A 144,179-nucleotide genomic window follows, 5' to 3' on the forward strand; every position below is an offset into this window, starting at 1 on the left:
ATGTACCTTACATGGCACATTACTTTTACTTCACAGTGGCACATATGAATTACAGTCAATGCCTAAAACATTCTTCCATCATAAGGCACAGCAGTAAAAGATTTCATGACGTATGTAACTCATCCAAGGGCATTGAAGGGGTTAAACCCAAAACTAGAGGTCTGCGCGGGTCGGATTTTTCAGTCCCGCTCCCGCCTGCGCCCGCATTGTGCAGTCCCACTCCTGCCCGCACCCGCAAAGAATTATGATTTTCAGTCCCGCTCCCGCCCACGCCTACAAAGAATTATGATTTTCAGTCCCGCTCCCGCCTGTGCCTGCCATATTTTGTCCCGCTCCCGCCCGCAAATCCCGGATGATGCAGACGTTCGCGTTATTTCTCAGGGAAGTTCTTGTCTTGACACAGCGTGATGGTGCCCCACCCCCTACTTTGAGTGGATTTGAGCATAAATATCTACAGCTCACGTTCACGTTTGTTATTATTTACATTGTTTCTGAATTCAGCATGTAGTGTCTCTAATAATAATAATAATAAGTGCTGTCAAGCGATTAAAATATTTAATCGCGAATCGCACATTTTTGTCACATGAGAAACCATTGTAATTCTCTGATCAGCATAAAAAAGTGAAGGGCTTGCTTTGTACCAATTTGTTTTTTGTTTTTTTTATTGGAAAGCAGAGCTAGCAAAAGAATCATGAGTGAAGTGATTTACTGCTTGAGTTAGTCTACAACTCTAATCAGAGAGACAGGTTACACAGTGACGGTAGGCTTGACTCAATGCTATCCCAGAAATCCTTCCTGTAATATGCAAATTTGGCTGCCTCTGATTGGACAGCCAAATTTGCATATTACAGGAAGGATTTCTGGGATAGCATTGAGTCAAGCCTACCGTCACTGTGTAACCCAGGGGTGTCAAACCTGATCCATAAAGGGCCGTGTGGCTGCAGGTTTTCATTCCAGCCATGCAGCAGCACCCTGATTTGGCTTATTCAATCAACTGACACACCCACCCTTTAATCAAGGGTGGGTGTGGCTGCAAGTATTTGACTGTGTGAAGACAGTTCAGTTGATTGAATGAGCCAAGTCAGGTGTGCTGCTGCATGGCTGGAATGAAAACCTGCAGCCACAAGGCCCTTTATGGATCAGGTTTGACACCCCTGGTGTAACCTGTTTAAAACACGTTTTTAGTTAGCGGGACTGCAGCTTATCACCGCTCCCGCCCGCCTATGTGTACTCCCGCTCCCGACCGCGCCCGCGCCTGCAATGAGCTTTCAAAATTTGTCCCGCACCGCACTGCTTTGCGGCGGGTCCCACGAGTCCCGCGGGACTCCCGCGAGAGTGCAGGGCTCTACCCAAAACTTTCCATCCATCCATCCATCAGGATTGCAGGGGAAGCTGGAGTCAATCCCAGCTGACTTTGGGCGAGAGGTGGGGTCGACCTTGGACACATCACCATCAGGGCTAACACAGAGGCAAACAACCATTCAAACACACATATTCATACGTATGGGCAATTTAGAGTAGCCAGTTGACCTAATTCACATGTCTTTGGACTGCAGAAGGAAACCGGAGGGTGTCAGGTGAGTAGGAGGCAGATGCAAATGCAGAATTTCCTTATTCAACGAAAACCATGAGCAAAAAATCAACATGAGAATGAAAAGCATGAACTACATGGCATAATCTCAACAGAAGCTTGACAAAGTAACACACAAAAAAACAGAACTTAAATAGTGTGACAGTAATTGGGTGCAAAGTGGAACGGGTGCATGATTAGCAGTACTGTGACTCTGATCATGCTGGGGGCTGTAGTCCATGACGGCCATGTTGTATGCCACAGTGTGTTCTGGGAAGTGTAGTCTGGAAGTGTAGCCCAGAATTACAGCTCAGCACTGCTTTTAGTGCTGACATGACAGAGCCTCTGCTTTAACGCCTGACTCCCAACACATGAAACAGTCAAATGGGGCACCTGGACCACTTGGCAAGGCGACCTTCAGCTGATGTAGGCCTGTGGGTCAACAGGATTCCTGGGAGTGATACCCCCAGTGTAGCTGTTAGGAGACACGACACCCTCCATAGTGCAGTGGGGCAGAGCTATCTTCTCTGCATAGCCGGAGGGGTGATGTGACCTTGTGCATCATCACAAAAATAGAGACACAGCCACAGCAAAGATTGAGGGGGGAACGAAGCCCAAGGCAGAGAGTGATGCCATCCATGAAGCCAGAAGGGGGAAGTGAAGCTCTCTGTGAAGCATGAAGATGAAGTGACATTGACCACATAGCGGGGGGATGATGTACCCAGCAAAACAAGGGGTAGCGTGACATCCTCAGTGAAGCACAGAGAAAGAGTGATGTCTGAAGTGGAGTAAGGAGGCGGAGTGACGTCCTCCGCCAAGCAAGGACATTATGTGACGTCTGAGACAGAGTAGGGAGGCAGTGCAACATCTGAAGTGGAGCCGAGTGGCATAAAGATGTCTAGGGTAGAGTAGGGAGATGGACTGACACCCATGGCGAGGCTGTGTGCTGTAATGGCGTCCTTTGTGGGGCAGGTAGGGTGTGAGATGGCCCTCGCTGGATCCGGGGTCCTCTCCACAAGATTTATCAAGGAGAGTCAGATGAGGAACTGTCTCTTTCTCGCCTCTATCCAGTCCCTCTCCCGCTACCTGGCTTCCTCAGCCAGGATCCACAGAAATTCTGCTGCATCCATCGGGTTTTGGTTAAGCATTTTTTCAGGTGAGTAGAGTAAAGGTGGATTCAAATGCAGAATTTCTTTATTCAACGAAAACTATGGGCAATTTAGAGTAGCCCGTTGGCCTAATCCGCATATCTTTGGATTGCGAGAGGAAACCGGAGGGTGTCAGGTGAGTAGAGTGGAGGCAGATGCAAATGCAGAATTTCTTTACCAAACGAAAACCATGAGCCAAACAATCAATGTGAGAATGAAAAGCATGAGCATGAACAAAACACTATGTGTTTTGGCATAGTCTCAACAGAACCTTGATAACGTAACAAACAAAATACGGAGCATCAATAGTGTGACAGTCCCTGTGTCCGAAATCGCTCACTCGTTCACTACTCCCTACTCCCTATATAGGGAATTACTATACAGAGGACTATATAGTGAGCTCATTGGTAAAATGAAAAACGCTTTCGGACACTAGTCCGTCGCGCTGGTATTTACGTCATTACTGTCGCACAATTAAAACGTGCCAGATCAGTCGGCTGGTGGGTTTTCAAAAATAATAAATACATGCATGTATTTTTGTGATAAATCCATATTATACTGAGCGCATTTCCTACATTAATCAATACAAAGTACCTGCATCTTTCAGTTTTTTTTTAAATCAAGGCTGAATACTTTCTTCTTTGCCGCTGCCTTTTCTCATCTCATCTCATTATCTCTAGCCGCTTTATCCTGTTCTACAGGGTTGCAGGCAAGCTGAAGCCTATCCCAGCTGACTACGGGCGAAAGGCGGGGTACACCCTGGACAAGTTGCCAGGTCATCACAGGGCACCGCTGCCTTTTATTAAATCAAATTTGAGGCTTTTAATTTGATTTCTTTCAGTGCAACTGCAGTGCATGATGGGATAAATTGCTTTGGTTAGTGACCATCGTTGTACACTACTTTTTGTGGTGCACTGTGGGATACTTTGAGTGCACTATATCGGGTGTAAATAATCCTTATTAAGACAGCACTACAAAATGGCGTCCTCACTATATAGTGCCCTATATAGTGAGTATGGAGCGATTTCGGACACAGGGACAGATTGGGTACAAAATGGAACAGGTGTGCATGATTAGCAGTGCCATGAATAGGAATGTGACTGTGGTGCTGGGTGCTGTAGTCCATAGTAGCCATGTTGTATGCTGCAGTGCATTCTGGGAAATGGAGTCCAGAAGCGCAGCTCATGCTTCTTTTGGTGTTGACATGGCAATAACTGAATAAATATCCATGCATATAAAGGGTTTTCTCCCATAGTCTTTCTTTCTTTCTTTCTTTCTTTCTTTCTTTCTTTCTTTCTTTCTTTCTTTCTTTCTTTCTTTCTGACCTCTTTTTCATTATCTTTCCAGGTCAGCTTTGCTCTGCAGGCCATTAAAATATTGATTCTCTATGGGGCCCAGTACCTTTTTTAACAAGAGAGACAGTAAACTCACATTATGTAACAATTTCAATATTACGTTAAGCAAACAAAATAGCCCTTCTGTAATTACACTGCAAAATCCTTCAGGCTTTGTGGCAAAGCTGATTCATTTACTGTTGATTCACACAGAAGCTGTACATCATATTGAAAAGCTTTTGTCTACATATTAAGTGAAACCACAACTGAGCCAGTTTAGCCTTACTTTCACCATTACAAAGCATCGTCTTATTCCTGTTGTAGATCTGGGGATACAACCATAAACTAACAAGAATGCTACTCACATAAAAAATTACAAGATGTAAGCACAACAAAGCAAAGCATTTTATTATTGCTTTTCGGGCATTTAGTGTCGGTAACTAAGAACACACATACTAAAGAGTAAATGCAAAGTGATAAATAAAAGATTGTTAAGTCCTGTCCCAGCCAAGTCAGCCAGGGTTATGACAAACACATTTTTCTTCTGGAGTTGTTAATGAAATGATTTTAGGCACCATGTTTGGCACGGTGGTGTAGTGGTTAGCACTGTCACTTCACAGCAAGAAGGTCCGGGTTCGAGCCCCGTGGCCGGCAAGGGCCTTTCTGTATAGAGTTTGCATGTTCTCCCCGTGTCCGCGTGGGTTTCCTCCGGGTGCTCCGGTTTCCCCCACAGTCCAAAGACATGCAGGTTAGGTTAACTGGTGACTCTAAATTGACCGTAGGTGTGAATGTGAGTGTGAATGGTTGTCTGTGTCTATGTGTCAGCCCTGTGATGACCTGGCGACTTGTCCAGGGTGTACCCCGCCTTTCGCCCGTAGTCAGCTGGGATAGGCTCCAGCTTGCCTGCAACCCTGTAGAACAGGATAAGCGGCTACAGATAATGGATGGATAGGCACCATGTTATACTGAGCTATATATGTTCAGTGTCTCTGATTTGAACCTCTGCTGCACAGCTTGAACAAATAAAACTACTGGATTAAATTTTAGATTTCCTAAATTTGCTATAAATGTAGACAGTAATGCATGGTATCCTATTATTTGTATGTTAGCATCATATTATAAGTCCAATGGCTTGTTGAGCCACAGAAAAAAAAAGATAAAGAACCTTGTTTATGTTACAATCATAAAACAAATAATGCAATCAAAAAATAGAAACGGGATAAAAATAGGCAGATTATTTTTTTAAGTCAAATGCTATTTGCACCCATGTGAAAATAAAAATGTGTTAGTCACTGACAAGACATTATGCTGCCTAATGATAACTAATGAATTTGACTACATGATTTAATGACATAATAGCTAGGCTTACTACATGGCTATAGAATAAGGCTACTGGTTTTAATTACACCATAAATAGCATGGTGGTGTAGTGGTTAGCACTGTCACCTCATAACAAGAAGGTTCTGGGTTCGAGCTCAGAGGCCAACGGGGGCCTTTCTGTGTGGAGTTTGCTTGTTCTCCTTTCCTCTTGGTGCTGTGGTTTCCCCCACAGTTGAAAGACATGCGGTTAGGTTAACATGGTGCGGCCTTGGGCTGAAGTGCCCTTGAGCAAGGCACCAAACCCCCAACTGCTCCCTGGGCACTGTAGCATACCTGCCCACTGCTCTGGATATGTGTGTGTGCATGCACGTGTTCACTGCTTCAGATGGGTTAAATGCAGAGGACGAATTTCACTGTGCTTGAGTGTGCATGTGACAAATAAAGACTTCTTCTTCTTCTTAGAGCTATGTTTCATCAGTAAGAGCTGACTGGATTGCAACCATTAGCATTCTGAAGCATGTCGCCAGAAAAGTGTACAAAAGACATCAGATGTTCCATATCCTGTGGGTGGCGCATCCAAGGCAGAAACTGATCATAAAGTCCCTAATACACACACACACACATATATATATATATATGCACTGCCTAAAAGCAGAGCTCCCAATGAGTGTAAAATGTGTTAGTAAATAATCCCACATTATTTTTTAAAAATCAAATTAAAAATAAGCACAGGATAAAAACCCATCAGTCTTGTGTAAATAAAGATACAAATTTTTATGTTCCTGAGATATGATCAATTACCCTGTGGTAATTACATTGTTTGTACATGCATACGTACATATAGACATCGTACGGTAGCAAAAGCCATCAAAAATTAGGTCGATGTATTACCATATTCTCTTAAGTATGGAGCTTTGATCTCCAATATGAAATGGCTTCTTAGCTGTGATTTGATTGTGTATGTTGACAAATAGCATTTCCTTGTGAAACAGGACGTCAGACTGATTTACATAACAACCGATAGTGTTCGAGACACACCACAACCAAACCTGACAGTAGCTTGAGCAGTGATCAGTGAGTAGTGAGCAGGCTAAATATGGAGAACAGCGACGTGATTAAGGAGAATGTTTCACTTACTCTGACTGATGGAGAATCGCTGACAGGGTATTAGGACAGTATTCTGTTCTTGCTCAATCTGAGGAAGCAACATATTCCAGCATTGAACAGCCCCGATAGAAAGAGGCCTGCTCCCAGCTTTGAATTACAGTAGATGATTACAAAGCTTTGCACAAATTTGAATAAAAAATTTTGTTTTCCCAGAGGTAATGAAATATAAAATTAAAATGAGAATATCTCCGGCGGCACGGTGGTGAAGTGGTTAGCGCTGTCGCCCCCTTCAGCAAGAAGGTCCGGGTTCGAGCCCCGTGGCCGGCGAGGGCCTTTCTGTGCGGAGTTTGCATGTTCTCCCTGTGTCCGCGTGGGTTTCCTCCGGGTGCTCTGGTTTCCCCCACAGTCCAAAGACATGCAGGTTAGGTTAACTGGTGACTCTAAATTGACCGTAGGTGTGAATGTGAGTGTGAATGGTTGTCTGTGTCTATGTGTCAGCCCTGTGATGACCTGGCGACTTGTCCAGGGTGTACCCCGCCTTTCGCCCGTAGTCAGCTGGGATAGGCTCCAGCTCGCCTGCGACCCTGTAGAAGGATAAAGCGGCTAGAGATAATGAGATGAGATGAGAATATCTCCAAAACTGTTTATTCTTTTTTTTCTCAGATACATTATCATAGCTTTGAAACACTAATTTTGATTTTAGGGGCACTTTAACCTAACATTATTTATCTATAATCCAGAGGTGGACAGTAACAAAGTACATTTACTTGAGTACGGTACTTAAGTACACTTTTTGAGTATCTGTACTTTACTTGAGTATTTTTTTGGGGGGGGGAAACTTATGACTTAAACTTCACTACATTTGAAAGGCAAATATCGTACTTTTTACTCCACTACATTTCCGTCAAGGTCTTCGTTACTCGTTACTATGAAGAGGCTTTGAAAGTGGATGTTTTTTTGTTTTCTTTTCTAAAACGTGATTGGTTTTTCCCAGGTGACACTGAGACAGCCGATCCGTAATCACTAGGGTCACATCATGTCCATAGACTGGATAAAATCAAGTTCAATGCTTTCTCCACAGCATTATTTAACACGATCAGTTGATGGCAGAATGGAAGGAGGCGGTTCTTCTGGGGAATGCACGCACTCATGGCTTTACCTGGAACCCATGTTTCAGTTTTCTGAAAGGATTAAAGATTCGTTTCATTTTAAATGTTTGCTGAAAATGAACCACATCACAGCCTGCAAAAACTCACCGTCCAACCTGCGGAAGCATATCGAGGGATATAAACATTTTATTCCAAGAGAAAGCTTGCAATGAAGTTGTCTGTGCTTTTAGAGCTAGCGATAACGTTGCAATAGCTATGCAGTCTGGTTAGTCAAATGACTTTCTATGGATTTACCCACCAAGTTGCCATCGCCTTGTCCACGGCTAATGTTTACACATAGCTAGTTAACTTGGACACTGTTAGTTAGCATGTAAACACGGAGTTACGCTAACATGAATAATGCTAGCTTATCTGAAGTCCTTTCAGAAATATGTTTTAGCATAATCTTGTCAAATAAACAGAATGTAGAAATCTTTCTTTTTTAGTAATGTTAGCCACCCAACATGATTTTGAGTTTGAAAAGCGTTTGCTAGCATGTCAGGTGGAGCGTCACTGACTAGTTAGCTTAACGTTAAACCACCATGACAGCACAGCATGCGTTCATTTTGTGAATTCACGTTTCTGTCTTTGGTAACGGCGTTAGGTTTTGTAAGCTTTGTGGCAATAATACAACAATGTGTTGACAGAAAATGTACTTTTAATACTTAAGTATTTTTAAAAGCAAGTACTTCAGTACTTTAACTTCAGTAAAAATTTGACTGGAGAACTTTCACTTGTATCGGAGTAACATTTGACCAGTGGGATCTGTACTTAGACTTAAGTATAATCTAATATTAGCTAGCAAACTTGGCTACTGCCTTTAATTAACATAAAACTTAGCTCAGTGTTAGCTATATTGTAGCTACATAGCAAGCTAGTTAACAGGCTAGGTAAGCATATTAAGTAACAGGCTAGCTAAGCTATTGTTGCCAAACTATACTGTGATTTGACTGTGTGCGTGTGCGTGTGTGTGTGTGTGTGTTTAAGCAAATAACTTAAACACTATTTGCAAATAGCTGTATTGAGTGGTCATGCTATTTTGACCTGGGTGCAATAAAAATGTACTTTGTTGTTGTTGTTGTTGTTTCTTTTTTTTTTAATACATTTTTTGAAAAGCTGTGAAATACTGAAGCTCATTACTAAAGAGATTCATTAGGCCCGGGTGTGGCTGTAGTTACTATGCTCTTAAGGTGGGGTTTACATTAGACCGTATCAACGGATCATCAGATTAACGTTTTTAAAAACGATTAGCGTGCACACAGCAACGCCAATACACGATTCGCATGCACACAGCAACGCCAATACACGGATATGCTAATCACATGACTAATTCGGCACGTAAGTTGAAATGTGTCAGTGCGGCTCAGCGCTTCCTCCTCAGCGGCTGCGCTCCAAATCACTCCGCCCTGAACAGCGAGTGCCCTCTGGAGGGTGCGCACTCCGGCCCTGCGCAGCTCACAGAGCGCGCGAGTGAAGCGCACGAGCAGTGATTCGGGACTGAGCCGCTGTGCGCAAGTCACTTACCACTTGCAAGTGGAAGGATGGCAAGCCTAAAGACAATCATAACTACACAATGGGCAGTATTTGCATCAGTATTTGCAGTATTTTCATACTTTTATACTCTTTAATGAAAGGTGATACAAGGCGGAAGTCCGCTCCGTTTTTCAACAGTCGCGTCACATGATCAACGCCAGCGAATCAGGAAGGTGGATGTCACAGTGACGTTGTCCAATGACGACGCCAGCTAGAGCTCAGCACTGCGTATCCGCGTATTCTCAATGTTTACACAGCACCGGACCAGACACGATCTGGATTGAATACGTGGACCCTGGCGGATTCCCGTTTCCCGGCATTTCCAGGCGTTTTAATGTAAACGGACAGTGCATCCGCGAAGAAAACGAGACAGATACGGTCTAATGTAAACTTGGCCTAAAGCATGTCCTCCTTCCTGAGAGTGCTGATCAAAGGCTATGCATCAGATGACACAAAATGCACTTGCTGCCTTTTGCACTGCTCTAATTAAAGCCTCAGGCCCGATTCTAGCACCGCTATTAAACAGCCTGGGGGTAATTAAGCCCACGGTTTCTCTCTCTCAGACACAGGATTTCTATGTGATTAACGCCGATGTGGCATTTGACAGACATGCCTCTGTCTCTTTTGTCTCAGAATGTTTAACAGACTCAGGTTTCAAAATTATTAATGCTGGCATCATGCATGCTAGCCTACTTACCTCAGCAAATACATATTTTTAACTAAGCAAAAATCCCAGAGAGGGTTAATATAGTATAGTTTGTGTAAAGGGAGAACAAAGTTTTAAAGGGTAAAAACATCTATAATGAGGGTTCAAGATGCAGTAAAGGAAGTGATACAATTTTACACATACATTTTGAAAACCACAAACAAAGGATGTGTGTTGCTGTGAAGAGGAAACTGGAGTAGATGAGTAAACGTGGACCGACATGAACCTAGTTATCAGACACATGAAGTAGTAGGCCACTGTTGGTCATAGTCAAACGTGGGGTACACTCGTCAGAGGGCTTTAGACTTTTTTAAAACAGCATCTGCTGTGGCTGATGAGTCCGATGTTTGAGAGAAAAACTCTGCCACAAGTTTTGCAAACATAGGTTGGTCCTTGATGTATGACTTATAACCTGTAAACTGCTGCTTCCTGTGTTGTATCGATGCTGATGCGAAGCTGGAGTGCCTCTCCAGAGTGTAAGCCTGGGCAGAAGAGAAAAGTGTGGAGGACAAGATGTTGCCCATGCAGCAGGTCCCCCCTCTCCACGTTACTGATGGATCCAAAGGAATGACAAAGTTGATATAGTTTGGCACCAGTAGCATCACAGGAGTTGCCAGAATGTTGCTAAGTATAGCAGCAGACCGCCTTAGGGACTCCGACTCCAGATTATACCCTCAAGGTTTACTCCAAAGCCTTTCCCATGAAAAGGTGTAGCCACAAGGCAGCAGAGGTTTGAGATCAGAGTTTCCCTTCTCCTAGATGGGTTACCAATCAAGGTTATGAGCCCCATCTGCCCAAGAGCGACTGGTTTTAAGGCGCCAGAGACCCGCCTTTGCCCCTTCTCCTGTCAGTAGAAACAGCTCTGCCAGATTTAGAGACTAAGCCATACGAGAAGGCCAGGAGTTGGACTTGGTTGCTAGAGGCTATATAAGATGCTGGCTTATGAGAGCACTTTATAGGTAGTGGGAGCTCATCTCCACTACCACCCTCAGGCATTTAGCAACCTTAGGAGCTTCAGACACATATACAGTACACACAATTCAACAAATGTAGACTCTGGGAAACTCAGAGCTGACTGCAAAAAAAAAAAAATATATATATATATATATATATATATATTCTCTAGATGGTTCATAAAAATAATATTTGGAGGCTGACAGTGTAACTTTCTGTTATTATTAGCATTGTTTAGTTGAACAATGTTCAACTTGATAGATGATACTAATCTTTGGTGTAGCTTATAGGAACCAAGGGAAACTGTGTCACCAAACCCACAACCTTGAGTTACTTTCCGGGATATGTTATGCAAAAGTGAATAGGCCTACAGATAATTGACCAGGGTATGACTAGTTCAGGATTCTGTCCAGTGGAAAAGTGGATACACACACACACTCATACACAACCAACAATGCTTTTCATCTACAATACATCCTGACTATGGGACCCACAGAGCATTATAACGCTTGATCTGAAAGTCCAAATCAACACTATTGATCGCTATTTCCTGCCAGTGATGCATTAACTGAGCGGAACTCTGTCCATCCTACAACTGCTCCATTGTTCAGCTCGGTCAGGACTAATGGGAAAGTGACGGCATGCAGAGTACATCCCATGAACCATCAGCAGTTTTCTCTCTTCTCTAACGCAATTACAGACCTACCAACGCCCCAAGACAGGGACCATGTAGACTCAAGAGCATGATGAGGCCTGGAGAGACAACAGAATAAACACAGCAAACCACAATGAAGCCTCAGCAGTCAAGATGTTCTTCCAAACTCCATATCCATATCCATTTACTTTGCTTGTTGTTTGAGGCATCTTGAGGATTTTTAGAAACCTGACAACCCATTAATCATAGCACAGGGAAACTGAACATTGTGTATTGTACATTCTTAAAAAGAAAGTTGCCAGAAACAGGTCTTTAGTGCAACACCATAGGATAACAACTTTTATGGTCTGGAAAGAGCTTTTTACGACATGTGGTAGATGCCACAATGAACTGAGCAAATATTTCCCACCATAAAACCCTTCCACATAGTGCAAACACTTATGCTATGAAATTATGCTTCTGTTCAGTGTGAGACCAACAAAAATGGATATCCATCAGTAGTTTCTTTGAGGAAGCCGAAATGATTATTCGACTGAATCGCTTAAACCTTTTCTGGCACTTTTATGTTTAAAGGAGAACTGAAGTCATTTTTAAACTTGCTTTATTTCTTAATTAACGTGTTATTCAATTACATTTTCGGTTTTAGTAACCTTATATTGTGACTCATATTTGCAACTAATTGCAATTAAATATTATACTTAGCAGCCTATTCGGTTTTTAGCCATGTTGAATTTAGTTCGTTTGGTCCACGGCAGGCGTCGCTTATCCGCGCGATCTTCACGAGACTTGTGCGAGATTCGAAACATGAAGTGTCAGCCAGACCACAACTAGGTGCAAAACACGTACTCGACATCTTATGTCACATTTATTTCACCAAATGAATCGTTTTCCAAATGAAATATTGCACAAAAACGAGTTTAAATGACGATTACTGCCTACTTTTTTTCAAACTTTCCTGATTGCTATCAAAACAAACAAAACTTCCGGCTTGATTACGTCAGCATTCGAAAGAGGGCGTGCGCGTCTTTTGACAACGTTGTCAGATGTTGCTCACTTTGATTGCCGCTGTATGTTTTACTTCCGTTCTACGATGTCTCGTACAGTTCTCAGCGAATCTCGTTTGCAGCCATTGCTTTGACATATGGACTGATATATTACATAGCGTATTTCAAACACTCATAACTTGCTATAGCAGAGACAAAATAGCGATCAAAAATACATTCCTGTATTTAATAAAATGAGAAATAGAATTTTGATAATAAAAAATTTGCCTTCAATTCTCCTTTAAGGCTTAATATTTTTTTTCAACATCACCCAAAATTTCAATAAAATATACTTTCAAGTAAATCTGTCTTGCCAAATTTTTTATTAAAATTGATTAATTTTATGCTGTAATGATGTTAATTTCTTGCTCATATGTGTAATCTTTTATTGGTTTTATTTTTACCATTTTCTTTCAATGTTTAGTTTTACTTTATTATCTTACATGAAGTTGCCTGCTGAGCTGTAAAAGGTCATCTCGCTTTGATGTGAGCAACATTTATGACGAGGAGGAACAAAATAAGGTTGCTGTGGTTGTGATCGTTGCAAATAGCTCAGGCGGTTTCTGTTGTATAACAAGCGCAAGATGAAAAGTAAGACCAGAACAGCCGCTGGAATATAAATCAAGAAGGTAATGGAAGGAAGCCATGAAAACCTTCAGAACCTTGTCTGATTTGGGTTGGTTAAGATACCATGAAGCTGTCAGGATCACTACATTCATCTGTTTTTATCTGAATAAAAGCAGTATGTTGATGAGAGCGCACATGATACTCCAATAACAAAACAAATGCTTCCTAATCCAATGAGGAACTGTAGCCATGTGAATTATACTTTGAGAAACTGAAAATATCACCTTTGTAATCAGAAGCTATGATCACGCTGGTATACAGTTCTCCATCAGTAGAGCTTCCTGTTCTTGCTAGAGCTGTTGCATGTGCAGGCACAGGAGTGGCTGCTCTGATCCACGCTTTAAGTGACTTCGACAACGATGCTTTCTGCCCTGAGTTGCCATGGAAACAAGAGCTCAGCTCTCTGTTTACTTTGGCTAATTCAGCATGCCATCATGATCAACAGATGGAATGATGTTGAGCAGAGAATGATGGGATTAATATTTTAGTCATGACTAAAACTAAGCAGCAATGGGAATGGCAATGAGAGAGGGCCCATATCTGAATTGATTTTTCCCTAATATTTGGTGAATTTGTTATTTTTATTCATAATCATATCATCTCCTAGTGGAAACTAGTGTAGGTCTATACGTAATATTAATGACTTAATTGGGCAATGCCTTAACCTCCTAGGGCTTAGCGGTCACATGCGTGGACAGCACTTTTTAGAAATTCGGAACAAGAATCCACATATGTGGACATACTTTTTCTCTAAAAGTACATCTTATCAAAAGATGATGCTTAGTTTTTATTCTAATCAGGTTCTAATAAGCCCAAATAGCAAAGAGAAATTAAAAAATGCATGTAAAAAAACAGCTTGGGCCTTAGGAGGTTAAGTGGAATAATTCCAATGAGTAGTTTGCAGTATATACAATCACACTGAAATAACAGTGACTGTCATCACTGCACCATGGCATCTAAACTGGAAAGCATATCAAAGACATGGATATTCTTGGCTGTTTGCACAAAAACATTAGTCATGAAGTGGCACTGAGCCACAATCCTGTGTGCATCAGCTTGTGAAAAGCCAAATGGCCCCTGACTGGATTTGGTTTAGGTGGGGCAGAAAGATCAGTGGAATATTAAATAAGATAATGGCATAACTAGTTTATAACTGGTATCCCCATCTCAGTCGTCATGAACAGATTGGTAATCTGTAGAGGTTTTTAGATCAAATAAAACTCTCAGTGTTTGAGATTGAGCTGGAGGTCAGCTAGCAGCTATGGAGTCTTATAGACTGTACACTCATCCATCCATTATCTGTAGCTGCTTATCCTGTTCTACAGGGTCGCAGGCAAGCTGGAGCCTATCCCAGCTGACTATGGGCGAAAGGCAGGGTACACCCTGGACAAGTCGCCAGGTCATCACAGGGCTGACACATAGACACAGACAACCATTCACACTCACATTCACACCTACGGTCAATTTAGAGTCACCAGTTAACCTAACCTGCATGTCTTTGGACTGTGGGGGAAACCGGAGCACCCGGAGGAAACCCACGCGGACACGAGGAGAACATGCAAACTCCACACAGAAAGGCCCTCACCGGCTGCTGAGCTCGAACCCGGACCTCCTTGCTGTGAGGCGACAGTGCTAACCACTACACCACCCTGCCGCCCACTGTACACTCAATGAACATAAAAAAATCATGGAAAGTATTTCCACACAATTAGATGGCTTTCTTTAAACATTAAGCAGTTCTGTTGGTCCAACTTAATGTACTTGGGTTGAATCAATTTAATTTATTTCAGCTGAATTAACTTATTTACTATGTTCCCACTTGATGTACTTGGGTTCAGTCAATAAAATTTATTAGGGTTGATTCAACTTAACTATAAGGATTCAGTCAAACTAATTTTTACAATTGTAAAATTACACTACTAAATTAGATTGATCTACCCCGAGTAAAATAAGTTGGGCCAACAGAATTACTTAATGCTGAAAGAATGTCATTTCATCACATGGAAATACTTTCCATGATTCAATTATATTACTTCAAAGACTAACTTTTAAATATCCATCCATCCATCCATCCATCCATTATCCTTAACCACTTATCCTGTGCAGGGTCGCAGGCAAGCTGGAGCCTATCCCAGTTGACTACGGGCGAAAGGCGGGGTACACCCTGGACAAGTCGCCAGGTCATCACAGGGCTGACACATAGAGACAAACAACCATTCACACTCACATTCACACCTACGGTCAATTTAGAGTCACCAGTTAACCTAACCTGCATGTCTTTGGACTGTGGGGGAAACCGGAGCACCTGGAGGAAACCCACGCGGACACGGGGAGAACATGCAAACTCCGCACAGAAAGGACCTCGTCGGCTGCTAAGCTCGAACCCAGAACCTTCTTGCTGTGAAGCGACAGCGCTAATCACTACACCACCGTGCAGCCCTAACTTTTGAATATAAACAATAAAATCTATACCCTGCTTCGTGTCAAGGGTGGAAACAAAACACAACATTTACAGTGAACAATGACTGCAATTTAAGTGTTAAATTTACAGCTTATTTGGTGTCAATAGTGGAAACCTAACACAAGACAAACAAAAGATGTTGCCATAAAATTGTTTCCCAAAATAGGCAATGATAGTGCAAAAATAATTAACACTGGCAGTTCCTTGCAAACAACACAAAAACTGATAATTAATAGAGCACACTGCTTCCCTTATTTTATTATCCTTCTCCTCTCGTGATGTCTTCCATGATAATGGCCTTGATTTTCCTGGTTACGCGCTGAAACTAGATAGCCTCGGTTTAACACGAATTAATCTAATTCATGTGAAGTTGTTGAATTTGATGCAAATGCTACACGATTTAATCATGTTCATCTTGGAAACATGAATTTATTTCATCGAAAATGCATGCTACACTTACGTAAATGTAACAGCAAGCCAGTTTCCTTTTTTTGAGTGACATGCATTATAAACGTAAGACATACACAATACACAGTTTTATGTCCATTTTGTATCCATTGCTCAATATCAATCAGTCGTGACTATAATTTTAATGTATAATGTGTTATAATGCTCTTTAGTGAGCCATTATAATACCATTCATGCAACAGTATAGTTGAGCTTTCAAATCCGAAGGTGTGGATTTATTTTCAGTTCTGACAATAGTTCCAGCTATAACAGAAATGATAGTTTAATTCTAATGCTCTCATTCTGAGATGTTAATCATTTCTACTCATTTGCACGGACTTGTATGGTGCATATCAAGTCAAGTCAAATCAAGTTAACTTTATTGTCAATTCTGCCATAAGTACAGGACGTAGACGAGATTGACATATCGTTTCTCCCAGACCCTTGGTGTAAAAATAAATACACAAACAAAATGAGTATTAAAAATGCAAAAAAAACATTATATATAAGTTATAAAATATAGTTAAAGAATGCACACATACTAAAACTACACAAGCAGAAATCGTGCAAAAGGAGTAAATAGTGCAAACAGCTTCACGGGTATGGGAGTATCTACAATGTGTAAATAATGTTGAGTATGCCGCATAAGCTAAGGTTAATAATACATTTAAAAAACAAAAACAAAACAAATGTGTATTTACCATGTTAATATCTAATCGTAATCATTGATGTGGTGAAGATTTCTGTAAAGAGACTTTTACTGAACATTAATGAAGGAGTCTCCAGTGTCAGCTCTTTGTAACATTATATTTTCCGCCACAGGAAACTCTTCAGGATAGAGGACTTTGCTTTTTTTTTTCTTCTCTGTAACATGACAAGCTGCATTTAAAAAAAAAAAAATTAACTTCATGAAAAAGAAAATAAAAAGAGTCTGATGAGGGAGTGACTGTAGGGGCTATAATATAAATAAGAACTGGAATGAACTTGTCTCATGGATGGTCTGTAACATTAAATGTAATTATAAATGGTTAAAAAAGTACGTTGGTCATTAATAAATCACTATGATCAGTATCATATCATATGATCAATCACCAAGAGGAATAAAGCATTTCGGGATGTGCTGTTATAGGAAAACAATTTATTTCGCATCAGGCCGTATCACAAAATCCCAGCGTGGGTTATTTTCATATAACAGCAAACCTTGTTGTGTATTTTATTAATTACTTATTTGACTGTTATAACACTATTTCACCACGCTGTCTTGAGTGCAATGTCGTAAGAATTTGCATAATCCAAATATGAAAAGTTACACCCAGCTAACTTTAGTGTGAGGGGCGGGGTTAATAACTGTAGCATTTTTTATCGATTAAAACAAAATCACTTTTGTTTCTTGGGACTCCACCAGGCACGAGGTCAGGTTGTAAATTTCTGATATATAGTTAATTTCCAATAGTTAATGAAGTTATGTGTAAGCTCAGGGGGTTACTATTCTTTCCTCGGTATCTTCTCGACAGCATTTGCTAAATTCCTAAGGCATTTCTGGATCTTTTTACCTTTAGGGTAGAAGCACATGTACGACTTCTTGTCTTCATCGCTGCAGCACATCTGCAAAGGGTGTGAGCTATTATATGTGCTAGTATATTTGATTTGTACATGCGAGAAACTCCTTGCAGGTAAAGAATCTTTAATTAACATCTCTGGAAGGAGGAAGTGTGGAAAGAAGGTGCGTAAGAAAGCAAGAGAGAGAAAAAAAATGAGAGACGTGTAGATGCAGAAGGTGTTTTTCAAGCCTTCTGTTTGTGAAGTTGCTGTTGTGAACGAGGTATAAATACACACTCAAGAACATTCCAAGTGCTATCCATCCAGCACAGCTCCATTCGTGCAGCAGATTAATACAGTATTAGGAGTAACTGACTTAAAACCAATCCACTTACACTGGCATACGAGATTATCTGTGTGCTAAGTGAGTCAGATTGTGTTACAGAGCAGAAAAAGCTCTGTCATGGTCAAGTAAGAAGAACAGATCACTGAAAAAATGATGCTGTACGGTATAGGTTCAAGTAAAGCTTAGCTGAATCATAAATGTACTGATTTCCAGTCAAAGACAGATAAACAGTTCGACAGCAAGACCACATCAAAACATAACAGATCGTCCTAGCATTAGCATCATTTTGGGAAATGTACTAACTTTAAGTCGCTAAACTTGTTTAGGGATAAACGTTAATAGCTAGCTGGCTAGTTCATATTTTTGTATGATGTTGGTGATCTATTAAATTAAGATACCCTTTCATGTTGCAAAGTAAGCAAAGGGAAGTCCCATATACGATTCGTACATTGGGGGAGTGCCTGTTAGAGAGCGCACTTGTCCTGGGCCATCGGCATAGTGAGGTAGGGTGGCCAGTTCCTTTCCTCGCCGCCTTTAACTTCCCCGGTGTTTCCACCAGGTCCCCATTCACTGCTGGGTGGACAGGGAGTGAGCCCCAGATCCCCGTCGAGCCGAGGCTCGAACCAGGGACCGTTCGCTTAGCGGTCAAGCGCTCTAACCACTTGGCCACCTGCGCTCCTGTTGCAAAGTAAATTACATTTATTTTACTGGTTAGCTAGCCCAAGGTAGTAGGCCTGTGGGTTTGATAGCATCATGGTCTGGCTAAACTAGCTAAATATGGTTTGTGGAGAGTTTCTATCCACTTACAAATCTTTTAATTAGTTGTTATTTCATGTAATGACAAAGCTAATGTTGCTAACTGTTAGGCTAGTGTTTGGAAAGTGTGAAGAAAATTGATAAATTGAGCCAAATTCAGAATGGTGACATTAAATACCACAAATATGTACATATTTTCATACACAGATTAACAATAAAGATATGAATGAGGTGAACTGATAGATCCCATTATGCACTAGCAATTATCCAACGTGTTGCAGTGTCAAATAATATTAGCTACGGAACCCTGTAGTAACAGCGCAAAGATTAAATTATTTAGTGTGAGAAACTTCAGAGGATCACTCTCGTTTCAATTCAGAAATTGAAAAAAAAATCTAGAAATAACATTGTTGTGATGTTATCAACACTGGTATAGCATCAAGCAACAGATTTCATTATCAGGCTAGATGGTCATACTTTAAATATCAAAACTCACTTATGTGCAAGAGTCATGACTCAGCAACATCGACGTTATGGCTGAAGTTTCATTTAAGTCAGTGATTTCGTCGAATTGGAATGATATGAACCTCAAGTAGGCCATTTTTGGCAATATAATTAGAGAACACTGACTCAGGTAATGCTATAAGGCTTTGCAGGTAAACACTAATCTCAGGGAAAGGAAGTAGGCTTTGAAACTCAGCATGCACAGCACAGAATCGCACACTAATTGGATGGTATGTGTGCCAAATCACCACCTGCGAGTCAGGAAGCCTTGCTGCCAGCTACTTGGATTTAATGTTCCCAGACACTGGAGAGACACTCCATAAACTTCCACCGAATTGATTTTGACCTGTTTATTCCATTATGAAGAACGTTACCGGATTTTCTATTCAATTAGCAGTTCACCTTCATGATACAAACGTTATGCTGAAGGAAAACGTTGACTATGACGAGCAGATTCAACACTCCAGATTTCTGATGCATTGTTAAAACCTCTCACTATAAATTCCTGGAAAATGGCTGACTTATAAGGTGTAAGTGAAAGTAAACAACGGGGCAGAAAACCATTTTGATAACAAAGGCTTTATTACAACACGTTCCTTTTTCCATTTTTGAGAATGGTTTGTGGCAAAAATTACATGGTTTGCTGAGTTTTACAGAAACCCAAGAAGGAAAACAAAAAATAAAACCAATTTCGTGAACACATGAAAGCGACCACATGGAACGTTTCATTTCCAGAACTGACAGCTTCCATACAACAGGACATTTGAAATTGGGTGCAACACAAAAAGCAACCCCAAAATAACCCACACGTACAAAAAAGGTACAATCAGTTTAAAAAACCCTCTTGTGCCTTAGGAATGTTTTCCCCATCTAGGTGACTTCCACCATTTCCTCTTCCTCTTTTGTGTCAATCAAAAAGCATTTGCTTGAAGCAGCACTAACGAGAAGGTATTAATCATTGATGACGTACAAAAACCAAATATTGTACATTTTACTGTAAAACTCAATTTCTTAATAAAAAAAAGAAAGAAAAGAAATGCAACGCCACAAATAGGTGAGCTGGTCACACGTTGACATAAAGCCATACCCCGATTGGTCAATGGAAATTTTGAGAATGTCCACATTCCGAAGAAGCCACGCCCCCTTTGTCCTTTGCCCTTCTTCTGTCTCTACACCAATAGCCAAGGCTATGGAAGCCAGATGGATCCAAACTACGTGCGCCAAGGGTTAGCGGCGCCCTTTTTCATTGCTGATTTGGAAAAGGGGGGTGGGTGGATGGTTTGTCTTCTGGCTGTTGGTGGAGGATGATTTCAGGTCCACCCAACATTGATGGCAGCTTTAGGTTTTTTTCTTTTTAGCATTTTTTTCCTTTTGTGTTTTTTTTTTTGTTTTGACATTTTGGTTACAGAGTTATACAGCTAAAAGAAGTGAACAAAAAGAAGGCAATGTGTGGGAAAGGGGGTGTGCACAGTGCATGATGGCAGCTTGGGGTCTTCACGATGTCGCCCGCTTCTCCTGTTCGATGGCTGCAAAAGCAGAAGAAAAAAAAAAGAACAATTAGATGCCATCATGGTTTTGGCCCAGACCCAAATTTTTTCTTAAGAGGCGCAAATGTGCAATTCAATAGCTTGCACAATAATAATGGAAATCACTTCCTCTCTTTCCGGACTATTGTGCAAGGCCTTCTGTAATGCCCTTTTGACCTTTAATAAATAAATAAATAAATAAATGATTTCCTTACTTTCTTTAGATGGGAGCGGGTTCTTCTCCTGAGTCTCGGTCTTCTTCAGCTTGGTCTTGTCGAAGCTGGTGACCTCAGCAAGATCGGGTTTGTCAGCCATGGTTGTTGAGTGTCTATCAGGAGTCCAAAAAAAAAAAAAAAAAGTGCAAAATTGATTTTAGTCTTTTTTTTTAATTATTATTATCCTGAGGAACCATTTAAGCCACCTACAAGTGCTCTTTTCATGAAAACACCTTGTGGAGTTGACAATGGGAGCTTTTTTGTCCAGGCACAATGAGTGCACTGACCACACAAGAGAGAACAAAACCGCACCCTTTTTGAATGGCGGCTGAAAAAACACCCCCCCCCACCCCCCCCCCCAAAAAAAAAGGGGGGGGGCGTGTGGGGGGGTGCCAGAACATTTTCACATCAATGCGACTTCGAACAGGAAAAATAAGATAGGCAATGCATGCAAACTAATATACAAATATGACGACTGGAGAATATATGTTATTATTAATAGGTTATTATAAGCATTTTTTTTTATGATCAGACATTTTTGCGCACCCCCACGTGCGCGCACAAAGATTTGCGAATTCAAGGCTTGTGCACATACACACACACACACACACACACACACACAATCTGGTCGGAGCCACCGCCCATCCTGGCTTAATCTCTGAAAACAGAAGAATCTAATGTTTTAGTCACACCCCAAACCTACTGTCCCATGCACACATCTGTTCCGTTATCTTCTATTCATGCATGTAGTATGTAAAAAGCGCACAAGCGACCAGTGAGCATGCATTAGCACAAAGGCGCATGTCGGACAGAACAAAGGAAATGTATCAACGGACCTCATCTCCTCATTGACACACACAATCAAACACACATCAATAAAAAAAATGAACAAAATCCGTTATTCTTCACTGATTCATCCCTGTACTCCTTTGCATAACATGCATCAAATGCCATGCGACAAAAAAAAAAAAAAAATCATAAATCAAATCTGTGAATAAAACAAAACACAAATCTGGAGCACCATCAGCAAACGTGAACACATTTAAAATAAATAAAACAATTTAAAAAATATATATATATATATGCATACCTATATAGACCAGTTAGCGTTTGAGATCTCAGTAACTCTGGGTTGCAGCAGTGTGTCGCGCCACTGCGCAGAACCAAATATATGCAGAGGAATATGGAAATGAGCCCGTTACGTCACCACAAGCCCCGCCTTGTAACAAGATCAACGGACTATAATGTGATGGCCGGTCACCACCACCACGAATCTCTTTATTTATCCACATAAATACACTGACGCAAGTGTAAACGCACAGTTTGTACTTTGAGTGTTACAAATTATCCATCGGTTGTTTGGTGTCTTGATTTTGACCAAACTGAAAATCAAGACACCAAACGACCATTACGCTACCTGGTGGCCATTGAAGGGTACTACTAGCAATCATGTTTCACTCGGTACCTTGTAGCGACATCCATCCAGCCATCCATCCATCCATCCATTATCTGTAGCCGCTTTATCCTGTTCTACAGGGTCACAGGCAAGCTGGAGCCTATCCCAGCTGACTATGGGTGAGAGGCGGGGTACACCCTGGACAAGTCGCCAGGTCATCACAGGGCTAACACATAGAGACTATGAAACCATTCATACCAGTCAATTTAGAGCCACCGATTAACCTAACTCAGAGCATTTTTTAACATAGTTACTGGGAGACCAGATGGTCTCCCAGTGGCCAGATTTGGTCTCCTAGTCAATGCCAAACCAGCTTCACTGGGAGACCAAATTTTAAACCAAGTTAGTATGTCTTATCATTTGGTTCAATCAGTTGCAATTAATTAACCAAGTACCATGTAAGTATACATTTAACAAGGAAAACGAAGATCTATGTTATAAGATATACACACAAGATCATGTTGGTTAAGAAAAACCAAACTAAAATTTGGTTGCTGAGATGGCTGATGTCAGAATCCGATGTCATTACTGTGTAACTTTGAGTGTCTTTGACATAACATTTGTGCTTGGTAATTGCTCTTGACAGCTGTGTAGTCACTGTAGTGTGTTTGTCTGTATGGTGACTGGTGAACCATTTTGCATCACAGAATATGCCGCAGCAGTGCAGCCGCATGGACTCTGGGGCCTGTGATTGTATTGCCCAGACCAGTTGGTCTCCTAGTGGAAAATCCTTAAAAAATGCTCTGACCTAACTTGCATATCTTTGGGGGAAACCCACGCAGAGAACATGCAAACTCCACACAGAAAAGCCTTCGCCAGCCGCTGGGCTTGAACCTTGCTGTGAGGCGATAGCGCTAACCACTACACCACCGTGCCACCCTTGTATCTACATCAAATCAAAGTCCTTCCCACGCCATGTGGTGCATAGGGCGGCGCCGATCTCTGTTTCCATAGCCCTCGGCCTCTCGCCTATTACATAGCTAGGGTTAGAGTGGTGGGCTAGTCCTCTGGTAACCGCAAGAGTTTGACTCCCCACTCGCATCTGTATTGCAGCGTGCCTTGCCAGACGGCAGAAGGTACCATTTTTATGATGGTCTTTGGGATGATCCGACCGTGAGTAGAACTCGCGATCTCCCAATCAAGAGGTGGACACGCTAAGGCACGGTGGTATAGTGGTTAGCACAGTCGCCTCACAGCAAGAAAGTTCTGGGTTCGGGCCTAGCGGCTGGCGGGGGCCTTTCTGTGTGGAGTTTGCATGTTCTCCTCGTGTTTGCGTGGGTTTCCTCTGGGTGTTCCAGTTTCCTCCACAGTCCAAAGACATGCGGTTAGGTTAATATGGGACGGCCTTGGGCTGAGGTGCCCTTGAGCGAGGCACCTAAGTCCTAATTGCTCCCCGGGTGCTGTTAGCATGGCTACCCACTGCTCTGGGTATGTGTGTGTGCTCATTGCACATATACGGTATGTGTGTTCACTGCTACAGATGGGTTAAATGCAGAGAGGAATTTCACAAGTGTGTGATGAATAAAGTTGTTCTTTCTTTCTTTCTTTCTTTCTTTCTTTCTTTCTTTCTTTCTTTCTTTCTTTCTAACCATTAGGCCAACTCGCGGTACACTGTATCTACATATAATAACCTTTTTGTTATCTTCACCCAGTATACACCAGTCAGCCATAACATTAACACCATGGAGAGGTAATTGAATAACATTGATTATCGCATTACAATAGCATTTGTTAACACTTGGGTGGGATATATTAGGCAGCAAGTGAACAGTCAGTTCTCGAAGTTGATGTGTTGGAAGCAGGAAAAATGAGCAAGCGAAAGGATCTGAATGACTTTGACAAGCGCCAAATTGTGATGGCTAAATGACTGGGTCTGAGTATCTCCAAAACAGCAGGTATTGTGAGGTATGCAGTGGTTAATACGTACCAAAAGACGTCCAAGAAAGGACAACCAGTAAGGACAAACAAGTCTGATGCATGAAGGTCCCATTTCACAACTTACAGTAGGTACTTAAAGGATCTGCTGCCAGATATGGCAGCACACCTTCAGAGGCCTTGAGGAGTCCATGCCTTGACAGGTCAGAGCTGTTTTAACAGCACAGCAGGGACCTATACAATATTAGGCAGGTGGTTTTAATGTTATGGCTGATCAGTGTATAGGTCACTTTGTATGTATACAATTATAGACTCTATTCCATTTGTTACTGTGCACAATTAGTCAGCTTTTGTATCCATCACTGGTGACCTCATCAAGTTTGGGTTTGTCAGACATGACATCTGTCTTTGTACAAAAGTCATCATCATCATCATCTTCTGTAGCTGCTTTATACTGATCAGAGTCACAGTGGATCTGGGCCCTATCTACGGTTCCCTGAGCGTGAGAATGGTATGCCTGTCCATTGCCAGGCTGTTGCAGGGCACCACACACACACACACACACACACACACACACACACACACACACACACACACACACATTCACATTTATTCACATCTACAGGCAATTTAGTGAAGCCAACCACCTACTGGGAGGAAACTGGAAGACACACAAAGAATTCCTCCAGATCAGGAGATCCTGGAGCTGTGTGGTACAGTATCAGAAATAGGGGTACAGTAGGAGTCCATTTCTGTCCCCCAAGGTACAGTCTACACTAATGTACCCCCTAGGGCTCATTATTGGACCTCAAGCTAACTATGTGTACCTTTTTAGGGCCAAACAGGTACATATATATTCCCAAGCAGTATATAAAGGGCTCAAATAAGTACCTTAGAGGGTACTGCCCCAGTGACAAGCCATTGTACCCCTAAAGGTACAATAATGTACTTTATTTTCTGAGAATGTAGAATCATTACCTATTCCTCCACCATCCTGACCCTAAACTCAGCTGTCACTACCTCTATCTTATTAACTCACCCAGTAGTGGAAAATTTCCACTACATGACTGCTACTGGTGACCTCATTAAAGGTTTGCAAGACATGGATGATGAAGTGCAAAAGTGACTGTTTACTGCTCTTTATAGTATTTTTATATGGTGATTATAGCACACCAGATGGACCCAAACCCTCATCTGGTGGCAGGCACACATACAGTGTCTTACAAAAGTATTCATCCCCCTTGGTGTTTGTCCTGTTTTGTCGCATTACAAGCTGGAATTAAAATGGATTTTTTTGGAGGGTTAGCACCATTTGAGTTACACAACATGCCTACCACTTTAAAGGTGAAAATTGTTTTTTATTGTGACACAAACAATAATTAAGATGAAAAAACAGAAATCTGGAGTGTGCATAGGTGTTCACCCCCAAAGTCAGTACTTTGTAGAGCCACCTTTTGTTGCAATTACAGCTGCAAGTCTCTTGGGGTATGTCTCTATTAGCTTAGCACATCTAGCCACTGGGATTTTTGCCCATTCCTCAAGGCAAAATTGCTCCAACTCCTTCAAGTTAGATGGGTTGCGTTGGTGTACAGCAATCTTCAAGTTAAGCCACAGATTCTCAATTGGATTGAGGTCTGGGCTTTGATTAGGCCATTCCAAGACATTTAAATGTTTCCCTTTAAACCACTCCAGTGTAGCTTTAGCAGTCTGTTTAGGGCCATTGTCCTACTGGAATGTGAACCTTCGTCCCAGTCTCAAACCTCTGGCTGACTCAAACAGGTTTTCCCTCCAGAATTGCCCTGTATTTAGTGCCATCCATATTTCCTTCAGTCTGGACCAGCTTTCCTGTCCCTGCAGATGAAAAATATCCCCACAGCATGATGCTGCCACCACCATGCTTCACTGTAGGAATGGTGTCTCAGGGTGTCGGGTTTGCGCCACACATGGCATTTCCCATGATGGCCAAAAAGATCAATTTTAGTCTCATTTGACCAGAGAATCTTCTTCCATGTGTTTGGGGAGTCTGCCACATGCTGTTGGGCAAACTCTAAACATGTTTTCTTAAGCAATGGCTTTTTTTCTGGCCACTCTTCCATAAAGCCCCGCTCTGTGGAGTGTACAGCTTAAAGTGGTCCTATGGACTGATACTCCCATCTCCACTGTGGATCTTTGCAGCTCTTTCAGTGTTATCTTTGGTGTCTTTGTTGTATCATTAATGCCCTCCTTGCCCGGTCTGTGAGTTTTGGTGGGCAGCCTTCTCTTGTCAGGTTTGAAGTGGTGCCATGTTCTTTCCATTTTGCTATAATGGATTTAATGGCGCTCCGTGGGATATTCAAAGTTTGGGATATTTTTTATAACCCAACCCTGATCTATACTTCTCCACAACTTTGTCTCTGACCTGTTTGGAGGCTCCTTGGTTTTCATGTTGCTTGCTTAGTAGTGTTGCAGAGTCAGGGTCCTTCCAGAACAGGTTGATTTATACAGACATCATGTGACAGATCATGTGACACTTTGATTGCACACAGGTGGATCTTAATCAACTAATGATGTGACTTATGAAGTGAATTGGTTGGACCAGCTCTTATTTAGGGGTTTCATACGAAAGGGGGTGAATACCTATGCACACTCCAGATTTCTGTTCTTTCATCTTAATTATTGTTTGTGTCACAATTAAACAACAATTTTCACCTTTAAAGTGGTAGGCATGTTGTGTAAATCAAATGATGCTAACCCTCCAGAAATCCATTTTAATTCCAGCTTGTAATGCGACAGAACAGGACAAACAGCAAGGTTTTTTTTTTTGAATACTTTTGCAAGACATTGTATAGGCAACTTAATAGAGTCGCTAATTGACCTAATCCATATGTTTGAGGAAACCCATGCAGACATTAGGAGAATATGCAAACTCTATACAGAAAGGGCTCCTGTCCACCACTGGGCTCAAACCCAGAACCTTCTTACTGAGAGGTAACAGTGCTAACCACTGTGCCATCTTTTTTTCAAGTGCCTTGGCTCAACTGTGCAGGAAAATGGGGGCTGCGATAGTGAGGTGAGAACGAGAATGCAGGCAGGGTGGAGCAGTTGCAGAAGGATTTCAGGAGTCAGTTGTGATAGGAAAGTCCCAGCAAAAGTGAAAGGTACAGTAAGATGTATAAGACAGTAGTGAGACCAACTGTGATGTATGGATTGGAGACCGTACCCTTAATGAAGAGACAGGAGGCAAAGTTGGAGGTGGCGGAGTTGAGGATGTTAAGGTTTGCGATGGGAGGTTGGACAGGATAAGGAACGAGCACATCAGAGGGACGGCACATGTGGAGAGCTTGGGAATGAAGCTAAGAGAGATGACACTGAGATGGTATGGGCACATCCTGAGAAGAGACGCAGAGCATGTTGGAAGGAGAATGTTGAGGATGGAGCTGCCAGGCAAACGAAAATGAGGAATGCTGTGGTGACCCCTAATCGGGAGCAGCCAAAAGAAGAAGAAGAAGAAGAAGAAGAAGAAACGTATCTTCAATAATGCGTATGAAAGCATACTTTTTACATAGAAAAAGAAAATACATTATGTACATAAATTTGAGGTTACTTTATGTCTTTAAGTATATTAAATAACAAAAACAAAACACTCATTTCAGCGGCATGGTGGTGTAGTGGTTAGCGCTGTCGCCTCACAGCAAGAAGGTCCGGGTTCGAGCCCCGTGGCCGGCGAGGGCCTTTCTGTGCGGAGTTTGCATGTTCTCCCCGTGTCCGCGTGGGTTTCCTCCGGGTGCTCCGGTTTCCCCCACAGTCCAAAGACATGCAGGTTAGGTTAACTGGTGACTCTAAATTGACCGTAGGTGTGAATGTGAGTGTGAATGGTTGTCTGTGTCTATGTGTCAGCCCTGTGATGACCTGGCGACTTGTCCAGGGTGTACCCCGCCTTTCGCCCGTAGTCAGCTGGGATAGGCTCCAGCTTGCCTGCGACCCTGTAGAACAGGATAAAGCGGCTAGAGATAATGAGATGAGATGAGATGAGATGAGATGAGACACTCATTTCTCTGCCCTGTACCTATATATAGTGGACAATTCATGACTTCTACATATTGTACAACATTATTGAGTTGAAACATTTATATTCACACTTTTTATCCTTAATTTTAATCTTTTAAAAAAAACCTGTTTTGGATAATTTTGTCTTTTTATTTTGTAAAACCTTTTTTTTTTTGTCATTTTATTTTGTAAAATTTTGTAAAAGTCTGACCCGGAAGTACTACACGTCAACATCCCCATGCAGATACACACGTGTTTCTGGTGAAAGAAACAGGCATGTGTGTGTATACACCCGGCTTTCTGCTTACATTTACAAGTGGATAATGTAAATATTTAAACATCATTTGATACGAAGATGAAGTTTGCATACAAGGTATGTTTTGACACCGAACGGTATTAACATGTTTACAGAGAGAGCTCATTGAGTAAGCTCGCTAGCACACTGTAGGATGAGTTACAGTTATATTACAGGAGTGAAAATGGTGAAGAAATCACTACAGAAGTGTAGTCTGTCTTCATAACAGTTACTTTGGGATGTACAAATACTATACAAATGTGATCTGTGTTTTATATCTATGCAGTTGTGAAAGAATTAGTACATACAGTTTGGTACAAACTGACATCTCAAATATGGGTTGTTTTACAATTAAGCTAAAAATCACATTTAACACTTATTATCTTCAATATCAAAAGGCTTGACTAAATAAACTTGGTTGTTTATTGTAGCCCTGTGATAGCTCTATTTACCATGCAAAAAAAAATGGTGATAAGAGCAATTCCAGCGTTATGGACGTGAAACTTGAACTCAAAATGGCAACAAATGACCCAGTGCATGTTTTATTGTCTCCCAGTATTTAAACAGGTGTTGCATATTTTAAGGCTGTACCATACTGGAGAAGTGATAGAACAAGAACAATTCCCATAGTACATCTAGGGCATGCCAGAAAACGCCAATAAAAGATGCGTTATGGATGTGACAGAAAAAGTATTACTTTTCTTGGGTGACTGTACATTTTTATCAAACTCTGTGAAATTGTAAACCTAATGTCGAAATGGAGATATCTGTTTAATAGAGGGGTCCAAGGTGAATATTAAAAAATCTTTGTTTAAAATATTTTGTATTTCATGCAGAGTTTCGGAAGGAAAAGTCAGCGTTATGGATGTGACGAAATTCCGTTACGGATGTGACGCGTCTGAAATGGACATGGCATATGTTTAGAAAATCAGCAATTTAACCACCATAACCCTTTGAAAAACTCTCTAAATATCAGCTAAAACTATCAAAGTTCTTAAATAATATTTAGGATGGCTATTGTTTTGCTGTTTTGTATATTTTAGCATACATTTCTGTGGCTTGTGGGAATAATATAGAATTGTACATGATCAAAGTTGATTTTAGCTTGGGGTTTACATTATAAGAAAGAAAGACTGACAGTGACACATTAGGTTGGTTACAAATTGGTTCAACTTATTCACATCTGTAAAATACAGGCCTAGGTGATATCTCTGGGAGTGGTTTTGATGTATTACATGTTGCTTTATTTTTGCATGGTGAGGTTGACATTTACATGGAATTGCCCATAACGTTATTTTTGGTGAATGTATGGCAATATGTGTCATATTTAGCAAAATTACTCGTGTCATTTAGAAAAAAGTGCTTTTTTGACCACAGGTAGCTCCAAAAGGGATGCACTTAAATCGTTCTTTATACCATAAAACACATATTTGGTTCCATATCATTTGAAACATCGTTAAGTTTTAATGTTGAATGCCAGTAATGGCCCTTTTCCACTACCCTTTTTCAGCTCACTTCAGCCCGACACGGCTCGCGTTTCGACTACCTCAGAGCAGCACGATTCAGCTCGCTTCAGCCTTACTCAGCACCCAAAACTCGCACGGTTTTGGAGTGGGGCTGAAGTGAGTCAAACCGAGCCGAGTGGGGCTAGGGGCGTGAGGAGACACTCCCCTGTGCACTGACTGGTGAGGAGGAGTGTCCTCACACGCCCACACACGCCCCGCGAGCACGCTGGGATCTGTCAACACCGTAAACCCGGAAGAAGAAGAATTACAAGAATTATGAAGCCTTATGCACCTCGCCTCATCTATACGCTTTTGCCAGTATCTGTTGGCGTTGTCACCGACAACAAGCCACAGCACCAAGACCAGCAACACTAACGACTCCATGTTTATTGTTTACTATCTGGGTCGTGAGACTACCGCTTAAAAGGTCACTGATGTCACTGTTTGTGCCGCCTAACGACATCACGTGACGTCCACCCACTTTCGCTAACTCCACCCAATGTGTCCACCCACTTCCAGCCAGCACGGTTCAGCGCGGTTGTAGTCGAAATGCAACTCCAACAGCCCTGCTCAGCCCGACACGGCACGGCTCAGCCCAACTCAGCCGCGTTGGTAGTGGAAAAGCGGCATAAGTTTTCAGACTATTTTGATCAAATTAGTATGTAATTGTGTCAAAAAAATGTCCTCTCTGAGACAGCTAATTTTTCAATATAAAATAACATATCTAAAATGATTATTTTCATCCTAAAATGTGGTCAAGATATTGGGACATAAATATTAGAGACAAGTCAAGTCAACTTTATTGTCAAATATGCTATACATGCTCGACATACAGCACAGATGAAATATCAGTCCTCTCTGACCCACGGTGCAAACAGGCAATGCAATAAATAAAAATGGAATAATTGAAAAAAAAAAACAGTATAAACACTCTAGATAAGAACTAGACATAGACTAAACACTCAAACAATATAAACAGTGTAAACATTAGATAAGAACTACACACAGACTAAACACTCAAACAGACAATATAAACAGTATAAACACACTAGATATGAACTAGACGTAGACTAAACACTCATATATATATATATATATATATATATATATATATATATATATATATATATATATATACACACACACACAAATTGGTTCAAATAACCAAACAGTCAAGGGCACTTGAGGTATAGCAGGTAAACATGAAATAAGCAGTATAAACAAACTAGCAGCTGTTAAGATGAGGTAGTGCGGAATAGTGTAATAATTACAACTAACACAAAGCTTACAGCCTTATATTTAAAAGCACTATGGAAGTAGCGGATTCTGAATTGTCAAAAAAAAAAAAGTCCTCTCCGAGAATCACTTCATTTGTTTCTCCCAGCCCTGCTTAAAGCTACACTTAATCTTGTTATAGTACAAACTATTACACATGCCTATGTTCATATGTGTATTCATTTCCAAAAGTGCAGATTTGATAGTTTTGTTTGTTTGTTTTTATTTGAATTTTGGACCCCTGTGACACAAACTTTGTACCCTGATTGTAAAACAACCCATATTGCAGTCATCTGACCGTGTGTTTTTAATGTGATGCATAGAAAATAATGGAATTGTATTTTAGAGAATAAGACAGATATGCTTTTGACATTATCTCTTGCCCCTTTTCCACCAAAGCAGTTCCAGGGCTGGTTCGGGGCCAGTGCTTAGTTTGGAACTGGGTTTTCTGTTTCCACTGACAAAGAACTGGCTCTGGGGCCAGAAAAACCGGTTCCAGGCTAGCACCAACTCTCTGCTGGGCCAGAGGAAAGAACCGCTTACGTCAGCGGGGGGGGCGGAGTTGTTAAAACCAACAACAATAACAAGACCGCGAAAGATCGCCATTTTTAAGCGATGAGAAGCAGCAGCTGTACAAACGCGAAGTCATCCATTATTATTATTATTATTGTTGTTGTTGCTGCTGCTTCCGTGTTGTTTTTGCTTCGATATTCATGCCAAGGTTTATGCAAACGTAGCGACGTAACTGACGTATACGGCGACGTAATGACGTATACGGCGACGTAATGACGTATACGGCGACGTAATGACGTATACGGCGACGTAATGACGTGGCTCCCCTTAGCACCGCGAGCTATGGAAAAGCAAACTGGTTCTCAGCTGGCTCGCAAGTTGAACGAGTTGTGAACCAGCACCAGCACTGGCCCCGAACCAGCCCTGGAACTGATTTGGTGGAAAAGGGGTCTCTGAGAAGTAGCTCAGCTCTGATCACAGCCTTTTACAAGAGCACAGCTCTGTTGGATGATTGAAATAAAAGCCAAGAAAAAGTGAAGAAAGCTTAATTATTTACACCAAGGAGCTTGTGTTTTCAATGCTTTAAGCAGGATTGTGCAAAATCTACTGACCTGATTTCCATGAAACTTGGTGGAAAGGTGTAGCATGGACCAAGAAAGAACCCATTCCATTTTGGGGCGGATCCATGATTTTATTTTCACTTTTGCTGACGTTGTGAGATACTTAATTTGGCCTTGGTGGATGTCTGCGTTTTCTGAGTGCCCGTCTAGTTTGTATAAGAAATCCAAAATGCCTCCAGTATAAAGCTAGCTATATTTTTGTGAAGTATTAATATCTAATCATCAGTACTTGGTAATTCAGAGCTGCTATGAATATGAGCAGGATACGAACACTTTTTTTTGTTTAATTTAGAGGCTTTTCGTAAATGCCAAATATTTTTATGTGATATCTTGTACAAACAGTTTACAAAAACCGCTTGATGAATGAACTTTTTGGAATTTGGTTAAATTGACATGGAAATAACCATTTCTTTACTACCCGTTTGCAGTTTTCCAACTTACTGGGGGCTGTTTATCGCCACGGGAATCTGACGTTCTCGAGAGATGGCAATTCAGTCATCAGTCCAGTTGGAAACCGCGTCTCTGTGTTCAACCTGAAGAAGTAAGTGACACACATTTGATCGTTTCTGACATTCACAGTGTATAACATTCCATTCAACACAGTCAGCTTTATCAGCCAACCGTCAAAATGTGTTCAAAATGTAGAAAAAGAAGGATGAAATACTGTTTAGGCCATTATTAAAAAATGTTCTGTTTCCGGTCCACCGGCCGGGTGAATGCTGTTTGTGCAGTTGAATTTTTTTTTTTTAACACCGTTTTTTTTTTTACATTTTTTTCGGGTTCGTAAATCTAAAATCGAACTTGACATTTCCGCATTCCCAGGGCTTTCCACTAAGGCTCATACTAGCCAGCCATGACAAATAAGTAGCCGGGGGGTAAACACAAAATAAACTCCTGTGCACGCAGTTCCCAGGATTAAATGTATTTTCCACAGACCATTTATTTATTCACTTTACTCAAATACAAAGTAAAATGGCAGCAAATCATCTTTCTTTTCTTGCGTATTGCATCATGAGGCGTTCCTGGCTTGTAAATCTCTTATTTTCGGTGCATGGCACATTCACGCAGCTGAGCATGCTATGAATTAACAATGACAACGGTCTGCAGTGGGGCTACACAATTACACACTCAGCGAACATTTCTCCATTTGTGTATGAAAATACACTCCAACGACTCAGTTTGGTTTCATTTACAACCAACGGTGTCTTTTGATGCCAGCACGTAATTGAACGAGAGAAGACTGGTTTACCGGAGACAAAATAAGCGTTATCTCTGCTTCTGTTCCCTCCCCGACACACTACTGCCTCCGCCGAGCGCGCGCGCACACACCCCCATGTTGGGGCCGCGGATGAGTTACCCTCCCTGATCAACGAAGTCGGCGGGGAATTTGTGGTTATTATCGGTACAAACAGCGCGAATCACAACTTAAATGAGTGCGGTTCAGTTTGACATTATTGTCAGTCCGTTAGATAAACATTTAATTTTATTAAAATCGAAAATTAATATTTAGAGCCTGTGGGCTACAAAAATAATAGTCATTAAAGTAGCCGGCTGGACTTAATTGTGTAGTCGGCTGTATGGGCGGCAGCCGGCGCTTGTGGAAAGCCCTGCATTCCGCACAGAATATAGAACTGAATCAGCTCTGCGCATGCGCCGTGCGGCACAAAAAAATGGCAGCCACCATGAAGGAAGGAGATCCGGAGTTTTCAAACATTTGCTTAAGTGTGAAATCGCAAAATGGTATTCTAGCGAACAACAAAATAGTAAAGATTCAGAAAAACAAATCATTCAGTGATCATTTTAATAGTGTAATTTCATCCGAACTAGGCCTAACGCTCGATTTAGAACTACAAAAAGTCCGTGTGTCGGACATTTTAAGTACCTTTGTAAAAGTTTTGCAAATGTTGCAGTCAGCATTTAAAATGCTAACTTAAAGTTTTTGTACAAATGTGTCTGCTTTTGTAATAAAAAAGTACTGAAAGAAAAAGCAAACACAGCATTGCGATTTCTTATCCATCCATATAGTAAAAAAAAAAATCCCCCCCTCCAGACTGAAAATTTTTTTGCTCACCCGGTGGAAAGGAAACGTATTTTTTTTAAGGATGGCCTTATATCACAGCACCATTGAATTCTCACAATTTTGATTGGTCAGAAGGTGTTGATTAAAAGTAGACGGCCTTTCGAGTTCATAAAATCGGTGAAATTTAGTTCTCTCTGAAATTTGTTCGTTGTTATGTGTGTTTATTTTTGTAATATCTAAAAAAAACAAAAAACAGGCCATTCAGTCAGTGCGTTTACATGCACATAGAGAAAATCGAATTTCTGCCGTTGCTCGACTGAAATCGAAGTTCTAAATGGCATGGAAACACCTTAGCTCGGCTGAAATCGAACCGAACTGGATTTCTCGTAATCGAGCTACACGACCTAGATTATGCGATTGTAGCCGAGCTACTTAGTGCATGTAAACCCTATCGAGCTACGTAGTCGAGCTACTTACTTCAGCACTGCCCCTTCCGGAAGTGACGAGACCACAAGCGGGAAACGCAACAGCCTCGGTCGGCATGACAACGAATCATGACAACGGCATGAATCTTTTCTTTTTGTGGCATTGTTTGCACTGTTAAAATTTAGCTCACTTACTGTATCACCAAATACATCTGTACAGCTGTTGCATAGCTGTGAATTGTGTACATAAACAAGTCACTGTATTTGTGTGTGTGTATATATATATATATATATATATATATATATATATATATATATATATATATGTATATATGTCCAACATCTGAAGAATGTCAATAAAAACAAAACAATTGAACTTTGTGTGTTTATTAAGACATAAGTTAAATTGTAAGCAAAAAATGGACTTTAGAAAAATATACAATTGTGCAAAATAAGTTGTCTTACAAAACAGTGGTCTGCGCAGGACAGTTTGTAGCCATACAGTCTGTTAGAGCAAGCCTAACAGCTTGAGCACGGAACTTGTGAACACGGAACTGATAACTTTGTTTATACTCTTGAATAGCTCGTCTTCATGACAACAACCGGAAGTGTACCAACACGATGGGGCATGTAGCGCCACCTGTGGCTCGGGTGCACAATGTACCTCACACAATAGCTCGGTTTCCTTGTGTGCATGTAGGATTGGATTTCTCTGGCACCCCTGCTGGGACCCTTAGCTCGATTACCGACAGTAGCTCGATTGGGAAGTTATTTAATTTGAGGGGATTCCCGAGCAAATAATGTGCATGAAATCGCTTCCTTCGCGCAGTCAAGCAGACAGAGGACGTCCGTGTGCGCATGCGCACGCTTACCTTAGTTATCGTCATCGTCGTCTTCTTTTGGGCTTTACGGCAGCCGGCATCCAGTGTTGTATTACTGCCATCTACAGGTTTCCCTTGACCGTGCACTGACAGTTATATGTTGTCTTGACAGCGTGCAATATTATAACAATATTGCATGCTCATTCTCCATTAGATAGAGTGGTGTAATACATGGAGGATACACAATATGATAACCAGGGTTTTTTCTAGAAAAATTTAGTATGAGGGCGCTCACCATGGCGAGGGAGCGAAGCGGGGAGGGAGATGGTGCCGGTTGTCCCCCCCTCTCCGCTGTGCAAAGCCTTTGAAAAATGCTCCAATGGGACATTCTGAGGCTATCTGAGAGGGAAATTGTAACAAATTGTCTGTCAACATTGAAAAAGAAAGAAGTAATCTTCTTCTGCCCCGGACAGTCTTTGGCTTTCTTCCGCTTCGTGCCGCGGGATGACATCTTTAAATGCCCAAGTGTCAACAAAAACAATTCGCAAACTACTTCTGTCAAAAGCTCCCGCGCCGGTGGGTGAAAGGCCATTCAGTCTCGAGAAATCTCGCTCTACAAGTCAGCTGACCTTGTATGCAACCCATGTCAAATCTCGCGAGAGCGGCCGCGACAAGTAAACAACTAAACAACATGGCGCCTCAGTCTGGAAAACGCCAATTCGGATTGTTTTTGCACCGTCTGGCGGTGTATCTACTATGATTGGAATATTTTTGGAGCAATTATAACGTATTTGATGATCAGACACATTGTCACGTAGTGTTGCTGGGATGTTTTCACGGAGTCGGTAAGGGGGCGCACGCCGAGAGTAAGAGGGCGCAGCGCCCCTGTTCCCCCGTTTAGACGAAAGCCTGATAACAATATTGCATGCTATCAATAAACCCACTCGAAGGGAATAGAATACATGTTTTTATTCCATGGAAAAAGTGGCCTGTATGTCTAATTTTATTGCACAATAAAAAATGCATAATATCGGCCCATATAGGGAATCGAGGTCAAATCACGCAACTGTGCCGTTTAGCATCCAGCGCCTAGAACATGGTTTTATGTATGGTTGTGAATGGTAGTCAGTGCACGCAGTGAAACCCTTTATTTTCACTTCTGGGTTGAGTACCAGGATAGTCTAGACCTATATATTGCAATATTTTCCTATTTCTATAGTTATTACTCATTTTCATAGGGAAATAGGAGATATTTAGGTGCAGAAAGTATTCTGCATTGTTCAATTTATAGTAGTGATTTTTTTTTTTTGGTGTGCAAGTGACAGCGCGGTGGAGCACCACTTATTCGCGCTTTAGGGAAAGCCCTGCTAAGATATAAGAGGACACTTGGGACTGGCTGGTAGAGGACAATAATCTGCTTAACATCAGTCTGAAGCTTGACTCTAATACCACAGCGATTTGTAGTCGCTTCTTCTATTATGTTGTCATTTCTGAAGTAACAGCTTATTCTTATGGACTTATTTGGCAAACATTCCTGAACGTAAGGGCCTCTGCATCCTCTTGCGACAAGGCTTTCGCAGATAGCTTTTCGCAGACAGTTGTAATTTATCGTTGAGCGGGGAGTATAGGCGTATATAGGCGTGCGCGATGTTATTCACCGCCACAACGCAAGGGGACGCGAAGTCGCGAAATCGCTAGGAGTAGTTGGTGGGTGTGGTTAGTGGAGTGTTTATCTTCCGGTTACTGAGCAACAGGTCATTCAACACCGCTGTCCTTATAATGCGCTGTCCTTATAATGACTAGAACTGGAGTCATATAGATGTACGTACTTCCTCACTTCCTCGATCAACCGCTCTTCGTGCTGCTCCATCTTCGCTCGTGTTTTTAAAAATGGCGGTCGTGAAAACAAACCAAACCGGGGAAGTAGGGAAGCGGAAGTGCGTGTACAGCGGATGTAGAGTGGACCAATCAGAGCCCTCTTGCCTGCGACGCTGTCTGCGAAGCTGTCTGCGGTGGTCACAAATTTTGGGAGGTGCGCGCAGAGCGTCTGCGAAGGGGGGGGGCTTCGCAGACGCCATCTGCGACGCCGTCTGCGAGGACTGGGTTGTCAGCATAAATTGGCCCTAAGACTACATGTAAAAATTATAATCACTGTAGGGGCGGCACAGTGGTGTAGTGGTTAGCACTGTTGCCTCACAGCAAGAAGGTCCGGGTTCGAGCCCCGTGGCCGGCGAGGGCCTTTCTGTGTGGAGTTTGCATGTTCTCCCCGTGTCCGCGTGGGTTTCCTCCGGGTGCTCCGGTTTCCCCCACAGTCCAAAGACATGCAGGTTAGGTTAACTGGTGACTCTAAATTGACCGTAGGTGTGAGTGTGAGTGTGAATGGTTGTCTGTGTCTATGTGTCAGCCCTGTGATGACCTGGCGACTTGTCCAGGGTGTACCCCGCCTTTCTCCCGTAGTCAGCTGGGATAGGCTCCAGCTTGCCTGCGACCCTGTAGAACAGGATAAAGCGGCTAGAGATAATGAGATGAGATAATCACTGTAGTCTAAAAAGAATAAAACACTTTTAGGACATGCTGGTAACAGTGACTCCACTTTGCACTGGGTGATGTCACACAACCCTGTCATTAATGACTGTACTAGCTATAACAGCACATCACTAAGAGTTTTATTCCTTACTGGTTATTCAGTGCTTTAAAGAATGATTGGGTGGATTGTTTCATTTACATTCATGGAATTTAGCAGATCCTTTTTTTTTTTCCCAGAGCATCTTACAGAAGTGCTTTAATACATATCCGTACACTAGGGCCTAATAGGTTATGTTGTAAGAATACCTTGCAATTTATGAAAATTGTCATCGGCGTTGGCTGTCCATCACTAGCGATGATGACTGCTTCATTAGGATGCGCAGAAACCTTCTCTCCTAGTGAAGCATCTTGCACAGTCAGGTAAGACAAACGATGTCGTGCCCCCATCGTGTTGTCTCTCTGGACCTCCAGACCTGATGCCAAGTGGTGCACAAAAATGCCACGGACCTGACGGGTATGGAAATTGCCCCGCAGTGACAACTGACTTGCCGAGTGATGCCACCCATTGGTCATTTGAGTGGCTCTTCCGCATGCCATCATTGACCCTGTTGGGTTCATCTGCCACATTGCACCGAAAAGCGCCCTGCTGCCAATGCCTTATGTACTGTTTAACCCATAGCTGGAGCCCAGGTAGGTGCTACCACTCCGGGTCAGAGCGGCCCTAGGAGCAATGTAGTAGCTCCACTTTCCTCAATGCTCAAGTCCTGCCGGATCTGAGACTCACCACCGGTTGCAGTTTAAAGTCATACCCAGGACTAAGAGGGACAGTATAATGCATTATGGATAGAAATAAAGAATAGAATAGGATAGAGTAGCATAACTTAAGAGAGAATAGAATGGAATATGACAAATTTGTATATATTAAGACGGAACGTAGAGAATAGAACACGTGTGCACAGAACAGAAGAGAACATGACAAAAATAATAATAATAAAGAATAGGACAGACATTAGGAAAATATAATGGAGTATATTATAAGAGAAGGCGGCACGGTGGTGTAGTGGTTAGCCTCACAGCAAGAAGGTCTGAGTTCGAGCCCCGGGGCCGGCGAGGGCCTTTCTGTGCGGAGTTTGCATGTTCTCCCCGTGTCCGCGTGGGTTTCCTCCGGGTGCTCCGGTTCCCCCCACAGTCCAAAGACATGCAGGTTAGGTTAACTGGTGACTCTAAATTGACCGTAGGTGTGAATGTGAGTGTGAATGGTTGTGTCTATGTGTCAGCCCTGTGATGACCTGGCGACTTGTCCAGGGTGTACCCCGCCTTTCGCCCGTAGTCAGCTGGGATAGGCTCCAGCTTGCCTGCGACCCTGTAGAACACAGGGATGAGAATTTTCCGTGAATCTGTGGAATTCCAAGTTTTTCCCGCTGAAAATGTCATTTTTGTGAAGTGTATAAATCCGTTGAGAAAATTGGGGGGGGTAGGGGTCAGCGCGAGGCGAGGCTTGTGGTGGCACAAGCAGGCAGAACCGACCGACCGCCCGCCAGCATCTTTCGGCAGCGCTCATCGCAAAATTAGTTGCAGCTGTGATAACGGAAATCGTCATTGCTTTCTTCAATATTTATGCTAACGACAACTCATGACGATTTCCGGCAACGTTTTGGCGCTAGTTTCATCTCACTTCTACAATTCACGGAGAAACAAGCTATACGTACACAGTTTTGATCACTTCTTAAGTTCTAGTTATTTTGGTTAGTTTTCAAAGTTACTTCGCCAATATGGCGAAAGTTTTGGACCGCAAAAATGAGGATCGTGCCAGGGAAATCGATAAATTGAACGGGATAAAGAACTGTTTCCGATGGGCACGGCATTACCGTGCAGATAGGGACACAAACTGTGACGACGTGCCTGACGGAACATATCCGAAAAGTGGACGTGCCGGGAAAGGTTCTGTGTATTCTGTGCTCAGATATGATCAATTATGGAAACAGAGGAGCTAGAAACATCCAGGAGCACATCAAAACAAAAAAGCACAAAGGTACGTTTTACTTAAATTGTCAAAGATGGAGTCAGGAGGAATCTAATATATCGTTACGGTTACCTCCATTATCGCTCACGATATATATATAATTATATCTGTAGGTTTATAAACGGTTTAAACCATCATTGAATTTGAAAACATTCATATATCTCATCTCATTATCTGTAGCTGCTTTATCCTGTTCTACAGGGTCGCAGGCAAGCTGGAGCCTATCCCAGCTGACTACGGGCGAAAGGCGGGGTACACCCTGGACAAGTCGCCAGGTCATCACAGGGCTGACACATAGACACAGACAACCATTCACACTCACATTCACACCTACGGTCAATTTAGAGCCACCAGTTAACCTAACCTGCATGTCTTTGGACTGTGGGGGAAACCGGAGCACCCGGAGGAAACCCACGCGGACACGGGGAGAACATGCAAACTCCACACAGAAAGGCCCTCGCCGGCCCCGGGGCTCGAACCCGGACCTTCTTGCTGTGAGGCAACAGCGCTAACCACTACACCACCGTGTAAAAAATTTCTTCACCACCGTGCCGCCACATTCATATATATATATATATATATATATATATATATATATATATATATATATATAAAAAATGTGGGAAAGTTGGCAGACATTTCAGAGTTTTTTTAAATGTCCCATTCTCATCCCTGAGAACAGGATAAAGCGGCTAGAGATAATGAGATGAGATATTATAAGACAACAGAAGGGAATATGATCGAATAGAAAGCATTTTGAAGACGTAGAAAAGAATATGACAAAATGTTACACGTATTCTTTTTAGTTTGTAGAAAAGAATAGACAGTCATGACAATACAACAGAATAGATTAAAGTGCATATCACGGGTAAATTCAGGAGCAAGATCAGTGTAATTCTCCTGTTTTGTATTAAACTTTGGTCAAATATCTGTCGCATTCTGCATTCTCTGCAATTTTTTTACCTTGCGCAATACCAGAAAAATTCAGTTGAAATCAAGCCATTTGAGGCGAATTGGTCCGCCTCTGAAAAAACTTGGCATTTGGATTTCCCGGCAAACATTGATTTTGGTGACGTCGCGTGCGGGACGCCGCCCTCTAAATCCTACGTCAGCGCTGGTTTGTTTGAGAAAACGACCTGGTGGTTTTCTGCAAATTTCTTCAACGTTATCGCGTAATTATTAAAATGGTTAACAGATGTATCGTAGGAGGGTTTAGCAACACCAATCTTGATGGGATTAGTACTCATCGTTTCCCAAAAGACCTGACAATGAGAGAGAAATGGGAGCGCTTGGTCTACACAGGCTGTGCACTGAACCTGTGCAAGCTCGCGCAGCCTGTTGGCGCTTCCACAGGTAACGTCACGAATCTTGGGATTTTTCCAGACGCGTTTTGTTATTTTTTTTTTTTCTGCTGTAGACAGATGGCCTTGTGCAAAATTACCCTTCTGGATGAGTGTGTAAAGGGACATTCTTTCATATAAAAAAACACAAAATTGGTCCAGAATATGCCCATTAAAAGAAAGAGGAAGGGAATATTATGGAAATTGTATTGCGAAACACAAAAATCAAAAACAATTTGTTCACTGGAAGTTAATTTCTCCCTACAAACCAAATCAACAAAGCAGACAGGAAGTCTAGAAACACTAAATATGCGCTCATTCATGTTGCTTTTTTTGTCCTCTTTGTCGTTTTAGTAATAAGTCGGAGACGTTACCAGTGAGCACCAATAAGAATATTACCTGTGTGGGGCTCTCACCTGATGGAAATACAGCCATACTTGTTGACGAAGGTATCTGTGCTTTCTTATTTGTCGTTTTCTGATTTCTGTAATGAATGAAGTGGTGAATCGGTCACTAGTGTTCAATCATGCATTGTAGATGGAGCAGCCATTTTGGTCAGCTTGTTGACTCGAGCTGTCCTTCTCCAACATCACTTTCACAAGCCGGTCAACAGCATCCGCTTCTCTCCTGATGGCAAGTAAGTCGCTCTAAATGCACCCAAGCACCCATTTGGCTGGCACGTACAACTCTTATAACCTGTTTATTTACTGAAAGGCTTATTAATGATGTGGTCTTGTGTTTGCTTTCTATAGGAAGTTTGTGGTTACTAAAGAAAACGTCGCCCTAATGTACCATGCCCCTGGAAAGAACCGGGCCTTTAACGCGTTTGTTCTGGATAAGAGTTATTTTGGACCCTTCGATGAGACGACCTGCATCGACTGGACTGATGACTCCAAGTACAGCACTGCAACTAGACACCTCACTGCTCACAGCACACACCCTGTGTCTGAAATCACTCACTCGTTCACTACTCCCTATATAGGGAATTACAACCCCGATTCCAAAAAAGTTGGGACAAAGTACAAATTGTAAATAAAAACGGAATGCAATGATGTGGAAGTTTCAAAATTCCATATTTTATTCAGAATAGAACATAGATGACATATCAAATGTTTAAACTGAGAAAATGTATCATTTAAAGAGAAAAATTAGGTGATTTTAAATTTCACAACAACAACACATCTCAAAAAAGTTGGGACAAGGCCATGTTTACCACTGTGAGACATCCCCTTTTCTCTTTACAACAGTCTGTAAATGTCTGGGGACTGAGGAGACAAGTTGCTCAAATTTAGGGATAGGAATGTTAACCCATTCTTGTCTAATGTAGGATTCTAATTGCTCAACTGTCTTAGGCCTTTTTTGTCGTATCTTCCATTTTATGATGTGCCAAATGTTTTCTATGGGTGAAAGATCTGGACTGCAGGCTGGCCAGTTCAGTACCCGGACCCTTCTTCTACACAGCCATGATGCTGTAATTGATGCAGTATGTGGTTTGGCATTGTCATGTTGAAAAATGAAAGGTCTTCCCTGAAAGAGACGTTGTCTGGATGGGAGCATATGTTGCTCTAGAACCTGGATATACCTTTCAGCATTGATGGTGTCTTTCCAGATGTGTAAGCTGCCCATGCCACACACACTAATGCAACCCCATACCATCAGAGATGCAGGCTTCTGAACTGAGCGCTGATAACAACTTGGGTCGTCCTTCTCCTCTTTAGTCCGAATGACACGGCGTCCCTGATTTCCATAAAGAACTTCAAATTTTGATTCGTCTGACCACAGAACAGTTTTCCACTTTGCCACAGTCCATTTTAAATGAGCCTTGGCCCAGAGAAGACGTCTGCACTTCTGGATCATGTTTAGATACGGCTTCTTCTTTCAACTATAGAGTTTTAGCTGGCAATGGCGGATGGCACGGTGAATTGTGTTCACAGATAATGCTCTCTGGAAATATTCCTGAGCCCATTTTGTGATTTCCAATACAGAAGCATGCCTGTATGTGATGCAGTGCCGTCTAAGGGCCCGAAGATCATGGGCACCCAGTATGGTTTTCCGGCCTTGAGCCTTATGCACAGAGATTCTTCCAGATTCTCTGAATCTTTTGATGATATTATGCACTGTAGATGATGATATGTTCAAACTCTTTGCAATTTTACACTGTCGAACTCCTTTCTGATATTGCTCCACTATTTGTCGAAGCAGAATTAGGGGGATTGGTGATCCTCTTCCCATCTTTACTTCTGAGAGCCGCTGCCACTCCAAGATGCTCTTTTTATACCCAGTCATGTTAATGACCTATTGCCAATTGACCTAATGAGTTGCAATTTGGTCCTCCAGCTGCCACTCCAAGATGCTCTTTTTATACCCAGTCATGTTAATGACCTATTGCCAATTGACCTAATGAGTTGCAATTTGGTCCTCCAGCTGTTCCTTTTTTGTACCTTTAACTTTTCCAGCCTCTTATTGCCCCTGTCCCAACTTTTTTGAGATGTGTTGCTGTCATGAAATTTCAAATGAGCCAATATTTGGCATGAAATTTCAAAATGTCTCACTTTCGACATTTGATATGTTGTCTATGTTCTATTGTGAATACAATATCAGTTTTTGAGATTTGTAAATTATTGCATTCCGTTTTTATTTACAATTTGTACTTTGTCCCAACTTTTTTGGAATCGGGGTTGTACTATATAGAGGACTATATAGTGAGCTCATTGGTAAAATGGGGAAAAAAAACCGCTTTCAGACACTACTCCGTCGCGCTGGTATTTACGTCATTACTGTCGCAGAATTAAAACGTGCCAGATCAGTCGGCTGGTGGGTTTTCAGAATAATAAATACATGCATGTATTTTTGTGATAAATCCATATTATACTGAGCGTATTTCCCACATTAATCACTACAAAGTACCTGCATCTTTCAGTTTTTTTTAAAATCAAGGCTGAATACTTTCTTCTTTGCCTCTGCCTTTTATTAAATCAAATTTGAGACTTTTAATTTGATTTCTTTCAGTGCGACCGCAATGCATGATGGTATATATTGCTTTGGTTAGTGACCATCGTTGTACACTACTTTTCGTGATGCATTGTGGGATACTTTGAGTGCACCATATAGGGTGTAAATAATCCTCACTAAGGTTTTGGAGAGCACTACAAAATGGCGTCCTCACTATATATAGTGCCCTATATAGTGAGTAGGGAGCGATTTCAGACACAGGGACAGTGTCTTTAACCTAGGGCTAGATGAATTAGTTTTTTTAATCAAATGTTGACATTTCATGCAACAAACAATTTTTCTTTTTTTACTTTTGTGGTTAAGGTTATCAAAATGTATTGAGAATCACAATAAAATGTTTACAGATGATAACTTGTTAATCTAATGAATGTAGTACCTTCACCAGCATGATGGTGTTGTCTTCAAGTCTTTGGGAGCATGGTTTAGAAGATTTAACAAGTCAAGTCTAGAGGGGCATACGCACTGGAAGAGATTAGCAGCGATGTGGCAAACATAGATCACTCACTCGTTCACTAGTCCCTACTCACTACATAGGGAATTACTATATACAGTGGTGCTTGAAAGTTTGTGAACCCTTTAGAATTTTCTATATTTCTGCATAAATATGACCTAAAACATCATCAGATTTTCACACAAGTCCTAAAAGTAGATCAAGAGAACCCAGGTAAACAAATGAGACAAAAATATTATACTTGGTCATTTATTTTTTGAGGAAAATGACCCAATATTACATATCTGTGAGTGGCAAAAGTATGTGAACCTCTAGAATTAGCAGTTACCTTGAAGGTGAAATTAGAGTCAGGTGTTTTCAATCAATGGGATGACAATCAGGTGTGAGTGGGCACCCTGTTTTATTTAAAGAACAGGGATCTATCAAAGTCTGATCTTCACAACACATGTTTGTGGAAGTGTATCATGGCACGAACAAAGGAGATTTCTGAGGACCTCAGAGAAAGTGTTGTTGATGCTCATCAGGCTGGAAAATGTTACAAAATCATCTCTAAAGAGTTTGGACTCCACCAATCCACACTCAGACAGATTGTGTACAAATGGAGGAAATTCAAGACCATTGTTACCCTCCCCAGGAGTGGTCGACCAACAAAGATCACTCCAAGAGCAAGGCATGTAATAGTCGGCGAGGTCACAAAGGACACCAGGGCAACTTCTAAGCAACTGAAGGCCTCTCTCACATTGGCTAATGTTCATGAGTCCACCATCAGGAAAACACTGAACAACAATGGTGTGCATGGCAGGGTTGCAAGGAGAAAGCCACTGCTCTCCAAAAAGAACATAGCAAACTGCAGACAAGCAGCAAAAGATCACGTGGACAAGCCAGAAGGCTATTGGAAAAATGTTTTGTGGACGGATGAGACCAAAATAGAACTTTATAGTTTAAATGAGAAGTGTTATGTTTGGAGAAAGGAAAACACTGCATTCCAGCATAAGAACCTTATCCCATCTGTGAAACATGGTGGTGTAGTATCATGGTTTGGGCCTGTTTTGCATCTGGGCCAGGACGGCTTGCCATCATTGATGGAACAATGAATTCTGAATTATACCAGCGAATTCTAAAGGAAAATGTCAGGACATCTGTCCATGAACTGAATCTCAAGAGAAGGTGGGTCATGCAGCAAGACAACGACCCTAAGCACACAAGTCGTTCTACCAAAGAATGGTTAAAGAAGAATAAAGTGAATGTTTTGGAATGGCCAAGTCAAAGTCCTGACCTTAATCCAATCGAAATGTTGTGGAAGGACCTGAAGCGAGCAGTTCATGTGAGGAAACCCACCAACATCCCAGAGTTGAAGCTGTTCTGTACGGAGGAACGGGCTAAAATTCCTCCAAGCCGGTGTGCAGGACTGATCAGCAGTTACCAGAAACGTTTAGTTGCAGTTATTGCTGCACAAGGGGGTCACACCAGATACTGAAAGCAAAGGTTCACATACTTTTGCCACTCACAGATATGTAATATTGGATCATTTTCCTCAATAAATAAATGACCAAGTATGATATTTTTGTCTCATTTGTTTAACTGGGTTCTCTTTATCTACTTTTAGAACTTGTGTGAAAATCTGATGATGTTTTAGGTCATATTTATGCAGAAATATAGAAAATTCTAAAGGGTTCACAAACTTTCAAGCACCACTGTAGTGAGCTCATGAAAAAACACTTTCGGACACTATTACGTCACGCCTTTATTTCCGTCATCACTGTCGCACAATTAAAACGTGCCAGATCGCTAGCTGTGCTTTCTGCCATAATGGCATAATGTTTACTACGTTAAAAACAGTTAAACAAAATTCAGAAATATTCAGCGTATCATCAAAAGTCAAACGGAAATGTACTTACATTTATACATTATATTCTCTCATTGTTGCACTGGGTCCTCCTGTCTGTCATCTGCTTTTTTTTTTTTTTCTTCCCCTTCCAGTGTGACCTCAATACATGATGGGATATATTGCTTGGTTAGTGACCATCGGTGGTACATTACTTTTCATGATGCATTGTGGGATACTTTGAGTGCACTATATAGGATGTAATAATGCTCACTATACATTCGGACAGCACCTCAAAATGGCAACCTCACTATATAGTCCACTATATAGTGAGTAGGGAGTGATTTTGGACACAGGGCATAGGATGTCAGGAAATTTGGCGACTTGTAGTGATTTCCTGTGAAATACGGTACCAGTCAGAAGTTTGGAACCGCCTCTAATTCAGTGGTTTTTCATTATTTTAAAATTTTCTGAATTGTAGATTAATACTAAAGTCATCGACATTATGAAGAAATATATGGAATTATTTGGTAAACAAAAAAGTGTTAATCAAACCAGAATATGTTTTATATTTTAGATTCTTCAAAGTAGGCACCTTTTGCTTTGATGACAGCTTTGCACATCTTGGCATTTTCTCTTTACGAGGTAGTCACCTGGAATGGCTTTCAGTTTACAGCTGTGCCTTGTCAAGAGTTAATTTCTTGAATTTCTTGACCTCTTAATGTGTTTGAGACCATCAGTTGTGTTGTGAAGAGGTAGAGTTGGTATACAGTGAATGGCCCTATTTGAGTACTGTTCTAATCCATATTATGCCAAGAACTACTCAACTAAGTAAAGAAAAACGACAGTCCATCATTACCTTCAGAAATGAAGGTCAGTCAGTCCGAAAAATTTCAAGAATTTTGAAAGTATCCCCAGGTGCGGTCACAAAGACCATCAAACGTTATGATGAAACTGGCTCTCATCAGGACCGCCCCAGGAAAGGAAGACCTAGGGTTACCTCTGTTGCACAGGATAAGTTCATCAGAGTTACCAGCCTCAGAAACCGCAAGTTAACAGCACCCCAGATAAGAGCCCACCTAAATGCTTCACAGAGTTCAAGTAGCGCACACATCTCAACATCAACTGTTCAGAGAAGACTGCGTGAATCTGGACTTTATGGTTGAATTGCTGCAAAGAAGCCACTTCTAAGGAAGAACAACAAGAGGAAGAGAATAGCTTGGGCCAAGGAACACAAGGAATGGACATTAGACCAGTGGAAATCTGTCCTTTGGTCTGATGAGTCCAAATTAGAGATTTTTGGTTCCAATCGCCATGTCTTTGTAAGATGCAGAAAAGGTTAGCGGATGGTTCCTACATGTGTGGTTCCCACAGTGAAGTATGGAGGAGGAAGTGTGATGGTATGGGGGTGCTTTGCTGGTGACACTGTTGGCAATTTATTCAAAATCGAAGGCACACTTAACCAGCATGGCTACCACAGCATTCTGCAGCGACATGCCATCCCATCTGGTTTGTGCTTAGTGGGCCCATCATTTGTCTTTCAACAGGACAATGACCCAAAACACACTTCTAGGCTATGTAAGGGCAATTTGACCAAGAAAGAGGGTGATGGAGTGCTTCGTCAGATGACGTGGCCTCCACAATCACCTGATCTAAACCCAATTGAGATGGTTTGGGATGAGTTGGACCGCAGAGTGAAGGCAAAGCAGCCAACGAGTGCTCAGCACCTCTGGGAACTCCTTCAAGACTGTTGGAAAACCATTTCGAGTGATTACCTCATGAAGCTGATTGAGAGAATGTCAAGAGTGTGCAAAGCTGTAATCAAAGCAAAAGGTGCCTACTTTGAAGAATCTAAAATCTAAAACATATTTTGGTTTGATTAACATTTTAAAGTTTACTAAATGATTCCTTACGTGTTGCTGCATAGTCTGGATGACTTCAGTATTAATTTACAATGTAGAAAAAAAAATAAAAACATAGAATTTGAAGGTGTTTCCAAACTTTTGACTGGTACTGTAACCGTTGGCGAAATGAAGGGGGCGGGCACCGAGTTAAACTAATCTCAAGTTTGAGGCGACTGCTAATGGGAGCAAAGGATACAGTTGACTGACAAATGATCCCAACACTGAGTTTGGTGGGGCGTATACTTGGGCAACCAGAGCCTTTCACCGACAACACAAATGGCCGCTGAGTGGATCACTGTATATGTGGACAGCCCATAATTAACCCCGCCGACAGTAGTCGGCGGGGTTATTATTTTCACCTGCGTCAGTCTGTGTGTGTGTGTGTATCTGTCTGTCTGTCTGTCTGTCTGTCTGTCTGTCTGTCTGTGTGTCTGCAAGATATCTCAAGAACCAATGGATCGATTTGGACCAAATTTTGTACATGTGTTGCCAGTCACCCAGGAAGGAAACCATTAAATTTTGGAGGTCAAAGGTCAAGGTCATGGCAGAACTTCGAAATTTTCGCCCAATGTATTTTAATAGGGAAAAGGCGGGGTTTGCACTCGTTAGAGTGTCCCTGTCTAGTTATTCTTGTTACTAATTTGTATTCCTCGAATACCCTTGAAATAGATGTTACAGGTCAGAATTGTAGGTCAGGTGGAATTTTTCAACCTAGGTTAGAATTTTTAACCCAGTTCATAATTTGCTATTTGTATTACGGAGACTTAGGCCCAATCCCAATTCTAATTTCTACCCCTCCCCCTTCCCCTCCGCCTTCCCCTTGGCCCTTCCCCTTGAAACTGAGCTACAAGGGATAGGGCTTGAAATTCAACCCCTACGTATTGGGATAGCCCTTCAACGATCGCATACGTCATCGCGTACCTCCGTCAGCGTTTACGTTAGCAAAACGCGACCAAATGCGTCATTGGCTGCGACCAGCCGCTACAGTCAGAGCCAGAGGCAGAACCAGAAATCTCTGCTGGCAGGGTGTGATTTGTTAACTAACACCACTGAATGGGATATCTTTGGCACTTCGTGCACCACGTCCGACAGAATGAGGTGTCAGAACACTCATGTAAACAATAAAAGCGAGAATAACAGAACAAAACGTACGCAGTCAAGCAACCGAAAACAATACTCACTCCCAAAGCTTTTTAGCAGCAGCTTGGATTTCAGAAATCGCTGCTCATTCTCAGCTCGAAAGCGAATCAAGCGGCGTGTTTCCTCTGGATAACAACTTAAAACACGTAAATAATGGAGAAAATACATTTATGACAATCTTTCGCCGCGGGAACCGCCATCTTTCTGAAATCCGCATGAAATCTCGCTGAAATCCGCATGGCATTGTGGGAAATCACTCAAACCCCTTCGTTCGGAGTCAGCTCCAGGAAAATCTCCGTTTGGAGGGGTACAGAAGCCCTTCCCCTACCCCTCCGCGTTAACTGGGATTGGGATACCCCTACCCCTTCACGTGAACGCGCAAAATGGAGGGGAAGGGCCAAGGGGTTGGTCCAAGGGGTGAAATGGGATTCGGCCTTACTACATCTAGAGTTAGGTTTAGGATTTGGGAAGACTTTGTATTTTAAACTACTTGATGATGTAATAAGACTGGACTCCTTAATAAATTCAAAATATATATCACTCCTTCCATTGCAGTTGTCGCTGGTGTAGTGGTTAAGATGTTGGGTTACGAATGCTAATTAGGTAGATAGGAATAGACAGACAGACAAGAGGAAATACTAGGTAGGTGTACAGTGCCTTGAAAAAGTATTCATACCCCATGAACTTTTTCACATTTTTCTACCTTACAACCACGAACTTAAAAGTTTTTTGTTGAGATTTTATGTGATAGACCAACACAGAGTAGCACATAATTGTGAAGTGAAACAAAAATGATAAATGGTCTTCAAAATTTTAAACAAATAAAAATCTGAAAAATGTGGTGTGCATTAGTATTCAGCCCCCTGTACTCTGATACCTCTAAATACAATCCAGTGCAATCAATTGCCTTCAGAAGTCATCTAATTAGTTAATAGAGTCCTACTGTGTGCAATTTACTCTCAGCATAAATACACTTGTTCTGTGGAGGCCTCAGTGGTTTGTTAGAGAACACTGAAGAACAAACAGCATCATGAAGACCAAAGAACTCACCAGACAGGTCAGGGATAAAGTTCTGGAGAAGTTTAAAGCAGGGTTATGTTATAAAAAAAATGTCCCAAGCTCTGAACATCTCAAGAAGCACTGTTCGATCCATCATTCAAAAATGGAAAAAGTATGGCACAACTGCAAACCTACCAAGACATGGCCGTCCACCTAAACTGACAGAGCGAGCAAGGAGAGCACTGGTCAGAGAAGCAGCCAAGAGGCCCATGATCACTCTGGAGGAGCTGCAGAAATCCACAGCTCAGGTGGGAGAATCTGAGCACAGGACAACTATAAATCATACACTCCACAAATCTGGCCTTTTTGGAAGAGTGGCAAAAAGAAAGCCATTGTTGAAAGACAGGCATAATAAGCCATGTAGGGGACACAACAAACATGTGGAAGAAGGTGCTTTGGTCAGAGGAGACCAAAGTTGAACTTTTTGGCCTAAATGCAAAGCGCTATGTGTGGCGGAAAACTAACACTGCTCATCACCCTGCACACACCATCCCCACTGTGAAACATGGTGGTGGCAGCATCATGCTATGGGGATGCTTTTCTTCAGCAGGGACAGGGAAGCTGGTCAGAGTTGATGGGAAGATGGATGGAACTAAATACAGGGAAATCCTGGAAGAAAACCTGTTGGAGGCTGCAAAAGACTTAAGACTAGGAAGGAGATTCACCTTCCAGCAAGACAATGACCCTAAACATACAGCCAGAGCTACAATGGAATGGTTTAGATCAAAGAATATTCATGTGTTAGAATGGCCCAGTCAAAGTCCAGACCTAAATCCCATTGAGCATCTGTGGCAAGACTTGAAAATTGCTGTTCACAGACGCTCTCCATCCAATCTGGCTGAGCTTGAGCTATTTTGCAAAGAAGAATGGGCAAAAATTTCAGTGTCTAGATGTGCAAAGCTGGTAGAGACATACCACAAAAGACTTGCAGCTGTAATTGCAGCAAAAGGTGGCTCTACAGTACAAAGTATTGACGCAGGGGGGCTGAATACTAATGCACACCACATTTTTACCCCCAGTGTGACAAGCGGGTGCGTGACCAGCGCCTTCATGGCTGCAGGAGTGGACGGCTGCTTGCTTGCGCTGGATTACCTCCTCCCCTCTCCCTTCCCCCCTTACCCCCCTCAAGTCCCGTGTTTAAAGTGTACTTGTGTTGTTGTGTGCTTATGTGCAAAGGTTTTTTAAATGTTCCCACACTGTACTCCTGACAGGAGCATAGTGGGGGGGGGTGTTCTTTTTTTCCTTATCTCTCCTCATGTTGTGTTTCCTTTTATCTTCATCCCTGTCTTCCTGTCCTGTCTACCCTATGTCAATTGTATGTTGTATATGTACGGACAGGTTGACGGCTAATTTCGCTGGTACATGTGACTAGTGACAATAAAGGGCTTATCATCATTATCATCATTTTTCAGATTTTTATTTGTTTAAAATTTTGGAGACCATTTATCATTTTCGTTTCACTTCACAATTATGTGCTACTCTGTGTTGGTCTATCACATAAAATCTCAATAAAAAACTTTTAAGTTCTTGGTTGTAAGGTGGAAAAATGCGAAAAAGCGCAAGGGGTATGAATACTTTTTCAAGGCACTGTAAAAAGAGAGGAAGTGGATGGAAGAAAGAAAAACAAAAGAAGTGATGAAAATCTCTTTTAAGAATCTTCAATAATCCAAAATTTTACCAAGGTTGGAAATTATGAACTACATTAAAAAATTGTTTAAAAAATCACCTAGGTTGAAATTTTTTGACCTGTAACATATACTTCTTATCAGTGTTGTAGTCAAGTCCGAGTCCAGTCTTGAGTCCCCAGTGTTCAAGTCCGAGTCAAGTCTAAGTCATAAAAGAAAATTTCGAGTCAGGTCCGAGTGGAGTCCATGATTGATCGGAGTCAAGTCCGAGAACAAGACTCCAACTGCACCATTTGACGGTGGCTGTTGCTGCCTTTGTGTGAAAGCGTCTCTGCTACTGTGTTGGACTAACGTTACTGCTTGACTGCCCCATTTTAGTTAACAGGCTACAGATACAAAGCTTGTTCATCACTCAGCAAGCTCCACCCACTATCAACAGGGCAAATAACATGAGAGAGGGTCAACACTAGCTAGTTCATCAGTCAGCAAGCCCCGCTATCAACAGAGCAATGAACATAGCGTGTCACTTCCTTCTCTGGGTGGAGTCTTACTAAATGACGATTAAAGTTCGAGGTTGTCCCCGTCATCTCCTCGATAGTTCTTCTACATATGGAACATTTTTTCCCACTGCACGAGGAGTCTGTATAAGCAAAGTGGACAATCCTAGAGGCTTCTCTCCAGGCATTTTAGCGCCATTAACGTTAGTTTGTTCCTGAGCATGACGTACAGTGGGGAAAACAAGTATTTGATCCCTTGCTGATTTTGTTGGTTTGGCTACTAATAAAGACTCGATCAGTCTGTAATATTAATGGTAGGTGTAGTCTAACATGCTGAGACAGAATATCACAAAGAAAATCAAGAAATCGACTTTAAAGAATTTGTATTAATTTATTTGCATTTTATTGAGGAAAATAAGTATTTGAACCCTCTTGCCAAAAGGACTTAGTACTTTGTGGCAAACCCCTTATTAGCAAGCACAGAGGTCAGACGTTTTTTGTAGTTGATGACCAGGTTTCTGCACATATTAGGAGGAATTTTGGTCCACTCTTCTTTGCAAATGACCTCTAAATCATCAAGATTCCGTGGCTGTCGCTTGGCAACTCTGAGCTTCAGCTCTCTCCATAGATTTTCTATAGGATTCAGGTCCGGAGACTGGCTGGGCCACTCCATGACCTTGATATGTTTCTTCTTCAGCCATTCCTTGGTTGCCTTGGCTGTATGCTTTGGGTCATTATCCTGCTGGAAGACCCATCCACGACCCATTTTAAGCTTCCTGGCAGAGGGAAGGAGGTTTTCACTTAGGATTTTACGGTACATGGCTCCGTCCATCCTCCCATTGATACGGTGAAGTAGCCCTGTGCCCTGTGCAGAAAAACACCCCCAAAGCATAATGTTACCACCTCCATGCTTGACAGTGGGGATGGTGTTCTTGGGGTCATAAGCAGCATGTCTCTCCCTCCAGATACGACGGGTTGAATTGATGCCAAAGAGCTCAATTTTGGTCTCATCTGACAATAACACCTTCTCCCAGTCACTCTCCAAGTCATTCAGATGTTCATTGGCAAAGTTCAGGAGGGCCTGCACATGTGCTTTCTTAAGCAGGGGTACTTTGCGAGCACTGCAAGATGTTAGACCGTTGCGGTGTAAAGTGTTACCAACTGTTTGCTTGGTGACTGTGATCCGAGCTGCTTTAAGATCATCCACTAACTCTGCCCGTGTTGTATTAGGTCTATTTCTCACCGTTCTCATGATCCTGGAAACCCCACGAGGTGAGATCTTGTTTGGAGCCCCAGACCTAGGTCGATTGATGATCATGTTGTGAGTCTTGTACTTGCGCACAATTGCACCAACAGTTGTCACCTTAACGCCCAGCTTCTTGCTAATGGTTTTGTAGCCCATACCGGTCTTGTGCAGGTCTACAATCTTCTCCCTTAAATCCACAGAAAGCTCTTTAGTCTTTCCCATGTTGGAGAGTTTGGAGTCTGACAAACTGATTGATTCTGTGGCCAGGTGGCTTTTATACAAGTCATTAGTGATATCAGGTGTCTTCAATTTAGGTGACAAGGTAATTTGGAGAGTCTAACTTGTCTGTATTAACAAGAACTCTTGATGGTTACTAGGGGATCAAATACTTCTTTTTCTCAATAAAATGCAAATAAATTAATATAGATGTTTAAAAGTTATTTTCTGGATTTTCTTTTTGATATTCTGTCTCCACATGTCAGAATACACCTACCATTAAAATTACAGACTGATCAAGTCTTTCTTAGTGGGTAAACCAACAAAATCAGCAAGGGATCAAATACTTGTTTTCCCCACTGTATGAACAGGTGAATGTGCGTTCTCTTGCACAAAAGTAGTATAAAAATTAATGTAGATGTAAATATCTTACGCCAAATTATTATGGCATGTTACAAAAAATAAAGAAAAAAATCTGAGTCCTCGTCTCCAATTTACGAGTCCGAATGCAGTTAATGCACAAGTCCGAGTCATCAGTGCTCAAGTCCAAGTCAAGTCACGAGTCCTTAAAATTCGGGTACAAGTCAGACTCGAGTCTGAGTCCTGGACTCGGGCACTACAAGCCTGCTTCATAGTGGTTTCTGAATGGCATAGCAGGAAAAGGTTGGATCAGTTGTCTGGAGATTGCAGTTTGAATCCCAACAAGGCCACCGTCATCCATGCTAAGACCATGCTCTCTAAGTGGGAGGGCATTCCCTCTGGCGTACACTTGCTCCCTTGTCAATCATAGCGATACTAGCCAATCGTGGGCATCAGTGAGCTCATGTACTCAGAAGCTGACATATATCATTTGCCTCCATGTGTGTTATGTGCCCTGTGACGTGGTTTTAAAAAAATTAGGTTGGATCTTTTCACGTGTTCTCTAAGAAGCATGTGCTGGTGCTCACTCTCCCCAGTTGGTAGCTGTTGTATGAGGGAGTTAGCTGGCTGGTGGGTGTGAATTTGCCATGACATATTGGCTTTAAACAGGAAGGAATTTATTGAAGAAAAACTACTTCAGACATATTTGCGCTTGGTATCTAATTCTGTTCATGTGCTGGTGGTGGTGTTCTTCTTTTGGCTGTTCCCATTAGGGATCGCCACAGCAGATAATGTCCCTCCATTTCCTCCTGTCCTCCGTATCTTTTTCTATCGCACCAACCATCCTCATGTCCTCCTTCACCACATCCATAAATCTCATCTTTGCTCTTCCTCTTTTCCTTCTCCCTGGCAACTCCATCTCCAGCATTCTTTTCCCAATATACCCTGCATCTCTCCTCTGTACGTCTCCAAACCATCTCGATCTCACCTCTCTGGCTTTGTCCCCAAGCCATCTTACATGTCCTGTCCCTCTGATATTCTCATTTCTAATCCTGTCCAAATTTGTCACTCCCAGTGAGAATCTCAGCATCTTCAGCGATGCTACCTCCAGTTCAAATCAAAGTCCTTCCCACACCATGTGGCGCATAGGGCAGAGCCGATCTCCGTTTCCCTCGGCCTCTCGCCTATTACATAGCTAGGGTTACAGTGGGGGGGCTAGTCCTCTGGTAACCACGAGAGTTTGACTCCCCACTCGCATCTGTATTGCAGCGTGCCTTGCCAGACGGCAGTAGGTACCATTTTTATGATGGTCTTTGGTATGACCTGACCGTGAGTAGAACTCGCGATCTCCCGATCGAGAGGCGGACACGCTAACCACTAGACCAACTCGCGGTACCTCCAGTTCAGCCTCCTATCTTTTTGTCAGTGCCGCTGTCTCCAAACCATACAACATCGCTGCTCTTACTACTGTCTTGTACACTTTCCCTTTCTCTCTTGCTGGCAACCTTTTGTCACAAATCAATCCTGACATTGTCCTCTCCTCCATCCATTCCAACCTGCTTATACTCTCTTCTTCACTTCTCTTCCGCACTCGCCATTACTTTGTACAGTTGACCCCAGATATTTGAACTCCTCTGCTTTGACCACCTCTATTCCTTGTAGCTGTACCATTTCACTGTCCTCACCCTCATTCACATACACGTATGTGAATATATATACGTATATATACACGTATGTGAACATGTTGCTGGTTACAATGATAATTTCATATAAATCCTACAAACATTCATCCACTCGTTCTTGAGATACCATGTTTACAAGAATCTCGTACAATGGCACATAAAAATATTTCCATTTATAGCATTTTTTGTGATTGGAGAGAGTAAAACTTAGCCCAAGATCAGTCCCACCCACTTTATAATATTTAACAGTTATTCCATGAAATCGAGTCGTACATGAGCTGATAGCTGACGAGGCGCATAGCACCAAGTCGGCTATAAGCCGTGTACAATGAGATTGAGTGGAATAACTGTTTTATTCTATCCACATTCACTGGATTTTGATAAACAGATCATTTTTATTTTTATTTTTTGCAAGTTTGATAAATAAAAACTTTATACAAAACGTCCGACAAAATAATTTCCTCTTAGAATGTAAACAAACCGGCGAAATTACAGTAGCAATTTGTGAAAAATGCGACAATAATAATAATTCTTGAAAAAAAAGATATGTTCTTACCATCAAATACTTTCATTCCATATTTTGTTGCTTTTTTATTTTTTGGGGGTGTTGTTTTCGAGTTGAGTTTTTATTTCGTCCTCAGTTGGTTCAGTAACATGCTCCGCCATTTTGTTTTTCTCTACTCATGGTATATGAGCTGATATCCTAGTAGTAAAGTAGGCAATCAGAGCGCATGATTACTCATATCCAATGAATGTGGATAGAATGAAAAAAGATAAATGCTCTCAGAGGTCATATACACAATGGAAACCACTAATCATTCATTAAAGAACTGAAGTCATTTTTAAACTTGCTTTATTTCTTAATTAACGTGTTATTACGTTTTCGGTTTTAGTAACCTTATATCGTGACTCGTATTGGTAACTAATTGCAATTAAATATTATACTTATCGGCCTATTCGGTTTTTAGCCATGCTGAATTTAGTTCGTTTGGTCCATGGCAGGCGTCGCTTATCCGCACGATCTTCACGAGACTTGTGCAAGACTTCGAAACGTGAAGTGTCAGCCAGGTGTCAGTGCCGCCATTTTGAAAACTGTTTTCCAAACGAAATATTGCACAAAAACAAGTTTAAATGACGATTACTGCCTACTTTATTCAAACTTTCCCTATTGCTATCAAAACAAACAAAACTTCCAGCTTGATTATGTCAGCATTCGAAAGAGGGCGTGCGCGTCTTTTGACAATGTCGGCAGATGTTGGTCACTTTGATTTCCGCTGTACGTTTTACTTCCGTCCTACGATGTCTCGCACAGGTCTCAACGAATCTCGTTTACGGCCATTGCTTTGACATATGGACTGATATATTACAGAGCATATTTCAAACACTCATAACTTGCTATAGCAGTGACAAAATAGCTATCAGAAATGCATTCCTATATTTAATAAAATGAGATAAATAGAATTTTGATGATAGAAAAATTTGCCTTTAGTTCTCCTTTAATTGTACTGTGTTTCCTGTCACTACATGATTTACATTAACTCTCTTCAAAGCAACCACAAGTTTCATTTTTAAGTGAAAACTTTAATCTGGTCTTTGTTGTCTCAGGTGCTTTGCAGTGGGGAGTAAAGACATGACCACATGGATATTTGGAGCGGAGCGATGGGCAAATCTGATCTACTACTCTATTGGAGGCCATAAGGACATCATCGTGGGATGCTTCTTCGAGAAGGACAGTCTGGACGTAAGTTAATTAGTGTCTCCTCTTTGCTGACATGGTTTTGGTCAACATATTGAGAGAAGTGAAGTTAGTTCATTCCATGTGTATTATTAAGAGCTAAAAGCATGTTGTACCCAAACCGGACAAACATTTGGCTGCATTTATTGATGTTTTAGTAGATGTGGGTCAAAAACCAAAAATAACAAGGACACTCAGATCTCCACCTCGGACAATAGTCAACTCATCCACGACATGCAAATGTGCAACTGAAGCCACTTTTACGTCTGGATATATTTCCAATGGAGCCATCATATTTCTACATTGGCTATGTTTTGTCACTATTGAACTTTACTGCCATCTAGTGGATTTTAAGATGTTGAGTGCAGACTTCTGCCAAGGCCAAATGCTGTATCTTGCAACGTTAGAGAAAGTGAATTTAAAATTCGTGGATCCGCCCAGTGATCCAGATCCCCTCCAAAATGTAATGCATTCTTCCTTTGCCAATGCTACACCTTTCCACCAAGTTTCATGGAAATCGGTTCAGTAAGTTTTACACAATCCTGCTTACAGGCAGACAAATCGCACCAAAAACGCAACCTGCTTGGTGGAGGTACAAATGAACCTTTCTGAGAAATTGTAACTTTGCAATGATGTTTTATGCGATTTAAATATGTGATGTTAAAGCTGTAATGCAGACTTTATTGGAATGATTAAATATTACCGTATGGTGTTGTCATTATCGTGCTAGCATATTTCTTGTTATGCAGTTGTACACTGTGAGTCAGGATGGTACGCTGTGTGTGTGGGAGAGCGACACCGAGCTCGACGGCTTACGCAGAGGACCCAAATACTCTGAGCGGAAGAAGATGCAGGAGGAAAGAAAGAGACAGGAGGAGGAAGAATCCAGAGAGGATGAGGACGACGAGATCGAGGAACTGATGGGAGAAGACGGGCAGCCAAGGGGAGAGGTGATAAAAGGGAGTGTGGATGCGCCGAAAGAAGTGGAGGGCATCAAACGCGTCCGTTACAAACAGAAAAGCAAGTATGTGCTACATTTTAGAGTTTGTGCCTGTTTTTGCTTATTAGAATATTTTAGGGAATGTGAGTGACATATTTAAATAATATTGGCTGGCGTTGAGTGGTATATCAAAAATATTCCATTCAGCTAGCATGATATTGAGGGACATTCCACCGAATGGGTGCCATTTGCTTGTTGTACCACTCCCAAATTAAACTTAATTTGTAATATCTTTTCAACACTGATTATAATAACACACATATTTAACTATTCAAAATGTGTATTGGTCAACCTCAGGCTACGTTACAAGGTTTGGAAGTCAAAGATGGCTGCATTTTTTTCAGTCCTGTTACCAAAATTCTGAAAGTAACAGGACTGAGTTTTTAGCCTAGGATTAGCTAATACATGGAATTAAGCCATATGGCGTCATCGCTAATAGCATGACCACACTTAGCACATTCTAGTGATTTACCAAAAATCTGTATTTTTAAAATAAACAAATATCATCTAAGAAATAATTTAAGTAGCAGGACAGTATGTTGACATTGACCTTCTGCCATAATCATCAAATATACAGAAAAGTAAATGAGAGAACTAACTTTTGGTCTTCCCGTGGCCTTCAGAAGATACAACTGATGTAACTTCCTGTTGAGCATGTGATTTATGGAATGTTCCAAATTTGTCAGATGGGGTAATATGTTTGGGTAACAGGACTGAGTGAAAACCCAGGGACACGACTAAAATGTGTATTTTAACTAAGATATTGTGGATTTCTTATGAAAAAAATATATTTAAACCATGGATAGGATATGGAGTCACACAACAGTGCAAAAGAAATACTGTTTCTGAAGGATTTTAATCATAATATTTCATAGTTAAGTATAAAGTTAGAGTGCGGGGACAGGTAACACATGCTATTTTTCAGTGTTTTAGGTAGTTTTTATTAATCCTTACAATTATATATCTTAAATTTGAAATCAGATCAATGTGCAGGACATTCTGCGTAATAAGGAAATGTATTTTAAAGTACATTTTTATGTGCATTTATACATATAATTTTCTAGGGACGGAAATGGCACTGATTCGGTGGAATGGCTCTTGAACGAGTCGAAGACGAGTAGCTGAATGGAATAAATCCGATATACCATGAAAAAAAGCCAACCAATATTATTATTATTATTATTATTATTATACGTACACATTCCTTTCAGGGTTTCAATGTGTCTTTCTCTTACAAAATTCTCTCAAAATCTTCAGTATTTAATGGAGCAAACCTGGCGGCCATGTTTGTTTACAAATTGTCACAGTCGCTTGCTAGCACGGAAGTTTTACGTCTCCGATGTGTGATGTTATGTTGTCTTGACAACCATGCAGTATCGTAAACCATATTCAATGCTCATTCTCCATTGAGTAGAGTGATGTAATACACATAAGCTAAGCGATATGTTAACAGTATTGCATGCTATCAAACCAAATGAATGAAACGTGCTAGAAGGGAATAGAACACGTTTTTATTCCATCGAAAAAGTGTCCTGTACGTATAATAATATTATTTAATCAGTTTATTTTCTACTGACTTGAAATACATAAAAAGTATTAAGGCTTTGTCTGGATGATTGTGGTAATTCGTGGTTAAGAAAATGTAATTTTTTTTTTTTTAACACCACAGACACTTTTTCAACAAAGAGGGTGACTACAACAACCTTACAGCTACAGCTTTCCACAAGGACACACACATTCTGGTGACGGGTTTTGCCTCAGGAGCTTTCCACCTCCATGAGCTGCCTGACTTCAACCTCATTCACTCACTCAGGTTTGGCCCAATACTCCATGATGCCAGAATTCTTAAAGGAGAACTGAAGGCAATTTTTTTTATTATCAAAATTCTATCTATCTCATTTTATTAAATATCGGAATGCATTTCTGACAGCTATTTTGTCACTGCCATAGCAGGTTATGAGGGTTTGAAATATGCTCTGTAATATATCGGTCCATATGTCAAAGCAATGGCCGTAAACGAGATTCGTTGAGACCTGTGCGAGACATCGTAGGACGGAAGTAAAACGTACAGCGGAAATCAAAGTGACCAACCCTGTGTCCGAAATCGCTCACTCGTTCACTACTCCCTACTCCTTACTATATAGAGGACTATACACTGAGTGCAGAATTATTAGGCAAGTTGTATTTTTGAGGATTAGTTTCATTATTGAACAACAACTATGTTCTCAATCAACCAAAAAGACTCATAAATATCAAAGCTGAATATGTATGGAAGTTAGAGTGGGGCGTTTTTAGTTTTGGCCATTTTAGGAGAATATGTATGTGTTCAGGTAACTTTCACTGTGCAGAATTATTAGGCAACTTAATAAAAACCAAATATGTAGCCATTTCACTTATTTATTTTCACCAGGTACACTGATATGACAACTCCAGATTTGCAAATAAACATATCTGACATTCAAACACAAAACAAAAACAAATCAGTGACCAATATAGCCACCCTTCTTCATGAGGACACTCAAAAGCCTTCCATCCATAGATTTTGTCAATTTCTTTATCTGTTCACGACCAACATTGTGTGCAGCAGCAACCACGGCCTCCCAGACGCTGTTCAGAGAGGTGTACTGTTTTCCCTCTTTGTAGACCTCACGTTTTATAATGGACCACAGGTTCTCTATGGGGTTTAGGTCAGGTGAACAAGGGGGCCATGTCATTATTTTTTCACCTTTCAGACCTTTACTGGCTAGCCACACAGTGGAGTATTTGGACGCATGAGATGGAGCGTTATCCTGCATGAAAATCATGTTCTTCTTGAAAGATGCTGACTTTTTCCTATACCACTGCTTGAAGAAGGTTTCTTCCAGGAACTGGCAGTAGGTCTGGGAGTTGAGTTTGAGTCCATCCTCAACTCGAAAAGGTCCAACAAGCTCGTCTTTGATGATACCAGCCCATAGCAGTACTCCACCTCCACCTTGCTGGCGTCTGAGTCAGAGTGGAGCTCTGTGCCCATTACTGATCCAGCCACAGGCCCATTCATCTGGCCCATCAAGAGTCACTCTCATCTCATCAGACCACAGCACCTTAGAAAAATCAGTCTTAAGATATTTCTTGGCCCAGTCTTGACGTTTTATCTTGTGTGCCTTACTCAGTGGTGGTCGTTTTTCAGCCTTCCTTACCTTGGCCATGTCCCTCAGTATTGCACACCTTGTACTCTTTGACACTCCAGGAATGTTGCAACTCTGGAATATGGCAGAACTGGATGCTAATGGCTGCTTGTTAGCTTCACGCTTGATTTTCCGCAGATCATGTGCCGTTATTTTGCGCCTTTTTTTCCCACACGCTTCTTTCGACCCTGTTGACTATTTGCAATGAAACGCTTGATTGTTCGGTGATCACGTTTCAACATCTTCGCAATTTCAAGAGTGCTGCATCCGTCTGCAAGACATCTCACAATTTTAGACTTTTCAAAGTCTGTCAGATCTCTCTTCTGACCCATTTTGCCAGAGGAAAAGAGGTTGCCTAATAATTATGCACACCTGATATAGGGTGTTGATGTCATTAGACCACACCCCCTCTCATTACACAAATGCACAGCACCTGATATACTTAATTGGTAGTAGGCTTTCAAGCCTAAACAGCTTGGAGTGGGACAACATGCATTAAAAGGATGTTGTGGTCAAAATACTCACTTGCCTAATAATTCTGCACTCAGTGTATGGTGAGCTCATTAGTAAAATGAAGAAACGCTTTCGGACACTACTCCGTCATGCTGGTATTTACGTCATTACTGTCGCACAATTAAAACGTGCCAGATCAGTCGGCTGGTGGGTTTTCAAAATAATAAATACATGCATGTGTTTTTGTGATAAATACATATTATACTGAGCACATTTCCCACATTAATCAATACAAAGTACCTGCATCTTTCAGTTTTTTAAATCAAGGCTGAATACTTTCTTCTTTGCCGCTGCCTTTTATTAAATTTGAGACTTTTAATTTGATTTCTTTCAGCGTGACCGCAATGCATGATGGGATATATTGCTTTGGTTCGTGACCATCGTTGTACACTACTTTTCGTGATGCATTGTGGGATACTTTGAATGCACTATATAGGGTGTAAATAATCCTCACTAAGGTTTCGGACAGCACTACAAAATGGCGTCCTCACTATATATAGTGCCCTATATAGTGAGTATGGAGCGATTTCAGACACAGGGAACGTGACCAACATCTGCCAACGTTGTCAAAAGACGCGCATGCCCTCTTTCGAATGCTGATGTAATCAAGTATTGTATTGGCCGTAAACAAGTCAGCACAGGCATACATGGCAGACTCAGCTCTCTCTCCAGCTAAAAGCCAGCAGAAAAGAAAAGGAAAACCTGTCTAGTGAGTGCAACTGCACAGAATCCAGGGACACATGTCTGCCCGGGGGCATTTTGAGTTATTGACAGATTCAGAAAGTACAGTTTCTAAGCTTTCCAATGATGCCTTCCATGTGGAGATCTGACAATATTTGAAGAATGTGTGGCCTTTTGAAAGTGTATACTTCTTAAAACAGACAAGGGAGAAAATCGCCCTCAAAGTTTTCCATCTCAGCTACTCTGGGTGCAGGGCGGGCACATAATGGTGCTCATTTGCATGAGATTAAGGAAAGCCCTACCCCCTACTAGCTAGCACGATACTACTTTCATGTAAACAAAGATCACCACGTCAATTTTCCTTCCATGCAAAGTATGCCCAACACAATTATGAAGTACAAAAATAGGTCCTAAAGTATACTTTAACGTTTTGTAGTTGAAAAATTACTCGCACCGTAAGAAAGAAAGATAGCACGATGATGACACAACTAACACAACACTAGTTTCATGTAAAGCCTCGGTCACAACCGGCCGTACCGTGCTCCTACGGCCGGTCTACACGCAAAAAACGCAAGAAACACATGGAGAGCGCGCATGAAACGTACAAGAGAGCGCATGTGACATGCTGATTTTCGAGCCGCAGACCGGCCGCAGAGGTTCTTTGTCATGTCAAACAAACTCTACGGGCGCTTACGTTTTTTTCAGGTTGCAAGACAAACTTACGGCCAACGTGCGTCTTTCTCCACAAACAAAAAAAACGCAGCGATTTGGGAAACGCCAAAAATCACACGGCCAAAAAATCGTACATCCGGTTGTGACCTAGGCTTAACCAAACCACAACACTCTCCGTTACATGCAAAAATAACCACACAGCCTTAGATTAATAAACTTACCCCATCAGAAAGAGAAACGGCGCCTTGCACACACCAATGCCTCCGATGGAATGTAATCCTAGAACGGTCCGTGTATCATCCGATCATTCAAGTATTCCATTCAATCTGGAAAACGAGGTTGGGTTTTTTTTGCTAGAAATGGTTATCTCCGATGTAAATACCGTGTGTCTGTTTGCTTTGCGGTGTTTCAGCTCCTCTGCGCTCTGTTTAGCTTGCTCATTCCATAGTGAAATCACACGCCTGTATGCAGGTTAAGTAGCCATGCGCTCAGCTCGGATCATACAGCTGATTCGCGGAAAAAAAAAACAAAAGACTTAAATCATCATGTGAATGGCCCATATGGTAATTTACCCACACCCCCCAGCAGGCTACAGTCCTGACAAAAACGAGACAATTTGCAACAAAAAATGTATGCTTTTCCAACAAAACAATCTATTATCTGAAATACTGATTGCATTCTTCAAGATCTCAACTTGCACATGATGGAAAAAAAAATCACAAATTTCGGAAAAAAAAAGCTTCTTTTGCGATTATCTCGGATTCGTTTCGGCCGACATGTGTCCCTGGATTCGGTGAGGGGTCACATTTTTCTGGACAGAAAACTAAATCATTCTAGCTAGCACTTAGCTATCTCAGCCATAGAATGCATGGCTTCGAATGCACAGTAGCGAGTATGGAGCAGAGGTGGACAAAGTACCCAACTTCATTCCTGAAGTCAAAGTACAGATCCCACTGGGCAAATGTTACTTTGATACAAGTGAAAGTTCTCCAGTCAAATTTTTACTTAAGTTAAAGTACTGAAGTACTTGCTTTTAAAAATACTTAAGTATTAAAAGTACATTTTCTGTCAATGCATCATTGTATTATTGCCACAACGCTTACAAAACCTAATGCCGTTACCAAAGACAGAAATGTGAATTCACAAAATGAACGCATGCTGTGCCATCATGGTGGTTTAACGTTAAGCTAGCTAGTCAGTGAAACTCCACCTGACATGCTAGCAAACTCTTTTCAAACTTGAAATCATGTTGGGTAGCTAACGCTACTAGAAAAGAAAGATTTCTACATTCTGTTTATTTGGCAAGATTATGCTAAAACATATTTCTGAAAGCACTTCAGATAAGTTAATGTTATTCATGTTAGCGTAACTCCGTTTTTACATGCTAACAGTGTCCAAGTTAACTAGCTATGTGTAAACGTTAGCCGTGGACAAGGCGATGGCAACTTGGTGGGCAAATCCATAGAAAGTCATTTGACTAACCAGACTGCATAGCTATTGCAACGTTGTCGCTAGCTCTAAAAGCACAGACAATTTTGTTCCAAGTTTTCTCTTGGAATAAAACATTTCTATCCCTCAATACGCTTCCGCAGGTTGGTTTTCTTCTTTGCCGCTGCCTTTTATTAAATTTGAGACTTTTAATTTGATTTCTTTCAGCGTGACCGCAATGCATGATGGGATATATTGCTTTGGTTCGTGACCATCGTTGTAAACTACTTTTCGTGATGCATTGTGGGATACTTTGAATGCACTATATAGGGTGTAAATAATCCTCACTAAGGTTTCGGACAGCACTACAAAATGGCATCCTCACTATATATAGTGCCCTATATAGTGAGTATGGAGCGATTTCGGACACAGGGAACGTGACCAACATCTGCCAACGTTGTCAAAAGACGCGCATGCCCTCTTTCGAATGCTGATGTAATCAAGCCGGAAGTTTTGTTTGTTTGGATACCAATCAGGAAAGTTTGAAAAAAGTAGGCAGTAATCATCATTTAAACTCGTTTTTGTGCAATATTTCATTTGGAAAACAGTTTTCAAAATGGCAGCACTGACACCTGGCTGACGCTTCACGTTTCGAAGTCTCGTGAAGATCGCGCGGATAATCGACGCCTGTCGTGGACCAAACAAACTAAATTCAACATGGCTAAAAACCGAATCGGCCGATAAGTATAATATTTAATTGCAATTAGTTGCCAATACAAGTCACTAAGGTTACTAAAACCGAAAACGTAATTGAAGAACACGTTAATTAAGAAATAAAGCAAGTTTAAAAATGACTTCAGTTCTCTTTTAACCTCTGCAACCCATATGTGATATGTTATGACGTTATATTCTTGACATTACACTGGTAGTGTAATAATGCTGGTGTGGGTTTGTATACTAAGGTGCAATTTAACATCTGTTATTTTTTTTTTCTTTTGGTGTAAACCACCAGTATTTCAGATCAGAGGATTTCAGCTATCGCAATGAACCCCACTGGAGACTGGATTGGTTTTGGGTGTTCAGGTACAGACTCTACATATAGAGTATTCTCACGTTCTATTATTTACATGGGCAAGAGCGGTAAAGTAATTATAACTGGAGTAGCTCTGGGATTACTCCTGTCCAAATCCGTCAGGTTCAGACCACATGATATTTTTCCAATCTTTAGTTGTCTAGTTTAGATGAGCCTGTGCCCACTGTAGCCTCAGATTCTCGTTCTTGATTGACAGGAGTGAAACTTGACGTCCTCTTCAGCTGTTGTAGCCCATTCGCTTTAAGGTTCGGTGTTTTTTAGCTCATCTTGTCGCAGACCAGGCCAGATGAGCTTATGCAATCACCCGTCGTCCATCCACAATTTACAAAAATCACTATTCCTCCTATAGGATTGATCGGATTTTGACCAAACTCACATACAGTGTTCCCCAGGTTGGTGTGCATAAAATTTGTCAAGATGGTGGCACCACCTGTCATATTTACAATTTTATGGGCATCTGAAATTTTTTTGGGTGACTCATCACATTAAATGCTACTCTTCGTAAACTGCGAGGATGTTTTCACTGAAACTCACCCAGAAGACTCTAAAGACGTATTCCGACAAGACTTGTTCACCAGGTGCCACCACCTGCCGTGGATGCAGCTACACAGGGGTCATATGCAATTTCACAAAAATCACTACTCCTCCCACATGATTGATCTGATTTCAAACTCACGCACAACAACAGTGGCCGGTATTAGCTACAGCTTCATTGAGGCTATTTTTTGTGTTCTAAGATGCCGTTCTGCTCACCATGGTTGTAAAGAGTGATTATTTGAGTTACTGTACGCTTCCTATCAGCTCATACCAGTCTGGTCATTCTCCTCTGACCTGTCTCATTAGCAATAGCAAGGCTACCTGCAGATGTGTCACTCGCTAGTTTTTGTTTGTTTGTTTGTTTTTGTTTTTCATACCATGTTGTGTAAAAATCAAACCAACCCATCTGACAAGAACCATACCACGGAAGTCCATGAGATCCCATTTTTCCGTCAACATTAAAGCTTTTGACCTGTATCTGCATGATTTTATGCATTGTCTAGCTCCCAAATGATTTCGATACCTGCATTAATGCGCAGGGCTGTTAAAGTGGCCAGTGAGTGTATATCCCCAGGAAGCTGTGTTTCTCTATTGTCTCCTGCTGAAACCATGATCGAAGCCAAAAGTTGGCCAGGTTTAAAAGTAGACAGCCTTTCGATGTAATAAAATCGGTGAAATTTAGTTCCCTCTGAAATTTGGTCATTGTGATGTATGCTTATTTCTGTAACATCTTTAAAAAAAAACCAGGCCATTCCGTGGCTGGGAAGTTATTTAATTTGAGGGGATTCCTGAGCAAATAATGCGCATGAAATCACTTGCGTCGCTCCGTCAAGCAGACAGAGGAAGTCCGTGTGCGCATCTACAGGTTTACCTTTGACCGTGCACTGACAGTTCCATCATTCTGTCGCTCAGTGAACAGCTGATCACACCGAGGTGCTCGCTGACCGCCAATATTTATTCGTTTGGTCCTGCGTTTCCTTTCCTATGCAACATGACGTCTTTTCTTCTCACTTTCCGTTACTGTATTTGGTCTTTCACATTTCATTCGCACACTCACGTCCTCCATTTTTCTCTCCTGTTTCAAATTTGTATCCCACAATGCCTTGGGCGAACAGGGAAAGCCCACCACGTGATGCATGATGTCGTATCTTGTATTGTGTCATGGTGAAGCAGGAAAAAATAGCGGAGAATTTAGGGCCACGCAGTCCTAAATTCATTAATTGTTCTATTTAAAAAAAAAAAAACTAATAAAATTGGAAGTCTGTGATTCGAATTCAGTAGCTTTCAGTCCACTTAACAAAAATAATTAGGTGTCCGGGAAAATTTTTTTATGACCTAAACTTGAAAAATCTGAAAAGCTTTAAAGCGCAGACTTATAAAATATTGACAGTGTTTAAAAGGATTTTGAAAGAAGTGACTCTTCTTGGGTTTTTGGCAAGTCAGTGAGTTATTCACACAAGTATTGCGTACACACCTGATATGAGCATGTGGCCTATTAATGAACAAGCAATAATGATCAAACTTAGGGTCACAAACCCTATCATAAATACTTAGAGTGGTCAGTTTTAATTATGTATGTAGTACACATGGAATTTTTAGTGTGGCTACTACACATGCATCATGAATACACTCCTATTTCTGTGATTGATGGACCGCGAATTGGCCTAGCGGTTAGCGTGTCCGCCTCTCGATCGGGAGATCGCGAGTTCTACTCACGGTCGGGTCATACCAAAGACCCTAAAAATGGTACCTACTGCCGTCCGGTGAGGCACACTGCAATACAGATGCGAGTGTGGAGTCAAACTCTTGCGGTTACCAGAGGACCCCCCCCCACTGTAACCCTAGCTATGCAATAGGCGAGAGGCCGAGGGCTACGGAAACGGAGATCGGCGCCGCCCTATGCGCCACATGGCGTGGGAAGGAACTTTGATTGATCTGTGATTGATGCAAAGAAAATATGCAACATACAGAAATGTTGTCCTGTCCGAATGGCATTTAAGATGACATCGCATTTAATTTACAGATTAAGTTTTCAGTATACTGTGTTATTGGACATCAAGTATTATTCAGAGTAGATTTACAGAGATGTACTCGGACGAATCCCTTCCAAATTACATTCCTGAACCTCCTCTGGTAAAACTAATCCAGCTAGGCTAACGCTATTGCTCTATTCTGTGAGGAATGTAGGAGTGAAATGGTTTTCTGTGTGTGGAAATCTTTCCCAAGTTGCCTGTTGGTTTTAAAGGTCTTGGACAGCTGCTGGTTTGGGAGTGGCAGAGTGAATCCTATGTGTTCAAGCAGCAAGGCCACTTCAACAACATGGCCTCTCTGGCGTACTCTCCTGACGGACAGTATCTGGTCACCGGAGGAGATGATGGCAAGGTGAGTTTATTTCCCGTAAAGTGTCGATGTAAAATGAGTGACTCGTGCGTTCTGTCTAATTTTTCATCATTTTCAGGTAAAAGTGTGGAACACCACAAGCGGCCTGTGTTTCGTCACGTTCACAGAGCACACAAGCAGCATAACTAACGTCACCTTTACTCCCAGTGACTTCGTGGTGGTTAGCGCCTCTCTGGACGGCACTGTTCGAGCTTTCGATCTGCACAGGTAATGGAGTATACAAAATAAATCTTTTATGCCCATTGCAAGATCCAAAGACCATGTTAGCACTGTGGAATGTTGATATCACCACCCCACCTCCTGAAATGGTTCACTCGACACCACTTTTCTGTTAAAGGTGTTGACTGCAAAGTTGAATTCTGGGCAAAATGTTCTATTTGTGTATCCTATGTGTAAATGTTTTGCCGAGATAAAACGCGTCCCGCATTTTACGATTCCTGAGATTGCCGAAGCAAGTGAGCAACAATATCACGTGACCGCCGTGGGGCGTGTTTGACCTACTTTTAACCAAAACAAGTCAGCACAGGCAAACATGGCAGACTCAGCTCTCTCTCCAGCTAAAAGCCAGCAGAAAAGAAAAGGAAAACCTGCCTAGTGAGTGCAACTGCAAGATAGAGCAAGGTTAGATGACGTGTCATTTGTGGCAGATCACAGAATCCAGGGACACATGTCTGCCCGGGGGCATTTTGAGTTATTGACAGATTCAGAAAGTACAGTTTCTAAGCTTTCCAATGATGCCTTCCATGTGGAGATCTGACAATATTTGAAGAATGTGTGGCCTTTTGAAAGTGTATACTTCTTAAAACAGAAAAGGGAGAAAATCGCCCTCAAAGTTTTCCATCTCAGCTACTCTGGGTGCAGGGCGGGCACATAATGGTGCTCATTTGCATGACATTAAGGAAAGCTCTACCCCCTACTAGCTAGCACGATACTACTTTCATGTAAACAAAGATCACCACGTCAATTTTCCTTCCATGCAAAGTATGCCCAACACAATTATGAAGTACAAAAATAAGTCCTAAAGTATACTTTAACGTTTTGTGGTTGAAAAATTACTCACACCGTAAGAAAGAAAGATAGCACGATGATGACACAACTAACACAACACTAGTTTCATGTAAAGCCTCGGTCACAACCGGCCGTACCGTGCTCCTACGGCCGGTCTGCACGCAAAAAACGCAAGAAACACATGGAGAGCGCGCATGAAACGCACGAGAGAGTGCGTGTGACATGCTGATTTTCGAGCCGCAGACCGGCCGCAGAGGTTCTTTGTCATGTCAAACAAACTCTACGGGCGCTTACGTTTTTTTCAGGTTGCAAGACAAACTTACGGCCAACGCACGTCTTTCTCCACGAACAAAAAAAACGCAGCGATTTGGGAAACGCCAAAAATCACACGGCCAAAAAAATCGTATGTCCGGTTGTGACCTAGGCTTAACCAAACCACAACACTCTCCGTTACATGCAAAAATAACCACACAGCCTTAGATTAATAAACTTACCCCATCAGAAAGAGAAACGGTGCCTTGCACACACCAATGCCTCCGATGGAATGTAGTCCTAGAACGGTCCGTGTATCATCCGATCATTCAAGTATTCCATTCAATCTGGAAAACGAGGTTGCGGCTTTTTTTGCTAGAAATGGTTATCTCCGATGTAAATACCGTGTGTCTGTTTGCTTTGCGGTGTTTCAGCTCCTCTGCGCTCTGTTTAGCTTGCTCATTCCATAGTGAAATCACACGCCTGTATGCAGTTAAGTAGCCATGCGCTCAGCTCGGATCATACAGCTGATTCGCGGAAAAAAAAAACCAAAAGACTTAAATCATCATGTGAATGGCCCATATGGTAATTTACCCACACCCCCCAGCAGGCTACAGTCCTGACAAAAACGAGACAATTTGCAACAAAAAATGTATGCTTTTCCAACAAAACAATCTATTATCTAAAATACTGATTGCATTCTTCAAGATCTCAACTTGCACATGATGGAAAAAAACAAAAATCACAAATTTTGAAAAAAAAAATGCTTCTTTTGCGATTATCTCGGGTTCGTTTCAGCCGACATGTGTCCCTGGATTCGGTGAGGGGTCACATTTTTCTGGACAGAAAACTAAATCATTCTAGCTAGCACTTAGCTATCTCAGCCATAGAATGCATGGCTTCGAATGCACAGTAGCGAGTATGGAGCAGAGGTGGACAAAGTACCCAACTTCATTCCTGAAGTCAAAGTACAGATCCCACTGGGCAAATGTTACTTCGATAAAAGTGAAAGTTCTCCAGTCAAATTTTTACTTAAGTTAAAGTACTGAAGTACTTGCTTTTAAAAATACTTAAGTATTAAAAGTACATTTTCTGTCAATGCATCATTGTATTATTGCCACAACGCTTACAAAACCTAATGCCGTTACCAAAGACAGAAATGTGAATTCACAAAATGAACGCATGCTGTGCCATCATGGTGGTTTAACGTTAAGCTAGCTAGTCAGTGAAACTCCACCTGACATGCTAGCAAACTCTTTTCAAACTTGAAATCATGTTGGGTAGCTAACGCTACTAGAAAAGAAAGATTTCTACATTCTGTTTATTTGGCAAGATTATGCTAAAACATATTTCTGAAAGGACTTCAGATAAGTTAATGTTATTCATGTTAGCGTGACTCCGTTTTTACATGCTAACAGTGTCCAAGTTAACTAGCTATGTGTAAACTTTAGCCGTGGACAAGGCGATGGCAACTTGGTGGGCAAATCCATAGAAAGTCATGTGACTAACCAGACTGCATAGCTATTGCAACGTTGTCGCTAGCTCTAAAAGCACAGACAATTTTGTTCCAAGTTTTCTCTTGGAATAAAACATTTCTATCCCTCAATACACTTCCGCAGGTTGGACGGCGAGTTTTTGTAGGCCGTGATGTGGTTCGTTTTAGGCAAACAAAGGAAACATTTAAAACGAAATGACTCTTTAATCCTTTCAGAAAACTGAAACATGGGTTCTAGGTAAAGCCATGAGTGCGTGCATTCCCCAGAAGAACCGCCTCCTTCCATTCTGCCATCAACTGATCGTGTTCAAATAACGTTACTGAGAAATCACTAAACTTGATTTTATCCAGTCTATGGACGTGACGTGACCCTAGTGATTACTGATCGGCTGTCTCAGGGTCACCTGGGAAAAAACCATCACGTTTTAGAAGAAGAAAGAAAAAACATCCACTTTCAAAGCCGCTTCATAGTAACGAGTAACGAGGACCTTGATAGAAATGTAGTGGAGTGAAAAGTACGATATTTGTCTTTCAAATGTAGCGAAGTTCATAAGTTTCCAAAAAAATAATACTCAAGTAAAGTACAGATACTCAAAAAGTGTACTTAAGTACCGTACTCAAGTAAATGTACTTCGTTACTGTCCACCTCTGAGTATGGAGTTAATGTTTAGATCTTACAGAGAAAGAAACGATCACACTAAAATAGTAACAGAGAAAAGATATATTTGTCTTTTGTTTCACGGATCTGTTTGCGAATATCGACCACAAATTACATCCCTGCGACTCAAAACTCTCCGAGGTCGATGCAGAGTCACAATGTTTTCCACACGTCGCCATCTTAAGGCCTCTGCATGCTCTTGCGACAAGGCTTTCGCAGATAGCTTTTCGCAGACAGTTGTAATTTATCGTTGAGCGGGGAGTAATAGGCGTGCGCGATGTTATTCACCGGCACAACGCAAGGGGGCGCGAAATCGCTAGGAGTAGTTGGTGGGTGTGGTTAGTGGAGTGTTTATCCTCCGGTTACTTATAATGACTAGAACTGGAGTCGTATAGATGTACGTACTTCCTCCATCAACCGCTCTTCGTGCTGCTCCATCTTCGCTCGTGTTTTTAAAAATGGCGGTCTTTACCAAACCGGGAAAGTAGGGAAGTGGAAGTGCGTGTACAGCGGATGTAGAGTGGACCAATCAGAGCCCTCTTGTCTGCGAGGCTGTCTGCGAGGCTTCTGCGGTGGTCACAATTTTTGGGAGGTGCGCGCAGAGCGTCTGCAAAGGTGGGGGGGCTACGCAGACACTGTCTGCGAGGACTGGGCTATCAGCATAAATTGGCCTTTAGTGTGACACAGTTCCATAGTTATGCTAATTAGTTGAAGCTCCTTGCGTTTGTCTGTTTCCATACAGCCATACTGTTTACCTCAAGAGGGAGGAAAACGGTCCTAAAACGGAGGAAAGCGCCCCTCAGCACATCAAAATGATCACTTCTCATCTCATCTCATTATCTCTAGCCGCTTTATCCTTCTACAGGGTCGCAGGCAAGCTGGAGCCTATCCCAGCTGACTACGGGCGAAAGGCGGGGTACACCCTGGACAAGTCGCCAGGTCATCACAGGGCTGACACATAGACAACCATTCACACTCACATTCACACCTACGGTCAATTTAGAGTCACCAGTCAACCTAACCTGCATGTCTTTGGACTGTGGGGGAAACCGGAGCACCCGGAGGAAACCCACACGGACACGGGGAGAACATGCAAATTCCACACAGAAAGGCCCTCGCCGGCCCCGGGGCTCGAACCCAGGACCTTCTTGCTGTGAGGCGACAGCGCTAACCACTACACCACCGTGCCGCCCCACTTCTCGTCTGCATGATATTATTCTTGCGAGACATAAGAAAATGCCATGCACAATAAAAAAAAAAAAAATAATAATAATAATAAATTTTGAAGGGCGGCACAGTGGTGTAGTGGTTAGCGCTGTCGCCTCACAGCAAGAAGGTCCGGGTTCGAGCCCCGTGGCCGGCGAGGGCCTTTCTGTATGGAGTTTGCATGTTCTCCCCGTGTCCGCGTGGGTTTCCTCCGGGTGCTCCGGTTTCCCCCACAGTCCAAAGACATGCAGGTTAGGTTAACTGGTGACTCTAAATTGAGCGTAGGTGTGAATGTGAGTGTGAATGGTTGTCTGTGTCTATGTGTCAGCCCTGTGATGACCTGGCGACTTGTCCAGGGTGTACCCCGCCTTTCGCCCGTAGTCAGCTGGGATAGGCTCCAGCTTGCCTGCGACCCTGTAGAACAGGATAAAGCGGCTAGAGATAATGAGATGAGATGAAAAATTTTGAAAATTTCAGATGACTTTGCAGTCAGCACCTTTTGCATAAGCAAGCCAAAGCACAAAGTAGTCAAAAGGTCTTCGATTACTATGCCTGTGGGTTTTTTTTCTTTTTTTTTAAACCTTTTGACTGTTTGTGTGACGGTCTAGTGCAGGGGTGGGCAAACTTTTTGGCTCAGGGGCCACATTGACTTTTGAAATTTGCCAGGCGGGCCGGGCCAACACCAAATTCATACATATCGAACATAAACCGGAAAAGCTTTAGTGTTATTGTAAGGCCTTCACTGACAGAGACCCAAATGCAGATCAGATTGACATTTATTTTAGTTCTCAGTCAACAAAGGCAGAGCAGAAAAATGCTTGCAGTTCAATAGATTGGCACATAAAAAAACATATACACGCAAAAACAAACACCAGCACTACAGCAGCCACCCACGACAACCAAAATTACTAAGAGTTATACTTTTTACATTATTATGTCTGTAAACATGTGACTACCATCTTATTACAGCTCCAACATAGTTTTAAAAAGAGAAAGTGTTAATACTCACATTCACTCAGCAACCGCTGAGCTGTATTCGTCCGTGCTTGCGCTGACTGGTTGTTAGCATAATTAGCATGCTTGGAGGAAAAGTGCCGTTTGATGTTATATTCCTTTAAACCTGCAACGGTTTCTTTGCAAATAAGGCATACAGCCTTTGATGGGACTTCAGCAAAAAAAATATTTAGTCGTCCGTTCTTTATTGAACACCCTGCACTCACTGTCCACTTTTCTTTTTTTAGGACCACTCATTGTAAAGTTTTATCCTGTGTTCTCGAGATCATCAGTGGCACGGGCACCAGAATGACTTCCATGGCACGCGCTGCACCACTCTGCAAATGTAATCTCGCGTGAATACGACTGACAGGAAAGACGGATCTCTAGAACACCTGTCTACGTGATAACACTGACGCTTATAGTTTATAGATCTGCTCAGTCGTGTTTATATGATTGTCTTCCGCGGGCCGGATTAAAAACGCCAACGGGCTGGATGTGGCCCGTGGGCCGTAGTTTGCCCACCTCTGGTCTAGTGTGAACTTCACTAGAGTATACCAGTCCAACTTTTTTGTCTCCTTTCAGGTACCGTAACTTCAGAACACTAACTTCTCCACGGCCGAAGCAGTTCTCCTCACTGGCAGTGGATGTGAGTGGGGAACTGGTGTGTGCTGGAGCTCAGGACTCGTTTGAAATCTTCCTGTGGTCCATGCAGACTGGACGCCTTCTGGAGGTCAGCATGAACCCATTTAAGAACTGTCTAATAATGACTAATAGCTTGAGGCAGCCAGGTAGCACTTAATAAAATGTCAAACTGTCAAATACAGAACCATAACATAAAATCGTATGCAGGTGAATTGTAGTGGAGCATGTTAAGTGTGTGTTGTCTGTGTGACAGGTGCTGAGTGGTCATGAGGGACCAGTGAGCAGCCTGTGCTTTAGTCCCATACAGTCTGTGTTGGCCAGCGTGTCCTGGGACAAAACGGTCCGATTGTGGGACATGAGGGACAGCTGGCAAACCAGAGAAATCCTGCAGCTCACCTCTGATGGTAAACTATAGAAATGTGGCATGTTCATCTCATTATCTGTAGCCGCTTTATCCTGTTCTACAGGGTCGCAGGCAAGCTGGAGCCTATCCCAGCTGACTACGGGCGAAAGGCGGGGTACACCCTGGACAAGTCGCCAGGTCATCACAGGGCTGACACATAGACACAGACAACCATTCACACTCACATTCACACCTACGCTCAATTTAGAGTCACCAGTTAACCTAACCTGCATGTCTTTGGACTGTGGGGGAAACCGGAGCACCCGGAGGAAACCCACACGGACACGGGGAGAACATGCAAACTCCGCACAGAAAGGCCCTCGCCGGCCCCGGGGCTCGAACCCAGGACCTTCTTGCTGTGAGGCGACAGCGCTAACCACTACACCACCGTGCCGCCCATGTGGCATGTTATCTGATCTAAAAAAAAAAATACTTAAGACTTACCAGAAACAATGATTCAGATTTGGGGTTTAAAGGGGAACTGAAGTCATTTTTAAACTTGCTTTATTTCTTATGCCTCGGTCACAACCGGCTGTACGTGCTCCTACGGCCGGTCTACATGCAAAAAACGCAAGAAACGCACGGAGGGCGCGCGTGTGACGTACTGATTTTCGAGCCGTAGACTGGCCGCAGACCAGCCGCAGAGGTTCTTTGTCATGTCAAACAAACTCTACGGGCGCTTATGTTTTTTCAGGTTGCAAGACAAACTTACGGCCAACGTGCGTCTTTCTCCACAAACAAAAAAAACGCAGCGATTTGGGAAACGCCAAAAATCGCACGGCCAAAAAATCGTACGTCCGGTTGTGACCTAGGCTTTAATTAACGTGTTATTCAATTACGTTTTCGGTTTTATTAAGCTTATATCGTGACTCGTATTGGCATATTATATTACACTTATCAGCCTTTTCGGTTTTTAGCCATGTTGAATTTAGATCGTTTGGTCCACGGCATGCGTCGCTTATCCGCGTGATCTTCACGAGACTTGTGCGAGACTTCAAACATGAAGTGTCAGCGCCGCCATTTTGAAAACTGTTTACACAGCGGCCAGATCGCCATCTCATTCCAATTTAGATTAATTTCAAGATTTGCCAGCTTCATCAGTGATGGAGTGTCAGTCCTGCGCGCTGTGGCGCGTGCACCTGAAGGCATGCCGAGTGGACTCCAGCACGCACGCCATGAACAAGGCGCACCTGAGCTCAATTAAGGAACTGTGTGTTTGCCTATTTAAGGACTGTGCTGATGTATTTACATCGCGAAGTATTATGATACGCACGTATGCATTACGGAGCCTTTTACCCGTTGTCTTGATTTCCTGTTTCACGATCCTTGTGCCTGTTTCTCGTTCTTGTCCTCGCTTAGTCTTTGATGTACTGTTTGCGCCTCGACCGACCCTTTTGCCTGTATTCTCGTTTGTGATCGAACCTGCCGTTTTGGATTGTTTGCCTGTGTATATATTGTCTCACTGAATATACATTCTGCACTTTATTAAACTGTATACTTCTGCACATACATCCGCCTCCGTCACGTACGTGACGTGGAGATTATTCCACACGACTTTGAACCAGTAGAGAAGAGTTGGAAAGACGACAGGATAAGGATGAGTCCGCCGTGCTGGTATTTACGTCGTTACTGTCGCACAATTAAAATGTGCCAGATCAGGCGGCTGGTGGGTTTTCAAAATAATAAATACATGCATGTATTTTTGTGATAAATGCATATTATACTGAGCGCATTTCCCACATAATCCTCACTAAGGTTTCGGACAGCACTACAAAATGGCGTCCCCACTATATAGTGCCCTATGTAGTGAGTAAGGAGCGATTTCGGACAAAGGGAAAACTTCCAGCTTGATTACATCAGCATTCGAAAGAGGGCGCGCGCGTCTTTTGACAACGTTGGCAGATGTTGGTCACTTTGATTTCCGCTGTATGTTTTACTTCCGTCCTACAATGTCTCGCACAGGTCTCAGCGAAACTCGTTTACGGCCATTGCTTTAACTTGCTATAGCAGTGACAAAATAGCTGTCAGAAATGCATTCCTATATTTAATAAAATGAGATAAATAGAATTTTGATAATAAAAAATTTGCCTTCAGTTCCCCTTTAAAGATAAGCTTAATTATTAGTTGTGCGGCATTCAGGCTTTAAAATATCAGTTTTTTAATGTCGAAGCGCATAGTATTATAACGATGCAATTATAATTCTGTTACCTAAGATTGAACTTGACCATTAGTAAGATTTTGCTGTCGTTTATTAGCTCATCTGGCCTTAAGGCCGATGAGCCGTTGCCATGGCGTGGAGACCGTCATCCGTCCGTCGTCCACAATTCAGTTAAATCGTATCGCCTCTGTCAGGTCTCTATGGATTTCTGTTCCGATTATTTTGTTTGAAAGAACTCCTCACTCTGCGCAAAACTTGGTCGTTGTTTTGTCAAGTTGTTTTGCTAACGAGTTAATAATTAGGCCAATTAACAAATTTTCCAGGCCTCTCACTAGAATTTTATCTCCTCTCTCATTTCTCATCCGATTTCAGTTCTGATCGATGTTTTGGGTAGATCTTCCCTTGAGGAGCAAAACTTGGCTGTCTGTTTGGTGATTTTCCTGTTGAAAACAATTTGTTTACAACTTTGTTTATTTTCAGTTAAATCATGTCTCCTCCCTCAGTTCTCAATGGAGTTCAGTTCTGATTGATTGTTTTGTTTGAAAGAACTAGACCTTCTGTACAACACTTGGTCAAATTTCTGCTAACGAACTGCTAATTAGGTCAACTTCACGAATTTTGGGACTTCTCACTAGAATTGTATCTCTTCTCGCAGTTCTCACCCGATTCCAGTTCTGACCGATGTTTTGGGTCGATTTTCCCTCTGGGAACAAAACTTGGTCATTTGTTTGTTGATCATCTTGTTGTAAACAATTTGTTTATAACTCTGTTTACAACTTTGTTTATTTTCAGTTAAATCATATCTCCTCCCTCAGTTCTCAATGGCTTTCAGTTCTGATTGTTTTAATTTGAGAGAACTGGACACAACACTTGGTCACTTGGTCAGTTTTTTGCTAACAAATTACAGGGATGTGATTTTTCCGCGAATTCGCGGAATTCCGCTTTTTTCACCTCAAAACTTGAAGAAAATTTTTTTTTCCGATTTTTCCCTCATCCACATTCGTATCCTATTCGTTCCGACTTTGTTTGAAAGATGGCAGCCTCGGATTTGCATCTTTACGCCTCGATCACGGAGGCTGCCATCTTTCAACTCTTTGTTTGAAGCGAGCTTACGTACAGCTATCTAACAAGCGCGTTCATTGGTTGTTACAGAGCGATGAGCCAATCACATACCTCGTTTCATCTCAATGACGTAATTGCGTAATTACGTCAATGAGATGAAACGAGGTACGTGATTGGCTCATCGCTCTGTAACAACCAATGAACGCGCTTGTTAGGTAGCTGTACTTAAGCTCGCTTCAAACAAAGAGTTGAAAGATGGCAGCCTCCGTGATCGAGCGTAAAGATGCAAATCGAGTTAAAGAAATCGACAGAATAGTGAAAAAAAAAAAAGTTCCGCTGGGAATGGTTGGAGAAAAACCGCGGCTCACCTCGGGGCGAATTACGTCACAAGGCGCGGGGCTAGCAGGCCCTGCTCGCGCTGGTTCTTTGGGGGGGGGTGAGCGAGAGAGAGAGAGTGAGTGAGTGAGAGTGTGAGTGAGAGAGTGTGTGAGTGAGCGAGTGTGTGTGTGTGTGTGCGCGCGTGAGAGTGAGCGAGTGTGTGTGTGTGTGTGTGTGTGTGTCAGAGTTGCATGTTGACCATTATATTGGCTTGAATTTGTTAATCATGACAAGTTTTTTCTTGTGTTTGCTTGCCATTTTAGTACAATTTTTAAGTCAGAAAACCCCAGAACCCAGGAGCTTCGGGGGGCTTCCCCCCTTGTCCCCCCACCAGGCCGCTGCCCTGGACCAGCTGGGGGCCTGTAGCCCCCAGACCCCCAGCTAAAATTTTCAGATAATTTCACCAGCCCCAAATCACATCCCTGAAATTAGTAATTAAGTCAACTTAACACATTTTCTTCTGACTACAATTGTACTGTATCTCCTCTCTCATTTATTCTATGAATTCAGTTCTTATCGATGTTTTGGGGCGAGCTTGCCTTGGGGAACAAAATGTAGTCCTTTGTTGATTTCCCTGTTGTAAATAATTTACCATGGAGGTTGGTCCTCTCTCACATTGTCACATTTCAGTTCTATTTGATGTTTTGGTCGTCATGGTTGTTTTGATGGCAGGCCAGACGAGCTGCTACGTTCTTGACGTTCTGGTTTATTTAATAGAGCTTCCGGGGGGGGGAACACATGCGCACTGAGAAGTAGATCATAATAATAAACAGACAGTTGGAGAATCTGAAGTAAAGAATTGTTGAGACGATTGTAAGAGAACACTTCCTGGATATACAGTATGTATCGGACATTCCCTTTCTGCCCAGGTCTGGGAGTGACATATCGTCCAGACGGTCAGGAGTTGGCTGTTGCCTCTCTGGATGGTGAGATCACGTTCTGGAATCCTCAGTCAGCGACTCAGACTGGCTCCATCGCCGGCCGCCATGACCTGCAGATGGGTCGCAAAGAGACCGACAAGATCACAGCAAAGCAATCAGCTAAGGGCAAGTGAGTATTTCTGAGAGTGAAATGAGCTGCAGGGTTAGAGCTCAATTCCTAGCCATGTATGACTTTTGTATTGAAATAAAACTCTACATTAAACACCCTTTATTAAATGGATCACCAAAGTCTGCAAGGTAGATGATTCCCTGGAATCTGGATGAATAGCCGTACTGTAGGTCAGGAGTGGAGAATTTCAGCTCGAGGGGGCAGTGTCCGGAATAGTTTAGTAATTACACTGATCAAATACGGGTCCTCTGGTGTGTCTGTGTAGGAAATCCACCAAGTGTGCTGCACTGTTCAGGACTAGAATTAATGATCGTTGCTGTAGATGACAGATTATAGTCCAGAGTCCTTACATGTAGCTTTAATCTTTTTTTTTTTAAATCTAATTCAAGGACATATAGACTGTATTCTGAAGGGTTTGGCACAATTGCGCTTTTTTTCCTGGATTCAGTACGCTTAAACAAATAGTTCAATATATTTGTTGACGTTTGAACTTGGGTGCAGCCCAGGGAACGGATCTCAGAGTCCATTATAAACACTGCTATGGGGTTTGATCTGCTTCTCGGGCTGGAATTAAATAATGTGGTTGACCTTGTCTAATCACATTAGCTGAAAAAAAAAATCAATAAAAGCAAAGCAGCTTTAAAGCACCTTTGGCTATAGTTCAGCACAAATAGAGCAATAAAACATTGAATAAACATTATAAGACCAAGAATAAGCATTTATCTCCCATTTTGCAAATACTGTATTTTCGTGACAAAACTGCAGCACTACGCAAATCATAAGAGCAGAAAAAGTCACCAGTGCATGCCTTTTTATCTTCAGTGATTGATCAGTCAAGATTGGACGAACTTGGAAATGTTCCCAATCCTTCACACTTTAAATTGTTTGATATGAGAACACCGGAACACTACTGGCACTCATGTTTTATTAATACATAGCATTTCCCAGTAATACAGTGTCTTGCAAAAGTATTCGTCCCCCTTGGTGTTTGTCCTGTTTTGTCGCATTACAAGCTGGAATTAAAATGGATTTTTGGAGGGTTGGCACCATTTGATTTACACAACATGCCTACCACTTTAAAGGTGAAAATTGTTGTTTTATTGTGACACAAGCAATAATTAAAATGAAAAAACAGAAATCTGGAGTGTGCGCAAGTATTCACCCCCCACAAAGCCAATACTTTGTAGAGCCACCTTTTGCTGCAGTTACAGCTGCAAGTCTCTTGGGGTATGCCTCTATTAGCTTAGCACATCTAGCCACTGGGATTTTTGCCCATTCCTCAAGGCAAAACTGCTCCAACTCCTTCAAGTTAGATGGGTTGTGTTGGTGTACCGCAATCTCCAAGTTATACCACAGATTCTCAATTGGACTGAGGTCTGGGCTTTGATTAGGCCATTCCAAGACATTTAAATGTTTCCCTTTAAACCACTCCAGTGTAGCTTTAGCAGTATGTTTAGGGTCATTGTCCTGCTGGAACGTGAACCTTCGGACAGTCTCAAACCTCTGTTTTTCCTCCAGAATTGCCCTGTATTTAGTGCCATCCAGCTTTCCTTCAGTCCTGACCAGCTTTCCTGTCCCTGCAGATTAAAAATATCCCCACAGCATGATGCTGCCACCACCATGCTTCACTGTAGGAATGGTGTTCTCAGGGTGTTGGGTTTGCGCCACACATGGCGTTTCCCATGATGGCCAAAAAGTTCAATTTTAGTCTCATCTGACCTTCCATGTGTTTGGGGAGTCTGCCACATGCTGTTGGGCAAACTCCAAACGTGTTTTCTTCAGCAACGACTTTTTTTCTGGCCACTCTTCCATAAAGCCCCGCTCTGTGGAGTGTACGGCTTAAACTGGTCCTATGGACAGATACTCCCATCTCCACTGTGGATCTTTGCAGCTCCTTCAGTGTTATCTTTGGTGTCTTTGTTGCATCTCTGATTAATGCCCTCCTTGCCCGGTCTGTGAGTTTCGGTGGGCGGCCTTCTCTTATCAGGTTTGTAGTGGTGACATATTCTTTCCATTTTGCTATAATGGATTTAATAGTGTTCCCTGGGATATTCAAAGTTTGGGATATTTTTTGTAACCCAACCCTGATCTATACTTCTCCACAACTTTGTCTCTGACCTGTTTGGAGGCTCCTTGGTTCTCATGTTGCTTGCTTAGTAGTGTTGCAGAGTCAGGGTCCTTCCAGAACAGGTTGATTTATACAGACATCATGTGACACTTTGGTTGCACACAAGTGGAGCTTAATCAACTAATTGTGTGACTTATGAATTGAATTGGTTGGACCAGCTCTTATTTAGGGGTTTCATATTAAAGGGGTGAATACCTATGCACACTCCAGATTCCTGTTTTTTTGTTTGTTTTTTTCCCATCTGAATTATTGTTTGTGTTACAATTTTTAAAAATTGCACCTTTAAAGTGGTCGGCATGTTGTATAAATCAAATGGTGCTAACCCTCCAGAAATCCATTTTAATTCCAGCTTGTAATGCGACAAAACAGGACAAACACCAAGGGGGACGAATACTTTTGCTAGACTGTTGGTTCAATAGAAATTCTCCCATTTAAAAAAAGCCTTAGTTATTGTTATCAGATGTTGACCTGCAAAGTTTAATTAGGATTTAATAAGATATACTTCTTGAAATATGTTTTTAACGATGTTTTTATGCGGGAAGCCTCATAAAGGCTGTATTAACTTTTAAAAAGATTCGTAAAGTATCTGTAATGAAGGAATGCTTCATCTGTGCTTAGACATAGTGGCTAAAGGTTTTCTAGATCTGTTAGTATGAGAGCATATTTGAGGAAAAAACCCACATCCTATTCTAATTTCTTTAGGGCCTTCACTTCACTGTGTTACTCTGCCGATGGCGAGTCCGTATTGGCTGGTGGCCACTCAAAGTTTGTTTGCATTTACAACATCAAGGAGCAGATCCTCATGAAGAAGTTCGAAATCTCCTGCAATATGTCTTTAGATGCCATGGAGGTACAGTCTCATCTGCTTACGCATGCTCTTTTTTGCTTGTGAGGCTTCCTGAGTATTTTAAAGGCTGGTAATGTGAGCTCATTCTGTAATTTTAACTCTCGCATGTCACTGTGCGCTGTTAGGAGTTCCTGGACAGGCGTAAAATGACGGAGTTTGGTAGCTTGGCGCTAGTGGATGAAGGCACAGGGGATGGGGACGGAGTTAAACTCAGCCTGCCTGGGGTCAGAAGAGGTGAGAGGATTTCTGTCGCCATGATTGTGAACTCAATAAGACGAGAAGAGTCATTGGATGCTGAAATTTTTTTCTGTGCGTTTTTAGTTACTGAGCTTGATTAGGTAGACATATTTGTAAGCTCAAACCTGCTTATTCAACATCAACAAGATTTTTCCTGAATTCTAAGTGTTGTTTTTTTAAACGTTCAGATCTGTTTGGTCAGAAAGTGTTGATTAATTTTTTACAGCAGCAGCTCTTACAAAAATGCTGAGTCCATCGGGTTCGACTGATGAATTACTTCAAGTACATTATTGTTTCTGTAGTAACAGCTAATACACAAGGAAATGCATGGCGGATGCTCCACATAATCCAAGACTAATAATAAACCTCGAAAAGCTTTGTACGATGTATAATCGTCGATATGGTGAAGTTTTCTTTATATGTCAGCACTTTGTCCAGGTCAGTAAGAGTTCTGCCATGGCAGAGTTTTTAGACTTTGTGCTCAAAATGAAAGCACACAAATATCTCCGACAACTCCGTCAAAGAACTAGAAGGGCACTCGGTAGAGCGCATACCTCTGCCAAGCCACATGTTCAGATTTCTCTCAAAATCTAAGCAATTGTTCCTTGGCCCATGGCTCACCTTTCCTCAAAATTTCATCAAAATCCGTTCACTACTTTTTGAGTTACATTCAGAACAGACAAACAAATGGAGACAAAAACATCACCTTCTAGAACAGGGGTCACCAAACTTTTTTCTCTGGGGGCCACATTGTCGTTCCTGACTGTGATGGGGGCCAGGGTTGGGTCAGCTATATCACATAGAATTGTATGACCCAGACAAATATGACCACCAGCAGGCCTCAGTGTGTAGTAGAGATTACTAGCCTGGCACGGCCATCCCCACTACTATATCCACACTACTATATCAACACTTGATTCCTGGCACATATTTGTTTATCTTTACTAGTGGTTTGCAAAAGTAGTAATCGAGTCTTCACACTTTGTTTTAATTTGAAATACCACAGATATTCCATTTATTTATTTTCTAATAAAAATAATATCAAAGCTGTCAAGGTAAGAAACATCTGCCTAGTTGAGGTGATTGACACTGGCAAAGGTGAGTGAAAAATTATAAATTGTAGGTAGGCCTGTTGATATTATTAATAATATAAATAATAATTGTATGCAGCACTTAATAAAGGTCAAATAAATAGGCCTATAAAATAAATACATTTTAAAAAACAGTGAAATTATAATAATATGAGCAATAGATCAATAGATCACAGCAGTTGTGCTGTGTCCTGAACGTCATTGCTCTCATCCATGGCCAAAGCAAAAAACTCGAATTCTGACACTTTCTCATTCAGCTGGTCATACACGTTGTCCCCCAAATCTTCGGTTCGCCTGGTCATAGTAGGTGCGGAGAGACTCACCGCGTTGAGCGCATCCTTCTTGTCGGGACACACCTCCTCGGCCACAGCAAGCATGCATACTTTAACAAAGTCCCCATCAGTAAACGGCTTTCCATGGGTAGCTAGTAGGTGAGCTACCTTATAGCTAGCTCGGACAGCAGTCTGGTTGATCTGGGTTTGGCGAAGGAATACATTCTGTTGTGCAGCCAGTCCGCATTTCATCCTCCGAATCCTGTCTTCTCTTGTTTGCCCTCACAAACTAGCATACTTTTTGTGGCAGGTTTCATAGTGACGACGCAGATTATATTCTTTGAAAACCGGCACACTTTCTTTACATACAAGACAAACTGCACGGTCCTTACACTGAACGAAAAAATAATCGGTGGCCCACTGTTCTTTAAAAACTCTGCACTCTCTGTCAACTTTTCGCTGACCGCTAGCCATTTTGCTGTCCTGAACACTGACACAGTTCTCTGCGCGTGCGCTGCTTGTCACTGCTTGATCGCGAGCATATGACGAAAATTCGGAAAATATGAACAGTTCATTTTATAACTAAATATCAATTTTAATTGATAAAATCAACAAAATACAAGATGCAGACATGTTATTATTTGCCAAAAAGCAATTTAAAAAAATAGGCCATGACCACTTTTGGGGATTGCCTCATAGGGCCGGTTCAAGTGATGGGGGGCAGAGGGGCTGGGGGGCCGGTCAAAGGGGGGTGTCGGGCCGGATCTGGCCCGCGGGCCGTAGTTTGGTGACCCCTGTTCTAGAACAAAGTTGATGGAAGTAACGAAGCCCAGTAGTGTAATGTAATATAAGCTTACGCTCTTTTAGTAAATAGAACCATCCTTTAGTAACCCTAACATGTTAATCCCCTCAAGGTGACATGAGCTCACGTCACTTCAAGCCGGAGATTCGCGTCACCTCTCTTCGCTTCTCCCCTACTGGTAAGTAAACATTCTATTCTTGTATATACATCTTTTTTATATTTGAAAAAAAACAACAGGCAAACATTTAAGCTATGTACCGGTACCGTAAGAGATTTATAGAGTTTATAGCTATTCACGTCAGGTCAGGTATGGAGCCTGCTACTGGTAACATGTAACCCGGTACAACCTGCCGGTGGTCGACGCCTAAACCAGCTCCCCCACTGGCTCCACGTCTGTAAGGAAGGTGGCACGACACCCAGCAGGATGAAAAACAAACCCTGTAAAAGGGCAGATGAGTTCTAGTTGAGCCAGCGGCCATCATGCATTGCACGGCGGTATTAAGTCGTCAACTCGGCATCAGTCAGGCCTTTCAATTACATGAAACTTGCGACGGATAACGTCGTAGGCGCCCAAATTAAGGTCAAGCGCCCAAAATATGCTACCAAAAGTAAAACAAACAAACAAAAAAACCCCCGAAATGTTGATTAAATAAACTTGGCTGCATAAAACCCAATGTTTTGACTTTCTTCTTAAAAACACCGAAATTAGCGAGAATTAGCGTGTATTTCTCGTAATTGACGCAAAATCCACACCATTCCCGTGTTGTTCCGGGTTCTTCGAAATAGCCGTAAGCCTTACGCAGAGCACGAATTCTCCATCAATGGCGATCGGCACGCCATGATTTCGTGGAGGAGCGAGACTCGCGTACCAATGACCAGAGCGGGATTTCCACATTAGGTAAAAATCAGCTTTCTTCTTCTTTTATGTTGTTTTATGGTGGTTGGCAAACAGTTTTTAGGTGCATTACCGCCACCTTCTGGACTGGAGCGTGAACCAGAACGTTTACTACCCTGTTGTGCTAAATTCTCCTAATAATTCCTGTATCGTTTAAAAACCTAAAAATAGCCCTATATCCCACATTATCTGACCTCAACTGCAATATCTCTCTGATACCTCGTGTCGTATGATTTAAATCAGGTAAAAGACTGAATAAAAGAGAGATATTCAGGGCACAACTGTGTGTATTTAAGATACAGTTGATCTTGCATCTTAAATACACACAGTTGTGTAAGTGTAGGTGGAATCAGTGACTTGGAGCTTGGTCCTCTTGTTGATGTTAGTCTTAGACACTGGCCTTTCATTTAAACTAAGATCTTTTACCGGACTACATGCTGTGAATTGCGCTGCCGATTCTTGTGATGTGACTGAAAAACCTTTTGTGTGACAGGTCTGCTACAGGTTTGTCGCTTTGATGGCAACAGTGCAGAACTTGCTTTTTCATTCACAGGCTCCTAACTTTGTACCCTGTCCACACTAGGGATTTTGTACCGATACGAAACTACTTTCGTACCGCAACACCTGTCCACACTAGCAACTATACCGGTACTGTAGCGGTATAACTGTATCGGTACGAAACCCACAAATGTATGGGTTTCGTACCGGTACAGTATCGGTACTGTAGCGCTTCGCTGTAGTGTGGACAGATGAAGCGGCTCTGTATCAATACAAATATAATGCGCAAAGTCACACACCTCAATCGATGTCTTCGCTGAATAAAATAGTGAAGAACGGAGATTCGTTTGTTTCTTTCTCAACTGCCTCGCGCGTTTTATACGATTCGACTGAATAAATGACCACCAGAAATACAGACTGTACACTGACAACAAAAAGCACACACACGTTGTTTCATCCGTACGGAAGCCGAGAGAGGCCCTTCATATAATCCCTTTTTTTTATTCACCTTGTTATCCCGAGATAACGACATAATTAATTCAGGATCTCGAGAAAACAACACAACTAATTCGAGATCTCGAGAAAACAAAACCGTTATTTCGAGATCTCGAGAAAACAAAACAATTATTTCATGATCTCGAGTAAACAGCTGAGAAATGGTTCATTCAGGTGCGCCAAGAGACTTGTGATGTGCTGACTTTGGGGCTATTTCTCATTCTGTATAGACTCAACTTTGGTCATTAGAATGTCTGGAATAATCGATCACCTAATAAGGCAATATTTTGATCAGGGGTTGACACAGGGAGAGATTGCATTAAGTCTTTTAATAAGGGATCATTTCAAAATTAGTCCGCGGCACCTCCGCAGAAGACTGGCCCGGCTTCGTCTCTACCGACGGAGATACAGTGATCCAGCTGAGATCATGAAATAATTGTTTTGTTTTCTCGAGATCTCGAAATAACGGATGCCATATATTCTCGGAAGGAAGTTACTCGGTAACCACGGAAACATTCCGCGCACGCGCATTTCAACTACCGTGAAAGAAAACCGCAAACATTTCTCGCTAGTGTGGACAGATGCACTAAACTGTACCGGTATACTTTGTATCAATACAGTTATACCACTTTCGTACCGGTATAAGTGTGAACACAGCATTAGTTAAATACTAACTAACTGTATTCTAATTATTTTTGTCATGTACATGTACATCAAGAGGGATTAATGCTGTAGACATTTTGCAATAAAGGTTAAAAATAAGATTCACAGATTTCTTTATTTATTCATAACTTTGTAGCTTGTATGGACTTTTTACGTTCTCTAATCAGGGCACGTGTATGAATACACAATCCTGTCATATTATCAATTGTCTGTCCTTCACTCAGGACGCAGCTGGGCGGCAGCCACCACGGAAGGTTTGCTTATTTACTCCTTAGACGCCTCGCTGATTTTTGACCCCTATGACCTGGACATGGACGTCACACCAACCAGCATCCGACGTCAGTTGAGAAAGAAGGAATGGACATCAGCAATTGTGCTCGCCTTCCGTCTGAATGAGACCTCTCTCATTAGAGAAGTGCTGGAAACTGTGCCGTATGACCAAAGTAAGGACAAATAATAATGTTCATATATTTCATTGGATATTTGATTTCGTTCAAAGTTGTGATGTCTGAACATTTCCAGTAGACCAGTAGTGGGATTGTAAGAAAGTTTTCACAGAAGAATTGCACATTCAAATGACAGGCATGGACCTCTAGTCTTTCCCTGGTAGATGTCAAACATCTTATGCCGGGGGGGGAAAAACCAGGATAAAAATAAATGCTATAAAAATTTATGACAGCAGAGGTTACATTTTTACTACCAGACAGGTGTATTTTCCCCCAATAACAGCGCATCCCAGTGTGTTTTAATCCTCTCATTCCACGGCAATTAATCAATGATTAGATTTCTTTTATTAATTAAAGAATATCGCACTTTTACCAGTTTATGGACCCTTTTCACGTGACGTCACGACAAACGCGGCCGCCATTTTGGACATGTACTACCAGTAGTTTACCACAGCCAACATTGAGGAACGGCAGCAAAGAAAGTTTTTACTTTCAGCAAGACTTCCATCATGCCACTATATTGTTGTGCACCTGGATGTAGTAACCATCAACAAACAAGGCAAGGGTTATCATTTTATCAGATCCCGACGGAGAAGATGGATAGCGGCCATTAACAGATTGGCAGCCCTTGGCATACCAATGCTTGTGTAGTGACCACTTTGTTGGAGGTAAGACGAATAAAATTAGCCAGAAAAGGCATTACATTGCTGTTAACATTCTGTGGTGGCGAGTGTGTAACCATATAGGCTAAAATAACCCATTGTAACCTCTTTGTTCTTCTGTAGTAGCTATTGTTGACTAGCTAATGTCAACAAGTAGCTGGTATGTTACTGTAGCAATGTTTACGTTCAGTCATTTGGATGACTGTTAAAACCTTTCAGTCTCAAGTTTTTCCTTTACTGTATTTACTAGTTTACTGTAATTATGATCCGGCAGCTATTTACACCGGATCCAGTGTAAATAGCTGCCGGAGCCAACGTCCGAGGTTCCGGAGCGCGCTCCGGCTTGCTCCCCCTCAAATTAAGCAGCGCGCTCCGGCTTGCTCCCGGAGTGCTCCGGCCGAGGTTCCCCTCAAATTAAGCAGCGCGTGCCGGCTTGCTCCCGGAGTGCTCCGGCCGAGGTTCCCCTCAAATTAAGCAGCGCGCTCCGGCTTGCTCCCCCTCAAATTAAGCAGCGCGCTCCAGCTTGCTCCCCCTCAAATTAAGCAGCGCACTCCGGCTTGCTCCCGGAGTGCTCCGGCCGAGGTTCCGGAGCGCGCTCCAGCTTGCTCCCCCTCAAATTAAGCAGCGCGCTCCGGAACCTCGGCCGGAGCACTCCGGGAGCAAGCCGGAGCGTGCTCCGGAACCTCGGACGTTGGCGTGTATGTGTATGGCGATGGGTTTTTAACGACATAGGTATACAGATCATGTGGGCCGAAGTCAGGTAAAGACGAGGGCTTCGTGTACTTCCGTACGTCAGTGAACAATCCTGGTGGAAGCAGGTAAACATCGTTCTCTAAGCCTGCTAACCTCAATTTTTGCAAATACCTCTCCCTCTGCTCGCCCTGTAAATGCCCTACGTCGCTGGATAGTGAAGGTGTTTTCTGCATCTCGCTCCTTTTTCTTTTATGTTTTTCGTTTGTTGCCTTCCTCGCATTCAAACTGATTCGAGCCGAAGTCCACTACATGTCCAAAATGGTGGTCGCGTTTACAAAGGTCACGTGACTGAAAAGGGTCTATAGTTACATTTAATGTAAGCATATGAGACACGTTCATGCTTATCACTTGCGTTATAGCAGCCGTAAACAGTCATTTCCTAACCAGCCTCATTTTTTTTCTCTTTCTTGAAATAAATAAATAAATAAAAATTGCAGCTTGTCCTGTTAAATGTGAAACCGCAAAGCACAAGGTCCTCTATCCTAAAGACTTTCCTGTGATGGAAAACCTACAGTGCTACAAAGTGCTGAAAACCTTTTAGATTTTTTTTTCTGTTAATGAAATAACATGTTTTTAATCTGCTTTATTAAAGGTGACCTATTATACCACTTTTCCACATGTTGACCCAATGACTTGGGGTCTTAGTGAAATGTCTGTGATACGCTTTGGTCAAAATGCCACAAGGATAAAGCACCACAGCTCCCTTCTCACCCTGTCTAAACAGCCCTGTTCAAAATGGTTGATTTGATTGAGTGCCTGTTCCTTTAAAGGAGAACTGAAGTCATTTTTAAACTTGCTTTATTTCTTAATTAACGTGTTATTCAGTTACCTTTTCAGTTTTAGTAACCTTATATCGTGACTCGTATTGGCAACTAATTGCAATTAAATATTATACTTATCGGCCGATTCGGTTTTTAGCCATGTTGAATTGAGTTCGTTTGGTCCATGGCAGGCATCGCTTATCCGCGCGATCTTCACGAGACTTGTGCGAGACTTCGAAATGTGAAGCGTCAGCCAGGTGTCAGTGCCGCCATTTTGAAAACTGTTTTCCAAACGAAATATTGCACAAAAACGAGTTTAAATGACGATTACTGCCGACTTTTCAAACTTTCCTGATTGCTCTCAAAATAAACAAAACTCCCGGCTTGATCATGTCAGCATTCGAAAGAAGGCGCGCGCGTCTTTTGACAACGTTGGCAGATGTCGGTCACTTTGATTTCTGCTGTATGTTTTACTTCCGTCCTACGATGTCTCGCACAGGTCTCAACGAATCTCGTTTACGGCCATTGCTTTGACATATGGACTGATATATTACAGAGCGCATTTCAAACACTCATAACTTGCTATAGCAGTGACAATAGCTATCAGAAATGCATTCCGATATTTAATAAAATGAGAGAAATAGAATTTTGATGATAGAAAAATTGCTTTCAGTTCTCCTTTAAGTGATAATGAACCACTGACCACCCACCCCAGCCAATCAGGTAGCACATTCATCATGAATATTTATTCACAAAGACAGTTCTCAAGCCATGAGTGGAGATACTCAGATGACGGGTGGGGTAATTCTAATGGATTCCTCTTGTGACATAGAAATGGCAGGCAAATCTGAACGTCTTGTTGAAGCACGTGTTTTCTGAAATAGGCAACACGAAAGAAACTGACTGGGTGTCTTATTTCAGAGTTTGTGGATTGATAGGCTCCAGATACCCAAATGTATGCGCACAAGCAGTGAAAAAGTGCGTTTTTCATAATACGTCGCCTTTAAAGTAAACCCGTTATTTACCTTGAAGCACTCAAGAATTGCTGTAGTGTAAGTGTTGGACATTTGTGTATTTTTTGCATGTCACGTCAAGTTTCAATCTATAGAGCAATGCTGAAACAGCTGTTAACTACAGTGCTCTACAGATAACTCAAAGACAGGTCCTTATGTAAGAGCCAAACTGTATCACAAAACTATACACCGTTTAAAATGTGTTCAGATCAGTCCCCTAGAAAAGACAAGTGGCTCTACATTCAAGTAGAATGAAGTAAAGTGCTATGAAATCTAAATTTACTCCTTATTCATATCCTGTTGCGCCAGAGCTTCCTGATGAATGCTGGAGCAGTCAGGTGATTAAGGGTCTTGCTCAAGTCAAGTCAACTTTATTGTCAAATATGCTATACATGCTCGACATACAGCACAGATGAAATTTCAGTCCTCTCTGACCCACGGTGCAAACAGGCAATGCAATAAATAAAAATAGAATAATTGAAAAAACAAACAATATAAACACTCTAGATAAGAACTAGACATAGACTAAACACACATACAATATAAACAGTATAAACTAGACAAAGCCTGTCTAGGCTTTGCACTAATGTGGTCTGCGGCGAGGGCTTGTAGTCTGTGATGGTCTGAATCCCCCGCCACAGGTTCCTGGTGTCTCTGCTGTCGTTGAAATGGTCAGCAATGTACCTGGAATACTGTCTCTTGGCCACCCTGATGCCTCGTGACAGATTGGCCCACCTCGTCCCCAGCTCTGAAGGCGGCATTCCGAGCCCACAGGAGCCTGTGGACTTCCCCTGTCAGTCATGGCTTCTGATTGGCCCGAATGGAGATGGTTCTGGTGACCGTAACATCGTCCATGCACTTCCTCATGTAGGCAGTGACGGTCTCCGTGTACTCCTGGAGATCTGTGGCCACTCAAACAAACAATATAAACAGTATAAACACTCTAGATAAGAACTAGATGTAGACTAAACACTCATATATACATACATACATACACACACACACACACACACACACACGTAAATTGGTGCAAATAAACAAACAGTCAAGGACAGATCAAGTCAAGTCAACTTTATAGTCAAATATGCTATACATGCTCGACATACAGCACAGATGAAATTTCAGTCCTCTCTGACTAATGGTGCAAACAAGCAATGCAATAAATAAAAATAGAATAACTGAAATAAACAATATAAACAGTATAAACACTCTAGATAAGAAACAGACATAGACTAAACACTCACAGGTGTGTGTGTGTGTATGTGTGTGTGTGTGTATGTGTATATATATATATATATATATATATATATATATACACACACACACACACACACACACACATACAGTGGGGCAAAAAAGTATTTAGTCAGCCACCAATTGTGCAAGTTCTCCCACTTAAAAAGATGAGAGAGGCCTGTAATTTTCATCATAGGTACACTTCAACTATGAGAGACAGAATGGGGGGAAAGAATCCAGGAAATCACACTGTAGGATTTTTAATGAATTAATTGGTAAATTCCTCGGTAAAATAAGTATTTGGTCACCTACAAACAAGCAAGATTTCTGGCTCTCACGGACCTGTAACTTCCTCTTTAAGAGGCTCCTCTGTCCTCCACTCGTTACCTGTATTAATGGCACCTGTTTGAACTCGTTATCAGTATAAGACACCTGTCCACAACCTCAAACAGTCACACTCCAAACTCCACTATGGCCAAGACCAAAGAGCTGTCAAAGGACACCAGAAACAAAATTGTAGACCTGCACCAGGCTGGGAAGACTGAACCTGCAATAGGTAAGCAGCTTGGTGTGAAGAAATCAACTGTGGGAGCAATTATTAGAAAATGGAAGACATATAAGACCACTGATAATCTTCCTCGATCTGGGGCTCCACGCAAGATCTCACCCCATAGGGTCAAAATGATCACAAGAACGGTGAGCAAAAATCCCAGAACCACACGGGGGGACCTAATGAATGACCTGCAGAGAGCTGGGACCAAAGTAACAAAGGCTACCATCAGTAACACACTACGCCGCCAGGGACTCAAATCCTGCAGTGCCAGACGTGTCCCCCTGCTTAAGCCAGTACATGTCCAGGCCCGTCTGAAGTTTGCTAGACAGCATTTGGATGATCCAGAAGAGGATTGGGAGAATGTCATATGGTCAGATGAAACCAAAATAGAACTTTTTGGTAAAAGCTCAACTTGTCATGTTTGGAGGAGAAAGAATGCTGAGTTGCATCCAAAGAACACCATACCTACTGTGAAGCATGGGGGTGGAAGCATCATGCTTTGGGGCTGTTTTTCTGCAAAGGGACCAGGACGACTGATCCGTGTAAAGGAAAGAATGAATGGGGCCATGTATCGTGAGATTTTGAGTGAAAACCTCCTTCCATCAGCAAGGGCATTGAAGATGAAACATGGCTGGGTCTTTCAGCATGACAATGATCCCAAACACACCACCTGGGCAACGAAGGAGTGGCTTCGTAAGAAGCATTTCAAGGTCCTGGAGTGGCCTAGCCAGTCTCCAGATCTCAACCCCATAGAAAATCTTTGGAGGGAGTTGAAAGTCCGTGTTGCCCAGCGACAGCCCCAAAACATCACTGCTCTAGAGGAGATCTGCATGGAGGAATGGGCCAAAATCCCAGCAACAGTGTGTGAAAACCTTGTGAAGACTTACAGAAAATGTTTCACCTCTGTCATTGCCAACAAAGGGTATATAACAAAGTACTGAGATGAACTTTTGTTATTGACCAAATACTTATTTTCCACCATAATTTGCAAATAAATTCTTTAAAAATCAGACAATGTGATTTTCTGGATTTTTTTTCTCATTTTGTCTCTCAGAGTTGAGGTATACCTATGATGAAAATTACAGGCCTCTCTCATCTTTTTAAGTGGGAGAACTTGCACAATTGGTGACTGACTAAATACTTTTTTGCCCCACTGTATATACAACCCCGATTCCAAAAAAGTTGGGATAAAGTACAAATTGTAAATAAAAACGTAATGCAATGATGTGGAAGTTTCAAAATTCCATATTTTTTTTCAGAATAGAACATAGATGACATATCAAATGTTTAAACTGAGAAAATGTATCATTTAAAGAGAAAAATTAGGTGATTTTTAAATTTCATGACAACATATATCAAAAAAGTTGGGACAAGGCCATGTTTACCACTGTGAGACATCCACTTTTCTCTTTACAACAGTCTGTAAACGTCTGGGGACTGAGGAGACAAGTTGCTCAAGTTTAGGGATAGGAATGTTAACCCATTCTTGTCTAATGTAGGATTCTAGTTGCTCAACTGTCTTGGGTCTTTTTTGTCGTATCTTCCGTTTTATGATGCGCCAAATGTTTTCTATGGATGAAAGATCTGGACTGCAGGCTGGCCAGTTCAGTACCCGGACCCTTCTTCTACACAGCCATGATGCTGTAATTGATGCAGTATGTGGTTTGGCATTGTCATGTTGGAAAATGCAAGGTCTTCCCTGAAAGAGACGTCGTCTGGATGGGAGCATATGTTGCTCTAGAATCTGGATATACCTTTCAGCATTGATGGTGTCTTTCCAGATGTGTAAGCTGCCCATGCAACACACACTAATGCAACCCCATACCATCAGAGATGCAGGCTTCTGAACTGAGCGCTGATAACAACTTGGGTCGTCCTTCTCCTCTTTAGTCCGAATGACACGGCGTCCCTGATTTCCATAAAGAACTTCAAATTTTGATTCATCTGACCACAGAACAGTTTTCCACTTTGCCACAGTCCATTTTAAATGAGCCTTGGCCCAGAGAAGACGTCTGCGCTTCTGGATCATGTTTAGATACGGCTTCTTCTTTGAACTATAGAGTTTTAGCTGGCAACGGCGGATGGCACAGTGAATTGTGTTCACAGATAATGTTCTCTGGAAATATTCCTGAGCCCATTTTGTGATTTCCAATACAGAAGCATGCCTGTATGTGACACAGTGCCGTCTAAGGGCCCGAAGATCACGGGCACCCAGTATGGTTTTCTGGCCTTGACCCTTACACACAGAGATTCTTCCAGATTCTCTGAATCTTTTGATGATCTTATGCACTGTAGATGATGATATGTTCAAACTCTTTGCAATTTTACACTGTCGAACTCCTTTCTGATATTGCTCCACTATTTGTCGGCGCAGAATTAGGGGGATTGGTGATCCTCTTCCCATCTTTACTTCTGAGAGCCGCTGCCACTCCAAGATGCTCTTTTTATACCCAGTCATGTTAATGACCTATTGCCAATTGACCTAATGAGTTACAATTTGGTCCTCCAGCTGTTCCTTTTTTGTACCTTTAACTTTTCCAGCCTCTTATTGCCCCTGTCCCAACTTTTTTGAGATGTGTTGCTGTCATGAAATTTCAAATGAGCCAATATTTGGCATTAAATTTCAAAGTGTCTCACTTTCGACATTTGATATGTTGTCTATATTCTACTGTGAATACAATATCGGTTTTTGAGATTTGTAAATTATTGCATTCCGTTTTTATTTACAATTTGTACTTTGTCCCAACTTTGTGTGTGTGTGTACACACACACACACACTAGTGCATCTCAAAAAATTAGAATACCATGAAAAAGTTCCTTTTTTTTTCATAACTTAATTCAGAAAGGTAAACTTTCATACAATCCCGATTCCAAAAAAGTTGGGACAAAGTACAAATTGTAAATAAAAACGAAATGCAATGATGTGGAAGTTTCAAAATTCCATATTTTTTTCAGAATAGAACATAGATGACATATCAAATGTTTAAACTGAGAAAATGTATCATTTAAAGAGAAAAATTAGGTGATTTTAAATTTCATGACAACACATCTCAAAAAAGTTGGGACAAGGCCATGTTTACCACTGTGAGGCATCCCCTGTGAGATGTGTTGCTGTCATGAAATTTCAAATGAGCCAATATTTGGCATGAAATTTCAAAATGTTTCACTTTCGACATTTGACATGTTGTCTATGTTCTATTGTGAATACAATATCAGTTTTAGAGATTTGTAAATTATTGCATTCCGTTTTTATTTACAATTTGTACTTTGTCCCAACTTATTTGGAATCGGGGTTGTATATTCTATATTCATTACATGTAAAGTGAAATATTTAAAGCCTTTTTTGTTTTAATTTTGATGATTATGGCTTATAGCTCATGAAAATCAGAAATCCAGTATCTCAAATTATTAGAATATTCCCCAAGATCAATCAAAAAAAAGGATTTACAATACAGAAATGTCCAACTTCTGAAAAGTATATTAATTTATACACTCAATACTTGGTTGGGGCTCCTTTACCATGAATTACTGTATCAATGCGGTGTGGCATGGAGGTGATCAGTCTGTGGCGCTGCTGAGGTGTTATTGAAGCCCAGGTTGCTTTGATAGTGGCCTTCAGCGTATCTGTATTTTTGGGTCGGGTGTTTCTCATCTTCCTCTTGACAATACCCCATAGATTCTCTATGGGGTTCAGGTCAGGCAAGTTGTCTGGCCAATCAAACACAGTAATATCATGGTCAGCAAACCATTTGGTAGTAGTTTTGGCACTGTGGGTAGGTGCTAAGTCCTGCTGGAAAAGGAAATCAGCATCTCCAAAAAGCTCATCAGCAGATGGAAGCATGAAGTGCTCTAAAATCTCCTGGTAGATGGCTGTGTTGACTTTGGACTTGATAAAATACAGTGGACCAACACCAGCAGATGACATGGCACCCCAAATCATCACAGACTGTGGAAACTTCACACTGGGCTTCAAACACCTTGGATTCTGTGCCTCTCCACTCTTCCTCCAGACTCTAGAACCGTGATTTCCAAATTAAATGCAAAATGTACTTTCATCTGAAAAGAGGACTTTGGACCACTGAGTAACAGTCCATTTCTTTCTCTCCTTAGCCCAGATAAGACACTTCTGACATTGTCTCTGGCTCAGGAGTAGCTTGATATTAGGAATGCGAAAGTTGTATCCCCTTTCTTGAAGATGTCTGTTCGTGATGGGTCTTGATACACTGACACCAGCCTCAGTCCACTCCTTGTGAAGCTTTCCCAAGTTCTTGAATCAACTTTTCTTGACAATCCTCTCAAGACTGCGACCATCCCTGTTGCTTGTGCACCTTTTCCAGCCACCCTTTTCAGCAATGACCTTTTGTGGCTTACCCTCCTTGTGGAGGGCATCAGTGATCATCTTCTGGACAACAGTCAAGTCAGCAGTCTTCCCCATGATTGTGGTTGTGTGTACTGAACTAGACCGAGAGATACACTGTGTTCATACTGTTTTACTCAAACTCGAAATGAAATATTCTAATATTTTGAGATGGGTTTTTTTTATGTTTTTGTACTGTATGCTATACTGATTAAAATAGAAAAATGCTTGAAACATTTTAGTTTATGTGTAATGAGTCTATAATATATAACATTTTCACTTTCTTAAATAACTGATGGAAAATATTGAACTTTTTCACAATATTCTAATTTTTTGAGATGCACTAGTGTGTGTGTGTGTGTGTGTGTGTGTGTGTGTGTGTGTGTGTATATATATATATATATATATATATATATATATATATATATATATATTAGTGCTGTCAAGCGATTAAAATATTTAATCGCGATTAATGTCGCGACTGTCATAGTTAACTCCCGATTAATCGCAATTTAATCGCACATTTTTGTCACATGAAAAACCATTGTAATTCTCTTATCAGCATAAAAAAGTGAATGGGCTTGCTTTGTACCAATGTGTTTTTTTTTTTTTTTATTGCAGAGCATAACACGTCTTGTCACAGCCACTGACATCCATAACTTCCATATTAGATGAGAAAACCAAGGGATGAAAAATAAAGTGCATATCACTGTGAAAATAAAAAAGTTTTATTTTACTCTTCATTAGTTTCTTTTGAAGAGAAGTATTTGCCATAAAAGAAGAAAAAAACAGATAACAAAAATAAAAACGTTCAAAAACATTCATCATAGTGTGGCACTGTATTATCTAATGCTCGCTGCTTATAACTCTACACCTCCCCGGTGGAGATGAGCTGGGAAACTGAAGACTGAAGGAAAAGTATTTTTCCAGTCTCACGTGTGAAAGCTAATCCCATGTGAACGAGTTTGGACGGTAAACCTGTTGGTACAGTTAAACGCAGCGCGCGACAAGCCTCAGCAGGAATTATGGGTGACTCGCAGGGCCAAATTAGAATTTGCATTAACGGCACTATTTTTTTAATCGCGTTAAATTGAGATCGCGTTAACGCGTTATTATCGCGTTAACTTTGACAGCACTAATATATATATATCTGTGTGTACACACATATTTTTTATATATATATATATATATATATATATATATATATATACACACACACACACACACACACACACACAGGGCCGCTGACAGCTTTGGCTGGGCCCGGGACAAAATGCTCTGAATGGGCCCCCCCTAACACCCCCGGGCCAACCCACACACACACCCACCTCTCTTATCCCAGTCTCTACTCACTCCAACCCTTAAATGACAGGTATTCAAAAACCATTCAACCGGTCAACAACCATTTCATTTTAGGGTGACCACCGACATGAGTCTGTAAGTTAGGACACTTGTGTCCAAAAGTGAGGACAAAGGCCCTAAAGTTAGGACACCGTCGCATTACGGGGGGGGGGGGGCTTATAAAAAAAAATGTATGAAGTCAATATATATTTATTAACTTGGAACACCTATCAGAAAGAGAAATGTGGAAAATGATGGTCAAGACCATGTCAACAAGAAACAAAACATCACTGTAAAGCCACTGTAAAGAGTTGTGTCCATCTATAGACACTGAAAAAACAGTCTTTGCCATGCCATAGGCCAACATATTTATTCACTTGAAAATGACCATCAAAAAGAAAAAAAAAAAAAAAAAGAGTCAAGAAACATGTAGGCCTACTGTCATTTAGCCTACTATACTGGCCTTGGCTTATCCACAGGAACTAAACTAAAAACAAAACATTGTTGTGTTCATTTATGCTCATCCAAAAAATATCAAAAAGAAAAACATGAAAAATGACAGTCAACCATGTCATTTACATTTGGCCTATAACCTTACCTGTCAACTTTTGCAGAGCAGTCTAAACTCCTGTACGAGTGATGGTGTTTAATGGTGTGGAACAGTCAGCTCAGCAGCAGTGGTTTTGTCATCGATTGGGATTGGTAGCGCTGGGGCAAAAAATGAGGCTAAAGATGACTGTCCAGCACTGCTGGCATTCTCTCTGTGGCGGTCTGTGTCCGCGTGTCTGTCTATCGCACCTTTACCTCTGCTCCCCACATCAATGTCAATGCGACAGAGCTTGCAGAAGGCGAAGTGTTCTCCTTTTTGGCTCTTGCCGACAAAACGATGCTCTAAGCACCAAGCATTTTTAAAGGATGTCTTTGGTTTCGGCATGAGTATTGTTCAACAGCATGCGCGCCAACATTTATAGGTTTTTCCGTACAAACATTCGCACTGCGCGCGCAGCTCGGGGGAGCAAAAATCAGTGAATCGCGCGAGCGCAGCTTCTGAGTGACAGCAGCTTCCAGACAATCAGAGGCTGCAGAGGCTCCATCAGCTGCGCGCGCAGCGCGAATGTTTGTATACGAGAAATCCCTGTAGGCTATCTTTGCCTATATGTCATCGGAGAATAGCAAGTGTAAATAATGGGCGGGGATTTGTGACGATTGATGCAACAGTGGCGGCTGAGGGTCCGAAATGAGGACAAAATGTAAAAAGTGAGGACGCGTGACAGACGTCCGGACAGACGGCTCTAAAACCGGACTGTCCGGACGAAATCCGGACGAATAGTCACCTGGCTCAGCTGCCCCACTGCCTTTGCTAGTACCTGCTGCATATCCGAATCTTTTTTAAAATATTTATGCAGTGAGCCCCTGAGTCTCTTGGTTTCTTCCTCTCTTTTTCTCTTTTCTTTTCTGTGCTCCTGACTTGTGCATGTTGGCAAATGGCACGCACGCTGATTGTCGAAGCGCTATGATCGAACGATGTCGTTTTTTTCCCCTTAATCAAAGAGTCAGACCAAACCATTTTTGCATTAGGGGTGGTAGGGGCTTCTTGACGCCTTTTTCAAAGACAATAAAGGCAAAAGATCTAGAAATCATTTATTGAATGCAAATATAGCACATTTCTCCCCCAAATCAACACATTTTGAAATGAAATAAAATAATCGCAACTTCATGAGAGCCCAGTTCTGGGCCCTCCCCATTCCTGGGCCCGGGACAACATACCCGTTTGTCCCCCCCTGTCGGCGGGCCTGTATATATATATATATATATATATATATATATATATATATGTGTGTGTGTGTGTGTGTGTGTGTGTGTGTGTGTGTGTGTGTGTGTGTGTGTGTGTGTGTGTGTATATATATATATGTGTGTGGGCGGCGCGGTAGTGTAGTGGTTAGCGCTGTCGCCTCACAGCAAGAAGGTCCTGGGTTCGAGCCCCGTGGCCGGCGAGGGCCTTTCTGTGCGGAGTTTGCATGTTCTCCCCGTGTCCGCGTGGGTTTCCTCCGGGTGCTCCGGTTTCCCCCACAGTCCAAAGACATGCAGGTTAGGTTAACTGGTGACTCTAAATTGACCGTAGGTGTGAATGTGAGTGTGAATGGTTGTCTGTGTCTGTGTGTCAGCCCTGTGATGACCTGGCGACTTGTCCAGGGTGTACCCCGCCTTTCGCCCATAGTCAGCTGGGATAGGCTCCAGCTTGCCTGCGACCCTGTAGAAGGATAAAGCGGCTAGAGATAATGAGATGAGATGAGATATATATATATATATATATTAGAGCAAAGAACATAAAATAAACAGTCAAGGGCACTTGAGGTATAGCAGGTAAACAAGAAATAAGCAGTATAAACAATAAACTAATAGCTGTTAAGGTGAGGTAGTGCGGAATAGTGCAAATGAGCGAGGTAAAGTGAAATATGCAGACCCTGAGTTCAGTGTGCGAATGAATGTTGAGAGAGAGAGTGTGTGTGTGTGTGTGTGTGTGTGTGTGTGTGTGTGTGAGAGAGAGATGTGTTAGGACAGGACAGTCCTGGTAGATTGATTACAAAAAAAAAGTATTGCATCTTTTAATTGCGAGCTTCTCTTTTGCTTATTAAGTTGAAGTGGTGTCCAGCTCGCTGCCAGACGTATACGTGGAAAAGCTACTGGACTTTGTGGCCTCTTCTCTGGAGAAGTCCAGGCACCTGCATTTCTACCTGACCTGGGTGCACAGCCTCCTCACCTTACATGGGCAGAAGCTCAAGAACAAGTAAGGAGGACCCTTAAAGGACCCTTGTTAACATTTGCATATTTTCTTGTTAGCAGAATCAAAATGTCTCTTCCAAAGGTACAGCATATACAATAACTTGTCATATCAAGTAATCAGAGTCCAACCTACCAGGAAGTGAATGAAGTATTAACTCAAATGCATCATGATTCCACGTCATAATCTGATTTTTTTTTTTTTTTTTAGTCTGAATATCAAATGGTTTAAGGGTCACTAGATTACATTAATGGCATTTCGCAGACGCTCTTATCTGTAACATGCCCAGAGCAGCTTTGGATTCGGTGCCTTGCTCAAGGGTACTTCAGTCATTCCTGCTGGTCCAGGGAATCAAACCGGCAACATTTTGGTCCCAAAGCTGCTTCTCTAACCATTAAGCCATGGCTTCTCCTATATGTACACATTACATAGGTCTCTTTGATAATAGAACACTGTATGGCCAATAGAGTATGTATTTGAGATTCAGCTACAGTATCAGTCAAAAGTTTGGACACAGTTTCTAATTAAATGTTTTTTCTTTATTTTTATTAATTAAAAGACACTTCATGTCTTCAGGTAATGATGGATGTCATTTCTCTTTACTTAGCTGAGCACTTCTTGATATAATATGGATTAGTAGAGTTGTTGAATAGGTCTATTTACTGTATTTTTATTATTTACTATTTACTGTTTGATCTCAAACACATTAAGAAGGCAAGAAATTGCACTAATTAACTTTGAACGAGGCACCTGTTAATTGAAAAGCATTCCAGGTGACGACCTCGTGAAGCTGGTTAAGATAACGCCAATAGTGTGTCAAGTGTCATCAAGGTCAACGGTGGCTACTTTGAAGAATATAAAATATGATTTTATTTATTTATTTATTTATTTATTGCCACATAATTCTATATACGTTCCATGGTTGGAGCTAAACTCTAGGGTTAAACCCTAACCCATGTGTTTAATTAACCTGTTGGTGCACCAGCCAAAAAAGAACGTGGTCATCCATCCAAATTCAGGTGTTTTAAATCTACAGATTTGCACATTTTAATCACAAGGCAAATGGTGAGTGCTTACTAAAAATAACTACAGAATTTGTTCAAAGGCTTTTCTACGAGTTCACGGATGTGTATACACACTGGATGGGTAGGAATGTGGACCATTCTGCACGTATAAATCAAGTCTTTATGCAGCTGAGTTTTAATTTGAGCATGACAATGTCAATTTGAAACAAGAAAAAGACAAATTTTACGACGCCAGTGCATAACTCTGTAGAAAAGTCTTTGAACAAATTCTGTAGTGATTTTTAGTAAGCACTCACCATTTGCCTTATGATTAAATGTGCAGATCTGTAGATTTAAACACCTGAATTTGGTTGGAGGACCACGCTCTTTGATTACTAAATATGAACTACTAACATTAAAAAAATGTATTAGTAATTACTATAAATTACTATTTTATAGTAATTTAGTAATCACCATCATCTTTTTATACGTCAAACAACCCAAAATGTTTAGGAAATGTTTCATTTGACGCCTGTGAATACAGCACAAGATAATGAAATGCGTAACTGTGGATTTTTTGCACTTGAATACCTGAATATTACAAAAACTAAAATAACACTGGAGTTGTAAAATTTGTCTTTTTCTTGTTTAAAACTGACATTGTCATGCTCAAATTAAAATTCAGCTGCATAAAGACTTGATTTATACGTGCAAAATGGCCCACATTCCACATTAGCACTGTCGCCTCACAACAAGAAGGTCCTGGGTTCAAGCCCAGCAGCCAACAAGGGCCTTTCTGTGTGGAGTTTGCATGTTCTCCCCGTGTCCACGTGGGTTTCCCCCACAGTCCAAAGACATGCAATTAGATTAACTGGCTACTCTAAATTGCCCATAGGTGTGAATGGTTGTTGGAAGCCCAGAAATGGGAGGGTTGTGGCAGGAAGGGCATGCGGCGTAAAACTATGCTCCAATTAATATGACGTGGATTAATAGGGTCCACATGGACCCCGACTTGGCAACAGTGCTGGACAAGGGTGATGATGATGATGATGATGATGAGTGGTGGCTCAATGGTTAAATCTCTGGGTTATTGGTCATGGGTTCAAGCCTCAGCAGTGACAAGCTGCGACTGTTGGGCCCTTGAGCAAGGCCCTTAACCCTCTCTGCTCCAGGATCATTGTCATCTACCTCATTGTCGTACGTCGTTCTGGATAACAGCATCTGCTAAATGCCAGTGATATAATTTAGTGTGCTTGATTAGATCACAAATTAATGGCACAAGAAATATAACTGTTTTGATTAAATATCTAAAATGTGAAATGATCCCTTGTGATGGTGTCATTAGCATATTAAGTATTTGCATATTTAACCAGCATATTTGATTGACAGGTCATCAGCAGTACTCCCGACTATACAGCAGCTGATCAAGAGCAGCCAGAAACACCACGATGACCTCTCCAAACTGTGAGTCCAGAAACTCCACTGACACAAAAACATATAAATTATACTCAAGCGCTCCAAACTAAAGAGCATCCAGGCTCCAAGCTTGAATTTCATTGAAAGCCTAAAGTATAGTACATACAAGTGATATATAGTTGCTACTATACAGTGGTGCTTGAAAGTTTGTGAACCCTTTAGAATTTTCTATATTTCTGCATAAATATGACTTAAAACAACATCAGATTTTCACACAAGTCCTAAAAGTAGATCAAGAGAACCCAGTTAAACAAATGAGACACAAATATTATACTTGGTCATTTATTTATTGAGGAAAATGATCCAATATTACATATCTGTGAGTGGCAAAAGTATGTGAACCTTTGCTTTCAGTATCTGGTGTGACTCCCATGTGCAGCAATAACTGCAACTAAACGTTTCCGGTAACTGTTGATCAGTCCTGCACACCGGCTTGGAGGAATTTTAGCCCATTCCTCCGTACAGAACAGCTTCAACTCTGGGATGTTGGTGGGTTTCCTCACATGAACTTCTCGCTTCAGGTCCTTCCACAACATTTCGATTGGATTAAGGTCAGGACTTTGACTTGGCCATTCCAAAACATTAACTTTATTCTTCTTTAACCATTCTTTGGTAGAACGACTTGTGTGCTTAGGGTCGTTGTCTTGCTGCATGACCCACCTTCTCTTGAGATTCAGTTCATGGACAGATGTCCTGATATTTTCCTTTAGAATTCGCTGGTATAATTCAGAATTCATTGTTCCATCAATGATGGCAAGCCGTCCTGGCCTAGATGCAGCAAAACGGGCCCAAACCATGATACTACCACCACCATGTTTCACAGATGGGATAAGATTCTTATGCTGGAATGCAGTGTTTTCCTTTCTCCAAACATAACGGTTCTCATTTAAACCAAAAAGTTCTATTTCGGTCTCATCTGTCCACAAAACATTTTTCCAATAGCCTTCTGGCTTGTCCACGTGATCTTCAGCAAACTGCAGACGAGCAGCAATGTTCTTTTTGGAGAGCAGTGGCTTTCTCCTTGCAACCCTGCCATGCACACCATTGTTGTTCAGTGTTCTCCTGATGGTGGACTCATGAACAGTAACATTAGCCAATGTGAGAGAGGCCTTCAGTTGCTTAGAAGTTACCCTGGGGTCTTTTGTGACCTCGCCGACTATTACACGCCTTGCTCTTGGAGTGATCTTTGTTGGTCGACCACTCCTGGAGAGGGTAACAATGGTCTTCCTCCATTTGTACACAATCTGTCTGACTGTGGATTGGTGGAGTCCAAACTCTTTCAAGATGGTTTTGTAACCTTTTCCAGCCTGATGAGCATCAACAACACTTTTTCTGAGGTCCTCAGAAATCTCCTTTGTTCGTGCCATGATACACTTCCATAAACATGTGTTGTGAAGATCAGACTTTGATAGATCCCTGTTCTTTAAATAAAACAGGGTGCCCACTCACACCTGATTGCCATCCCATTGATTGAAAACACCTGACTCTAATTTCACCTTCAAATTAACTGCTAATCCTAGAGGTTCACATACTTTTGCCACTCATAGATATGTAATATTGGATCATTTTCCTCAATAAATAAATGACCAAGTATAATATTTTTGTCTCATTTGTTTAACTGTATTCTCTTTATCTACTTTTAGGACTTGTGTGAAAATCTGATGATGTTTTAGGTCATATTTATGCAGAAATATAGAAAATTCTACAGGGTTCACAAACTTTCAAGCACCACTGTATTTTTTTTAGTAGATTGTTAACACTAAGCACTTTACTTGACAAATGAAGTCCATTCTTTAACCTCTTAAACCAATGGTGTTTTCCTCCAGCTGTGACTGGAACACGTACACTATTCGCTATGCCATGGCTCTGTCCAAACAGAGAGGGATGAAGAGGATGGCGACGGATTCCCTCTGTGAGGAAGAGGAGGATTCTTCAGAGGTCATGGGTTTAGAGGATGAAGAGGAGGATATGATGACTGAGTCACTCATAGTGGAAAACTGACTGGAAAAAAATAGTATGAAAATAATTTGAACCAAGAACTGCAAGGAAAAGATGTGAAATCTGGACTGGACCAGTTTAAATGGAACTGTCTTTTCAGCCTCATGAACATCCACTGAATATCTACTGTCTGAACCTATTCATCATCTTTTATACGTGTTGATAATAGGATTTACCACCAGTAATTTTATACAGTAAGTTTGTGTGTAGAACAGGATTAAAAATACTTCAACATATTTTTACATTTTGGCTTTTTGTCTGTTGGTGTTTTTGTTGTTCTCTGTATTTTGAGTGAAAAGCTCCACCCCTGATAGGCTGGCTCTTGTGTTGTATATATTTTATTTGGCCAAACCAAACAAAAAATTTCTCTCGGATATACCAAAGTTTCATTAATCCTGATTGATTTTGTACTCACAATGTACGCTGATGAATCGCCTCGAAAGTGCCAGGTACCATTTAGTGACGCCCACAAAACTCCATTAAAGTTCAAGCTGAGACCTCATCTCATAATTGTCATTATCTGTAGCCGCTTTATCCTGTTCTACAGGGTCGCAAGCAAGCTGGAGCCTATCCCAGCTGACTACGGGCGAAAGGCGGGGTACACCCTGGACAAGTCGCCAGGTCATCACAGGGCTGACACATAGACACAGACAACCATTCACACTCACATTCACACCTACGGTCAATTTAGAGTCACCAGTTAACCTAACCTGCATGTCTTTGGACTGTGGGGGAAACCGGAGCACCCGGAGGAAACCCACGCGGACACGGGGAGAACATGCAAACTCCGCACAGAAAGGCCCTCGCCGGCCACGGGGCTCGAACCCGGACCTTCTGGCTGTGAGGCGACAGCTCTAACCACTACACCACCATGCCGCCCAAGCTGAGCACTGAAAGTACAAAATGAGGCCAAGTAAAAGAATTTGTCAGAGGAAGAAGGGGAAGTTATTTTGATTTGTTTCTTCATCAAAAAAAAAAAGTTATGTAGCAGCATAATGGCATCTGAAAAGCTAAACTTAGACAAATTGCCGAAAATATGACGATCTGAATTAATTAAGGTGAAAAGAAAAGGGCTTGTATCAAGAAGATAGCAGGTCTATTCTTTTTTTAAGTATGCTAAAAACATTTAATTCGTCAGCAAACAAATGTGATTGGCAGTGTCAATGAAAATGAAATACGCCATGTATTTGTTCAAAGCCTTTGTCTTACAATCGACACTAAGAGTAATTTAGACAAAAATCTGACAATGCATGCATCCATAAATGTAACACAAATGTGTGTGTGTGTATAAATATAGCCAAATATGAAACTTCTGCAACTATTAGAACTAGTTAGAAGCCAGTAGTATAATGAATAAGGCATAATATTACTTGTACAAGTCAGTGTTGCTGCTTTGATGCAAAGAAAAGGACATTACAAACGTCTTAGACATTGCGTTATTTCTAGCAATTCTACTTGAATGAAGCGAATGCGGAAACTACAGGGGCATTTCGCTCCTCAGCGTCGTTGGTAAAGCCTTCACTGATATTATCCTGCAAAGGCTGAAAGTGTTAGCAGAATGGATATACCCAGAGTCACAATCTGGGTACCGTAATATTGGAGGTACCATTGATGGTATCTTTACTCTTCGCTACCTGATGGAGGAGTCTAGAGAGGTCTCTATATAGCATTAGTGGATTTTGTGAAAACGTTCAACACTGTAAACTGCGAACTGCTTTTCATTATTCTGAGAAAGCTAGGCTGTCCACCAAAGTTCCTAAGGATCATGAAGAAGCTGTACTATACTGATGTAAGTGCCAGAGTCATTGTTGATTGAGAACTGACAAGAGCCTTTGAGTACAATAGTGGCGTTAAACAGGGCTGCAAGTTGGCTCCTACACTTTTTGGGATTTACGCAGCAGGCTTACTGCAGCTCGCTTTCAAGGATATCAAGCACAACTACAGCGTACAAGTTAGATTTCGGTATGACGGTGATCTTTTTGATCTACGTAGGCTTAAAGCAAAGACTAAAGTCCTCACTGCGTTCTTTAGAGAGGCTCAGTATGTAGACGACATCACAATCTTCAGTGATTCCCCAGAAGGTTTGCAGTCACTGCTGTCCCCATACAACGATATCTCTAGTCGCATAGGTCTACAGATCAACAAAACAACACCACAGACCATGTGTATAGGTGACCCTGCTGAGTTCTTCATAGGTGGCACAAAGCTTGCTAATGTCAATCGTTTCAAGTATCTCAAGGCAAGGCAAGTTTATTTATATAGCACATTTCATACACAATGGCAGTTCAGTGTGCTTTACAGAAGTAAAAACAAAAACAGTAAACAATAGAGAAATAAAATTACATAAAATAATTTTATTTTTATTCTAAAACAATTAATTAAAAGAAAATAATAAGAATTAAACAATAGTAGAAATAAAATAATAAAATGAAGTAGTAGTTCAAATAGGCGGAGAAAAAAAAAGAAACCAGCAGAATAGAATAAAGAATAAAATAGAATAAAGTTAAAATTAAAGTGAATTTAAAACATGCAGAGAAAGTAAAGATTATAAAAAATGTAAAGAAGACAATATTAATTATTTAGCAGAAAGCATCTGAAAACAGCTTGGTCTTTAACCTAGATTTGAAACTGCCAACAGCAGGAGCATTTTTAATGTCCTCTGGCAGTTGGTTCCATAGCTGTACTGCATAGTAGCTAAAAGCTGCTTCACCATACTTTGTTTTAACAACTGGTTTTAATAGTAAATTTTTCTGTTTTGATCTGGTAGATCTGATTGGGTTAGGCCGCTGCAACATATCAGAGAGGTAATTGGGCCCTGTACCATTTAGAGATTTGTATACCAGCAGCAATACTTTAAAGTCAATTCTGTAGCTTACTGGAAGCCAGTGAAGGGACCTTAGAATTGGAGTAATGTGCTCTGTTCTTTTTGTTCGTGTGAGAACCCTAGCTGCTGCATTTTGAACCAGCTGAAGTCGTTTGACGGGTTTTTTTGGCAGGCCTGTGAAAAGGCCATTGCAGTAATCAACCCTACTAGAGATGAAGGCATGTATTAGTTTTTCCAGATCATTTTTGACATAAGTCCTCTTAGCTTGGAAATGTTTTTTAGGTGATAAAATGCCGTTTTAGTGATTGCTTTCATGTGACTGTCAAAGTTTAGCTCGCTGTCAATGAAAACACCAAGATTTTTAACCATTTCTTTAGTTTTAATCCTTTTTGTGTCAAGAATAGTGGTAATCCTGAGTCTTTCATCTTTTTTTCCAAATAGAATTACTTCTGTTTTATCTGTGTTCAGCTGAAGAAAATTTTGTGACATCCAGCTATTGATTTGATCGATACACTGGTAGAGACATTCAAGGGGGGCATAATCATTAGGTGATAGAGCAAAATAAATTTGGGTGTCATCTGCATAGCAGTGATACAAAATTGAATTTTTATTGATAATTTGCCCAAGTGGGAGCATATAAAGGTTGAAAAGTAATGGTCCAAGAATCGACCCCTGGGGGGCACCACAGGTCAAGGACATTGACGTTGAGGAACAATTTCCCAGGGTAACAGAGAAGCTTCTATCTTTTAAGTATGAATTTAACCAATTGATAACTTTACCAGTCAATCCAACCCAATGTTCAAGTCGATATAGCAGTATGTTGTGATCAACAGTATCAAAAGCTGCACTGAGGTCCAGTAATACCAGGACCGATGTTTTGCCTGCATCAGTATTAAGACGTATGTCATTTATAACTTTAATCAGCGCTGTTTCAGTGCTATGATTGGCACGAAAACCTGACTGAAAATTATCAAAACGGCTGTTTGCTATCAAGAAGGCAGTTAATTGAAGGCAGTTAACAGAAACAGATTAAAGACAATTTTTTCAAGGATTTTCCCAATGAATGGTAAATTTGATATTGGCCTGTAGTTATTTAATACTGAAGGATCCAGATTATTTTTTTTAAGAAGGGGCTTTACAACGGCTTTTTTTAGGGACACAGGAACAACACCAGTCTCCAGGGATGTATTTATAATTTGAAGCACATCTGTAATTATAAGATGAAGAACAGACTTAAAAAAGTTGGTGGGCAGAATGTCCAATTCAGATGTTGAGGAACTGAGATTTTGTACAGTTTTTTCAAGAGTCTCATAATCAATTAAACAAAATTCTGACATTGTGTTGAAGTTATCTATCTGTGTCATTGGTGATTGCAGTTTTTCAATTTTTTGCAACTGAGATATATTATGAGGAATATTCTGCCGTATTTTATCAATTTTACCTTTGAAAAAGGATGCAAACTCATTGCATTTATTAACTGAGAGAAGTTCAGGTGCTAATTGTGGTGGGGGATTAGTTAGCTTCTCTACTGTTGAAAATAGCACACGGGCATTGTTCATATTCCTGCTGATGATGTTGGAGAAGAAAGACTGTCTTGCTTTACGAATTTCATAATTATAATTACAAAGCATCTCTTTATGGATTTGATAATGAATGTGAAGTTTAGATTTGCGTCATTTTCTTTCAGTCTTTCTACATTCTCTCTTTAGCAGTTTAACAGCCGGGTACTGCTTCCATGGTGCTTTCTGCTTATCGTTGACTCTTTTGATTTTGAATGGAGCAATATCATCCATAATTTGGGTCATATTTAAATAAAAAAATTCCAGTAAATTATCTACAGAGTCTGACATTTTGGTTGAGTTCTGAGAGAGAGCTTGCTCAAAGAGAGCACATGTGTTGTCTTTTATGACTCTCCTACCTATAGTCGTTGAGCTGTTCTGAATGTGAGGAGACAGAGAAACATCAAAGAAAACACAGAAATGATCGGATAAGGCCAGGTCAACAACAGTATTAGAAACAGTAAGACCCTTTGTGATGACGAGGTCAAGAGTATGACCACGAGAGTGGGTCGGCCCCTGTACATGTTGTACTAGGTTGAAGTTGTCAATAATTGCAAGTAGTTCTTTGGCATAAATGTTATCAGTATTATCTACATGCAAATTAAAATCCCCAGATATAATAAGACAATCAAACTCTAAGCAAATGACTGATAACAGTTCACCAAACTCTTCAAGAAAGACTTTGGCTGAATGTCTCGGAGGCCTATAAATAGTTAATAATAATAATATGTTAGGAGAGCATGTAACAAGTGCACATAAGTGTTCAAAGGACATAAAATCACCAAGTGAGGATTGTTTACATTGAAAAGAGACTTTGAATATATTTGCGATCCCTCCACCTTTCCCTTGTCGGGTAACATTCAAAAAATTAAAATTTGGGCCAGGAGTTATGTTACCAGCGACTGCTCTATGAGGGAGGAACTTGCATGCCACATCCAAGCAACATCATGTGCATTTGGTTGTTGGCATAAAAGGGTCTTTGGCTCTCGCGACTTAATGACCACGACCAAAGTAGCTGTGTTTAACCAATGCTTACTGCCACTTTTATTGTACGGTAGCGAAACATGGACACTCCATCAATACGAGATCAAGCAACTCCGCAAAATTCAACAGCGCTATCTCCGTCTCATTTTAAACGTGAAATGGGATCACTTTGTCAGCAACGAAGAGGTCCTAAAGCGTGCGGGAGCTGAGGACATCAAAACCATTCTAGTCCACAGTCGCCTACGCTGGTTTGGCCATATCTGTCGGATGGACGATAACGGACCTCAAAAACAGCTCTTGTTTGGTGAACTTGTTCATGGCTGACGTCTGGTCGGTCATCCACTGCTTAGGTACAAGGACACATGTAAATCAGCATTGAAACGTGGGGGTGTCCTCAGCAACTGGCAGGCCTGCGTCAGCAATAGGACAAAGTGGCGGAAACTAACTACAACAGTGTGCAAAAGTTTGCATAGAAAGAGGACAGCCAAATATGAGAGGAGGAGGTTGATCAGAAGGAAGAGAAGAGATCTGTGACTTTACCCATCTGCGGGTATGACATGGGAATTTTCATGGTTACAAATTACAGTATATCAAATGACGACAGGTTGGGTTTGTTGCAACACAAAAACCTTGCCCATGTGGAGTTGAGCTGAGATGCAGGAATCACCTTTGACGAGGGCTATATAGGAACATCACATGACACCTCAATTCTTATACTTAATTAAAGCCAATTAAACAAATATAGCCCAGGTCTGAATTACTTTACCTCATGTCCACTTGCCTGTGATTAACATGGTCTCTTATTACCAGATCCTATTTAGTCTGCATACCTTGACATGCTCGATTGAACCCAGCTCTTCATTGCTTTTACTGATGGCAGTGATTGAAACCTGACCTCCCCTGGGGTCGGGAGGTCAGGCAGCGGATTGTTTACTTAGGTGTCAGGAAAGGGTGAGTGATGGGGAGTATCATGCACATTTCAGACCTCCCCTACCCTTAGGGGCCAAGGGGCAAAACAGTTTTTCCCCCATACCCATCACTCTGAAAAGAGTCCAACTCTGCTGCCAATTCCTGCTTATCACTTTGATGTGTCTGCTTTCAATCACTAATTACTAACATCTTGACTGCTCCCAAGTCCTAATTCTTTCAGCAGATGGCAGCCAGATGCGATGTAACATTACTAAATTTCAACACGGACCGTGCCCTGGTGCTATTTTTTTGTGCCACTAAAGCTGGGACCACCCCCAGCGACTATTTACTTGCACTAGTAGGTACCCCCAGTACTTCAGTGCTTTTCCCTAGTAATGCATGACCGCTTCCAATTACTAGATGTTGATAGCTTATCAGGCCTAACTGTTCTGTAGTTTTACACAGGCAACAACCCAAGTCTAAATTACATTCATGGGCAGCACGGTGGTGTAAGTGGTTAGCACAATCGCCTCACAGCAAGAAAGTTCTGGGTGTGAGCCCAGTGGCCGGCAGGGGCCTTTCTATGTGGAGTTTGCATGGGTTTCCTCCGGGTGCTCCAGTTTCCCCCACAGTTCAAAGACATGCAGTTAGGTTAATATGGGACAGCCTTGGGCTGAGGTGCCCTTGAGCAAGGTACCGAACCCCTGACTGCTCCCCAGGCACTGAAGTATGGCCGCCCACTGCCCTTCAGCGAGGCACCTAACTCCCAACTGCTCCCTGGGTGCTGTTAGCATGGCTGCCCACTGCTCTGGGTATGTGTGTGCTCATTGCTTACGTGTGTGTGCATGTGTGTGTTCACTGCTTCAAGATGGGTTAAATGCAGAGAGGAATTTCACAAGTGTGTGATGAACAAAATTGTTGTTGTTCTTCTTTGCTGGGAAAATCTAGGCCAAAGTACTGGATTGGCACAGCAGTAAGTAAATAGGAGTTGGGAGGATAATCAGACCTTGCATAGGTCCCTATGGGAGTAAAATGATTAAATGATATCTGCATTAATGGTACATTGATGGTGTTTCATGAATGATCCTTTGGCTACACATGTACTCGACTAACAGCAATCTAAGAATAATTGCCAGTTAATTAATTGATGAAGTCCGATGGGAATCCCAGCCAGAATTCGATCGGACTTAGGACCGAACAACTGCACTGTAGAACAAATACAAAAGTTCCTTTGGTATGAAGATTGTTCGAGACTGCTATAAATGGACCAGTAGGACTAAGTCCTCTTGTTTTTATAGATTTAAATGTAAGATAAAATTTTTGACATCCACATCAGAGTATTAATTTAACAAATGCCTTCAGAAGGATTATTTTTTACTTTTGTGGAACCAAGTGCAACAGTGCCACAAATGGTCACAGATAACATACTGTACACAGAATAGTCTGAAGAAGCAAGGCTGGGGCTGATTTCTTTCTAGCCCAGACTAGATTTTATGCACCCTAGTTGCATGATAGTCATATGCAGTCATGTACGGTTATTAAACAGAGTGATTTGACTTCCATTTGGGATGATATTTTTCAGCTTATGTTATTGACACCTCAGTAACCTATAAAACGTCATCAGTGCATGCAAAGGTGCGTATCAAATAGTTACACATGTAACGAATGTGATAAAGGCTTATTTTCTCCATTATCCCTTTTTGCCTTTGGAGTAGAAAATAAAAGTAAACAGACTAAGCACACATTGCCCAAAGTATACACAAAGGGACAGCTGATAGAGCTGTAGTTCAATTAATTTAAATTTTTTTTTTGGTTTTGTTTTGTTCAAAAGAGTATCACAAACTGGGCAGCATGGTGGTGTAGTGGTTAGCACTGTCGCCTCACAGCAAGAAGGTCCTGGGTTCGAGCCCTGTGGCCAACGAGGGCATTTCTGGGTGGAGTTTGCATGTTCTCCCCATGTCCGCATGGGTTTCCTCCGGGTGCTCCGGTTTCCCCCACAGTCCAAAGGCATGCAGGTTAGGTTAACTGGTGACTCTAAATTGACCGTAGGTGTGAATGTGAATGGTTGTTTGTATCTATGCGTCAGCCCTGGATGACCTGGCAACTTGTCCAGGGTGTACCCTGCCTCTCACCCATAGTCAGCTGGGATAGGCTCCAGCTTGCCTGCGACCCTGTAGAACAGGATAAGCGGCTACAGGCAATGGATGGATGGAGTATCACTTTATTGGATAGGACAGGAAATGAGTGGGAGAGAGAGACGGGGAGGGATCGGGAAATGACCTCGGGTCGGAATCTAACCCGGGTCCCCGGATTTATGGTATGGCGCCTTATCCACCTGAGCCATGATGCCCCCGGATGGAGTATCACTAACTTACTTTTTAATATGTTTGGTATTCAGCAGAAACTCAGTATGAACCCAGTAGAGTCCATACCTCCACCAAGCCACATGTGATCAACATCAAAATCAAATCACTTGAACCTAGGATAATACTAAAGTTGTCCACCAAATTTCATCCAAATTCGTTCACTACTTTTTGAGTTACATTGGAAACAGACAAAACAAACCCGAATACACATATGTATCTGGATCCTGGCTCTGCATACATATTCAGATTTGTACCAAAATCTAAAGAATTGTTCCTTGTCCCATGGCTGATCTTTCTTCAAAATTTCATTAAAATGCGTTCACTACTTTTTGAGTTACGCTGGGAACAGACAAACAAATTGAGACGAAAACATAACCTCCTCCAACAAAGTTAGCAGAGATAATGACAGACTTCAAACAGTTTCAAAAATCAGTGTTTTTATTCCTTAAATGCATGTGTGTAATAGTTTACCCCACATCATTCTTATTATACCATCATTGAGACCTTGTGATATAATGCGCTGCTCAAGCCTAATGGTTTCATTGTCTATGTACAGATAGATATCAGATTTTCGTCCTCAAATCTAATAACACAATCAACCATCATTGCTGGGAAGTATTCCCAAAATTAACTTTGTCTTTCTCTGAAGAGTTATACAGTACATCACATCATTTTGTAACACTGTAAGCATGCAGTATGTTTATCCTGAGCTCGGGTTTTTGTTTTTGTGAAATTTCCCATTCTCTCCACATGTCCATGTGGGTTTCTTCCAGTTTTGCTTCCAACAACATGCTGGTTGGTGGAATTAATGATATATATTTTTTTAAATCGTTGTCTACGAGAAAGTTATTAAGATATATCTTATTAAAATTATGTTTCCCTGTAATTTTACCAAAAGTTGCCTGAGCCTGCATGGGATCATTAGCATTATTGTGTGTCATTCATTTTAGTGCACAAAGCATGGAATTTGCTTGTTACAGTCAGGTTAAACAGAAAACAAATAATAAGCTAACAAAAGCAGCTATTAAGGTACTCATGCGAGGTAAGTTATCCAGTACGCTGCTGGTCAGATTGTCATGTTAGCTAGCTCAACTTGCCAGAAATCTAGTAATCTACGACTTAAAGCTAAAAGATAAAGGATTTAATTACAAAGTACAGTGGTGCTTGAAAGTTTGTGAACCCTTTAGAATTTTCTATATTTCTGCATAAATATGACCTAAAACAACATCAGATTTTCACACAAGTCCTAAAAGTAGATAAAGAGAACCCAGTTAAACAAATGAGACAAAAATATTATACTTGGTCATTTATTTATTGAGGAAAATGATCCAATATTATATATCTGTGAGTGGCAAAAGTATGTGAACCTCTAGGATTAGCAGTTAATTTGAAGGTGAAATTAGAGTCAGGTGTTTTCAATCAATGGGATGACAATCAGGTGTGAGTGGGCACCCTGTTTTATTTCAAGAACAGGGATCTATCAAAGTCTGATATTCACAACACATGTTTGTGGAAGTGTATCATGGCACGAACAAAGGAGATTTCTGAGGACCTCAGAAAAAGCATTGTTGATGCTCATCAGGCTGGAAAAGGTTACAAAACCATCTCGAAAGAGTTTGGACTCCACCAATCCACAGTCAGACAGATTGTGTACAAATGGAGGAAATTCAGGACCATTGTTACCCTCCTCAGGAGTGGTTGACCAACAAAGATCACTCCAAGAGCAAGGCGTGTAATAGTCGGCGAGGTCACAAAGGACACCAGGGCAACTTCTAAGCAACTGAAGGCCTCTCTCATATTGGCTAATGTTAATGTTCATGAGTCCACCATCAGGAGAACACTGAACACCAATGGTGTGCATGGCAGGGTTGCAAGGAGAAAGCCACTGCTCTCCAAAAAGAACATTGCTGCTCTTCTGCAGTTTGCTAAAGATCACATGGACAAGCCAGAAGGCTACTGGAAAAATGTTTTGTGGACAGATGAGACCAAAATAGAACTTTTTGGTTTAAATGAGAAGTGTTATGTTTGGAGAAAGGAAAACACTGCATTCCAGCATAAGAACCTTCTCCCATCTGTGAAACATGGTGGTGGTAGTATCATGGTTTGGGCCTGTTTTGCTGCATCTGGGCCAGGACGGCTTGCTGTCACTGATGGAACAATGAATTCTGAATTATACCAGCGAATTCTAAAGGAAAATGTCAGGACATCTGTCCATGAACTGAATCTCAAGAGAAGGTGGGTCATGCAGCAAGACAACGACCCTAAGCACACAAGTCGTTCTACCAAAGAATGGTTAAAGAAGAATAAAGTTAATGTTTTGGAATGGGCAAGTCAAAGTCCTGACCTTAATCCAATCGAAATGTTGTGGAAGGACCTGAAGCGAGCTGTTCATGTGAGGAAACCCACCAACATCCCAGAGTTGAAGCTGTTCTGTACGGAGGAACGGGCTAAAATTCCTCCAAGCCGGTGTGCAGGACTGATCAACAGTTACCGGAAACGTTTAGTTGCAGTTATTGCTGCACAAGGGAGTCACACCAGATACTGAAAGCAAAGGTTCACATACTTTTGCCACTCACAGATATGTAATATTGGATCATTTTCCTCAATAATTAAATGACCAAGTATAATATTTTTGTCTCATTTGCTTAACTGGGTTCTCTTTATCTACTTTTAGGACTTGTGTGAAAATCTGATGTTGTTTTAGGTCATATTTATGCAGAAATATAGAAAATTCTCAAGGGTTCACAAACTTTCAAGCACCACTGTATCTGTATTGACGTAATTTGTGTTAAACGATGCAGCATGTCTTATAACCAACGAGCCTGTCGGCACACGCCTAAACTGTCTTGGTAGACTTCAGAGCAATAAGAAAGAAAACAGCTTCATAATCTGAAACTTTGTTGTTCTCTCGATCTTGTGCTGGAAGAATGTTAAATTCCTGCACAGTGAAGTCGAGTTTTCTGAGAATCTCTTCAACATTTTCTCTGCTTACTTTGAGGCAAGAGAAGTAGGTTTTATCAATATAGTAGAAGGTTTCTTCTAAAACCCCCACCATCACCAGAGTGCCACCTGGATGAAGCAGCTTTGCCACTCTAGAAAGTGCATCTCTGTACAACTGCATGTCTTTACATGCCGCCTCAAGACACAGGGACGTTATCACACACTCTGCTGGTTCAACACACTCTGGATGGAAAGGGTTTTCTGAGAGGACATCACATTTCAGCACTTGTTTCACCCGCTGTCTTAGTTTCACTTCCACATCAGATGAGCTGGAGGAACAGAGGAGGAACTGTTAATTCTGTCACAATCGTAATCTTCCTCTTTGATTATATCTAGTATATTATAGTCAGTTTATTTTATTATTAATTTACTTTTATGATTATTTGTGTATTGTTAGTAGTATGAGTATTATCACAATTCTGGGGGCAAATGGTTTTTTTGGTGAATTTTTCTTTCATGGGTGGTTTACCATATTTTTTTCTAATATGTTTAAAATAAGTGTAACATTTGTTTAGTAGTGCTGTTACAAGTATTTAAATGTTTTGTTTAGGCCATTTCTGCTTTGAAGGCTATCTGATCAAAAACCATGGAAATTACAATTTGATCAACACCACTGGCCAATTTGAATTGGACATTCTGGGACATTCATGGAACATGTTTCCAAGATGTTACGTTATATTTGTTTTCAAATATTTTGTGAAGTATTATCACTGGTGTTGCATTAAAGGAAGATGAGTGGCAATCATGCATAATATCTGGCTTTTTCTAAAATATAAGTAACAAATATTTTACAAAAAAAAATTATATGGAAAAAATATATATATACTGTGTGTGTGTGTGTATATATATATATATATATATATATATTATACTCCAACTGAATTGTGATATCTTAATTTGAAAGCTGAGTACTGTTTAATTTCAGGAAAGCCTGCAACATTTATCCTTTACTTCCAATATACACTGCATGGGCAGAAGTCTATGGAAGCCGGCCCATCGCACCCGTACAGTCATAGGAAATGGATTGTAAACCCTTCTTTAATTCTATATTTTTATTTAGACCCTGAGAAGTAAAAACAACTGAAAGAGGGTATACTTTCTTTTTCCTATAACTGCATAAAGGCCTTCCCCAAGCCGCTGCCACAAAAAGTTGGAAGCACACAATTTTATATGATATCCTTGTATGCCGTAAAACTACAATTTCCCTTCAGTGGAACAAAGAGGCCCAAATCCCATGTGTATAAAGCGAGATCTACTATGAAGCCATGGTTTGCCAAGTTTGGAGGAAAAGAACTTGAATGACCTACACAGATCCCTGAATATGGAGTGTGCCCTTGGATGACTTCTCCAATATGAGTCTAAATTTGGAATGGGATGTTCAAAAAGTCCATGAATCAGGTAGGCATGCGTACACAAACCTTTGACCACAGAATATAAATTCTTGCTTTGATCTAGGCACTTGTGTGCCAAAAAACCTTTGCGATTTTTTAATGGGCTGCTTTCCATTTACAGTGGTGCTTGAAAGTTTGTGAGCCCTTTAGAATTTTCTATATTTCTGCATAAATATGACCTAAAACATCATCAGATTTTCACACAAGTCCTAAAAGTAGATAAAGAGAACCCAGTTAAACAAATGAGACAAAAATATTATACTTGGTCATTTATTTATTGAGGAAAATGATCCAATATTACATATCTGTGAGTGGCAAAAGTATGTGAACCTTTGCTTTCAGTATCTGGTGTGACCCCCTTGTGCAGCAATAACTGCAACTAAACGTTTCCAGTAACTGTTGATCAGTCCTGCACACCGGCTTGGAGGAATTTTAGCCCATTCCTCCATACAGAACAGCTTCAACTCTGGGATGTTGGTGGGTTTCCTCACATGAACTGCTCGCTTCAGGTCCTTCCACAACATTTCGATTGGATTAAGGTCAGGACTTTGACTTGGCCATTCCAAAACATTCACTTTATTCTTCTTTAACCGTTCTTTGGTAGAACGACTTGTGTGCTTAGGGTCGTTGTCTTGCTGCATGACCCACCTTCTCTTGAGATTCAGTTCATGGACAGATGTCCTGACATTTTCCTTTAGAATTCGCTGGTATAATTCAGAATCCATTGTTCCATCAATGATGGCAAGCAGTCCTGACCCAGATGCAGCAAAACAGGCCCAAACCATGATACTACCACCACCATGTTTCACAGATGGGAGAAGGTTCTTATGCTGGAATGCAGTGTTTTCCTTTTTCCAAACATGACACTTCTCGTTTAAACCAAAAAGTTCTATTTTGGTCTCATCCGTCCACAAAACATTTTTCCAATAGCCTTCTAGCTTTTCCATGTGATCTTTAGCAAACTATAGACAAGCAGCAATGATCTTTTTGGAGAGCAGTGGCTTTCTCCTTGCAACCCTGCCATGCACACCACTGTTGTTCAGTGTTCTCCTGATGGTGGACTCATGAACATTAGCCAAATGTGAGAGAGGCCTTCAGTTGCTTAGAAGTTACCCTGGGGTCCTTTGTGACCTCGCCGACTATTATACGCCTTGCTCTTGGAGTGATCTTTGTTGGTCGACCACTCCTGGGGAGGGTAACAATGGTCTTGAATTCCCTCCATTTGTACACAGTCTGTCTGACTGTGGATTGGTGGAGTCCAAACTCTTTCGAGATGGTTTTGTAACCTTTTCCAGCCTGATGAGCATCAACAACACTTTTTCTGAGGTCCTCAGAAATCTCCTTTGTTTGTGCCATGATACACTTCCACAAACATGTGTTGTGAAGATCAGACTTTGATAGATCCCTGTTCTTTAAATAAAACAGGGTGCCCACTCACACCTGATTGTCATCCCATTGATTGAAAACACCTGACTCTAATTTCACCTTCAAATTAACTGCTAATCCTAGAGGTTCACATACTTTTGCCACTCATAGATATGTAATATTGGATCATTTTCCTCAATAAATAAATGACCAAATATAATTTTTTTGTCTAATTTGTTTAACTGGATTCTCTTTATCTACTTTTAGGACTTGTGTGAAAATCTGATGATGTTTTAGGTCATATTTATGCAGAAATATAGAAAATTCTAAAGGGGTCACAAACTTTCAAGTACCACTGTAGGTAACGCCACTGACATAAAATTGAGATCTTTTTCATTTCAAATAATACATTTTAAAATGATGGGACATGTTGCTGTACTTTTGAGAAGCCTGGAAAACATTCATTCAGACAAATTTCTATGCCACTTATACATTGTATGTTGGGGGTGAGCTGGAGCCAATCCCAGCTGACTTTGGGTGAGAGGCAGGCTTCACCCTGGACAGTTCTCCAGTCTATCATGGGGCAAACACAGACAGACAGACAGCCATCAACTATGGGCAGCTTAGAGCAGCCAGTTGACCTAATCTGCACGTTGAAGGAAACTGGAGCACCCAGAGGAAACCTGCAGAGGTACGGGGAGAACATGCAAACTCCACATAGAAAGGCCCCAGGTTTGAATCCAGGACCTATTTGCTGTGAAGTGACAGAGCTAACCACTTCACCAACATACCACCCCATGTAAAATATTTGAATTAATATACAAAGTTGCTTTAAGGCTGCACGGTGGTGTAGTGGTTAGCACTGTCACCTCAGAGCAAGAAGGTTCTGGGTTCAAGCCCAACAGCTGATGGGGACCTTTCTGTGTGGAGTTTGCATGTTCTCCCCATGTCCACATGGGTTTCCTCCGGGTGCTCCGGTTTCCCCCACAGTCCAAAGACATGCAGGTTAGGCTAATTGGTGGCTCTAAATTGACCGTAGGCATGAATGAGAGTGTGAATGGTTGTGTGTCTCTATGTGTCAGCCCTGTGATGACCTGGTGACTTGTCCAGGGTGTACCCCGCCTTTCGCCCGTAGTCAGCTGGGATAGGCTTCAGCTTGCCCGCTACCCTGCACAGGATAAGCGGCTACAGATAATGAATGGATGAAACGGAAGTGGCTTTAATGAAAAAAAAAAGGATATTAGTCATTTTGCCACTGTGGTTGTACAACCCCGATTCCAAAAAAGTTGGGACAAAGTACAAATTGTAAATAAAAACGGAATGCAATAATTTACAAATCTCAAAAACTGATATTGTATTCACAATAGAACATAGACAACATATCAAATGTCGAAAGTGAGACATTTTGAAATTTCATGCCAAATATTGGCTCATTTGAAATTTCATGACAGCAACATCTCAAAAAAGTTGGGACAGGGGCAATAAGAGGCTGGAAAAGTTAAAGGTACAAAAAAGGAACAGCTGGAGGACCAAATTGCAACTCAATAGGTCAATTGGCAATAGGTCATTAACATGACTGGGTATTAAAAGAGCATCTTGGAGTGGCAGCGGCTCTCAGAAGTAAAGATGGGAAGAGGATCACCAATCCCCCTAATTCTGCGCCAACAAATAGTGGAGCAATATCAGAAAGGAGTTCGACAGTGTAAAATTGCAAAGAGTTTGAACATATCATCTACAGGGGATAATATCATCAAAAGATTCAGAGAATCTGGAAGAATCTCTGTGCGTAAGGGTCAAGGCCAGAAAACCATACTGGGTGCCCGTGATCTTCGGGCCCTTAGACGCCACTGCAATGATGTATTGGAAATCACAAAATGGGCTCAGGAATATTTCCAGAGAACATTATCTGTGAACACAATTCACCGTGCCATCTGCCATTGCCAGCTAAAACTCTATAGTTCAAAGAAGAAGCCGTATCTAAACATGATCCAGAAGCGCAGACGTCTTCTCTGGGCCAAGGCTCATTTAAAATGGACTGTGGCAAAGTGGAAAACTGTTCTGTGGTCAGACGAATCAAAATGTGAAGTTCTTTATGGAAATCAGGGACGCCGTGTCATTCGGACTAAAGAGGAGAAGGACGACCCAAGTTGTTATCGGCGCTCAGTTCAGAAGCCTGCATCTCTGATGGTATGGGGTTGCATTAGTGCGTGTGGCATGGGCAGCTTACACATCTGGAAAGACACCATCAATGCTGAAAGGTATATCCAGGTTCTAGAGCAACATATGCTCCCATCCAGACGACGTCTCTTTCAGGGAAGACCTTGCATTTTCCAACATGACAATGCCAAACCACATACTGCATCAATTACAGCATCATGGCTGCGTAGAAGGCTCCGGGTACTGAACTGGCCAGCCTGCAGTCCAGATCTTTCACCCATAGAAAACATTTGGCGCATCATAAAACGGAAGATACGACAAAAAAGACCTAAGACAGTTGAGCAACTAGAATCCTACATTAGACAAGAATGGGTTAACAGTCCTATCCCTAAACTTAAGCAACTTGTCTCCTCAGTCCTCAGACGTTTACAGACTGTTGTAAAGAGAAAAGGGGATGTCTCACAGTGGTAAACCTGGCCTTGTCCCAACTTTTTTGAGATGTGTTGTCATGAAATTTAAAATCACCTAATTTTTCTCTTTAAATGATACATTTTCTCAGTTTAAACATTTGATATGTCATCTATGTTCTATTCTGAATAAAATATGGAATTTTGAAACTTCCACATAATTGCATTCCGTTTTTATTTACAATTTGTTCTTTGTCCCAACTTTTTTGGAATCGGGGTTGTAGAATGAATTATTGTTTTCTATTATTATTGTTGTGTTTTGATTTCATTTATATTCTTTCTCACCTTTTCCCATCCAGTTCACACACATAGTCAATGACGGGCTTCCAGTTAAAGCAGCCTTCCTCGTTCTTTATCCATTTCCATAGTTCTTTGCGATTCTTGTCTGAAAAATCGGACAGCACGAGCTCGTCAAAGTGCTCGCACGCGCTGATGACGGTGTGAATCGTCGGTCCGCTTCCCACTTCAATCAGCCTCCGTCCTTTGTATTTGCCTGAGACATGTGCATGCGAGACACAAGGAAAGTCAGCAGAGGTGGACAGTAATGAAGTACATTTACTTGAGTACTGTACTTAAGTACACTTTTTGAGTATCTGTACTTTACTTGAGTATTATTTTTTTAGGAAACTTATGACTAACTTCACTATATTTGAAAGGCAAATATCGTACTTTTCACTCCACTACATTTCTGTCAAGGTCCTCGTTACTATGAAGCGGCTTTGAAAGTGGATGTTTTTTCTTTTCTTTTCTAAAACGTGATTGTTTTTTTCCCAGGTGACACTGAGACAGCCGATCAGTAATCACTAGGGTCACGTCACGTCCATGGACTGAATAAAATCAAGTTCAATGATTTCTCAGTAACGTTATTTAACATAATCAGTTGATGGCAGAATGGAAGGAGGCGGTTCTTCTGGGGAATGCACGCACTCATGGCCCATGAACCCATGTTTCAGTTTTCTGAAAGGAATAAAGAGTCGTTTCATTTTAAACGTTTGCTTTGTTTGCCGAAAACGAACCACATCACGGCCTACAAAAACTTGCCGTCCAACCTGCAGAGGTATATTGAGGTATATAAACGTTTTATTCCAAGAGAAAGCTTGCAATGAAGTTGTCTGTGCTTTTAGAGCACTGTTGGTTGCTTCAGAGGCATTTGGCTTTGTAAGTGTTGTGGCAAGAATACAACGTTGCGTTGACAGAAAATGTACTTTTAATACTTATACTACCGTTCAAAAGTTTGGGGTCACTTTGAAATGTCCTTATTTTTGAAAGAAAAGCACTGTTCTTTTCAATGAAGATCACTTTAAACTAATCAGAAATCCACTCTATACATTGCTAATGTGGCGGCACGGTGGTGTAGTGGTTAGCGCTGTCGCCTCACAGCAAGAAGGTCCTGGGTTTGAGCCCCGTGGCCGGCGAGGGCCTTTCTGTGTGGAGTTTGCATGTTCTCCCCGTGTCCGCGTGGGTTTCCTCCGGGTGCTCCGGTTTCCCCCACAGTCCAAAGACATGCAGGTTAGGTTAACTGGTGACTCTAAATTGACCGTAGGTGTGAATGTGAGTGTGAATGGTTGTCTGTGTCTATGTGTCAGCACTGTGATGACCTGGCGACTTGTCCAGGGTGTACCCCGCCTTTCGCCCGTAGTCAGCTGGGATAGGCTCCAGCTTGCCTGCGACCCTGTAGAAGAGGATAAAGCGGCTAGAGATAATGAGATGAGACATTGCTAATGTGGTAAATGACTATTCTAGCTGCAAATGTGTGGTTTTTGGTGCAATATCTCCATAGGTGTATAGAGGCCCATTTCCAGCAACTCTCACTCCAGTGTTCTAATGGTACAATGTGTTTGCTCATTGCCTCAGAAGGCTAATGGATGATTAGAAAACCCTTGTACAATCATGTTAGCACAGCTGAAAACAGTTGAGCTCTTTAGAGAAGCTATAAAACTCACCTTCCTTTGAGCAGATTGAGTTTCTGGAGCATCACATTTGTGGGGTCGATTAAATGGCCAGAAAAATGTCTCGACTATATTTTCTATTCATTTTCCAACTTCACATCACACACATCTCATTATCTCTAGCCGCTTTATCCTTCTACAGGGTCGCAGGCAAGCTGGAGCCTATCCCAGCTGACTACGGGCGAAAGGCGGGGTACACCCTGGACAAGTCGCCAGGTCATCACAGGGCTGACACATAGACACAGACAACCATTCACACTCACATTCACACCTACGGTCAATTTAGAGTCACCAGTTAACCTAACCTGCATGTCTTTGGACTGTGGGGGAAACCGGAGCACCCGGAGGAAACCCACACGGACACGGGGAGAACATGCAAACTCCGCACAGAAGGGCCCTCGCCGGCCCCGGGGCTCGAACCCAGGACCTTCTTGCTGTGAGGCGACAGCGCTAACCACTACACCACCGTGCCGCCCTCATTTTACAACTTATGGTGGGAAATAAAAGTGTGACTTTTCATGGAAAACACAAAATTGTATGGGTGACCCCAAACTTTTGAACGGTAGTGTAAGCATTTTTAAAAGCAAGTACTTCAGTACTTTAACTTGAGTAAAAATTTGAGTGGAGAACTTTCACTTGTATCAGAGTAACACCTGACCAGTGGGATCTGTACTTTGACTTGAGGAATGAAGCTGGTTACTCTGTCCAACTCTGAAAGTCAGAATCAGTGGTTTACAGGAAAACACTTGGGGAAAAAATAATTTGTGATTTTACAGGCTCCAGGTAAACATGTGACTGATGACATGCGTCACTGATATAATACAACTCTGGGTTAAGTCTTGTCTTAAAGACACTATTATAATATTCTCTTGTTATAATTTTGTAACATTAGAAGCTCATAAGGACCTCACCAGTCGAGAAAGTCCTGCTGAGGCATCTTAAAACGAAAGTAAGATAGCTCTTCTCGTCCGAGTGCCCTTCTGGACGGAAATAAAAATCATTCAGGTAGCTTCTGGAGTCAAAACACGCCTGATAGTAATCCCCCCCGGTATAATGAGAGCTGTCGGCCATGATTAATTAGTCAAACGCTTCCAATCAGCAGTGATGCAGAATAAATGACTCGTTCGGTTTTTATTTCAAATTACTCTTCAGAGTGAATCAGATGAACCGATTCTCAAGCACAAACCGCACCGAAGTGTTGGCAAAGTTTCTCTTTTACAGGGGCGGATCCAGGAAAATGGGAAGGTGGGGCGTCAACCCAGTAAGGCCAGGGGCCTCCAGAAACTGCAGTTTTTAAATGCCCAGAGATGCATTTTGAGCTGTCAGAGACATGTTGTAAATGAAATCTCTGAAAGAAAATTACCATATCAAAAATGTTTTAAGGGTGGCATGGTGGTGTAGTGGTTAGCGCTGTCGCCTCACAGCAAGAAGGTACTGGGTTCGAGCCCCGTGGCCGGCGAGGGCCTTTCTGTGTGGAGTTTGCATGTTCTCCCCGTGTCCGCGTGGGTTTCCTCCGGGTGCTCCGGTTTCCTCCAAAGACATGCAGGTTAGGTTAACTGGTGACTCTAAATTGACCGTAGGTGTGAATGTGAGTGTGAATGGTTGTCTGTGTCTATGTGTCAGCCCTGTGATGACCTGGCGACTTGTCCAGGGTGTACCCCGCCTTTCGCCCGTAGTCAGCTGGGATAGGCTCCAGCTTGCCTGCTACCCTGCACAGGATAAGTGGCTACAGATAATGAATGGATGAAACGGAAGTTGCTTTAATGAAAAAAAAAGGATATTAGTCATTTTGCCACTGTGGTTGTACAACCCCGATTCCAAAAAAGTTGGGACAAAGTACAAATTGTAAATAAGTGAGACATTTTGAAATTTCATGCCAAATATTGGCTCATTTGAAATTTCATGACAGCAACACATCTCAAAAAAGTTGGGACAGGGGCACTAAGAGGCTGGAAAAGTTAAAGGTACAAAAAAGGAAGCGCTGAAGGACCAAATTGCAACTCATTAGGTCAATTGGCAATAGGTCATTAACATGACTGGGTATAAAAAGAGCATCTTGGAGTGGCAGCGGCTCTCAGAAGTAAAGATGGGAAGAGGATCACCAATCCCCCTAATTCTGCGCCGACAAATAGTGGAGCAATATCAGAAAGGAGTTCGACAGTGTAAAATTGCAAAGAGTTTGAACATATCATCATCTACAGTGCATAAGATCATCAAAAGATTCAGAGAATCTGGAAGAATCTCTGTGCGTAAGGGTCAAGGCCGGGAAACCATACTGGGTGCCCGTGATCTTCGGGCCCTTAGACGGCACTGCATCACATACAGGCATGCTTCTGTATTGGAAATCACAAAATGGGCTCAGGAATATTTCCAGAAAACATTATCTGTGAACACAATTCACCGTGCCATCCGCCGTTGCCAGCTAAAAGTCTATAGTTCAAAGAAGAAGCCGTATCTAAACACGATCCAGAAGTGCAGACGTCTTCTCTGGGCCAAGGCTCATTTAAAATGGACTGTGGCAAAGTGGAAAACTGTTCTGTGGTCAGACGAATCAAAATTTGAAGTTCTTTATGGAAATCAGGGACGCCGTGTCATTCGGACTAAAGAGGAGAAGGACGACCCAAGTTGTTATTAGCGCTCAGTTCAGAACCCTGCATCTCTGATGGTATGGGGTTGCATTAGTGCGTGTGGCATGGGCCACACCATCAATGCTGAAAGGTATATCCAGGTTCTAGAGCAACATTATGCTCCCATCCAGACGACGTCTCTTTCAGGGAAGACCTTGCATTTTCCAACATGACAATGCCAAACCACATACTGCATCAATTAGAAGGAAAAAGTAAAAGGATAAAGCGGCTAGAGATAATGAGATGAGATGAAAAATGTTTTAAAACTAAGAACTTACAAAACCATTTTATTACTCACTGAAAATGATATTGTCAGAGTTGCAGGTATATGCATACAACATAATTCCAACTGATATTTATGAAAGTTGCATTGCCGTATAATACATTACCACATGACACACTACCCAGTGGCGGCTGACCCATAGGGGGCGCTCGGGCGCTGCCCTCCCAGATGTGGAGAGGAAAAAAATATTATACTAGTGCATCTCAAAAATTAGAATACCATGAAAAAGTTCCTTTTTTTCATAATTTAATTCAAAAAGGTAAACTTTCATATATTCTATATTCATTACATGTAAAGTGAAATATTTACAGCCTTTTTTGTTTTAATTTTGATGACTTATAGCTCATGAAAATCAGAAATCCAGTATCTCAAATTATTAGAATATTCCCTAAGATCAATCAAAAAAAGGTTTTACAATACAGAAATGTCCAACTTCTGAAAAGTATATTAATTTATACACTCAATACTTGGTTGGGGCTCCTTTACCATGAATTACTGTATCAATGCGGTGTGGCATGGAGGTGATCAGTCTGTGGCGCTGCTGAGGTGTTATTGAAGCCCAGGTTGCTTTGATGGTGGCCTTCAGCGTATCTGTATTTTTGGGTCGGGTGTTTCTCATCTTCCTCTTGACAATACCCCATAGATTCTCTATGGGGTTCAGGTCAGGCAAGTTGGCTGGCCAATCAAACACAGTAATATCATGGTCAGCAAACCATTTGGTAGTAGTTTTGGCACTGTGGGTAGGTGCCAAGTCCTGCTGGAAAAGGAAATCAGCATCTCCAAAAAGCTCATCAGCAGATGGAAGCATGAAGTGCTCTAAAATCTCCTGGTAGATGGCTGTGTTGACTTTGGACTTGATAAAATACAGTGGACCAACACCAGCAGATGACATGGCACCCCAAATCATCACAGACTGTGGAAACTTCACACTGGGCTTCAAACACCTTGGATTCTGTGCCTCTCCACTCTTCCTCCAGACTCTAGAACCGTGATTTCCAAATTAAATGCAAAATGTACTTTCATCTGAAAAGAGGACTTTGGACCACTGAGCAACAGTCCATTTATTTCTCTCCTTAGCCCAGATAAGACACTTCTGACATTGTCTCTGGCTCAGGAGTAGCTTGATATTAGGAATGCGAAAGTTGTATCCCCTTTCTTGAAGATGTCTGTTCGTGATGGGTCTTGATACACTGACACCAGCCTCAGTCCACTCCTTGTGAAGCTCTCCCAAGTTCTTGAATCAACTTTTCTTGACAATCCTCTCAAGACTGCGGCCATCCCTGTTGCTTGTGCACCTTTTCCAGCCACCCTCCTTGTGGAAGGCATCAGTGATCATCTTCTGGACAACAGTCAAGTCAGCAGTCTTCCCCATGATTGTGGGTGTGTGTACTGAACTAGACCGAGAGATGCACTGTGTTCATACTGTTTTACTCAAACTCGAAATGAAATATTCTAATATTTTGAGATGGGTTTTTTTTATGTTTTTGTACTGTATGCCATACTGATTAAAATTAAAATAGAAAAATGCTTGAAACATTTTAGTTTATGTGTAATGAGTCTATAATATATAACATTTTCACTTTCTTAAATAACTGATGGAAAATCTTGAACTTTTTAACAATATTCTAATTTTTTGAAATGCACTATTTATTTATTTTATGGTTAATGCTGTCGCCTCACAGCAAGAAGGTCTGGGTTCGAGCCTCGTGGCCGGCGAGGACCTTTCTGTGCGGAGTTTGCATGTTCTCCCCGTGTCCGCGTGGGTTTCCTCTGGGTCCTCCGGTTTCCCCCACAGTCCAAAGACATGCAGGTTAGGTTAACTGGTGACTCTAAATTGACCGTAGGTGTGAATGTGAGTGTGAATGGTTGTCTGTGTCTATGTGTCAGCCCTGTGATGACCTGGCGACTTGTCCAGGGTGTACCCCGCCTTTCGCCCGTAGTCAGCTGGGATAGGCTCCAGCTTGCCTGCGACCCTGTAGAACAGGATAAAGCAGCTAGAGATAATGAGATGAGATATTTATTTATAGTATTTTTACAAATTTTATTATCAGTACCAGTTTTACTTAATAGTGTGTGCCTACATGCAATCTGAATTATTTAAACAACATTTCCACCAACTGATTCTCATTCAACAGTGAATTTCCAGCGTCCCAAAAGTGCAGCGAAGTAGCCAATTGTGTATGGTTGCTAGGGAAAAATAATAAATATTTGACCAATCAACATCGCTGAATTTAATGGTTTGGGGCGCTGGAAATTTCGCCCCTGCTACAGAAAATGTATCTCTCTCTCTGTCTTTGGTTAGAGGTGATGTTCAAAACTAGACTTTTGGTTCATACATACATGTTATTTATGTTACATGTTTTCTTGTTTGGTTCATACATACGTTTCTTCTTTTACATTTTCAAAATGACAAAAAAGTAAAAGGGCCTGAAGCAAAAGTTTGGGCACCCTGCATGGTTAGTACCTAGTAACACCCCTTTTGGCAAGTATCACAGCTTGTAAACACTTTTTGTAGCCAGCTAATAATCTTTCAGTTCTTACCTGGGGGATTTTCACACATTCGTCCTTGCAAAAGGCTTCCAGTTCTACAAGTTTCCTGGGCTGTCTTGTATGCACTGCTCTTTTGAGATCTATCCACAGATTTTCAATGATGTTTAGGTCAGGGGACTGTGAGGGCCAGGGCAAAACCTTCAGCTTGTGCCTCTTGAGGTATTCCACTGTAGATTTTGAGGTGTGTTTTAGATCATCGTCTTATTGTAGGACCCATCCTCTTTTTAACTTCAACTTTTTTTTTTTTACAGATAGTGTGATGTTTGCTTCTAGAATTTGCTGGTATTTATTCGAATCCATGCTTCCCTGGACCAATGAAATGTGCCCTGTGCCACTGGCTGCAACACAACCCCAAAGCATGATCGATCCACACCCATGCTTCAGAGTTGGAGAGGTGTTCTTTTCCTGGAATTTGGCACCCTTTTTTCTCCAAACATACCTTTGCACATTGTGGCCAAAAAGTTCTATTTTGATTTCATCAGTCCACAGGACTTGTTTCCAAAATGCATCAGGCTTATTTAGATGTTCATTTGCAAACTTCAGACGCTGAATTTTGTGGCTAGGACGCAGGAAAGGTTTTCTTCTGATGACTCTCCCATGAAGGTCATATTTGTTCAGGTGTCGCTGCATAGTAGAACAGTGACCACTCCAGGGTCTGCTAAATCTTTCTGAAGGTCTTTTGCAGTCAAACAGGGGTTTTTATTTGCCTTTCTAGCAATCCAACGAGCAGTTCTTTCAGAAAGTTTTCATCTTCCAGACCTCACCTTGATCTCCACTGTTTCTGTTAACTGCCATTTCTTAATAACATTACAATCTGAGGAAACAGCTACCTGAAAACACTTTGCTACGTTCTTGTAGCCTTCTCCTGCTTTGTGAGCATCAATTATTTTATTATTCAGAATGCGAGGGAGTTGCTTAGAGGAGCCCATGGCTGTTGATTTTAAGGACAAGTTTGAGGAGTCAGAGAATTTATACAGCTTTGAAATCTGCATCATCTGACCTTTCCTAATGAAGAATTTGAACAAGCCACAGCTCAATAAGCTAATTAAGGTCTGGAACCTTGGTAAAAGTTACCTGAGAACTCAAATGTATTGGGGTGCCCAAACTTTCACATGGTGTTCCTTTTCTTTTTTCACTCTCCAATTGTCTCATCTCATCTCATTATCTCTAGCTGCTTTATCCTTCTACAGGGTCGCAGGCAAGCTGGAGCCTATCCCAGCTGACTACGGGCGAAAGGCGGGGTACACCCTGGACAAGTCGCCAGGTCATCACAGGGCTGACACATAGACACAGACAACCATTCACACTCACATTCACACCTACGGTCAATTTAGAGTCACCAGTTAACCTAACCTGCATGTCTTTGGACTGTGGGGGAAACCGGAGCACCCGGAGGAAACCCACACGGACACGGGGAGAACATGCAAACTCCGCACAGAAAGGCCCTCGCCGGCCCCGGGGCTCGAACCCAGGACCTTCTTGCTGTGAGGCGACAGCACTAACCACTAAACCACCGTGCTGCCCCTCTCCAATTGTACTAAACAAAAATAATACACACATCTTGCAGAAAATGCTGAAATGTCTCATCTTTACCTTTATGCCTTTTGGTGATCAGTTCATCTTCTGCTCACTTAACTATTCACAGTAACAGACATTTTCAGTAAGGGTGCTCAAACTTTTGCATGCCACTGTATGTATTCCAAGTTGTTTTTTTCTCTCTCTCTCTCACACACACACACATTATTTTCTTGAACGTATCCAGGCTCATTTGTGGTGTCTGGACAACACAAATTTATGTTAACATTAATATTGCATGGCAAAACAAAAAAATATTTTATCCCTGTATGCGACTCATCTGCCTAAGGTTGGCTATGGTCTGGTCGGCTGGCTGGTTCTGTGTAGGCTACATGTAGCATTAAAACATATCAGGGCAACTATTGGTGTCTACATGAACACAAATTGTTGTTGACCTGTTAAATAAACTTAGTCGGGGCAAATAGACCACCACTGTAGATATTCATTAAACCACTCGAACTTTTGAGTTAACCTGGCACACTAATCATACAGACCCTACATTGTCAATTCAACACAACCAGGCTACACGGAGTAGTTTCTGTGCATCAGCATCATTCAATAGATTACACTATTAATGTATTCTATACACATACCCACGGTCGATGACTTACTATCTGTTTTCATCTTGAAAAACCCAACAATAGTGGACTGGGTTTTTTTTGTTTGTTTGTTTGTTTTTTGGGAAGCCATCTTCTGACCAGTTCTGAATGATGTTGTTCTGTTGGCGATTACCAAAATTTTGAATGTGCACTGTGCAGCGCTCAGTTATGCCCCCCCATCACTGCTCGTCCATCTTCCCTCCCCCCTCCATCTTTGGTCACTGCAAGTTAAGTCCTGATCTGTTTCCATCAGTTTTCTTCTCTTAATCTCTTACTTTTTTTTTAAGGCAAAAATACCTGGGGCTATAGCCCTGAGTGATGGGGCCTAACAATGCCACTGGATATATAAATATCCATCCATCCATTATCTGTAGCCACTTATCCTGTTCTACAGGGTCGCAGGCAAGCTGGAGCCTATCCCAGCTGAATATGGGCGAGAGGCGGGGTACACCCTGGACAAGTCACCAGGTTATTGTAGGGCTGACTATATTAGGATTATTACCATACAGGGTTATAACACCATGTATAGCAAGCACCACATTCCCTGGTTCAGTCCTGAGGTTGTGTAATGTTTGGATCAGACTAGACAAATTTGATGAGATTTCATCATGGCCAACTAAGTTCCAGAGTTGGACCCGAATATGATAGTTGGGAATAACAAACAGGCCTTGCAGTGTAACATTACTGAAGAACAGATGTGGCACCTCAAAAATGACAAAAAAAAGTCTACCATGTCAGATTTTTTTTTTGTATTTTCCCATCTAGTTTGACAATTCTTATGACATGTTCGACATTGCTTCTGTAACCATGATTGACAATTTCTTGACCCTCCTTCCCAACGACATGCAAGGACGTAAACAACGATTAGTTGGAATCAAACCTGTAGTGTTGCCAGTCTCTTGACCAAGACACAGGAAGAACAATGGCACTAATCTGACATTGCAAGCATCATGAAAGACAAAATATCATATCATCTAATCCCAGCATTAATGTTTGTGTTCAAGATCCCTCCTGGTTCTTTGGTTTCCTTCCACCTCCTAAGAATCTCCCAGTAGGTAGAATGGCTATGCTACATTGCCCCTAATTGTGAATGTGTGTGTGAAAATGGTTCCCTGTGATGGACATGCATCCTATCCAGGGTGTTTTCCCACCTCACAGCCAGTGTTCCCAGGATAGTCTCCAGCTCCACACCAGCCCTGACAAGAGCTAAGCAGTTTGAGGTGAAAGAATGAATATCATTAATTTTACTATAAGACTGGCAATACTGGTTCCATTTTGCCCCTCCTAACTGCCAGAGTGTCCTTCTGTATGTGTGCGCACACATACCAAGACTTTCCATCATTGACATAGTAACGCGTTACACAGTATTTGCAATAAATACCACTGTCATATAGACAGCTGTCTCTTTCTCTTCGATGCCTGTGAGCCAGTTGAACTACTGATACATGACATGGAGCAACTTCTTAGCAACCTGTGAACTATGATCAGAGCCAGTCTTTCAAAGCTGTAGATAGCCTCCTCTCATGTGCACCTTTTACCTCGTTACTCAACAAAGGCTGGCACTGGGGCGCTTTACAGCTGGAAACATCACTCAATGGATAGTGACTACATCAAACCTGATGACAAGATCACAAGAAAGCAAATTACAGTTCTTCTCAAGACCTCAGAAACTGGAGCGTACAGGATATTTCTGGATGAGTGCTGAACGGAAAGCTTGTTTTACAATCCCAATTACAAAAAAAGTTGGGATGCTGTGTAAACTGTAAATAAAAACAATGTTATAATTTGCAAATCATGGAAGCCCTACATTTCATTGAAAATAGTACAAAGACAACATATCAAATGTTGAAACTGAGAAATTTTATTGGTTTCTGAAAAATATATGCTCATTTTGAATTTGAGGTCAATAACACATTTCAAAAAAGTTGGAACAGGGGCATGTTTACCACCGTGTTGCATCACCTCTACTTTTAACAACACTCTGTAAATGTTTGGGAACTGAGGAGACCAATTGCTGTAGCTGTGAAAGAGAAATGTTGACCCATTCTTGCCTGATATACAGTTTCAGTTGCTCAATACCCTTACGAAAATCTACCATGGTTTACTATGGTTTTACCATGGTTTTTATGTAGTAACCATGATTCTTCCATGGTATCTCATGGTTATTCTAAGTACTATGAACCAACCATAGTATTACTATGGTTCATCCATGGTAGTAACCATGGTTCTCCTATGGTATTTCATGGTGATTCTAAGTACTATGAACCAACCATAGTATTACTATGGTTCTACTATGGTATTTCATGGTGATTCTAAGTACTATGAACCAACCATAGTATTACTATGGTTTATCCATGGTAGTAACCATGGTTCTACTATGGTATTTCATGGTGATTCTAAGTACTATGAACCAACCATAGCATTACTGTGGTTTATCCATAGTACTGCAGTAGCTGTGGTAGCATCATAGTTGTATGTGTAATAGGTCATAGTAACTATGAAATTAGTTTAAAAAGGGATAGTATGGTTTTTAAAAGGATGCACTAACTGTAGTAGTATTACCATGCTTTCGTCCAACAGTCAATGCTGTAGAGAAGGATCTCGATTAACAGCCCAGATACATTAACATTTACTTAGAACCTAAAAATTTAAGTGAACATTGAGGTAAAATGCACCATGGTTTTCATGGTTACGCAAAAAACCATGAAAACCACGAATAACTATAAACCATAGTAAAACCATGGTTAATTTTCGTAAGGGTAGTTCAGGGTTTCCTGTGTTGTATTTTGCGCTTCATAATGCACCAAATGTTTTAAATAGGAGACAGGTCTGGACTAGCAGGCAGGCCAGTTTAGCACCCGAACTCTTTTACTCTGGAGCCATGCAGTTTTAATATGTGCAGAAAGAGGTTTGACATTGTCTTGCTGAAAGATGGAAGGCCTTCCCTGAAAAAGATTTTGTTTGGATGGCAGCATATTGCTCTGAAACGTGTAAATATCATTCAGCATTAATGATGCCTTCCCAGATGTACAAGCTACCCATGTCATGTGCACTAATGCACCCTCATACCATCAAAGATGCTGGCTTTTGAACTGTGCACTAATAACAAGCCGGATGGTCCGTCTCCTCTTTAGCCTGGAGGACGTGGTGTTCATAATTTCTAAAAAGAATTTCTACTTTTGATTCGTCAGACCTCAGGACAATTTTCCACTTTGCCTCAGTCCATTGTAAAAGAGCTCGGGCCCAGAGAAGGTGATGGTGTTTCTGGATATTGTTTATATCTGGTTTTTACTTGCATTTGTGGATGCAGTAATGAACTGTTTTCACAGACGATGGTTTTCTGAAGTGTTCCTGAGCCCATACAGTGATTTCCACTACAGACACGTGTCTGCTTTTAATGCAGTGTCTCCTGAGGGCCTGAAGATCACAGGCATCCAGTGTCAGTTTTCAATCTTGTCTCTTGTATATAGAGATTTCTCCAGATTCTCTGAATCTTTTAATGATCTTATGGACCATAGATGATGTGATCCCCAAATTCTTTGCAATTTTACATTGAGGAACGTGATTCTTAAATTGTTGCACTGTTTGCCCACGCAGTCTTTCACAGAGCGGTGAACCCCTCCCCATCTTTACTTCTGAGAGACTCCAACTCTCTGGGATGCTCTTTTTATACCCAATCAGGTTATTGATCTGTTGCCAATTAACCGAATTAGTTTTTCTTTTTTTTAGAATTACACAACTCTTTCATATTTTTTTGTTGCCCCTGTCCCAACTTTTCTGAAACATGTTGCTGACATCAAATTCACAATAAGCGAATATTTTTCCAAAAAACAATAACATTTCTTAGTTTCAACATTTGATATGCTGTCTTTGTACCATTTTCAATGAAATATAGGCTTTCCATGATTTCTAAATCTTCACATTCAATTTTTATTTATGTTTTACACAGTGTCTCAACTTTTTTGGAATTGGGGCTGTATTTATTTAAACAAACGGAGTGTTAAAGAACGAAATGGAAAGGATACAGAAGCTTCATAAGGACTTGCTGGTAAGCTCTGCAATACACTGTTCTTTGAGAAAAATCATACGGATTGCTTAAATAAACAAGCAAAAGCATTTGACAAAAGTTGTTTCTCGAATTTCTAGAGGAAATATTACTTGGATTTAAAGGATAAAATTGAGACATTTGAAATCAAGTTTGAAGAATATGATCATGAACATTTACAGTGACTGGTTTCGATGTTTTTATCTGTTGGTTTGCTTATAATTAGTCAAGTACATGGTACAATTATTAAATGTTAATAAAATAAATTAGGCAAAAAAAAAGTTATTTATATGAAATTTATACGAATCTACAGTCTGCATTTATTTCCTACCACCTCACTACACACTCCATATAAAATCTGTCTATGAAATAAACATTCCTGAGAAACTGGTACCAAATAATCCCATTTCTGACAGGATATACTGTAAGACATACAAGCCTGAAATAAAGACTCCAGAATAACTGAATATTAACCAAGTCCATCCTTTTAATGTGCAGCAAAAGCTCATTTTTACATGAGGGAGTTTCAAGCAAAATGCATAAAATACATGTTTATCAGCAGAACAAAACATTCCTGCCAAACAAAACTTTTAAAAACATCTCTCAAATCCTGCACTTGTACTATCGAACGATTATTTATAAAATCAAACGAGTTGAAACGTTGAACTTGAAGGTAACAGAAAAGCATCACATGGACAGATCACTTCACAGCACTGACCTGCACCAGAAGAGCTTCCACAGCAACGACCAATTTTAAAAGCAAGAAGGTCCGGGTTCGAGCCCCGTGGCTGGCGAGGGCCTTTTTGTGCGGAGTTTGCATGTTCTCCCCGTGTCCGTGTGGGTTTCCTCCGGGTGCTCCGGTTTCCCCCACAGTCCAAAGACATGCAGGTTAGGTTAACTGGTGACTCTAAATTGACCGTAGGTGTGAATGTGAGTGTGAATGGTTGTCTGTGTCTATGTGTCAGCCCTGTGATGACCTGGCGACTTGTCCAGGGTGTACCCCGCCTTTCGCCCGTAGTCAGCTGGGATAGGCTCCAGCTTGCCTGCGACCCTGTAGAAGGATAAAGCGGCTAGAGATAATGAGATGAGATGAGATGAGATTAAAGCGAAACTTGGTTTGCATTGTGGCCTGTGGTGTTGTGCTATTTAGCCAAGCAGCCTTTGTGTCACACGTACACTCAAGCACAGACTTCAGCACACAGTCAAATTTAACCTCTGCATTTAACCCATCTGAAGCAGTGAACACACACATGCACACACAAGTGAGCAATGAGCGCACACATACCCAGAGCAGTGGGCAGCTACAGTATGCTACAGCATCCGGGGAGCAGTTAGGGGTTAGATGCCTTGCTCAAGGGCACTTCAGTCCAACCTCAGGCCATGGCTGCCCCATGTTAACCAAACCGCATGTCTTTGGACTGTGCAGGAAACCCACGCAGACACGGGGAGAACATGCAAACTCCACACAGAAAGGCCCTCGTTGGCTGCTGGGCTCAAACCCAGAACCTTCGTGCTGTGAGGCGACAGTGCTAACCACTACACCACTGTGCTGTTATTTTCTCAATGGATCAATAATTAAAAAAACTTGAACCTGCCTTACCTCCTTCCACTGTGTAGAGAAAGTTGAAATTGCAAGTTCAAGTATTAATAGTACACCATGTGTTTCATTTTTTAATATGAACACGTGACTTGTTTTAAAGGTGCACAAAGTGCAGGGTTTGAGACAAAATACCTAGGTAACACTGGGCACTGGTAAGTGCTAGAACAGGATGGGTCAATTCAAATACAGTTAAAAACAAACAAAAAAGACAACATCCCACACATGCATATATTAGAAATTCTTCTTAAACAAAAATATCTAAAAAGCCTCTTTTAGAAATCTACAAAAAAAAAAAAAAAAAAAAAGTAAGTATGTTAGTGACACCACTAACTAGTTGGCTCTGTATAAAACGGAGTGCAAAGCATTATGGTTCCTAATATACCAATTAAGTTCATTGGCTTTTGACCTTGATGATGCTTAAAATCAAAAGAAAATGAAAAAATGAATTATTCAGTAATGACAAAAGTAACTTAAGTGCTATGGCTTAACTCCACATTGGAAAAAAGTTACCAAACCATGTTTAAAAAAAAAAAATTAAATGGCATAACTCACACCAATCACCATAGTTATTAAAATACACACAAAAGAAAAAAAAAGTTAAAAAGAAGTGTATATCACGGGTAAATTCAGGAGCAAGATCAGTGTAATTCTCCTATTTTATATTAAACTTTGGTCAAATATCTGTCACAGTTCGCATTTTGTACAATTTTTTTTACCTTGCGCAATACCAGAAAAATTCAGTTGAAATCGAGCCATTTGAGGCAAATTGGTCCGCCTCTGAAAAAACTTGGCATTTGGATTTCCCGGCAAACATTGATTTTCATTACGTCGCGTGCGGGACGCCTCCCTCTGAATCCTACGTCAGCGCTGGTTTGTTTATGAGAAAACGACCTGGTGGTTTTCTGCAAATTTCTTCAACGTTATCACATAATTATTAAAATGGTTAACAGATGTATCATAGGACGGTGTAGCAACACCAATCTTGATGGGATTAGTACTCATCGTTTCCCACATTGCGCTCAGGTGACAATTCCATATTTCAATGCAAAATCGCTCGCTGCTAAACTTGGTCTACACAGGCTGTGCACTGAAACCGTGCAAAGCTCTCGCAGCCTGCTGGCGCTTCCGCACGTGACGTCACGAACCTGGCTCCAGACTCCCTTGGGATTTTTCCAGACGCGTTTTGTTATTTTATTTTTTTCTGCTGTAGTCAGATGGCCTTGTGCAAAATTACCCTTCTGGATGAGTGTGTAAAGGGACATTCTTTCATATTAAAAAAAAAACAACCCCGAATTTGGTCCAGGATATGCACTTGAACACTTTACTGAAGAACAGTACTCAGAGCTGAATAAAACACTTTATGACAACTGATAAACCTACATTATAACTGTCATGAAGACTGCTTTTGTCAGTTTTGATGTTATGTCAAGTTGACCACACACACACACACATTTTATATATATATATATATATATATATATATATATATATATATATATATCACTTTCTCTGAACAGTTACACTTGAGCATTATGATAGCAGACTTTGTACATTTTTGGTCTCCCCAATTTGTCACCTGTCAATTTCCATCCCCCATCCAGCTCTCCAACTGGGAGGATGAAGGCCAAAACGTGCTTCCTTGAGACATGTGATGCTAGCTAAACTTTTCAAGCACCTCCTCAAACTGCCTCAAAGGGCAGGGTAACACTCAGAGGAAAGCGCCATCTGCCCTCTTCCACATACAGTGCCTTGCAAAAGTATTTTGTCGCATTACAAGCTGAAATTAAAATGGATTTCTGGAGGGTTAGCACCATTTGATTTACACAACATGCTTGCCATTTTAAAGGTGCACATTGTTTTTTTTTTTTTATTATTGTGACACAAACAATAATTAAGATGAAAAAACAGAAATCTGGAGTGTGCATAGGTGTTCACCCTCTTTCATATGAAACCCCTAAGTAAGAGCTGGTCCAACCAATTCACTTCATAAGTCACATAATTAGTTGATTAAGATCCACCTGTGTGCAATCAAAGTGTCACATGATCTGTCACATGATGTCTGTATAAATCAACCTGTTCTGGAAGGACCCTGACTCTGCAACACTACTAAGCAAGCGACATGAAAACCAAGGAGCCTCCAAACAGGTCAGAGACAAAGTTGTGGAGAAGTATAGATCAGCGTTGGGTTATTAAAAAAAAAAAAAAAAAAAAAAAAAAAAATATATATATATATATATATATATATATATATATATATATATATATATATATATATATATATATATATATATATATATATATATATATATATAAAATATACCAAACTTTGAATATCCCACGGAGCACCATTAAATCCATTATAGCAAAATGGAGAGAATATGGCACCACAACAAACCGGACCAGAGAAGGCCTCCCACCAAAACTCACAGACAGAGCAAGGAGGGCATTAATCAGAGATGCAACAAAGACACCAAAGATAACACTGAAGGAGCTGCAAAGATCCACAGTGGAGATGGGAGTATCTGTCCATCGGACCACTTTAAGCCGTACACTCCACAGAGTGGGATTTTATGGAAGAGTGGCCAGAAAAAAAAAGTAATTGCTTAAGAAAACACATTTGGAGTTTGTCCAACAGCATGTGGCAGACTCCCCAAACACATGGAAGAAGATTCTCTGGTCAAATGAGACTAAAATGTATCTTTTTGGCCATCATGGGAAATGCCATGTGTGGCGCAAACCCAACACCCTGAGAACACCATTCCTACAGTGAAGCATGGTGGTGGCAGTATCATGCTGTGGGGATGTTTTTTATCTGCAGGGACAGCAAAGCTGGTCAGGACTGAAGGAAAGATGGATGGCACTAAATACAGGGCAATTCTGGAGGAAAACCTATTTGAATCAGCCAGAGGTTTGAGGCTGGGACGAAGGTTCACGTTCCAGCAGGACAATGACCCTAAACATACTGCTAAAGCTACACTGGAGTGGTTTAAAGGGAAACATTTAAATGTCTTGGAATGGCCTAGTCAAAGCCCAGACCTCAATCCAATTGAGAATCTGTGGCTTAACTTGAAGATTGCTGTACACCAACACAACCCATCTAACTTGAAGGAGTTGGAGCAGTTTTGCCTTGAGGAATGGGCAAAAATCCCAGTGGCTAGATGTGCTAAGCTAATAGAGACATACCCCAAGAGACTTGCAGTTGTAATTGTAGCAAAAGGTGGCTCTACGAAGTATTGACTTTGGGGGGTGAACACCTATGCACAATCCAGATTTCTGTTTTTTCATCTTAATTCTTGTTTGTGTCACAATCAAACAACAATGTGCACCTCTGAAGTGGTCGACATGTTGTGTAAATCAAATGGTGCTAACCCTCCAAAAATCCATTTTAATTCCAGCTTGTAATGCGACAAAACAGGACAAACACCAAGGGGGATGAATACTTTTGCAAGACATTGTACATGAGCTCAGACACCCACGACTGGCTAGTGCTGCTGTGATTGACCGAGAAGAGAGAGTGTGTCTAAGATTCATCCCTCCCACCCACAGAGTAAGGCTTCCAATTTTCTTACAGAATGCAATCTTGTGTCACTGAACAGCTGTTAAGTCACATGACCTGAACACCGACAACCAGCAACTGATACCTAGTGCAATTATCATTTATAAAACGTCAATGTCGGTTTATATCAGTTTTCGCAAAGTGCTTATGTAAGCGTTATGTAATCCTTTGTACGTACATAACCGAATTTACTAGAAAATTCATTTTTCATTGATCTTTCTTTACACATTTGTATTAGTACTTGTAACTTTGAACCGGAAAGCACAGAACTGTAACCATACAGCAGATTTTACGCATGGTTTTGATTCAAAATAAAACATGCAAATTTACATTAGATAATTTATCACAAAGAAGATAACTTTTTTTTTTTTTTTTTAATTCCATGGAAGCCTAGTTCATAGTTGGCCAACAACCCAGGAGATAATTGACCAATTAATTATCACTCTCAATCCAGGTTCACCAGGAACAAAACAAACATGACCTCTAGCTATATGATGCAGATGACGCAACTAACATTAGATTATTTTATTACACAATTATTCAAACGTCATTTTCGCAAACTATGTTGCTGCTCTCAATATTCTCAGCATTAAAAGTGATGTATGTGCACAGTACATTATGGGAAAACACAGTCCCTAGGTCAGAAACATCACCGTAGAACAAAAATTCAAACATAACGACTATCAAGAAGTTTTGTTCGAACAGATTTTCTGGATTTTAGTGTTTAAAAAAAAAACAAAAAAAAAAAACAACAAACCAGGCACCCATACACCATTTAACATCCTATTAGGAACGCCAAAAAAAAAAAAAAAAAAAAAAAAAAAAAAGTGTTTGGACCAAGTCTCGGATTTTTCTA

General features: G+C 41.4%; 4 protein-coding genes across 6 annotated transcripts in view; 1 reads left to right on the plus strand and 3 right to left on the minus strand.

The window, feature by feature from the left end:
- Positions 1-19,761: 19,761 nt before the first annotated feature.
- LOC132866158 (thymosin beta-12) lies at positions 19,762-22,129 on the minus strand. Its single transcript, XM_060898759.1, has 3 exons — positions 22,030-22,129; positions 20,940-21,052; positions 19,762-20,724 (listed from the first exon to the last, which is right to left on the minus strand). Exons 2-3 carry the CDS (start codon positions 21,037-21,039, stop codon positions 20,693-20,695), a joined length of 132 nt encoding a protein of 43 aa, XP_060754742.1. The 5' UTR covers positions 21,040-21,052; positions 22,030-22,129; the 3' UTR covers positions 19,762-20,692.
- Positions 22,130-28,533: 6,404 nt separating this feature from the next.
- On the plus strand, positions 28,534-107,759 carry pwp2h (PWP2 small subunit processome component). The gene is made up of 21 exons (XM_060898760.1): positions 28,534-28,669; positions 32,933-33,045; positions 42,014-42,108; positions 42,197-42,296; positions 42,412-42,555; positions 58,282-58,417; positions 59,161-59,435; positions 61,081-61,224; positions 66,882-66,952; positions 69,745-69,881; positions 69,958-70,106; positions 76,097-76,244; positions 76,410-76,560; positions 81,027-81,207; positions 84,038-84,185; positions 84,308-84,416; positions 86,697-86,762; positions 89,360-89,578; positions 102,895-103,045; positions 105,433-105,507; positions 107,346-107,759. The coding sequence occupies exons 1-21, from the start codon at positions 28,652-28,654 to the stop codon at positions 107,518-107,520; spliced, it is 2,805 nt and encodes a 934-aa protein (XP_060754743.1). The 5' UTR covers positions 28,534-28,651; the 3' UTR covers positions 107,521-107,759.
- Positions 107,760-118,856: 11,097 nt separating this feature from the next.
- Positions 118,857-127,706, minus strand: zgc:64002 (uncharacterized protein LOC393330 homolog). The gene is made up of 3 exons (XM_060898761.1): positions 127,400-127,706; positions 124,825-125,032; positions 118,857-119,428 (listed from the first exon to the last, which is right to left on the minus strand). Exons 1-3 carry the CDS (start codon positions 127,557-127,559, stop codon positions 118,996-118,998), a joined length of 801 nt encoding a protein of 266 aa, XP_060754744.1. The 5' UTR covers positions 127,560-127,706; the 3' UTR covers positions 118,857-118,995.
- Positions 127,707-143,144: 15,438 nt separating this feature from the next.
- Positions 143,145-144,179, minus strand: part of gk (glycerol kinase) — a 75,591-nt gene continuing 74,556 nt past the window's right edge. For all 3 annotated transcript variants that reach the window (XM_060899512.1, XM_060899514.1, XM_060899513.1), the window contains one exon: positions 143,145-144,179. This exon is cut by the window's right edge and continues 775 nt beyond it. The gene's annotated coding sequence lies outside the window, so the exon portion shown is untranslated.

This window comes from Neoarius graeffei, chromosome 18, assembly GCF_027579695.1.
Source record: "Neoarius graeffei isolate fNeoGra1 chromosome 18, fNeoGra1.pri, whole genome shotgun sequence".
In the NCBI taxonomy this organism is placed as follows: Eukaryota; Metazoa; Chordata; class Actinopteri; order Siluriformes; family Ariidae; genus Neoarius; species Neoarius graeffei.

Bases quoted from the DNA above. Each gene is read 5' to 3' on its own strand.
- zgc:64002 (XM_060898761.1), bottom strand. From the start codon at position 127,559: ATGGCCGACAGCTCTCATTATACCGGGGGGGATTACTATCAGGCGTGT. The intron at 125,033-127,399 runs GTGAGGTCCTTA...CACATGTCTCAG, and splicing joins CAGCAGGACTTTCTCGACTG to GCAAATACAAAGGACGGAGG. The intron at 119,429-124,824 runs GTGAGAAAGAAT...CTGTTCCTCCAG, and splicing joins TGTGAACTGGATGGGAAAAG to CTCATCTGATGTGGAAGTGA.
- pwp2h (XM_060898760.1), top strand. The intron at 42,297-42,411 runs GTAAGTCGCTCT...TGCTTTCTATAG, and splicing joins CGCTTCTCTCCTGATGGCAA to GAAGTTTGTGGTTACTAAAG. The intron at 61,225-66,881 runs GTTTGGCCCAAT...GTAAACCACCAG, and splicing joins AACCTCATTCACTCACTCAG to TATTTCAGATCAGAGGATTT.
- LOC132866158 (XM_060898759.1), bottom strand. From the start codon at position 21,039: ATGGCTGACAAACCCGATCTTGCTGAGGTCACCAGCTTCGACAAGACC. The intron at 20,725-20,939 runs GTAAGGAAATCA...CTGCTTTTGCAG, and splicing joins CCCGCTCCCATCTAAAGAAA to CCATCGAACAGGAGAAGCGG.